The sequence below is a fragment of the Mesoplodon bidens genome (genome assembly GCF_964165515.1).
Source record: "Mesoplodon bidens genome assembly, chromosome: 1".
Lineage (NCBI taxonomy): Eukaryota > Metazoa > Chordata > Mammalia > Artiodactyla > Ziphiidae > Mesoplodon > Mesoplodon bidens.
Window position 1 is genome coordinate 34,620,556 of NC_138176.1, and position 117,489 is coordinate 34,738,044.

At 39.1% G+C, this 117,489-nt stretch overlaps 2 protein-coding genes across 3 annotated transcripts; one reads left to right on the forward strand and one right to left on the reverse strand.

Moving 5' to 3' along the window:
• Nucleotides 1-7,460: 7,460 nt before the first annotated feature.
• Nucleotides 7,461-48,054, forward strand: LOC308622030 (protein FRA10AC1). Of its 2 annotated transcripts, XM_081243071.1 has the most exons (14): nt 7,461-7,677; nt 7,773-7,841; nt 9,418-9,494; nt 10,825-10,920; nt 11,033-11,078; nt 14,576-14,652; nt 15,708-15,791; nt 16,384-16,468; nt 29,063-29,108; nt 31,146-31,259; nt 32,364-32,406; nt 34,447-34,565; nt 45,580-45,658; nt 47,886-48,054. In XM_081243071.1, the coding sequence occupies exons 3-14, from the start codon at nt 9,418-9,420 to the stop codon at nt 47,926-47,928; spliced, it is 909 nt and encodes a 302-aa protein (XP_081099197.1). In that variant the 5' UTR covers nt 7,461-7,677; nt 7,773-7,841; the 3' UTR covers nt 47,929-48,054. The 2 variants fall into 2 exon arrangements, with proteins under 2 accessions (XP_081099197.1, XP_081099198.1); XM_081243072.1 differs by lacking the exon at nt 7,773-7,841.
• Nucleotides 48,055-52,101: 4,047 nt separating this feature from the next.
• PDE6C (phosphodiesterase 6C) lies at nt 52,102-108,840 on the reverse strand (the record flags this gene model as incomplete). The annotated part of the gene is made up of 22 exons (XM_081238860.1): nt 52,102-52,427; nt 54,483-54,636; nt 55,023-55,106; nt 55,218-55,288; nt 57,788-57,855; nt 57,941-58,048; nt 59,745-59,845; nt 71,903-71,990; nt 78,713-78,822; nt 79,219-79,326; nt 79,564-79,710; nt 84,518-84,586; nt 85,795-85,938; nt 86,531-86,680; nt 89,498-89,545; nt 96,206-96,272; nt 96,376-96,440; nt 97,433-97,507; nt 100,728-100,868; nt 101,882-101,971; nt 102,076-102,228; nt 108,361-108,840. 22 exons carry the CDS (start codon nt 108,838-108,840, stop codon nt 52,366-52,368), a joined length of 2,583 nt encoding a protein of 860 aa, XP_081094986.1. The 3' UTR covers nt 52,102-52,365.
• Between the last annotated feature and the right edge of the window lie 8,649 nt (nt 108,841-117,489).

The window sequence follows — 117,489 nt, forward strand, 5'->3', positions numbered from 1 at the left end:
AAATCAAATCAAAACTACAATGAGATACCACTTCACACCAATTAGGATGGCTATAAAAAAAGAAAAGGAAAAAAAGAGGGGGAAATAACGTGTTGGTGAGGATGTGGAGAAGGTAGGAATATTAAATGGTAGCTGTTGTGGAAAACAGACTGGTGGTTTCTCAAAGGTTAAGCAGAGAACTCCCATATGACCCAATAATTCTACTCCTAGGAATATATCAAAAGAATTGAAAGCAGGGGACTCGAACAGATATTTGTATACCAGTGTTCATAGCATTATTACTCACAGTAGCCAAAAGGTAAAAATGACCCATGTCTGTCAACAGATGAATGGATAAACAAAATATGATATAGATAGATAGATAGTTATGATGAATATTATTAAGCCATTAAAAAGATATAAACTGGGGGCACATAAGCATGTAGATGGTCCTCTGAGCCATGGGAATGGCTGATAGAGTAGGGAGAGAAGAACACCCAGCCCCAACTCTGCAGAACATCAGAGCCTATGAAGGCATAGGCTGAGGAAGAGGAAAAACTTGAGTGTGGTATCATGGAAGAGAAGACAGACTAGAGACCTTACTCCTGACATCTAGCATCTCACTGCCCAGTGACTTGGGGATCACTTCAGTGGTTGCTTAATTCTTGTCCTGTGAGAGGGCATCATTCACCAGATAATAATTCTGTTCATAAACAGTATTTTAAACAGCATACTTTATTGTCAGAAATTGTGCAAAATATTTAATATAGGATGCATAAGGACATGATCAAACAAAAAACAAATTTGGACTTAGCTGGGAGAGACATTTTTCAAAAAAAATTTTGCAAGGTGGGTAGAGGGACTATTGTGATAAGGAAGGAGGGAGGACAATTGCAGCAGGGAGAACCTGCAGGGGTCTCCAGGGTCATGCAAATACACGGTTTTTTTGCTTGCTTTTTGGTCTTATTTTAAAAGAGAGGCACGAACAGGGCTGTAAAGAACCAAATGTGGGAAATCTGAATGAAAGGGTGGCACGATCAGACTGTAGATCAGAGAATATTTTATGCTGAGCCCAGTCTGTTCTCTGTATGTTGGCTCAGGCTGATGGTGGGCCAAAGCTCAGGGGCTTGGAGGGAGGAAAGCAGCTCAACCGAAGTTTGGTTAACAAACATTTTGATCCAGTTGATCAGTGGGGATAAGCAGTTCAGTTCATCATTTATGAGGCAAAGAATGGGAATTTGCGGGGGTCTATGTGTAGCTTTGTCATAGGTTAAACAGGGGGCATCTGAGGCTTATCTAAGCCATATGGGAAAGAGTGGTTCTTTGCAATAAGCTCTCTTCCAGATCACAAAAACTGGGAAATTCCTTTAATTGGCCCTGTTTTCCAGGAGCAAAGGGCTCAGGCAAAATTCAGCATTGTCACTGTGTGCTGGGTTGTGAGTTCCATGCCCCCAGTCGGGGTGACACCCTGGGCCTCTCAGTTGGCATAGACATTCCTCTCCAGGGACTTACAGATTACCCCTTGCTGTGACCAGGCTCTGAGCCCCCTTTCCCGAGTGTTTATTTAAGTCTTTTGATTCCTTCCTTGAATGAGTGTCCATGCCTGACTAACCAGGAGTCTGTTTTATTCTCAAGAATGCATCCAAAACAGGCTCAGAACCTCTGCTTGCAAACCACCACCGCCGAAGTGCAGTCCTGAGGTCGAAGGATTACCCCTTGGAAATCTGCATCCCATGGGCTGAATTCAGCTCACAGAAGTGCTTTGGCCCAAAGGGTGTTTTGCTTTGATTTTTAAACTTGAATTGGATGCCAATATTAAAAATCAGAATATTGAATCTAAAAATCCAGATTGCCACCTTCTCTAGAAAAGTGGATTGCTCTAGCAATCCTGGCCTACATTTCTATTGTATGCCTCCTATACCATTGAACAAAATTCCTGACAATAAAGTATGCCATTGAGAAAGTTCTATTTATGGATCCCAGTATTACTTTGGGTGCTGTTGCTTTTATATGGCTGAAGTAAGGAAAGGCATGAGCCCTCCATCTGCTGTTTACCACTGTTCCTCAGAACCTATTCAGTCATTTAGCTTATCCCTCTGTGTTGAAGTGTTTCCATTTCCTACTATCAATTATCACCTTCAGTATCAGAACAGCTAGTCAAAGAGGTTTTAGTTTCAGAGAATATGTTAATTAAGGCATCATTGAGGAAAATTGCTTACTATTTACATCTGGTTGCCTGACCACATAATAATGATATGTATCCTTAAATACACAACAGATCTATTTCACTGGACGTTTCACTTGACTATACAACACACTCTCTACACAGTTAATTTGTGTTCATAAACTGTGAAATCGTGTGATATGTATTCTTATGAAACCCTGTACATATGTAATTAAATTTGACTTTCTCCTGGTAATCTGTCTCACGTCAATTTAATTCTTAGACCAGCCAGAAGAACTTAGAAGGATAGAGGTTTTCTTTCCTCCTCTATAGCCTCAATGGGGGGAATTATGTCTTTTCCATGATTATAGGCCCAGCCAGCCCTTGAAGAAGGATCCAGAGTTACAGCAGCCAATGTCTTTCATTACTATAATGTCTCCCCACTTTGCAGTTTCCTGAATGAGGCCTGAAATCTTGATACCCACAGATATTATATGACAAAAAATAAGTGCATCAGTTTTCCGGTGATATTTAGTATTCCTGGTCTCTGCTTCTCATCTCATTGACCTGGTAAGTGTCTCCCTATCTCTTAATCACAAGGCTCCTTCTCCACCACTGCCTCAGAGAGGCGTTTTATAGACATCCTGTCTCTGTTCTCACCTCCTGGGAGCAGGCCTAAAAATGACAGTCAATTCATTTGGCTAACTGGTATATTGTTGTCTCTCTACTTTGCTTCTCAACGTCCATCCAACCACAGTGTTCATGCTCTGGCTGCCTCTTCCAGGCACTTACACAAGCGAGTGACCAACCGCTGACCAGATCGCAAAAGATAACAATTAGATTGTGTCTCTGTTCATGGGCTGAGCTGTACTACGGAAGTTGTGGAGCTGCCTTCTGCCAGATCCTGGCTTATAAATGTACAGGAAGTACAGCTGACTGTGCCAAGTGTTCGAGGCCTGAGCAATGTCAGTCCTTTGGGTGCTGACTAGAGTCTTTCTCAGCACTTACAGAGCCCATGTCTGCCTCCATCTTGGTGCCTACAGGAAATTTGTCTTTGGCTATGCAAGCATTTATGTGGCATGAATTCTGAGACCCCAGGAAATCCCACCTATTTACTCCCTAACTTATTCTGCCATGCCTGAAATCGCTTTAATCACCAACACTTCCATTGATCAATTAGAGTCAAAGTTATAAAAACTCTATGAACAGTTAAATTTTGTAAATGTAAATTCTTTATTAAGCACAGCATACATACATAAAAGTACACAAATCATAGGTAGAAATGAACCACTCATGTAGTGAATGCCAAGGTCAAGAAACAGAATATTACCATTTCCCCAGAAGCCCCGTCCCACCATGGCCTCGTGCCCCCTTCCAGTCACCTCCTCTATACCCACCAGGGAAATCATTATCCTGACTTGTCACAGATAGATTACTTTTCCTTTTGTCTTTTATATGAATAGGATGGTGTCATATGTATTCTTTTGCATATACAATGCTGCTTTTGTTCAGCATTACATTGATGAGATTCATCTGTGCTAATGCATATAGTTGTAATTTGTTTTTATTGCTGTATGGTATTCCATTGTGTGAATAAGTCGTAATTTACTTAACTATTCTAATGCTGCTGAACATTTGGGTTGCTTCCAGTTTTTGACTTATAAATAGTGCTAGTGCTTTCTAATTCAGGTCTTTTGATGAATATATGTTCACTTTTCTGTTGAAGGTATTCTGAGGAGTGGAATATATGAGACATAGAATATACCCACATTCAGCATTAGCAGATACTACTGAACACCTTTTCCAAGGTGATTGTACCAATTTACACTCCCATCAGCAGTATATAAGAGTTATAGTCTTACCACATCTCCATCAGCACTAAGTCTGTCTTTTCCAGTTAGCCATTCTCGTAGGTGTGTAATGGTGTGCATTGTGTTCTTAATTTTCATTTCTCTGATAACTAGTGAAGACAAGCCCTTTGTTTTACGTGCATTGGCTATTTGGACATCTTTTTTGTGAACTGCCTATTCAAGCCTTTAGCGAATTTTTCTATTGGGTTTCTGCCTTTTACTTATTTTTAAAGTTCTTCATATAATCTGACAATTTGTTAAATGTGTCTACTGCAATATTTTGTCCCACTCTGCGACTTAAATTTTTTTCTTTTTTTTTTAGCCACGATGCGTGGCATGTGGGATCTTAGTTCCCTGACCAGGCATCGAACCCATGTCCCCTGCAGTGGAAGCATGGAGCCCTAACCACTGGACCACCAGGGAATTCCCCTTAACTTTTCATTTTTTAATAAAGTCTTTTAAATGAACCAAAGTCGGTAATTTATTTTTGTCCTTTATGGTTAGCCTTTTGTGTGTCCTATCTAAGAGAATTTCTCCTGCCCTAATGAAGAGATCATGGAATATCACGAAGAGGTTTTCCTGTGTTTTCATTGAAGGTGACTAATATGTATGGTGTGAATCAAGTTAGGAATTGAGGTTTGTTTTTTTTTTTACTGTAATATTAAATTGGCTCAGAACTATTTATTGAGAAGTCCATACTTAAACCTATGCCATTAGTCATAGGATTATATAAGTGTGGATCTGTTTCTAGGCCATACTCAAGAAGAAGTTAATTTTTAAACTAAATTGCAAGAATTTCCTCAAGAAATGCTACTTTCCTCAAGTAGCATTTATTATATTCTTATTATGAACTATGCATCATTCAGGCACTTTAGCTGCATTGTTTCATTTTAAACCTCATAACCCACTATGAGATAGTTATTACTATTATCTCCATTTTATAGTTGAGGAAATAAAGACTTACTCATTTAAAAACTTGCCCAAGATCTCCTAGCTAGTAAGTGACAGAGACCTAACTTGATTGTGGGTCTGGCTGATTTTGAAGTGGAGTTCTTTATTATACTGTTTCCCAGAGCAGCATTTTTTTTTCGGGGTTGGGGGAAGGGTGGCAGGGAATAAGGGTGTGTGTGTGAGAGGAGGGTGATGGAGTGGAGTGGGGACCAACTTCCCTCACCCCCACCACATACCTATCGTAGTATTTTGTTGCTTTGAGTTATATAACATTGGTGTCCATGTAAATTTTCATATTCATTAAAATAGAACATTTTATAGATTGGGAAACATAGGTTCATGCCATTTACCAGGCACTTCATATATGATAGAATATTTTATTGTTTTTTTCCTACATATTCGTTCTTTCTTACTAGTCAACCTTTGAGAGTAAGGAGTGACTTTTACATATTTGTAACCCTGATGATTATGACAGTTCTCTGTCCAGAGCAGGCCCCTAATAAATATTTGCAGTTTTTATAGTTGTTGAGCTGTAATTGCTAACTCGAGATTTCCTGATCAGGTAGGTTGTCTATCCTGTATTAACTGTTTTTAGCTCAGATCATGTGATCTATCCCTAACATATATTTTCTATTTTCTCTCTTTCAATAACTGCTGCCTCAAAGGGAGAAATGCAGATCTTTGGCTGAATGATCTGGTAGCAACAGATCTGAAATTCTTAAAATGTTAGAACCAGACGCTATTTCTCACACAGTTGATGAGTTAAAAAGAGAGAGAGAAAGAAAGAATTTGGGGCTTCCCTGGTGGCACAGTGGTTAAGAATCTGCCTGCTAATGCCAGGGGACAAGGGTTCAAGCCCTTGCCCGGGAAGATCCCACATGCCGCGGAGCAAGGAAGCCCGTGTGCCACAACTACTGAAGCCCACGTGCCTAGAGCCCGTGCTCCGCAACAAGAGAAGCCACTGCAATGAGAAGTCCGTGCACCGCAAAGAAGAGTAGCCCCCACTAGCCTCAACTGGAGAAAGCCCGCGCGCAGCAACGAAGACTCAACGCAGCCAAAAATAAAAACAAATAAATATGTAAATTTAAAAAGAAAGAATTTGACAGCGAGAGAGCCACAGAGAGAAAACGGTCTTGTAGAGAAACAAGTATTCCCAGTTTCTAGACCCTCACCAGGCCTGTGGCTCTGAGTTCTGTGCTTCTATTTCTTACGTGCAAAATGGGGCTAATAACACTGCATGCAGCACAGGCTTGTTGTAAGAGGAAAATGAAGCAACTTAGATATTTATTTAAAAAGGAACCACTTAACAAAATAATTCAATATAGTATAATGTTAAATCGTGAGGCTTCCTACTGCTTTAAATATTTTAATAAACGTTTTTACTGAAGTTTAATCTGCATTTTGAAATAATTGAATTTAAAGTAATTTAACTTACAGATTTTTAAAGATCATATTTACTGCATTGGGTAAAGCAGGTAGTATCTGTAATTTACTGTCAGGGATAGAAGGAGGGCTTGAACTGGTAGATATTGTTATCTACTGTTTGGTGCAAAAGATGTAAAATGAGTGTTACGTGCTAAGATTTTCACTAAAATGGGGCCGCTGTGAAAGTCAGTGGCGTGCCAGTTCAATTCAACAAATATTTAATTAGCTCTTGTGATTTCCAGGGAACCGTGTTGGGTACCGAGGAGGAAGCAAAGATGAATAGCATCAGCCGGAGGGAGACACGACACGAACCCAGTAACTAGGCTGTAAAGCAGAATGGGACATCATAATTTAGAAAAGGTAAAACACAGGGAGAACCCGGCAGAGCTTAAAATAATTTAACTTTTCCTGCCTGCATTTTCTTCTTTTCTTTCCTTCTTTTTCTTTTCTTTCTTTCTTTTCTTTTTTTTTTTTTTTTAGTAACTATTGTGGATCTCTTTTCACCTGTGCCAAGTCGCTTGTCTGCAGAGGATTCGTGACCCTGTGAAATCGCCCCTATTCCCTCTTCAGCCTCTCCTCGCATCTTCGATGAGCTCCTCTGCCACCAGCACTGCATTTGGAATGGCATCTACTGTGTGGGTGGTGAAGCGATGGAAAGCTATTTTTGTTCTAATTATGAGAACTGTTTTATTGGGGGGAGTGGGGCAGAGGGAGGAGAGGCAGATCGGAGACTGAGACACTCAGCGAGGTTGCTCCGAGGAGGCGTTTCTAAGGTTACTAGAAAGAGGACGGCAAGTGATATTCAGGCAGGGTTTTTTCTAAAACGAAATAAAATTTCAAACGAGGGGCGTTGGCTTAGTATGAGCTGTGCCACACGAGATTAGATGTTGCGGTTCCCAGAGGGTAATGGAAGAAGGGCCAGGAAAAAACCAAGTGCGGCGACTTCGGGAAAGCTGAGAGCCTCCACCTTCCCTCCCGGCCCTGTTCTCCCGCGGCCTTTGTTTCCCGGGGCTGTTTTGGCTGTAACACAAAGTCGGCGCGCCCGGGAACGGTGTCATTTAAGTGAGACGCGCGGCCGCGCCGGGCCGGAAGCAGCGCCCAGCTGGGACCCGTAGAGAGAGGCGGGGAGCGGGCGGCGGTGGCGGCCGTTGTGGCTCCGGCAGTGGTGGCGACTGTGGCGAGGCTACGCAGCCGGGGCGACGGGTTTGGTGCCGCAGCAGCTCGCTCAAGCCGTGGGTCGTCGCTGCAGACGCGGGCAGAGGAGGGAACAACGACTCAGCGGGAGCACTTGGCAGAGGAGGGGAAGGGGTGTGTGAGAAGGGCCATGAGTGTTTGGGGTCGGGGAGAAAGATCTCGAAACTTGTTTCTCATATGTTACTAGTTGATTTTTTTTTTGATGGCAGATTCAGAAGACACCCCGCGTCTCCCTTCTCGAATTTCTCTTGGTTCTTGTCAGTTGATTCGTAGCCGAAGTGAGTGAGAACTTTTTAATGCAACTGCTGAGTTCAGATGGGTATGGGATGGATGAGAAAAAAACGAGACAGGGGGAACAAGGGTAGGAGGTGGTGTCCCAGGGTATAGGTACATCATGACGGTAATAGTAGTTAAAATTGGGAGGGTTTTACTGTACCAGACGTTGTTCTAAAACCCTTTATATGCGGTAACTCATTTAATGCCCAGTTCTGTGAGACTGGTACTTTCTTTCATTAGCCTCCCTTTATGGAGGGGGAAACAGGCTCCTAGAGGTTAAGGAGCATGCCCAAAGAAAGACATGAAACGTGCAGAGCCAGGATTTGCATTCTGTCAGGCTGACCCCAGAACTTATCTCTAAGCTCCCCACAGTGGTTGTCCCTCATCAGGATGTGAAGCAAGTGAGGACATAAGACAAAGAGTGAGAGGCTGGTATGGTTTGAACAGATGTGATAAAACAGCGGAAGCAAGGAGTTGACATGATAAAAAGGTGTGCGATCCAGGTGTGACTTAGTGAGGGTAGAGTTGAAAGTGACCTAAACCTTCGCCTCAACCTTGGCTAGGGCCCGCCTTTCTCGAATTCTTTGGGGCAGGGAAGAGAGATATACACCCATACACGTAAGTTTGAAAATGGAATTATGAAGATCACAGACTCATAGGATTTAAAGATTGTTTGATGTAGCCACCTTATTTAGCAGATATAGTCAAATAATCCATCCATCCGCCATTAATGTATATCCCAAATTCTATGTAATGCTGAAACCAGGAGCTGCTTTCTAACACAACTGAGTGACAATTGAGATCTTTCAGTATTTCTAAGAATTTTGATTTAAAAATGAATAGAAACAAAATAAAGTTATCTAGAACAAAGGACAAGGTGGTTTACCTTGAAGAAACTGTTTCAAAGAAAAAGGAAATCTTCACGTATCTTGAAATCTTGAAAGAAGATAGGAAAATTTTTATCAGTTGATCGTATACTGTTTACAAATCCATTAAGTCTGATGGAATACAGTAATCAAAATGTTAGCATATTCCAGAGAGTCAGTTTGTAGTAGTTGAGATCATGGGCTTAAGAATCAAGTAGATCTGCTTAGCCACATATTTCCTCTGTATAATTGATTTACTTAACTTTGTCCTTGATATCTTCATCTCTAAAATGGAGGTAATAGTTCCTAACTTGCAGAATTAGAAGCAGTGTTTGTAAAGAACCTAGCATAATGTCTGGAACAAAGTTGATAAATACCAGCAACCGTTATTACTCTGAATCAAATAAAAGTAAAGTATTGCTGAACCTTGTATGCAGTGGCATGGCAGCTTCTAGACTGGTTTTACATGGGAAGGTCAAAGAGTAATCTCCCTTATTGGTAATTAAAGTGAAAAACATTGATTCATTTTCTGAAGGGTAAGTTTGTTACTTCAAAGTGATTGAAAGTTTTAGATGGCTAGATAACCCCTGATATGCCCACCACAGTCCTTTAAAACTATTGTGGCTTTTAAAGATAACTTATTTTTGAACTATTCTGTTTCCTGAACTATGGGCAATTTAGGTTCTAAGTAACTGACTATACTTCTTTACAGATGCATGGTCATGGAGGCTATGACTCTGATTTTAGTGATGATGAACACTGTGGAGAATCTAGCAAAAGGAAAAAAAAGTAAGTAATTTTTTATTGATCTCTGTTTCCGATCCTTTCTAAATTGAGATGAGGTATAAATAATATTTAAAGTTTTTGGATTGTGTTTACATGTGAAGACAACGATGCTCGACTGAGTGAATTTTTGTTTATTAAACTATAAAGAATTGACTCAAAAATTTGAGAACAGTTATGTAAAAGATAAAGTAATGTTTATGCTGTGAAGGGATTTATGGAAAGGGAAGCATAAGGATAAAAAGGAAATCAGTTAAAGCTCTTAGATTTCTCTGTTGCATCTATTTTTCATTCAACTGTCAAGGACTCTACTTGCAACTGTCATAGCTAAGAAGGGGCTTGGTTGGTTGTCCCTTTGCTAGTACTTGACTGCAAAATGAGGTTACTGTGGAGGATGAGATTGTGATGCAGCACAATTCTTAGGATTTTGTGAATGAGCAGACTAAGTGGTCAGAGGAAGGAGTTCATGGAAGTCTTTACTGAATGGAAGAGGTAAGAACTCTTAGCAGATAAAGCCTGAGCCTTACGAGGAGGCCATATCTTGGTGGAGTGGCTGTGTTTAGGGAGGGGCATTGTTTTCAGCCTTCAGTGCTTAGAAACTTGATTTTATCCATTAACTTAGGTGTGGTTGACTGATTCATATTAACCAAACTTATAAAAATTGGTTTATTATTTGATACTGAAAACAATATATAAGCATACTAATTGGGACTGAACATTTTTGTTGGGTACTCAGTCTTCATGGATAACCAAAAGAATAGAAATAATTATATAATAAATTACATTTTTATGTAGTGAAATGAAATTAAAATGCTTTACATTTTCAAGGTTTTTCATTCAAAAATATTACTTTGTAAGAATAGAATTTGAGCCAATCTAGTTGGATAGTCTTGTGTGCTCTAGGATTATATCTATTTAAGTAACTAGGGCTGATCACCTATAGTCTGTATCATCTGTAATCAGCCCTTCTTTTTCCAGTTACTGGAAGCTTTGTTATCTCTACTTTACAAACAAGGAAATTGTGGCACAAAAAGATTAAGTAATTTAAGATTAAGATAATGAATGACAGAGCCAAAATTTGAACCAAGGACCCCAGGTGGTGTGACACCAGAACCCATGCATTTGTTAGTTTCATCTTCTCCATTTTATAGGTATTAAATAAAGTCAAGATATTAATTAAGCTATTAAAGGAGATGTAAAATATCTCATTGAAGATCAGTGAGTCTTTAAGAGTTGAATTCCTTAAAACATGTTCCAATTATGAAAATAATAAAGAAATAGGAAACACTCTGAGAAAAATGAACTCTTCTAATAATTTTTCTTCTTAACAAACCAGGACAGTTGAAGATGATTTACTGCTCAAAAAGCCATTTCAGAAAGAAAAACATGGAAAGGTGGTCCATAAACAAGTTGCAGCAGAATTGCTGGATAGGTATGGTACTTCAATGTACATTACTTTTTTTTGGTTTGAGATGTTGATGATTTGATTGTATTAATTAAATATAGATATTTGAATTTGCTTGAAATAAAATTTTTCTTAACAGGGAAGAAGCAAGAAATAGAAGGTTTCATCTCATAGCTATGGATGCTGTATCCTTTTATATTTCTAGATTTTGTGACTAATACAATTTTTAAAATCTATTTTATGTCATAAAATCTTGTGAAGTCAGATAGACATAAATTTTATATTCAAAGATAAGTGTTTATTGATATGGAATTTTGCCATATATACTTCTGAGTACAATTCTCTTTTACTAATATATAAGAAAGAATTAGAGGCAAAAAATAATAAAAAACATATTACTAATCTTCTATAAATAGGTTTACAAAGTCCATGTACTTGCAGATATTTTTTCCAACCCATTTTTGTCAAGCTATCAATATTTCTCATTTTTATACTATTATCTTCAGTCTCATTTTAACTCTTAACTCTTTTCCTACCTGGTTCTTGGCTATTTAATGTCTTTGTAAAACTGTGTTTAATAATAGGTCTGTTTGATCATTAGAGAAATGCAAATCAAAACCACAATGAGGTATCACCTCGCACTGGTCAGAATGGCCATCATCAAAAAATCTACAGACAATAAATGCTGGAGAGGGTGTGGAGAAAAGTGAACCCTCTTGCACTGTTGGTGGGAATGTAAATTAATACAGCCACCGTGGAGGTTCCTTAAAAAACTAAAAATAGAATTACCATATGACCCAGCAATCCCACTACTGGGCATATGCCCTGAGAAAACCGTAGTTCAAAAAGAGTCACGTACCACAATGTTCATTGCAGCACTATTTACAATAGCCAGAACATGGAAGCAACCTAAGTGTCCATTGACAGATGAATGGATAAAGAAGATGTGGCCCATATATACAATGGAATATTACTCAGCCATAAAAAGAAACGAAATTGAGTTATTTGTAGTGAGGTGGATGAACCTAGAGTCTGTCATACAGAGTGAAGTAAGTCAGAAAGAGAAAAATACCATATGCTAACACATATATGGAATCTAAAAAAAAAAAAAAAAAAGTCCTGATGAATGTAGGGGCAGGACAGGAATAAAGACACAGACTAGAGAATGGACTTGAGGACACGGGGAGGGGGAAGGGTAAGCTGGGACGAAGTGAGAGAGTGGCATGGACATATATATACTACCAAATGTAAAATAGATAGCTAGTGGGAAGCAGCCTCAGCCCAGGGAGATCAGCTCGGTGCTTTGTGACCACCTAGAGGAGTAGGATAGGGAGGGCGGGAGGGAGACGCAAGAGGGAGGGGATATGGGGATATATGTATACATACAGCTTATTCACTTTGTTATACAGGAGAAACTAACACAACATTGTAAAGCAATTATATTCCAATAAAGATGTTAGAAAAAATAAAAATGAAAGAAAAATAATAGGTCTGTTTGTGGACTGTCTCAGGCCTGCTCTGGCTTCAGCTTTCAGGCATGAATTGGGGCTGTCTTTAAGTTACACCTTGTTTCCCTGTGATAGCCATCTCTCAGCTCAACTTTTTGGTTAAGACTGGTTTATTACACAAGCTGCTACCACTGGCCATCCATATTACTGTTGGGAATATTGGAGAGTGAAAGTATTTCTGGGTATTTATTACTGCGGTCAGGATAGGGAGAAGGAGACGATGTCAATTAGATAAACCCACTGTCCTGTAGTCACCACTTTCACTTTATTGTTCCTGATCCTTTTCTTAAGTTATAGAAGTTCTCTTGTCACCAATTTATTTATTCCTCTTATCTCCTTACCCAATAGCTTAGCTTTCCCATGGATCTCATCTGCCACTGCTCCTTTAGCATTTCAACATCTACTCCTCCTATCACACCACTCAGTTGGGGGTGTTGGGGCATCTAGTTACAGCCTGGTGAGGGTGAAAGTCTAGATCCCCTTTTCTTGCATGGCTGGATGTGGGACCATAGATTTTCTGGAGTGTTTGGCTGGAATAGAGTAGTTACTGCCTAAAAGTTATCTTTCCTGTTAGGCTGCCTCTCTCCTGATTATTTTGTTACAGGGAACAGACTTCTGTTGGGACTTCTTTTGTCTGCTTGTTGGTATTTACAGCTATCCAGCTTCTTCACCTCCAAGTCTGGCATTTATTAAGTGAAAAGAAAACCTGGGGAACTCAGCACCGTGTCTTACCATGGGTCCTGAGGTCCATAGCTGGTCTGCCTTCTTCTCTCTACCTTTCAGAGCCTTCTTATGTTTGTTTTATATATAATTTCCAAGGTTTTTAGTTCTCAGTGGGAGGAATAGGGAGAAGTGCAGTTGACCCTTGAACAACACAGGGTTTGAACTGTGAGGGTCCACTTACACAAGGATTTTTATTTTACTGTATTACTTGTGTGAATATGGGTATTTATTTTACTGTAGTACTAACGATCTGCAGTTGGTTGAATCTACAGATGCAGAGGGCCGATTATACATTATGTGCAGGTTTTGGACAATGAGGAGGGTGGGTGTTCTATCCACCCTGTTCAGGGATCAACTGTACATCTTTGCTCCATCTTCCAGGAAGCAAAGTCCCACCTACCACCTGCTTTTGTAAATAAAAGTTTTATTGGAACACAGCTGTGCTCATTCATTTAGGTGTTATCTGTGCCTACTTCCATGCTAAAGTGGCAGAGTTGAGTAGTTTTAACAGAGACCGTATGGCCTGCATATTTACTATGTACAGGAAAAGTTTGCTGACGAGCTCTTGAAAGATTTAAGTGACTTGCCAGTGTCACATGACCAGTTTGTGATAGACCAAGAGCTAGAATCCAGATCTCTGGGTATCTGGCTTTTCTCTTTTTCTTTTCTGAAATGTTAATTGCTTTCTTGCTCGTTTCAGAATTACGTTTTGATTCTCTATTCTGTTAGAACACATTGTGATCAATTAAATAACTGTTTGTCTTTAATATAATAGGCTGTAGTCACGGACAATATTATGTCAGTTCTGTTATGTGTGTGTTCAGCTCTAGAGAGAGTACCATGGAGCTTTTTAAAACAAGTAAAATGCTCATGTGTCTTGTTGTATTGCACTGAAAATAAACATGACTGTAGCTTCTTTGAATATTAAAAGAGAGTATAAAAAAATAACATGTGATCTCTTATATTTACTTCTTTTTGAAAGCCTCATGTTAGGATTTAATATAATAAAAGTTACATCTTCTATTTTGGAGGCTTTATTGTTACTGAAATAGCTAAATTATATTTTATAATGAAGAAAAATTCTACTCCTCACCTTTAACTTTAGAAACTATAATTTGTTTTTCATGTTTTGATGATTAAAATGAGTGGTGGTGTGAGGCTGTATATAGGAAGCTGTCCTTCTCTCCAGAGAGTTATTGCTTGAAAATGTTCAAAACAATATAGAGTATTCAGTAGAAAGTGAAAGCCCCTCTACTGTACCATGTTCACTCTTAACAGTTTAATATTTACCCTTTTAGATCTTTTTAAAATTTATAAGCATGTATAGTGTATATTTGTATATTTTTAAAAAACTAAATAGACTCATACTATGTTATTTTTTCCCTACTCACTAATATGTCATTGACACCCAACTAATGAACAAATAAAATCCTTAATTTTTTGCATTTCAGTATCAAAGGCATACAAAGTTTGTAAATGACTATATTTTATACTATGGTGGCAAAAAAGAAGACTTCAGGCGATTGAGGTAAGTGTCATAAAGTTTATTTTACATAATGGGAGGTAGGTATGGGTATCTTTGAAGACTCACAGCTACTATATCTTCTGATTCTGTCATTTTCTCCTGCTTTCCATTCCAGTTTTGTTGTTATAAGGTGGAGAGGCCATTCGAAGCTTCTAGCTAAGCAACTCATCACGAACCCCATTTCTCTGGCAACAGGCCTCAGGCAGCCTGCTGATTCTGGCAATAACAGGATTGTGTGAGGAATACTCACGTGCCTGATTATGCAGTGATTTTTTTTTCCCCCACAAGGATCTTTGAAATAATGAACTCTTTAGACCTCAGGTTTGGGATTGCTTTTTAAAAGATAGGACAAACAAGAGACCTCACTCTAATATTTCCCTCACATGAAATTCCTTCTTATATCTGAGGCTCTTCTGTCAGAGCCTCTTGGTTTTGTGTGGGTTTTTTTCTCTTTACTTAACGATTTTCCGAGTTGATAGTGCCCTAAAAAACTTTATACCAGCTCATCAGCCCCAAACTTAACTCTCCTCTGAATTTAGCCTGTATTTCTCAACAATCCCTTGTTCTGTCCCCAATCTGTTATCATCTTGAAAAATCATCTCTTTCAGTTCTCTTCCTCCCTTACTCAGTCTTCCTAGGAAGATGTAGTAAAATGAGGTGTGGAGAAATTTTTTATATATTTTTAAAATTAGATCACAATAGGATGGTGTTACGTATTTTAGATTCTGAAACTTATTTTCATTCATCTTCCTTATCCATTTAGTGTTCATTCAGATTTCTCATCCTAGTTTTGGTAATTTAGCACCCTTTGTGTAATTGAACCAGCTGTAGAGATGGGTGGATTCCTTATCCATTTGTTTCTGTAGCAGCACTCTTTATAACTACCTTTTGAAAATACTGAAATACTTTTTATAAATATACTTACATACATACATACATATAAAACTATCTTTGTGTATCTTATTTTTACTCAGGTGCTCAAAAATCTCACACACTGTTTAACTTAAGTTTGACTAATTTTGTTTTCATATTGAATTTAAAATTGTTTTTTTTTTCAGAGAAAATGACAAGATAGACATGGATATTATACGAGAAAATCACAGGTTCCTATGGAATGAGGAGGATGAAATGGACATGAATTGGTAATTGTACCCGTGTGAGACATAATGTGTCAAATGCTATAGTCCTATCTCTCCTGCTCCCTGAGTGTTTTCTTGTTTTGTCACCTGTCCAAAGCATTTGGCCCCTGCATGGAACAGTTCTGAATCGAGAACATAAAACCGTGCCTCAGATTATTGAATCTGGTTTGTTTATTTTGGTAATTTTTAACAATTTTAACTGACTTCTCATTGCTTGACTTTGTCTTTAAAAAATAATTTATGAAATTTTTACAATATTATTTGTTGTCTTGTAGTACGCTTCTTTTTAAATTTTAAAAATGTTTTGGGAAAACGTAAAACCTGAAAATGATTTTAAAAATTCAAACATTACAGAGGGTAAAAAGTGAAGAGTCGGTCTCTTTCTCATCTTTGACTATTAGTCTTCCAGCTTCCCTCCCTAGAGACCCACTATTAATAGTTAATATTCAGATATTCTATGCACATGTAAGTAATAGACCTCTTTTAAAACATTAATGTTTATACCATATGCATTATTTATTTGACATTGCCTCCAGTAGCAAACAATGGTTGAATTTCTAAATATGTAAGATTTATATTTTTTTAATGAATCTAGGGAGAAGAGACTTGCAAAGAAATACTATGATAAATTATTCAAGGAATACTGCGTAGCAGATCTCACCAGATACAAAGAAAATAAGGTATGTCTTCCAGATATTTATAGAAGAAGGTTCTTATTCACATATAGTATTACTTTTTAATATACTATTGTGCCCTGTATTATTCTTTTAAGATGCTAATTCAATTCTAAGTTGTCCTCCATCTATGAAGTATCAATTGGACCATTTAACCTTGATAGCTGTGGAATTTACAAAGGGCCCCGAAGTCAAGTGTGCCTCTTTGTGAACTGAGACGTGAAAAGTCTAAAATGAAACACAGATGGCTGCTGAATCTTGTTTTATCCTGACTCTAATCCAGGGCCTCTAGTGATCATTATTTGACACTTTGAATGATGTCTTCTTTCACAAATGATGTTTGAAATTGATAGGCTTTTTTTTTTCAAATGGATTACCATATAAAGAGGCAGATGCACATCTTCTGTTATGTAAATGTCTATTCTAGTAAAAATAGCTCTTATCAGTGCCAATTAATAATGGCAAATTTCCCTTCCTGCTTTACATCTTACTTTAGTTAATTTTTTTTAATTAATTTTATTTATTTTTGGCTGCATTGGGTCTTCATTACTGCATGCAGGCTTTCTCTAGTTGTGGCGAGCGGGGGCTACTCTTCGTTGCAGTGCACAGGCCTCTCATTGCGGTGGCTTCTCTTGTTGCAGAGCATGGACTCTAGGTGCACGGGCTTCAGTAGTTGCAGCACGCAGGCTCAGTAGTTGTGACACATGGGCCCTAGAGCACATGGGCTTCAGTAGTTGCAGTGTGTGGGCTCAGTAGTTGCGGCGTGCAAGCTCTAGGGCACGCTGGCTTCATAGTTGTGGCATGTGGGCTCAGTAGTTGTGGCGCACGGGCTGTAGAGCGCAGGCTTGGTAGTTGTGGCACATGGGCTTAGTTGCTCCGCAGCATGTGGGATCTTCCTGGACTAGGGAATGTCCCCTGCATTGGCAGGCGGATTCTTAACCACTGCGCCACCAGGGAAGTCCTATTTTAGTTAATATTAAAGTGATTTTTAAAAAATAGAAGTAGAGTTGATTTACAATATTGTGTTTCAGGTGTATAGCAAAGTGATTTGGTTATATATATTTTTTCCTTTTTTTTCGATTCTTTTCCATCATAGGTTATTACAAGATATTAAATATAGTTCCCTGTGCTATCCAGTAAATCCTTGTTGTTTATATTATACATGATAGTGTGTATTTGTAATCTCATACTCATAATTTCTCCCTCCCCCCATATTCCCCTTTGGTAACCATACATTTGTTTTCTGTGTCTGTGAGTCTGTTTCTGTTTTATAAATAAGTTCTTTGTACTATTTTTAGATATCCACCTATAAGTGATATCATATAATACTTGTCTTTCTCTGTCTGTTTTACTTAGTATGATCATTTCTAGGTCCATCCATGTTGCTGCAAATGGCATTATTTCATTCTTTTTTATGGCTAAGTAATATTCTGTTGTATATATATACCACATCTTTTTTATCCATTCATCTGTTGATGGACACTTAGATTGCTTCCATGTCTTGGCTATTGTAAATAGTGCTGCTATGAACGTTGGGGTGTGTGTATCTTTTTGAATTAGAGTTTTCGTCTTTTCCAGATACATGCCCAGGAGTGGAATTGCTGGATCATACAGTAACGTTATTTTTAGTTTTTTAAGGAACCTCCATACTCCATACTGTTTTTCCACAGTGACTGCACCAATTTACATTCCCAAGAAAAGTGTAGGAGGGTTCCCTTTTCTCCACACCCTCTCCAGCATTTATTATTTGTATACTTTTTGATAATAGCCATTCTGACTGGTGTGAGGTGATACCTCATTGTAGTTTTGATTTGCATTTCTCTAATAACTAACAATGTTGAGCATCTTTTCATATGCCTGTTGGCCATCTGGATGTCTGCTTTGGAGAAATGTCTATTTAGGTCTTCTGCCCATTTTTTGATTGAGTTTTTTGGTTTTTTTTATATTGAGCTGTGTGAGCTGTTTGTATATTTTGGAAATTAAGCCCTTGTTGGTCTCATCATTTGCAGATATTTTCTCCCATTCCATAGGTTGTCTTTTCATTTTGTTTATGGTTTCCTTTGCTATGCAAAAGCATTTAAGTTTAATTAGGTCCCATTTGTTTATTTTTGCTTTTATTTCTTTTGCCTTGTGAGACTGACCTAAGAAAATATTGCTACGATTTCTGTCAGAGAACATTTTGCCTATGTTCTCTTCAAGGAGTTTTATGGTGTCATGTCTTATATTAAAGTCTTTAAGCCATTTTTAGTTTATTTTTGTGTGTAGTGTTAGAGTGTGTTCTAACTTCATTGATTTACATGTGGCTGTCCAGCTTTCCCAATACCACTTGTTAAAGAGACTGTCTTTTCTCCATTGTATATTCTTGCCTCCTTTGTCGAAGATTAATTGACCATAGTGTGTGGGTTTATCTCTGGGCGCTCTATTCTGTTCCATTGATCTGTGTCTGTTTTGTGCCAGAACCATGCAGTTTTGATTGCTGTGGCTTTATAGTATTGTCTGAAGTCTGGAAGGGTTATGCCTCCAGCTTTGTTCTTTTTCCTCAGAATTACTTTGGCAATTCTGGGTCTTTTGTGATTACATATAAATTTTAGGATTATTTATTCTAGTTCTGTGAAAAATGTCATGGGTTATTTGATAGGGATCACATTAATCTGTAGATTGCTTTGGGTAGTATGTCCATTTTAACTATATTAAGTCTTCCAGTGCAAGAGCATGGGCTATCCTCCGATTTCATTGAATCATCTTCTGTTTCCTTTATCAATGTTTTATAGTTCTCAGCATGTAAGTCTTTCACCTCCTTGATTAGGTTTATTCCTAGATATTTTTCTTTTTTGGGGGATGCGATTTTAAATGGGAATTTATTTTACTTTCTCTTTCTGATATTTCATTGTTAGTATGAAGAAATAGAGCAGATTTCTGTATATTAATGTTGTATTCTGCTACCTTGCTGAATTCATTTATCAGTTTTAGTAGTTTTTGTGCAGAGTCTTTAGGGTTTTCTGTATAGGGTGTCATGTCATCTGCACATAATGACAATTTTACCTTTTCCCTTCCATTTTGGATACCTTTTATTTTTCTCATCTGACTGCTGTGGCTAGGACTTCCAATACTATGTTGAGTAGAAGTGGTGAGAGTGGACAACCTTGTCTTGTTCCAGATTTTAGCAGGAAGGCTTTCAGCTTTTCACCATTTAGTATTATGTTGGCTATGTGTTTGTCACAAATGGCTTTTATTATGTTGAGATATGTTCCCTCTATAACCACTTTGGTGAGAGATTTTAATCATGAATGGATATTGTATCAAATGCTTTTTCCTTGTCTATTGAGATGATCATGTGGTTTTTGTCTTTTGTTGATGTGATATATCAGATTGATTGATTTGCATATGTTGAACTATTCGTGCGACCCTGGAATGAACCCAACTTAATTATGGTGTATGATCCTTTTTATGGGTTGTTGGATTCGGTTTGCTAATATTTGTTGAGGATTTTTGCATCTATATTCATCAAAGATATTGTCCTGTAATTTTCTTTTTTGTTAGTGTCTTTGTCTGGTTTTGGTGTCAGGGTGATGGTGGCTTCATAGGATGGCTTTGGGAGTGTTCCCTCCTCTTCAATCTTTTGGGAGAGTTTGAGAAGGATCAGTATGAGTTCTTCTAGCTATGTTTGGTGCAATTCCCCAATGAAGCCATCCAGTCCTGGACTTTTGTTTACAGGGAATTTTTTAAATTACAGATTCTATTTCACTCTAGTGATAGATCTGTTCAAATCATCTGTTTCTTCTTGATTCAGTTTTTACAGGCTATTTCTAGAAACTTTTCCATTTCTTCTAGGTAGTCCATTTTGTTGGCATATAACTGTTCATAATATCTTCTTATGATTTTTTGTATTTCTGTAGTGTTGGTTATTATTTCTCCCTTTCATTTCTTATTTTATTTATTTGGGTCCTCTCTCTTTTCTTCTTGGTGAGCCTGGCCAGAAGTTTGTTGATTTTGTTTATCTGTTCAAAAAACCAGCTCTTGGTATTATTGATTTTTCTGTTGTTTTTTAATCTTTATTTCTTCTCTGATCTTTATTATTTCCTTCCTTCTGATGACTTCAGGTTTTATTTGCTTTTCTTTTTCTAATTCTTTTAGGTTGTAGGTTAGGTTGTTTATTTGTGAGTTTTCTTGTTTTTTGAGGAAGGCCTGTATCTCTATGAACTTCCCTCTAAGGACTGCTTTTGCTGCATCCCATAGATTTTGTATGGTTGTGTTTTCATTGTTGTTGTTTTGAGATTTTTTTATTTCCTCTTTGTTTCATTGTTGACCCATTGGTTTTTAGTAGCATGTTGTTTAGTCTCCATGTAATAGTTTTTTTCCTCATTTCTCTTTGATTTCTAGTTTCATGTGGGTGTGGTCAGAAAAGATGCTTGAAATAATTTCTGTCCTCTTAAATTTGTTGAGCCTTGTTTTGTGTCCTAGTATGTGGTCTATCATAAAGAATGTTCCATGTGTGCTTGAAAAGTATGTGTTTTCTGCTTTATTTGGATGTAGTATCCTGTAGATTTCAATTAAGTCTAACTGTTCTATTGTGTCATTTGGGATCTCTGTTGCCTTATTGCTGTTCTGTCTGGAAGATCTGTCCATTGATGTGAGTGAGGTGTTAAAAGTCTCCTACTCTTATTGTATTCCCATCAGTTTCTCCCTTTATGTCTGTTAGTATTTGTTTTATGTATCTAGGTGCTCCTATATTGGGTGTGTATATGTTAACCAGTGTGATATCCTCTTCTTGTATTGATCCTTTTATCACTATATAGTGTCCTTCTTCATCTTTTTTTATGGCCTTTGTTTTAAAGTCTGGTATGAGTATTGCTACCCTCACTTTCTTGTCATTTCCATTTGCATGAAATATCTTTTTCCATCTCCTCACTTTCAATCTGTATGTGTCTTTAGCCCTAAAGTGGGTCTCCTGTAGGCAGCATGTTACAGGTTCTTGTTTTATTATCCAATCTGCCACTCTGTGTCTTTTGATCGATGTTTTTAGTCCATTGACACTTAAAGTAATTATTGATAAGTGTATTTATTGCCATTTTAAACCTTGTTTTCCTGTTGATTTTGTATTTCTTCTTTGTTCCTTTCTGTTTTTCCTTTTGTGCTTTGATGGTTTTCTTTTGTATTATGCTTGAGTTCCTTTCCTTTTGGTTTTTGTGAATCTGTTGTATGTTTTTGACTTGTGGTTACCCTGGTTTTCAAGTATGTTAACCCATAACTCTATCTACTTGCTTTGGACTGGTGGTCATATCAGCTCAAACACTTTCTAAAAGATCTACATTTTCTTACTCCCCTCCTCCACATTTTGTAGTTTTGATGTCCTGTTTCTCATCTTCGTGTTTATCTTTTTGCTGTTCATTGTGATTATAATCACTTTCACAGAATTTTTTGATTGTTTCTTTAATCTGTGTACTGCCTAATTTAAGTGATCTTCAATCTTTTTATATATTTACTTTTTGTATTGTGATATTCCATTTCTTATAGGTTCCTGCTTCTTTTCTATTTAGAGAACACCTTTCACTATTTCTTTTAGAGTAGGTTTAGTGTTGCTGTATTCTTTTATTTTTTCTTTGAGAAATTCTTTCTCTCTCCTTCCATGCTTAATGATAATCTTGCTGGGTAGGGTATCATAGGTTGCAGGTTTTTCCCTTTCAGGACTTTAAATGTATCTTGCCACTCCCTTCTGGCATGCAAAGTTTCTGTAGAGAAATCAACTGATACCCTTATGGTGGTTCCCTTGTAACTGACTCTTTGTTTTTATCTTGCTGCCTTTAGAATCCTCTCTAACTTTTGCCATTTTCATTATGACGTCTTGGAGGAGGTCCGTTTGGGACCCTCTGTGCTTCCTGTATCTGGATATCTGTTTCCTTCTTTAGGTTTGGGAAGTTTTCAGCCATAATTCCTTCGAATAAATTTTTGATTCCCTTTCCTCTTTCTTCTTCTGGGATTCCTTTTATGCATAGGTTGGCATGCTTTGTATTATCCCATAATCTCATATGTTGCTTTCATTTTTTTTTTTTTTATGCGGTACGCGGGCCTCTCACTGTCGTGGCCTCTCCTGTTGCAGAGCACAGGCTCCGGACGCGCAGGCTCAGCGGCCATGGCTCACGGGCCCAGCCACTCCGCGGCATGTGGGATCTTCCCGGACCGGGGCATGAACCCGTGTCCCCTGCGTCAGCAGGCGGACTCTCAACCACTGCGCCACCAGGGAAGCCCCATTTTTTTCTTTCATTTGTCTTTCTGTCTGCTGTTCTGATTGGGTGATTTCCATTATTCTGTCTTCCAGATCACTTATTCATTCTACCTTATTTAGTTTGCTATTTATTTCCTTTAGCTTGGTTTTCATCTTGGCAATTGGGTTGTCTAATTTTGATTGGCTCCTCTTTATAGTTTCTAGTTCCTTGTTATGGTGATCTGCATTTCTATCAATAGTCTTTCTTAATTCCTTCAGCATTTTTATTACCTCCTTTTTGAGCTTGGGGTCTGGTAGACTGGAGAAGTCTTCTTCATTGTTCCTTCAGGGGATTTCTCTTGTTCTTTTAATTGGAAATAGTTCCTTTGTTTTTTCATTTTACTTATATTTCTTTGACTCTATGAATTTAGGAGAAACAGTTATCTACTGTGGCTGTTTTTATGTCAGAGCGACCCTGTGTAGACTGTGGGAGTCCAGTATTCTTGGTTCAAGGGTTGTTTTTGGTAGGATTCTTGCCATATCTTTTCTCAGGGTATGTTGGCCCTTGTCCCCTTGATGGCAGTGTGTTTGGTGGTGTTGTGATCAGAGCCTGCACTGGATGTTGGGCAGGGCCTCCTCTTTGCTCTGCGGTTGTCAGAGCCCTGTTAGGGGCAGGGTCTGCTCCCCAGTTGTAGGAGTAGAAGCCCCCACCCAGGTCAGGTTTTAAGCTGCAGTGTGAGGTAGATGGGACTGGAGCACTCTCTCTGGGAAAGGAGCTGCTGTGTATTCTTCCCCAGGAGCTGTCCACTGGGACGTGCAACTGTGATGCTGCCTGCCACCTGGTGCATGCGCCCACAAAGATCACTGTTGTTGGCACTGCCTTCAGTGGCTGGTTCCTCTGTGGGAGCACCGGTAATCGGCTTGGAGGTCCCTTAGGCATGTATGCATGCTCACAAAGCCACTGATGTGAAAACCTACTGAAGGTGCGCCCACTGTGGGAGCTCCGGTAATTGGCTCAGATTTCAGCCCTGCCTCTGCGTGTGCGCACCCACAGAGTTTGCAAAACCTGCAGTGGCCGGAGCTATGCCCCATTGCAAGCATGCTGATAACGAGGCTGCTATGGCAGAACCACTCTCTGTCCTGTGCACACCCCCAGTTTTGGCCCAAGCCACACTCCTGGCCCTTCAGGCTGTCTCCATGCAGCCAAACCAAGTCCTCTTCCCAAGTCTGTCCACTGAAGCCCAAGTTTCACTACCCAGTTGCTGTGCACTTCAGGCATGTGTCTCTGGCTAGGAAGTGCAGCGACATGGTGGGGACCGTCTATACTGGTCTTTCTTTACCTTGCAGGGCTGCAGACCAGCTCCCATGCTCTTCTCTCGAGCCTCTGAAGCTCCCTGTCTGTCCCCGCAGACCTCCCAGCTGGTGAAGGAGGTTCCCAGGGTGAGGGGACCTTTTTCACAGCTCCCTACCAGGGGCGTAGGTCTCACCCCAGTTCCTCTTCTTCTCCCTGTTCCCTTTGTCTTCCCCAGTTATGTGGGGATCTTTCTTGCAGCTCTGGTTGTATAGGATCTTCAAGCTTTCAGTAGGTATTCTCTGAGAATTGTTCTACGAGTAGATGTATTTTTGTTGTATTTGTGGGAGGAGGTGAGCTCCATGTCTCTCTGCCATTTTGATCTCCTCCTCTGGGATGATTTTTATTCCTATCTCATTTTTCACATTTTTAGCTACTGATAGATAAATTGACCCAGAAACAAATGATCTCAGTTTGAAATGGGAGGGGAAGGAATGTTGCATAAATCTGTATGTTTTGGATAGTGTACATCTGTATTGTATTAAGAAAGACAACCTATTTAAAAAGCATTTTTTTTAAAAAAATTATTTATTTATTTTTGGCTGCGTTGGGTCTTCGTTGCTGCACGCAGGCTTTCTCTAGTTGCGGTGAGCGGGAGCTACTCTTTATTGCGGTGTGTGGGCTTCTCCTTGCAGTGCGGAGCACAGGCTCTAGGTGCGTGAGCTTCAGTAGTTGTGGCTCTCAGGCTCTAGAGCACAGGCTCAGTAGTTTTGCACATGGGCTTAGTTGCTCCGTGGCATGTGGGATCTTCCCGGACCAGGCCTCGAACCTGTGACCCTTGCATCAGCAGGCAGATTCTTAACCACTGCGCCACCAGGGAAATCCCTAAAAAGCTATCTTAGATTTGTTTATCCTAAGGATTTCTTTTCATTTAAATAGTTAAATCTCAGAACCATAATTGGTTTAATAATTTTTCACTAGTGCCTTTAATATGTAGGTTGCTTCACAATATTCTTATAGATAGTAGTAGTGTGCATTTTTATAACCCTGTTTACAAACCCCAGCACTTGGTGTATCCCCAAAACTTCCTCAGTTTCTTGTAAACTAGCTCTCATCTCTCTAATAGTTATTGACCATATTGAATCCAAAAAGCACCACAGCAGTTGGAGTTACTTGAATGTATTATACTGCAAGTTGAGGGTGAAGTATAAGTCTTTCAAGGAGCACATAACAGGGCTTCCCTGGTGGCGCAGTGGTTGAGAGTCCGCCTGCCAATGCAGGGGACACGGGTTCGTGCCCCGGTCCGGGAAGATCCCACATGCCGCGGAGCGGCTGGGCCTGTGAGCCATGGCCGCTGAGCCTGCGCGTCCAGAGCCTGTGCTCCGCAGCAGGAGAGGCCACAACAGTGAGAGGCCCGCGTACTGCGAAAAAAAATTTTAAAAAAAGGAGCACATAACAAAACTTTTTCAACCCTGGTTCATTTGTTGATTGTCTTCCAGTATTTATAGAGGACTGGGCTGGGTGCTATGGGTTAAAGCATGGTGTCTGCCCTCAAAAAAAAACTATAGTTGAGGGAAGAAAGTGGACATAAATAAATAGTTAAATATTTGTATTCCCCATTTATAAAAACACAGTATATTACTGGAAATCATACTTTATAGTGCATAGGGACTTCCCTGGTGGCGCAGTGGTTAAGAATCCGCCTGCCAGTGCAGGGGACATGGGTTCAATCCCTGGTCCAGGAAGATCCCACATGCCACGGAGCTACTGAACCCATGAGCCACAACTACTGAAGTCCGCGCGCCTAGAGCCCGTGTTCTGCAGCAAGAGAAGCCACCGCAGTGAGAAGTCCGTGAGCCGCAACGAAGAGCAGCCCCCACTCGACACAACTAGAGAAGCCCGCGCGCAGCAGCAAAGACCCCATGCAGCCAAAACTAAATCTTAAATAATTTAAATAAATAAAATAAAGTGCATAATCTTGAAACAAGTTGTGTTTTTCTATTAGAACATGATGAGTTAGTTAGATACCAGGGTAAGTGCAAGTAAGAAATCACATATGACTTGCAGGTTTTGAGTATAGATCCTAGAGAAATAGGAAATATGGAGAGAGGGACATCTTTTTTCTTAAGGCTGTTTTTTAGAGCAGTTTTAAGTTCACAGCAAAATTGAGGGAAAGGTACAGAGATTTCCCATATCCTGCTCCACACATACCAGGGGGATCTTCTTGGCAAAGATAATGATTGTTTTTTTTGGCATACTATTTTGGAGAAAGAGTAATGCTGTTGACTTTCTTGCTACTATGCATTTTCTCATAGTTTTACTTACACAAAGACACTGTTTTATTCATTTTTAATCAACAAACTCCTAGCTAAGTGCCTAATATATATAGTAGATACTTAGGGCATTTTCAGTGAATTTCAGCCTTTGTTTCACACCCCCATTTCCTTCTTTGTTGTTTTTTCCCTTTCATCATTGAGAATTTGGTTGGATCATTGTATCAGTTGGGGTAAGATTCAGCTACAGGGACCAGCAAGCAGTCCCAAATAACAGTGGCTTAAATGAACTACAAGTTTGTTTTCCTTTAACATAAAAGTCCAGGTGGATGGTCATGGAACTTTGTGTTGTCAGGAAGTCAGGATACTTCTCTCTTATTGCTTGCATGTGTGACCTCCTTGTTCTAGAGGGTAGAGTGAGAAGAAAAGGAGGCTAAGCACCGCACCCTGAGTAATTCAAGTGTTTAATCCAACATATCAACAGGAATATTTGTCAGGAAAGAATAGAAAAACATATTGAGGCAAAACCTCTATGCAATCTTTAAGTAGTAGGACATATTGTAGTTGTTTGTTACATTTCTTATCCGCCATAAGATTATAACCTTCTTGGTGACAGACATTTATTTTAATAATCACTTTATACTCTCAGCAGAGTGCCAAGCCAGTAAGTAGTTGCTTAATAATTATTTGTTGACTAGATTAATGAATGGAAGAAAAAGTTTGGGAGCTGTTGCTGTACACATTTGACTGTGCTTCAGTAGACATTCCAACATCTGTTGGATGACAAACAATCCTCACATAGATGTATGGGCTTAAAAATAGAATTAAATACAGAGTTATGGGCTTCCCAGGTGGCGCAGTGGTTGAGAGTCCGCCTGCCGATGCAGGGGACGCGGGTTCGTGCCCCGGTCTGGGAAGATCCCACGTGCCGCGGAGCGGCTGGGCCCGTGAGCCATGGCCGCTGAGCCTGTGCGTCCGGAGCCTGTGCTCCGCAACGGGAGAGGCCGCAACAGTAAGAGGCCCGTGTACCGCAAAAAAAAAAAACAGTTATTTTTGAATTTTTTATTTCTTTTTTTTCCTGGACTGGGGGATTTTATTTTATTTTCAGTTAGAATATTTTGAAATGTTTTGAGCCCTCATTTGCGTTTAAAATACAAAATTGCCTAATTCAAATAATAGATGATTAAAAAATAAAATAAAAATAAGCAAAGTTAATCAGGCATTGAACGCTTCATCTGAATTATCTTTCTTAATTACAACAACCTATGAGATTAGGATTTTACTCATAAAAAGGAAATAGACTGAGAAATTAAGTAACTTTCCCAACCTCACAGCTAGTTAATAAATGATAGAGCCTGCATTGTGTCAGCATGATTCTAGAGCTGAGCTTTTAACTATATGGTAAATTGAATAGAAAACTAAACCATTTACTAAAATTATAGTAATTTAGCATATGAATGTGAGTCTTATAAGATAGTGGAGAAAACATTTTAACATTGTATCATTTTTAGCCAAAAAGCAAATAACAGTTGACCCTTGAACAACATGGGTTTGAACTGTGTGGATTCTTTTCACTAAATACGTACTATAGTACTACACAGTCTGTGGTTGGTTGAGTTTGTAGATGTGGAACCCTGGATTTGGAGGGCTAAGTGTAAATTTATGCTCAAATTTTCAACTGCGTAGTAGTGGTCAGTGCCCCTAAACCCCATGTTCAAGGGTCAACTATAAAGTTATGTTTAGGAATCTGGAGGGAAATTTAACAACTTTCCACTTTACAGCTCCAGACTGGTACCATTGCTCTTTCCTGTTCATTGCTATGCTGTTGTAGTGGGAAAAGAGCCATATATACAAATGAATGGTTGTAGTTGTGTTCCATTAAAACTTTATTTATAAAAATAGGCAGCAGGCCTGTAGAACATTATCTCCTAACCCCTGGTGTACTACACACCAGATGCTATTATAAGTACTTTATATGTATTATTCCATTTAAACGTCCTAACCCAAAGCAGGTAGTACTTGTGTTATCTCTATATGAGGCAACTGAGCCACAAATAGATTAAACAACTTGTCCAGTATTATATAGCTGTCAAGTGATGGAGGTAAGACATAAACCCAAACATTCTGACTCCAAAGACTGTACTCTCATATTATAGTATACTGCTTCTTTATTGTACTATAACTTCTTTTTTTTCTGTCAGTGTCATAGAACAGTATATATTTTTTGTTAATTTACATACCTTGTGCCTGGCACCTATAACTTTTAATAAGAAGTCTAAAAGTAAAGAGGATCGGACTTCCCTGGTGGCGCAGTGGTTAAGAATCCACATGCCAATGCTGGAGACACAGGTTCAAGCCCTGGGCCAGGAAGATCCCACGTGCCACGGAGCAACTAAGCCTGTGTGCCACAACTACTGAGCCCACATGCCACAACTACTGAAGCCCATGCACCTAGAGCCTATGCTCTGCAACAAGAGAAGCCACTGCAATGAGAAGCCTGTGCACCGCAATGAAGAGTAGGCCCCGCTCGCAGCAACTAGAGAAAGCCCGCACACAGCAATGAAGGCCCAACACAGCCAAAAATGAATAAATAAACTTTTTTAAAAAGTAAAGAGGATTGATCCTTAACAAAGAAGTTGGTAATTGTTCAGATGTATTTTTTAAGTACCTGGAATCCTATAAGGAGAGAAAAAACTATCATGAGGGGAATTAGGTTTACTTTTTAGATTAGTAAGTGTCATTGTGTTAATTGTTGGCTCCATGATAAGATTTATTTACAATTTAAATATTGTTTAAATTTACTCTGGCATAAATGTATTTTTTTTTCTTGTCAGTTTGGATTTAGGTGGCGAGTAGAAAAAGAAGTAATTTCAGGGAAAGGTAATTCTTTATTTTATTTTAGTTTTTAATAGGATAAGGTTATTTTGTTATATTATTGAAGTCATTGGGTAAGATTATTCCTAATGTATACAATAAGTGATTATCTACAAAATACAAAGTAAAATTAGAGAAGGTGTATTAATGATATATTGCTAACAAAGTTCAAAATGTAATGCTTTAACGGTTTTTACGTTTAGAATTTTTGCTTCTAGGATATTCAATTGCAGAAAATGTTCAAAGAGTTAAAAGTTTCCTAGGAAGGAAACTATCAACAGATGAATATTTGAAATTTTCTCTTTATTAATTTTTGGAATAATGTGTTGGTATTACTGTATTCCAGCCAAATCCACATTTTGCAGATAGGAATTAAATATTACTTTGAACCTAATAGAATTTTTAGACAGGCTAGTTCTTAGGGAGTCACTGAGTTTGAGCCCAAATATTTAGTCTTACAGAAAAAGAACAAGCATTTGGTAGACAATCAGTAAATGCTTTTTCTATGCATTGTAATCTATTCATAAAATTTTTCTGAAAATTTAATATTTCTGTACTGTCTCATGCCATGAAATTAGCTTTGTATTATTGGTGATTGCATTTAAGTGTTAATCTCTATACTATCTCACGCTATAAAATTAGCTCTTTATTGGTGATTGCATTTTAAGTGTTAATGCTTCTGAAAACTACATAGGAACATTAAGGAAATAATTTTAAACTAAAAACTTTTAAAAATCTTTGAAAATAAAGGTTTCATTTTTAAATGATTAAACATTTATGCTGTCAGTATGGCTCATATACATCTTCCATAAATTAAGATCAGCCCTAAAGGTACTATAGAGGAGAAGGAAAAAGAATAAAAAGAATAATTTTAAAGCTATTTTAAACTTTTCTTAGCATTACATTTTAGATTTTGCTTTTACCTAAGACAATGACAACTGTTGAAATGTCGATCACAATTTAAAAATTTTATGGAATTTTCAAGTGACAGTAAGTAATGCTGCCTTTAAAAAAATTGATGGATGTTCTCTAAATTCATGTAATTGAAAAAAGTTTTAATTGAGAAGGGGAAAGAAAGCTATTTGCTGTGATTGAATCTTGGTGCTTTTTTAACAGTAGAGCCATTGCTAAACACATACAGATTTAATGAAGTATTTATTTGGAATGAGTAAGACAATGCCAATTTAGAAAAGTTATCAGCCTTTGAACTGGTAATTTTCAAAATTCATTTTGACAGTTTCTTTTTTATGAAAAAAAGTCAGTTCCTGTTGGTGCAAATTATTGAGATATAAATGCTTTTTTTTAGTTTGTGCAAATAAGTTTGATCTTGTCTTTTTCTGTTAAAGTTAATAATTGTTGAGTAGTTTATTTTTTTTTCCCTCTTGGATCATCAATATTAGTTCTTTTTTGCATAAGGTTTTAATATACAATGGATATGATAATAAGGCGTTGATTTTAGTGTCAAGTGATTCTAAAATTTATAGCATCAGGTTTGATTACTCATTCTACTTAATCTCAAAATGCTAGTTAAAATGTGCTTTAAATGTCATTTTATTCTGGTACTTAAATGCCATATTAAAAATTTCAATTTTTATCAATTTTAATATGATTAAATATTGAAAAAGATTGTCCCAGGTATAAGTGCATGTACTTTGGAAAATATACTTATTCTTTTAGGGTGTTAGTGAGTACACTTTTTTAGTACTTCCATCTTCCAAAGTGTAAGATTCCCTTACATGGAGTCACTAAAACTCTGTATCTTAATATAAACAGTCAACTTGATAGTCAACTATTTATCAGGTAAAGAATTCTGGAACTTTTTTTTTTTTTAAACAGTTCATTCAGCAATTTGATTTGATTGTTGAACTTACCACAATTATTGTGGTCAGTTTTTTAATGATTATTTTATAGAGCTAGGAATTTATATATGTATGTCATGTATCTTATCTATGTATGTTGAGTAAATTTCAGAGGTAATACCAGATTGTATAGATAAATACTGTCACCAGCCATCATAGCTAATATTCCTTCCTTTATTTGCAGGGCAGTTTTGCTGTGGAAATAAATGTTGTGATAAAAAAGAAGGCTTAAAGAGTTGGGAAGTTAATTTTGGTTATATTGAGCATGGTGAAAAGAGAAATGCGCTTGTTAAATTAAGTAAGTTGACTTTAGGTGGGGTATGATTGATTTCTTCAAAGTTTATCTAGTAATTTAGATTTTAAAATATATAGGCTAATTTAAGATTCAATTTAAAATTTTTAATATATCTTCTTGGAAACTCTTTTTTTCTCAGAGCTTCTGAAAGTTGCAAGAGTGACATTAGGGGAAATAGTTCTAATGCCAGAGGTAAACCAGTAATTCGTGAAGTGAAGACCTCTTTCCATTAATTTGAGAATGTCACCAGTGCAGAGTGAGATGCAAAGTATCAGAAAAGGCAATATAAAATCTCGCATTAGCTGATAGCCATATTGTTATGGTATAGACTTTATTGACTGTCAATAAAGAAAAAATTTTAGGAGGGCAGATTGTTCTTGATATCAGTCTTAAAAGCTTAGGATTATAACCCAGAATACAAAAGTTTCTCTTAATATACATGTTTTAGGATCTGTTGCTCATTCTTTTTTTTTCTCCTAAGCTAGTCTTTTATGTGTCAGCTTCTTCTCTGCATCATGTTAACAACCTTCTCTGGTTCCTAAATACGTGTGCCCTTAGAGTGTCTGCCCACTCCGGGTAGAAATCAAGGATTTCCCCATATGCTACTTGGTACACACCAAAGAAGGTTGGTGTCTGAGTTCTTCCTGGAAGTGCTTATGAGGAAGAGTCAACTAGTGTGAACTGAGATTAAAGCAAAAAGGAGACCACAATGGAGGAACTTTTTTGAAAGTTCTTTTACAGTTGAAAACTCTTAGAGTACTTCAGAGGAAATGACTATACCCACACTATTGTTATTAGATGTCTTTGATGTGAGATACAGTTCTTCCTGTGAAACAGTTTGCTTTTAGAATAACTTGACAGCACCATTTTCTAAAGCAATGGCAGAATATTTTCAATTTCTCAAGCATTCTAATACAATTTTTATTATATATATACATTTTTTGAGATGGGAGAGAATCAGATTGTTTTCTTCAGATTATTTGTTTCCCCTCTTACAGTAAAGGAATGTAAGGAAAAATGACAATTTATGATATTAAAAGTAAAGTAGCAGTGCAGTTATTAAAATTTAGCAATTCTGTGGTGTTACTCTTTTTTTTTTTTTTTTAGGATTATGCCAAGAGTGTTCCTTTAAATTAAATTTTCATCACAGGTAATATGATCTTTTAAAATGTGGTTGTTAATTTTAGTAGTCTTGGATGTAGTCACCTGCACTGGATGTCTAAAGTAGACTTGAGTGGTTGATGGTTTAATTAGTTGATTGTATATAAAATCCACCATTACCATATAACCACATAAACCAGGGAACTGGAAGTTCGTCATGCATGACTCTAGTCAAGCAGTTTTAAATGTGAAGGCCTGTGCAGAGTGGTAGATAGATGCTAGAATTTTTGGTTTGGAATCAGTGTTCAGATACTGTAATATTCTTAGAAACTATATTGTAAAGCAGGTCTTCATAAAGTGATTTCTATGTCTCATTTAAGCATTGTTTTAATTAGAGTTTGTCATTCTTACAAAGGATTATACCTCTATACTCATTTTAGATGTTAAAATCAGGCTCCTATTGAGTGAGCTAGACTGTGTCTACCATACTGAATGGGGGAGGAGTATCAGTGTTGTGCATTGTGCAGTTTATATAGATAGTAGGCTTTCCTATATATTCTTCTCAGCTAATCCACTTACTATTCTTCTTGGGCAAGCTACTTAACCTCTGTAAGACTCAATTTTATTATCTCAAAAAATGAGTATACTAAGGTTATTGTGGGGATTAAATAAAAATGCATATAAAATGCTTGACACAGTGTCTAGCTTATGGTAAGTCAAGCATAGTGAAGTCCCTGGCATTGCAGATGTTCAGACAAAATCTGTGTAACCTGGCATGATTGTAGGGGTCAAGTTTCATGTCCTGAGTAACACTTGAAAGTCTTAACAGTAAGATTCTGCAACTTTATAAAATGTATATATTAGTATATTAATTTAAAATCAGCTGTGTTCTAAATGAGCCTTATCTAGTATTTTAGCTATTAAAAATAAATAAATTTTTAATTCTTAAAATTAGCAAAGTTTTTAGATTACTTGATTTCCCCTCTCTATCAATGATACTGGAAGATAACAAAGATTTATTTATTTATTTATTTATTATTTTTTTTTTGCGGTACGTGGGCCTCTCACTGCTGCGGCCTCTCCCGCTGTGGAGCACAGGCTCCGGAAGCGCAGGCTCATCAGCCATGGCTTACGGGCCCAGCCGCTTGGCGGCATGCGGGATCTTCCCAGACCGGGGCACGAACCCGTGTCCCCTGCATCGGCAGGCGGACTCTCAACCACTGCACCACCAGGGAAGCCCCAAAGATGTTTTTTTGACCTTGAGTTTCAAGCTTCATTTCAAATTTGAAATTATTCTTACAAGAGGCAAAAAGTTATTACTGTCTTAAACAGTATTGTAGTATTTGGTGTATCTTAATTTGAAAGGTCTGATAAGCAAGTTTCTTGAAAATAATCCACTCTGTTGTCTCTTCATCCTCTTTCCCAGTCCCAGTTTCAGCATTATCACCTTTTCCTATTTAGTGTTTCTTTTCTTAACCAATTAAAATCAGTTGCTTGCCAGCTATGGTACTGACAACCTTGTAAACTTGGCCTAGAAGAGATAAAGCTACAGCAGTAAAAGGATAAGTGGTCTAAAGTAGACATATGAGTTAACAGTAAGCCTTTCCATCCTCATTCTATTATACCTTTGCTGTATTCCTTTATTCTTAAGAGAAGAATTTTCTGTTTACTGGTGGTTGAGAACTGTTAGAGTGGTTTCTTCTTGTTGTATGTGTTTTTTCAAAGTGTAGGTAGATATGAATTATGTGGAGGGAAATGAGATGTGATTTTGTAATTTTTTTAGAATGGCTAAATGATAGAATATAGAAAAGAAATGAGTAAAACTATGATTTACATTTACTAAGGTTTGTACACAGAACTTATAAAAAAATAATCCTTTGTCTCAGAGTGTTCAGGCTTCATAATCTTATAGAATTGTTTTAATTAATATACTAACCTAAAATATTTACAGACTCATTTAAGGGTTCCTTATTATGTAAACTACATTTTAAAAATGAGTACTTTAACTGATTTGACTTTTTTACCCATTGATTTTTATTTTTTGTAAAATTCAGTTGAAAAAGTTAACTTTATATTGTTCAACATAAAGGAGAAAAGAAGTCAAGTCAAAAAAAAGAAAGGATAAAGCCAGAAAAGATTGTGAAGAGTCATCACATAAAAAATCCAGATTATCTTCTGTAGAAGAGTCCTCTAAGAAAAAGGATAAAGGTAAAAGGGAATTAAAATAAAATATTTACTCATATTTCTGAACATGAAGTATAATCTGCCATATGTCTCAAATGTTGAATTTAATTAGTAAATACATTTAGAATTCTGTTTTATAGTAGTTGAAAGGAAACTGGTTGGAGATTTAGATATGAATTTACAGTAACTTACAGGAGTTTCAATAACAAGGTTGGTTTTGATTCATTTTTGGCAGATGGTATAATATTGCAACAGCATTCTAATTTCTGGATTTGTTACTTACAGACTTGTTACCTTGAGCAAGTCACTGAATTTCTTGAGTTTCACTTTCCTCATATACATAGTGGTGATGTGAATACCTGCTCTCTATACTGCTGGTGCTTATTGTGGAGAATCAAATAAGGATGTGAAAGGCACTTTGAACACTGTAAATCAGTACATAACCTATAAGTCAGTTTAACGTTGTAACACTGTGATTTCAATTATCGTGGTCTGTGTGATTTTTCTCACTAGCTTATGAGCTTCTTGAAATGATAGAGGTTGATATGTATGTGTCCTCAGAACCTAACATGGTGCTGTGCACATACAATTAGAAAATAACTGTTAAATTCAAATCCAAGTCAACTGCTACTTCTTCCTCAGCAGTCCTTAAGCTGTCTAAGCCTTAGTTTTTTCATGTGTAAAATGGTCATGATAATCTTACCTAGTAGGTCATAGGATTTTTCAGAAGTTGAAATGAGATAATGCATGTAAGCAGTTTGCATAGTACTTGGTACATAGTTAGCTATTATGAAGGTTATTGCTAGTTGCTTTTTTAGTCCATAATAAAGTAGAGTCAAATTGACTATAACTTAGAGTGAATTGGACTTAAATTAGGTAGGTAATGGTAAATTGAATTAGATTCCAGCCTATGTTAACATAATACTTGAACAGAAGAGGGCTGCCTTGCTCCAGCTATGAAGATCATTAGATATGTTATGTTCTTACATACATTTTTTTCTTCTAACATGTCACGATACATTCAAGTATATGTATTGCCAAGTTTTTGACTTGGTAAAATCGATAGATGTTGAGAGGAAAAATACTGATATTCTGTTGTTTATTGAGAAATGGTATTTGAAACAGAATACCTTTTTTATCTCTAAATCATGTTCCAAATTTCAAAATAAATTTTAATTAATAAGTGTGAGAATCTCATTTGAATTTTTAAAAATTTTTATTTATCCTCATGTGCCAGTAAAATATTTAGTGTATTATATCTGAGGATTTTATAGCATTTACTATTATATAATATATTTATATCTTAGTATGATACCATGTTAATCATTGCATATTCCAAATTAAAGAACTACTAATCCCTGCTTGTAGAAGTTTATTCAGTACCTCCAAAACAGATAATTAGGTAGCTGGATACTCAGGACTAGGGATGGGGTTGCACCCCTCAAATTATAATATATATGCATGTGATCTTCCTTATAGATATTTTTCCTTTAGTGTTCTATATTTTGGTAGATGATACCTCTGTCAACCTAAAAACTAATATCAGAAAGCAGGAAATATCCTTGATGCCTTCTTTTTTTCTCGTTACTTATGTATATACTATCAGTTTTACCCCCAGGGTATGTATGTCTCATGTTCTCTCTAGTCTAGTTCAAACTCTACCATGTTTTCTCATCTAGGCTACTACTATATTATCCATACTGATTCTAACACTGTCTTGTCATCCCACCTCCCTCTCCTTAATCCATTCTCCATCTAGTAGTGATTTCCTGTGTTCTTAGGATATAACCAATATCTGGACAAAGCCCAAAGGCTCTGTGTGATCCAGCATACAAGGCTTGTTTATCACTACTCTTCACCTTACGTTCACACTCCACCCACATAGCCTTTCAGTTTCTAGAAAATGCCAAACTTCTTTCTGTTTAAGGACTGTATAGGTGCTGCTTCCTCTCTAACACCTCCAGTCCCATCCTAACTCATCCTCAGATTTAAGCTTAAATGTTACTTCCTCAGGGATCCTTTCCTGACCATGAATCTAAATTAGGACTCCCATTTATAATGCTTTCACAACCTTGGAACTTTTCCTTCATTACACATATGACAGTTACATAAAGCACAAGGAGAACAGGGGTTCTGTCTGCTGTGTTCATTGCTCTATCCCTAGCACCCCACTAGCACGTGTAAGGCATAAATAATAAAGAATAAGAAAATGATAGACTTGAAGATTGTTTCAGGGCAACTTCGGAGATAGAAAACCAAAGCAGAGTGGAATTGAGACATCTGTGTCTTATATACTCTTTATTCAGAGCACCTTTCGTAGCAGAGAGCACAGGATAAAGTTCTTTTTTTCAGCTTCTTTGGTATAAAGCAGAAAATGACAACATCTTAGCAAACTTTTAGGAAAACCATGTAGACCTCTTTAATATCTTCTCATCTGGGATCGATCATCTGGAACTAGGTTGATCTTGATATGATACTTTCTTGCCAGGCCACCTTAATTTGGCCCAGACTTGAATACTAATTAATAAATGCTTAATATCTCAGCTGCATTTGGACTGTTGGCATTCCTCAGAACCATTACTTTCTTGATCTTTTTCCTATCTTTTCAGCCTCTCCTCAGCCTCTTGACTATAATTCCTCCTCCATCTTACCCTTGTTGGAATTGCTCAAGGCTCTTACAGAACTTCTCTTTATTCTCTCTGTTCTCCCTGTGTGATCTCATCAACCCTGATAGCCTTAGGTTACCATCATACAAAATGTTAAATAAGCGGATGGATGGATGGATAATTGGATGGCTAGATAGCTGAATGGATAGAGAGGAAATGTAAGAAAGATCAAAGCTTGACTTTGAGGACCAGTCTGCTTTGGCAGGTGTGAACAGAACAGGGTATTTAGGTAAATTGTCTTGGCAGGAAGTTCAAGATCTTACCCCTCCCACCTCCATCCTGCCCCCAAGCTCAGTTCCTTGGATAGGCCTTTTCTGACACCCTTCACCCCACTCCTCCAGGCAAGATTAGGTCCCTATTAGCACGTTCTGATAGCATCCTGCACTCTCCTTTAGAAATACATATCACTCTTGGAATAATTTTTCTGTGAAGGAAGGGACTGTGTGACTTGTTTAATTCTCTATCCCCAGTTCCTAAGCACAGTGCTTGCCCCACATAGTAGGCATTCAGTAAATGTTAGGTGAGTGAGTCAGTGAAATCAACCAGTTTCTCAATGTTGAAAGGAACATCAGAGATCAGCCCTGGAATCATGATCAAAAAGATTTTCTATGGTTTCACCTTTCAAAATATGGTCCTTTGCATTGTCATCACTTGGGAGCTTGTTAGAAATGCATAATTCCAGACCCTTCCAGATCTCCTAAATTGGAGTTGCACTTTAAGTTCCCAGAATGATTCATATGTACAATAAAGGTTAAGATGCACTGCTCTTTATCATGTATTTGTTCTGCTTTAGCTTCAACACCTCCAGGGAAAAGGAACCCATTATCCAAAATACTCCTTTACATTTCAGACAGCTGTAATTGCTAGCAGGTTTCTTTTAACATTTAGCCAAAACGTACAACTTCTTCCTTCTGGTTCCAGTTGTGTCCTTTTTTTAACCTATAGACACTTGGAAGCAGGTATCATTGTTCTTACATGACAGAGAAGATGACAGAGAAGAATACATTTCTTTTGCCATTGGAAGTTTAGCTATGTTTTTATTTGCTCTCTGATGACTAGGAAATAAGTAGGAGTGAAGAAACAACATAAAGCAGTTGTTGCAGTCCAGGCCTTGGCTTCCTTTGGAATCTTTACCCTGTAGTTCTCACACCCTCTTGTCTGGCCTTAAGGGGCCATTCATGCTACAACTTGGGCTAATTATGAGACCTGTCCAGGGAGGTTGGAGGAATTGTTACTCTCCATCTGTTTTGTGTTCTTTTTTGAGTTAGCAGCCTTCAGAAATATTTCCCCTAAGGTCTTACTGCAGGAGATTGTATAATGATGATTTTTTTAGATTACTTTAATAGATCTTCAGTACTTTTTCTCTTTCCATTTCCCTCACTGGGTAAACCATTATAGAATTGAAAATGTTTGTTTTATGACATAATTTTTGTGTGATTTTCAGTTACAGAGAATTCTCACCTGTACATGATCTTCAAAAAAGATTAAAAGATTTTTTAAATCTTTTTTTCTTAAAAGGTTAAGAAAAGGCATTTATTTGTAAACTGCTTTCAGATGTTGAACATCTGTAGATAAAATATTGTTTGTATTGCAGCTAATCTATGAGGGTTTTTTTGTTGGTTTTTTTGTCCTAGCAACATGAGATTTTTTTTTTAATAGGTGTTCATTATTTTTTATGTTTTGTGCTAGGTATTCCAGGCTGTACAAGAGCATAAAATACCCCTCCCTAAAAGAATCTAACATTTTAATTAGGGAGATAAGTCTAAGGAACAGGAAAGATTAGAAGACAGTGAAGTGCTTCCCTGCAAGACTATACGCTAGACTATTGGGAAGAATTCCAGTTATAGCTATAGCTGTTACACCACTGCAAGATGATTCTTGACAGAACAGTGCTGGGTTTTTTGTTTTTGTTTTTGTTTTTCAGCACATTCACTCTCAATGAAATCAGAAAATTCTATCAACAGTATCAAGTTTTTATTTAATAAAAGTATACAGATCCAAGTTATTTACAGTTTAGGTTTCCCACAAACTGTGACTTGTTCTGATGTAAATTATTTTGTTGTTTTTGTACTGTGTGAGAAAAATCATAGAAAAAAGAGCAAAAGTGTATTTCTTCCCCATATTAGAACACTTAAAAGTTTCTTAGGTCAAGTATAGAAGAGCATAAATTTTTTTTTCAGTAAATACGGTGGATAAACATTTTAACTTCACATCATGAAGTATGAAGGAAGAGAACAAGAGGGATGAAGTTGAGATAGAAAAAGAATTGGGGAGGTGGATTAAAATTTAAGAAATGTTGCTTATATTGCACAAGACTGAGTGATCTCTTGTCATTTGGTGATTTTGATTGATCAAATTAAATATATGGTTTGTACATAGAAAGCAAATGTTAGCAACGGTTGTTACTGGTCAGTTTTTAATAAGTCCTGTAGTTTTCATCAGATTGGATTTCATTGAATATTTGCTACAAATTTTGTTGTTTTTTTCCTGCAACATTCCAAAAAGTATTCACAATAACTTACAAAAATATATACTATAAGATTTTTTTAAGGTGAAATCAAAATAATGGAAAAATAAGATAGAATAGGAAAGTAAAGCTAGAGGTAAAATTAATACAGACAAATATTTACTAAAAAGTCTTGCATAATTGCAAAAGTAGATCATAGATTTGTCACTGTTCTTCCTAACAACCAAACCAAAGAAAGGAAACCACCAGTACAATGATTAATTGTACCCATACAATATTAAAGAGAACTCACAGGGTGTTCAGCTTTTTCCAGGGAGTTTTGAGAGCAGAATCTACTGTGGATTCATAAAAGGGGGTATCCATTTGTGATAATAACAAACAGTAACCTTGTATCTCAACAGTAATACGATGTAGAATTTCTTAAAGAACCTGCAATAAATAGGGTCTAACAAAGTGTAGTTCAATAACATAACTAATTTATGTTATAATATCTGGACTTATTTATAGAAATTTAGAGATTTGAGACTTCTAGCCTTACTTGTAAATTTATAAACTTAAGAATTAATTTTTTCTGATTTTAAAGTAATATATATTTATGTGGCAAACTCAGGAAAATATTTAGTAATTGCTCCAAATCACCATTCAATTTAAACTTTATTAGCATTTTAGTATATAATTCTTAAGGAGAATTTTTAAGTGCTCAGTAATCAGAAATTTTAGAGAAATAGAATTTTAAAGGTATTTACTGTTTAAAAATTTAATGAAGAGGGAGATATCTGTGGAGGTATTCCTCTAGTTTAGGAATACAACATATTCCTTATGAATTATTTTACTCATACCATTTTGTTTTCAACATATTTGAAGTGTCCTTAAAGCACTGACACTTCCTTTCTCCCCATGTGAATCCTAATCTATCAGTAGCTCCTTCTTCTAAATTAGGTTAAGTTTCCTGACAGCTTATAGAACATAGCCAGGCATGAGACGATAGACTTAAGCTATCTGAGGATGGGGTAGTAAGTATATATAGTTTTAGAAAGCATACACAGGTTAAAATGGGAAATTTTATAGTTTTTGCCAATTTCCAACTATATGTTGCAGTGAGAGGTGTGAAGGCCTATTTAATGTAAAAAAAAAAAAAAAAAAAACCACTGCCCTTCTCCAATTCCAATTTTTGTTAAAAAATCTTTTGGGGAAAGGGCTTGACTTGTTTACATTCATTCTTTCATTTGCTCTTCCTTCCTTCTCCCTCCCACTGTTCTTCCCCCAACCTTATCAAACCTCCCTTATTTCCCAGAAATAATCTTAAGTCTCTTCACCCTCCTCAGCTAGGTCAAACTTCTAGTGGTAGGGAGAGGAGAATACTGTAGCCAACCTGAAGTATCTCTAGCTTAGCTTGGTTCTTGAAGTAGAACCATTTCAAGCAGGGGACATGTACCTTGTTATAGTTTGCCAAACCCAGATATCTTCTCAGGTGGTCAGTGACCTGTCTTAGGTGGTCTTGGCAATTTTACAACTCAAATTCTGCTGTTTCTATTATATATTTCATTTCCATTTGGATAATATTCAGTTACCCTTTTACCCTCATTTAACATATGGATTATTTACACCAGATCCATAAAGAAAAACCCGATTTCTATGGGGAAAAAGAATTTTAACTTGCTTTTGTTGATTGTCAGCCATAATCGCAAGTGGTTTAGTTGTATACCTCATTTAATCGTAGTAATGGGCATATAATATCCCATTTTGCAGATAAGAGAACCAAGACCCAGAGAATTTACATAAATTGCCTAAGGTCAAATAGTTGGTTAATGGCAGAGCTATGATTAAACACAGGTTTATAACTCCAGAGTCTGCTCTTTTACTTATATCATCAATAACTGTTCATCAGTGAATCAAACGTTAGTCCACTCTTTATACCTCAGTTTGGGCAGATATATTACACAAATCCACATTAAATGATTTGATCTGTGTCTCAGTTCTATCTGTAAAATGGGTATAAAGAGACTTGACTTCATTGGATTATTAGAGTCAAGTGAAATAATAAACATGCAAAGCGTGTGTCTTATATATGATGAAGTAGTCTTTGATAACCTGTAACTATTATTGTTATATCAGAGAAAAGGAAAATACTGGACATTAGATTTTGTGTTTGTTCTTCACAGTGGGTCAGATCAAAAGTTAAGTCTGTAAAAGTCTGACCTGTCCATTGTTTTCATAATTGGAGACTTGCCACTTCTTCAGTAGACCAAGTTATTTAGGTATGTAATATCCAGAAAAACCAAGATGATAGACCTACTTGCATTATTCAAAGCATATAGGGAAAATTATATGCAGTTTGCATTACATTCTAAAAGGAACATTGAAGGGCTTCCCTGGTGGCACAGTGGTTGAGAGTCTGCCTGCCGATGCAGGGGACGCGGGCTCGTGCCCCGGTCTGCGAGGATCCCACGTGCCGCGGAGCAGCTGGGCCCATGAGCCGTGGCCCGTGAGCCATGGCCGCTGAGCCTGTGCATCCAGAGCCTGTGCTCCGCAACGGGAGAGGCCACAACAGTGAGAGGCCTGTGTACCGCAAAAAAAATAAAATAAAATAAAAAATAAATAAAGGGAACATTGAAAACTTAAAGCAGGTCAAGAATAGAACAACCAAAGTGTTGTCAGAACTTGAAATGTTGTTATAGGAAGAAGGTTGAAGGAACCGTAGATGTTTAGCTTAGGAAAAAGGGAAGGGGTAAGGAGGTAGACATGGAAACTGTAGATATTTTCAATACTGCTACTATGTAGAAGACTTATTTTTGGTGGCTGGTTGGCAGAACTAGAGTCTATGGATAAAAATAGTCCAAGGACAGATTTTTGCCTTAATTTAAGGAAAAATTTGTCAATTAGAACTATCTGAAGAAAGGAATGGAGGAATGGGCTGCTTCAGGAAGTAGTGAGGTGTTTAGATTGGACAGCCAGTTGTTATTGGAAGTATTACAGTAAGATGTTCATTCATTGGATATGGGCTGGACCTCCAAGCTCCCCTTCCAGCACAGAGTCAGTGACTTAAATTCTGATCCCCACTTGTCAATAATTACTGTGTAGATTTGACACTGATACAAATGCAAGCATCATTTTGTGTTGCCCATTGTTCTAAATGTTACTTCCTTAGCAGCACCCTTTCCACCTCTGGCAGGTTGTAGCAGTTATCAAAAAAATGATTTGTAGTTACTGTCAGCCTCATGGAATTAGGTATTTTAGATTCGTAGTTAAATATTAATAGATTCATAGAGTTGTAAGGGACCTTAAAGGTCATGTAATCCAGTCTTGTAGATTTGATTCTCTGAGGATATTTGATCAATTTTTCAGCATGTCCTCTTTTTTTTTTTTTTTTTTTTTTTGCAGTATGCGGGCCTCTCACTGTTGTGGCCTCTCCCGTTGTGGAGCACAGGCTCCGGATGCACAGGCTCAGCGGCCATGGCTCACGGGCTCAGCCGCTCCATGGCATGTGGGATCCTCCCAGATCGGGGCAGGAACCTGTGTCCCCTGCATCGGCAGGTGGACTCTCAACCACTGCGCCACCAGGGAAGCCCAGCATGTCCTCTTTCAAAGAGAGTTATTTTATAATGTTATTCTAAACTGATTGTACTTTTTAGTAAAACTGGATCGTCTGTTATCAGAAAAGTGGTGTAGGAAAGCTGGCATGTGGGCAGTACTCTTGAGAGGGAACAAGAAAACAGGTGGTTGTAAGGCCTTTTGAAATTAGCTGCCCACTTTCAAAGGCCTTGTAGGTTTGTTCTCTGACATCATTGATAGGATAACACCATGGTGATAACTTTACTAGGCCTAATTAGTTTTTCTGTGCTTTCTTTATCTCAGTTAGTGAATATTCATAAAAATAAGGGCAGAAGACTTTTTGTTTGTTTTGTTTTTGTTTTTTGGCTGCGTTCGGTCTTGGGTCTTCGTTGCTGCGCACGGACTTTCTCTAGTTGTGGCAAGCAGGGGTCTACTCTTTGTTGTGGTGCGCAGGCTTCTCATTGCGATGGCTCCTCTTATTGCAGAGCACGGGCTCTAGGTGCACAGGCTTCAGTAGTTGCAGCATGCGGGCTCAGTAGTGTGGCTCACAGGCTCTAGAGCGCAGGCTCAGTAGTTGTGGCGCATGGGCTTAGTTGCTCTGCGGCATGTGGGATCTTCCCAGACCAGGGCTCGAACCCATGTCCCCTGCATTGCAGGTGGATTCTTAAACACTGCGCCACCAGGGAAGTCCCAAGCAGAAGACTTTTTTCTTTTCGCATATTCAGTTTGGGACACTGGCAGTTCCAGTGCTGGCTGTCGTTGAGTGGGAATCTTATTCCCAGAGCTTTGTAATTTTATCATCTTTTTGTGTAGATTGTTAGAAGCACAACCCCCATTCCCTTTTTTATTTATTTGCTGTTTTTGTTAGAATTTGTGCTAGAATAGATTCGGTTAGGACCAAAGTTCAGACATACACGTTGATTCAAGGATCAAAGTCCAACAGGAAAAAAGGCTAGAACCACCATGGCAAATCAGTACTGTTTTATTTTTGTGTTGTGTTTAACTAAGGTACATTCTGTATTGACAGGCCAAATATATGTCACTTCTTTTCCAGACTAATGGTCATTATTGGAGAGGAATTATTTGCTAACATAATTACTTTGTGGCATATAATTTTATTGTCTCATAATACATGTTTCAGTATTTGATAAGTTTTAGTTGACTAATATAGGGCGATTCATTTGAAACATGTCTATTTTGTTATGTTTTAAAAATAAAATATATTGTTTTTACTGATCTTTAAAGGTAATACATGATTATTGTTTAAAATACAAAAAAATTTGGAAATGCTTAAAGAGTAAAACTATCCCAGGCCCACAGGTAATATAATCACTGTTAAGTTTGGTTGGTCTTTACAAACTTATTATTTATATGTGTGTGTGTGTGTGTGTGTGTATTTATTTATATACACACACACATATATAAATAATAATATATATATCTATATGTAGATATAATGTTTTAATACAAATTGTATTATACTATGCCTGCTTTCTGTAACTTTTAAAAATTTTGATATAGCATACACATTTTTCTATGGTAATTCAGGTGTGCTATGGTTTTTTTTTTAATAGCTGTATAGTATTTATTTAACCAAGCCTTAATCCCTAATTGGTGGGGATTTAACTTGTTTTCTTTTGCTGTTGTTGCTATACAATGGACATCTTTGTACATATATCTGCGTGCTCGTTTATTCTAAGTAAATAATTAAATTCCTAAAAGCAGCATTGCTGATCAAAGGGTATCTATGTTTTAAAGTGATATATATTGCCAGATTTTCCTCAAGAAAATGGTATTTACTCCTAACAATGTATGAGAACATCTGTTTCTTCATTGAAATGGACTTCTTCTAATTAATGTAATCAGCATTAATTTTTTTTTAAGTCTGACAAATTTTTTTTCATAATTTAACTAGCTAGTCCTATATACTAGTTCAGTTCTTAAGGTCTTGATCCTAATGTAAATACTCTCTACAGAAATCTTACCCTGCATGTCTTTTGTATGATCAATAAAAATAAGAAACTAAATTAAAGACACTATTGCAAGAGATAATTCCTTTATAATATAGAGTTAATATTGGAATTGTTACTTTAACTCAGTATAACTTATAGAAGTTTCCCATGAGACTTTAAATCCTTGGTCTATTTGCTGAGGCTCTTTGGTATATATCAGCTTATTATTTTTCAAAAGAATTTATTGGTCTGGAAAAGTGCATTAAATTTTCAGAGAGCCATAAAAGTTGAAGCTAAACCACAGGTAAATCTGGAATTTATTTAATTGCATTGGTGGGTAGTTCAAAATGTGTTTTAAATGTAATGTGCACATTTTAAAAAAATCTCTTTTAAATGAACAGGAAGCTCTGACGAGGAAGGAAGTACTTCAGAATCTGAACTTTGGAAGGGCCCACTACCAGAGACAGATGAAAAATCACAGTAAGTCCTGATAATAGTATTAATAGACAATGATAATGCATACCTTCTACATCAGTCTGGGAAGCTATGACCACAGCCATTTTTGATAACAGTTAATGAAAAACTTAGCATCATGAATGTCTTTTTAAAGCCAAGGACCACCTAGCCTGCTAAGGTCAGAGTTTATTCCCAGCCATTGTTTATGGCCATAAACAGCCAACTTGTCCAGCTCCCTCTTGGTGAGTAAATCTTTCCTCAGCTCACATTGACAGATGACCCCCTAGTTTTTGCTTTTATTGTTTCAGAGAGATGCTGTTTACTAGCTTCCAGAGCAGCCTATCCATGATATTCTGATTATCATAAACCTATACAGGGGAGCCCCTTGAAGATATATACAGGTGTAAAAGTTTTCTTGCCAACAGCCACCTTAGCCCCCAGAGATACACAAGTCAACACATGCATTGTTCTCTGCTATTGGTTGGAAGAGCTGTCTGCATATAGGCTGGAACATTATCAGTTCTTCTCATATACTGGGATGTTCACCACTTGAGCTTTATCTGTTGAAAGGGGATAAAATAATACCTACTATATAGAGTTTATTGTGAAGATTTAATAGAATAAAGAATGTAAAGCACCTGGTCTGGCACAATACCTACCAACATAGTAAGTGCTCAATAAATTTTAGTCCCATTTTGTTACTCTAGGCATATTGGTTCATAATAAGAGACCTGTTGAATCAATCATAATTTGCTAATTTAAGCTGATTATAAAACATATTGCTAATTATAAAATATGTTCTCAGTGTAATAGAATTCAGGTATGTTGGAAAGTTTTTTTTTTTTAAAGGTAAGTTTTTTCTGTGACCTTAACCTTTATTTTTGTCATTCAAATAAAGAATTCCCAAATGAGTCGTCATTATAGATCAGATTATAAAAAAGGTATCGCTATCCTAGTAAAACTATCAACTGAACTTTTGACCATATATAACTTTCCCTTGAAGAGCTGAAAATGACAGAATAGGTCTTGGAGTCAACTCACCTTTTTGGCAGTAAAGATACATGAATAAAGCCTAAGAGGGGTTTCATAATCCAAAGCTCTTTGTGACCTTATAAAAACTTGACATCAGGTACTGACATCTAAGTTCACACAGAAATTCAGCTAATTTCATATATTTAAGTTCTTACTACAGTTTAAAAAATTCTACTGCATTTTGCTGTCATGCTTGGGAAAAGGGACAGTAGCCAGGAGAATACCAAATTGTAGGTAATTTTAAATCAACTTCATCTGATTCTGGAATTGATCTTTTAAAAATTTGAACATGGTTGTGGTGGCTCTGTGCATTCACAATTATTTAAAGCCAAATGATGGAGTCCCACTGTGAATCTCTGATTTAAAAGAACATTTTCTGAAGAGACTGGTACACAGAGTTTGTCCAGCTTGATTCTCTGTTCCCAGAAGGGAGAAAAGCAATTGTACATACATTTAATCTTTAGAACAGCTCTATGAGGAAATGTGATGTTCTTTATTTTATAGATAAGGAAACTGAGCCCAGAGAAGTTAAATAACTTGCTTGCTCAGCAAATAACTGACAGAGCTAGGACTTAAAAAACACTGACTTGAAAACCTGTGCTATTTCCATTGTCCTACTCTGGCTCCTAGCACTAATATTTATTTAGTACTTTATAATTTTCATAATATTTTAACACATTATAGTTTAATATCTCCTTTCAGAGTTCTGTTCTTTGTTTTAGACATAATCTTCACTGCTACAGGTACATATTTACTCTTCTCAGAGTAATAAAATCTGCAGCCTAAGCAGATTTTCCCTATTCCTAGGAGTAAGACTTGTATTTTTCCTTAAAATAGTTTTTTTCATTCATTTTTTGATCAGGCTATAATTTGAAATGAGAATGAACAGAATAAGCTATAAAGTTAACCAAAAAGTAAAGAGAAGCAATGACATTTCACAAAGTACTTCAAAGTAAAATCTTAGGTAGTAAGTACATTTAGGGAGACGTGCCAACATATACAGCATTTTCAATTTAATCAGTCTTGGTATAGTTATGATTATTTTAGAAGCCAAGAATTATTTGATACCTGAATCATGAAATATATTGCTATATAAAAGAATCAGCAAATATGTTGGATTAAAATATTTTATTTTTATTAATCTCATATAATGTGTCACCTAGTAATTTTTTCTCCAATTGTTGATTTAATCAAATTGTATACTTTTTCTTTTAAACAGGGAAGAAGAATTTGATGAATATTTTCAAGGTTTATTTCTGTGAGATGGAAGAGGGATGCGTACATTCCTTAATGTGAAAGTATACTTTGAAATTCTTCACAAAATTTTGTCTACACGTTGCAACTTGAGTGGTTTGTCTTTGGAAATAAAAATCCAGCTACTCTCAGGATGTCAGATGCTTTGGAAGTTTTTCAGTTTTATTGGAGGCACTTTTCCCTATATATCTTTTCAATTGTTTATCTACAACTCTGTTCCATCTGTAGCTCCTAAAGTATGGACCTAGTACATCCTCTAGTACAGAGATCCATTGTGCCTATATTTTTGTAGGGTTTTTTTTTCCCCACTGATTCACATTTATGTTCCCTTGCCTCAGCTTAAACTTTTAGGATTATTGGGGTTTCACATTCCTCTTGCTTCCATCTCACCTCTACCACTTAACGGAGTTTGTTATAATCAAATTTGATTCCCCAGTGTATGGGTAATTTATTATAAAGTAAATTAATACCACAGGGGGCCAAATGAGATTCCAGTAGTCTAAAACAGCAGATGTGTGCATGAAACTTGACTCTTAGCAGAGATTATACAGTAACATAATTTAACTGAACAATACTGTGTGCATAGAGCTTGTCTCAGATACAGTCATACAGATATGGATATACTTACATGCAGGGATATATTGTAAAATGTAACTTCTTTTTTTTATAAATTTATTTATTTTTGGCTGCATTGGGTGTTTGTTGCTGCACGTGGGCTTTCTCTAGTTGCGGCGAGCAGGGGCTACTCTTTGTTGCGGTGCACGGGCTTCTCACTGTGGTAGCTTCTCGTGGAGCACGGGCTCTAGGTGCACGGGCTTTAGTAGTTGTGGCACTTGGGCTCAGTAGTTGTGGCTCACAGGCTCTAGAGAGCAGGCTCAGTAGTTGTGGAGCATGGGCTTAGTTGCTCTGTGGCATGTGCGATCTTCCTGGAGCAGGGATTGAACCCATGTCCCCTGCATTGGCAGGGGGATTCTTGACCACTGTGCCACCAGGGAAGTCCAAAATGTAACTTCTTAATTTGGGGTTCATACCCACGAGTCAATGGATGTGCTTCAGGAAATCTAAACACTCCTAGAATCTATGTGTAAACTTTTGTAATTATGTGTGGTTTGGGGGGAAAGCGTCCATAGTTTTCATCAAATTTTCAGAAGGATATATTGACTTTTTTTTCAAAAGGTCAGACCCATTTTTATAACCAGCCAAGAGGTGAATAGAGAAGATGCGTGATTTGGTGAGTAAGAGAGGACCTGTAAAAAATGATTGTACCATTCCAATTATTTTGTTGAAGATATGCTATTTTAAATGACATTTAAACATGGAATGATTGGCATTAAGCTAAAATAGGGAATTATAGTATCTTATTTTTAAATAGTATCAGAGATTATCTTTTTATTAAACAGTTGTTATTCATTAAATAGCATGCTTCTGTTACGTGAGACACTGTGCTACAAAAGAAATATCTAGGAAATAATTATGCAGTCATTTCTAAACCATCAGAAAACAGTAAATCAGTGTTTATTAACCAACAGATAAGTAAACAGTTTTGTTTTGTCATTTTCAGCTCACAACTTTTAGTGAAAAAGAATCTTGATTTCTGAGGAAAGTGTTGAAATGTCCAGCAGCAAAACTGATACTAGTAATAGAATATATGAAGCTAAAACATTTTATGATAAAAATATAGTTTATTGGTCATCAGAAAATAAAATTCCTGCAAAACTAAACAGTGACTACGAAGAATATTTAAAGACCCTTTTAAAATAGATCCATATGTTTGGCATTGCAAGTATGGTTTACAGACATTAAGTTCATTTATAAATTTAGATCATATGTAATCAGTGTTTAATCCATTCATACACAATAGCAGATAATGGGAGTCATATTTTAAAGGAGTCTTTGAAAAGGCCTCAAGATGATGCGTTTAGGGCTTCCCTGGTGGCGCAGTGGTTGAGAGTCCGCCTGCCAATGCAGGGGACACGGGTTCATGCCCCAGTCTGGGAAGATCCCACATGCCGTGGAGCGGCTGGGCCTGTGAGCCATGGCCGCTGAGCCTGCGCGTCCGGAGCCTGTGCTCCGCAACAGGGAGAGGCCACAACAGTGAGAGGCAAAGATGATGCGTTTAAAGATTTTTTTAATTTAATTTTTATTTTATATTAGAGTATAGTTGACTTACAGCACTGTGTTAGTTTCAGGTGTACAGCTGAGTGATTCAGTTATATATATACATATATCCATTCTTCTGATTCTTTCCCCACATAGGTTATTACAGAATATTGAGTAGATTTCCCTGTACTATATAGTAGGCCCTTGTTGATTATCTATTTTTTAGAGTTAAAAGATTAATTCTCCAGCAGACCTATCTTAATCTTGGCTGTAGTGTAGTCAGTGGTGTTCAGCGGACCGTAGGTTTGGGATATGAAGTTACGCTTTCTTATACTTGCTCTTAAGCAAAGTTCCTATTTTTGCAGACCTCCTCATCTCTGCCCCTCAGTTCGTTTTCTAGTGAATGAGGAGAGGAAGTTGTTTGAGCTGACTGATATTTTGGGGTCTAAAATTATATAAGGCCTAAAGGAAGAGGGTTTCTTATACAGTTTCTAAAATAATCCTAGAAGTGTGGTTTCAAAATTATTTTAAGTAATGAAAATAAGATGTACATATATCACCAAAGGTGATAACATAGACAACGATCATTTGGGTGTATATATTGAGTTTTTTTCTCCCTAAAAATACTTTATTAACTTCCAGGCACTCTTCATTTATATCTGTTTGTTACAATATTTATTCAAAATATTATTCATTCATGTTTACTGAGTGCCTACCTTGTGCCAGGCACTACTCTAAGTGTGAGCATAGAAATGTGAACAAAACAGACAAAAAGAGGCAAAAAAAATCTTTCCTCTCGTGAACCTTATATTCTAATGTGAGAGGAAGAATCTTATAATTCTAAAGTACCTGACTTACTTGTAAAAATATAACAAATGGTGATTTATTTCTCAGCTGCTTAAAACTGAACACTGTCTTCTCTATAACAAAACATTTGAGGTTCAGAGACCAATTCATTATAATTTAGATATGTTTTACAAGAAAATCTGTGGTATAATTCATATTTGGTCTGTTCTATAATTTGGTCATTACAGAAAAGAAAGAAATCTTCTCTGATGTACAGATATGTACCATGTAGTAGAAGTAGTTGATTAGTTTCTCTTGACAAGTCAATATTTAGAATTCCTGGTAGACAGTCCTAGTAATCATTTTTAAAAGTAATCTCTGTTAAAAGTCCTTCTGAACTGTTTATGATAAAGTTTTTGCATAATCAAATCACATGCTTCGTAATAATGCATATTTATTAGCTGATTTAACTTGCATTAGGATTATCCAGGTAATGTCTTATAAATTGATAATTCTTTCAGTGAGAAGAATAGTTCTGAATGTAAGAATGTATTCTTAGTTACACATAAAATAATTGATTTCAGACTTGGGGGAAAGGATGGGTGTAGGATGACGATGTACTTTTAAGCTACTAAAAGTGGTGTGGTCTTCACTATTATCAAGGGTAAAAAGTGGAGGAAAGAAGCATTTCAGATGGAATAACATTTAACATCCTTTTTCTTTGTTTCTTATATAGTACTTACATACATTACACATTCTATACTCTATTTACTCTTACATTAAGACATGTTGACGAGAGACTTCTGGTTCAGGAAGGGATGTGAGGTGTGAATTATTATTAATGTTATGGGTTGAATTGTGTCCCATCTGAAATTCCTATGTTGAAATCCTGACCACAGTACCTTAGAATGTGGCTGTATTTGTAGATAGGGCATTTAAAGAGGTAGTTAAGGTAAAATGAGGTCATATGAGTGGGTCCTAATCCTATATGAGTGGTGTCCTTATAAGAAGAATGAGGACACAGACCCACACGAGGGAAGACTGAAGACCAGTTGAAGACACAGGGAGAAAGAAGATGGCCATTGACAAGCCAAGGAGAGAAGCATCACAAGAAACCAACCCTGCCAACACCTTAATCTTGGACTTCTAGTCTCCAGAATTGTGAGAAAATAAACTTCTGTTGTTTAAGCCACCCAGTCTGGGGCATTTTGCTGTAAGTAGCCCTAGCAAATGAATACAGTTATGAATACAGTTAATAAGAACCTTTAAAAAAAATTGGTGACTAATTTCAGGATTATATTATTTTTAATTTAAAACAAATTGGCACCAAACATGCACTTATTTTTGTCTTATTTTGTACTTCTGTTGAACTTTATTTTACCCTCAGGGCTTTTAGGCTAGCAGTATATTTTCTCATGCTAGTCACAGGCTAGCTTTTCTGAAGATGCTGTTACTCTGTTACTTGATGGTTTGATGAATGAAATTTGCTAATGTTCTTTTGAATGTTTTCTTGTCTTCAAATGTAGAAACTATTTGAAATTTAGACCAGTTGGACTGTATTACAGCATTAGGCATGTTTTGGACTTTTTGTCATCACCACCACCTCCTGAATCTTCTGCAGCTAGTAAAAAGGAGAAAAGCAGTATTATTGGGAGTCAGTGGATATACAGTGTTTTTTTCCTAATATTAGTGTAACTTTATAGCCTACTTCATAGTTTTAACTTACAGCAAGTACTAAGGGTTTGACCATTTAAAAACTGGAATTCATATTCAGAATTAGTCCATTTAGAAAATAAAATCTAATAAATGATTAGCCAATTAATGTCTCAGTTTCACAAAAGAACCACTGAACTGTGCAATCCGGGAATCTGAGTTGTTGCTTTGTGCCAAGCACAAAGCTTGTTGCCTGGAAATAAAATAATATTAGTTTACAGAGACTTCTCAGTGCAGTAGGAAAAAAATTTGGAAGTAATTTTTTATGTAAATAAGGATAGAAGATCCATATCCAATATACTGAATACTAAAAAAAAAAAAAGTTAGGAGCCACTTAGAGGGCTTGATAACCTGTTGATCATAAAATTGAGGTAAAGATTAATTGTACTAAGAAATACCTTTTCTTTTCACTTGCCCAGTAAAAATGACCATTTTTGTTACCTTTCTGAAGGGCAAATCAGATGTTATCACTTTCCTGTTTAAATCCCTTTAAGGATTTCCCAGTGCTCTCTGGAGGACAAATCCTTAGCAAGGCCTTCAAGGTAACACACTGTCTGGCAGAGCTGCCTGCATTCCCAGCTTCATCTGGCACTTTGCCCTCCTTTGTAGCTCTCTAGACTCCAGCTACACCAGTTTTTAAGTTATTTAATTGCACCAAGCTTATTTCCACTTCAAGGCCTTTGTGCACATTCTGTTCTTTCCTCTCCAACTCCTCCTCCTTTCTCTGCTTAGGCAAAGAGTACGTAGTCTTACGTTTAGCATAAGCATCCTTTAAGAAAGCCTTCCCGGTTAGCATAAGCATCCTTTAGGAAAGTCTTCCCGGATGCCTCAGGTACATACCTCATGCTTCCTCTGATAGTTATAGTTAGATAATCAGTTGTTCATTTGTTGGTTTGTCTAGCTCCCCCACCAGGTGGTAAGCTCTAGGAGATAAGGACCCCATCGTTCCCCAGGGCCTGCCTAACACAGGGCCTCATGCAGACTACACACCCAATAAATATGTAAATGGATGTATATCCCAGAGTCAGTAACTCCTGTTTTTATTCTGTTGAAGGATATCAACCCTTTAAGCAAAATGCTTTCTCCCTCTGTGAATTCTTTAAAATACCACTAAATATAAGAACCATCTAAAAAGAATTGCATCTTTTTTTTTTACAAGGCCTTTCCAGATAGAGATGATTTCTCTGTTAAACAATAAGAATTTCTTACAAAACCTTTTGAGTGTTGAGCTCTTGAGACAAAATATAAAATCATGATATTAGTATTCCACTTTCCAGATGACGTTTGAGGCATCTGATGAACTAATAGGTGATCCTAAGCATCTTAACAGAGGCTTTCTGAAGATTATCTTCAACCTAACTGAGTGACTTTAGGAGTAGAAATTTCATCAGGATAAACAGCACTAAGTAGAGACATCTGAGGCATAGGCAAAGTCTCAGGGTACCAGTCAAGTCACCCCACTCAGCTGACCAGCTTTACATCTCGGGCTTCCTTAGGTCTGGAAGTGAGGCTGGAGATCTGTAAAACCTTCTCATTATCTGGAGAGGAACATTAAGCTCAGACAGTTAAGCAAGATGCCCAAAGTCTCACAGCTAATGCATAATGTTAGGACTAAACTTATTTTCTCACCTAATCCTAATTGATCCCACTGATTCTATGGTTTTCATATTATTTCTAAAAACTCAGTATTCTGCAGAGGTACCTCAAGAGCCATATTCTAGAGTGGATGAAGAAACCTAACCCTAACCCCTACTTCGACTGGACCAATCAATTCCATCTGGAATTACAAAGTAAGATCTTGTTTGAGGGGGATAAAAAACCCTGAAAACCACTAATCAACTTCTTGTAATTACCAGTCTGTGTGCAGTAAAGCAAATTTCCTGTTTGCATTTTCTTGTCGTGAGATTAATCTCTGCTTGACTTTCAGCTACTTTACAAGAAGTCAAAACAGATTCCATCTTACCTTTTTCAGTCGTATTTCCTTCTTCCTGCTTTTTCTTCTCTTCAGTTACCTTCATCTTTACATCATTCTCATCAGCTAGGGACTTCCATTCCACTCTGTTATTTTGAAGACCATTCAGCATAGGTAAGATTTCTTTGTGAAACCGTGAGAACTCCTAGATAGAATTTTAGGTCAGAAATTACTTAGATCATATTGTTCATTTTTAGTACTTTTCATGTGCAGAGAAGGAGCCCTAAGGAATTATTACAGCGCTCAGAGCTGCTAGGATGAGATTAACTCAGTGCCTCAGAAGTGGGAAACGTAGCTGTTTTCCTTCCTGCCTAAGTAAGTCTGTTCCATTTGCTTACATCTGAGTTCTCTCACCTTTCATTCCACCCCTGAATGAGAGATTAAGGTAATACCTCAAACTACCTTGGAGAAACAGGGACACCCCTAATGACTTTCCTTGAGGGTGACTTTGATTTTGGTTAACAGTTTGAAAGAAAAATTCTCATCCAGAAGATGATATATTTTACTCAGATAATGAAGTTGTTTACTTACCTTATATATAAAAGTACAAACAAAGTCAATAAATCCAACTTGAAGTTTAGGTAGTTCATCTTTTTTGTTTCTGTCCATCATAGGCTAGAAAGAGAAATACTTTAAAGATCTTTTTCTGAGATTCAGTGAACAAGACAGACTGATTTGTATTGATAATTTTTAATAAGTAGTGCATTTTTATGTCAAGGTGTTTACAATTGGTTGTTGCTGCAGCACTGTTCTCTCCAGATCTCCTTGTTCCCAAAATTCATTTGCAACCAGAAGTGCTACCTGAAAAAAAGGACATGATTCATGAAAGTGACTTCTTTGCATTTTATTGTGACATTTAAGGATAGAATGTATAATTAATGCTTGAGGTGTTGTCATACCATGTGCTCTTTGGTTTTAAAAGGATGTCATTTACAGATTATACTGAAATGGGAAAAGGGTATTTCTCTTCCTACTTCAGTGTGGTAGACTCATTCTAGGAGTGCCTATCTCCTATTTGCTATTGCCACCACCTCTCAACAATAAAAACGGGTGATGGGAAATTGTAATTCCATTACGTTCTGCTTCATGCTCTAAAGCTTCCCAGCTCCTCCTCTTGTCCTGCTTATCTCTTAGCATCTAGCATGTATCTGCATGTGTGTTTGTGCACATACATGCACAGTTTAGAACACAACTTCACCTGATTATGGTGTGAGGATATTTGAGGGTTCATTTATAGTTTTTTAAAAACCAGTATTTATCAGGTTTATTGAACACCTGCTAGCTGCCTTACATTGGCATGAGCCAGGCTTACAAAGAGGAGTAACATGTGACCTTTAAGATGCTCACAGTCTAATGAAGACAGTCATGTAAACAATGTGGTAAGTGCTATAATAGTAACGGTATGAACTGCTGTGGATCAAGGAGAAGGGAGAAAGGTTAGGGAGGTTGCATTTATGCTGTATCATCAAGGATGACTAGTAGTTTGCCGATAAAGAAGAGGGGGAAGACTATGTACAGATAAAATTCAACGTCCAGCTTTTTTTTTTTAGTTTATTTATTTTTGGCTGCATTGGGTCTTCGTTGCTGCACGCAGGCTTTCTCTAGTTGGCAGCAAGTGGGGGCTACTCTTTGTTGCGATGTGTGGGCTTCTCATTGCAGTGGCCTCTCCTGTTGCGGAGCACAGGCTCTAGGCGCGCGGGCTTCAGTGGTTTTGGCTTACAGGCTCAGTAGTTGTGGCACATGGGCTTTGTTGCTCCGCGGCATGTGGGATCTTCCCGGACCAGGGCTTGAACCCATGTCCCCTGCATTGGCAGGTGGATTCTCAACCACTGTGCCACCAGGGAAGTCCCCAACACCCAGCTCTTGTGTGAGTAGGAGCTTAGAGTGTGAGGCGGTGACATGGGAAAGAGTGAAAAGAAAGAAACTGGGGAGTAGGAGTTAAGGACAGGTAATGACAGGCCATGTAAGCTCTGCTGGGAAGTTTAACCTGATTCTCTGGGCCAGTAGTTCTTATTCTTGAGCCATAGGGTCCCTCCAAAGTGCATGAGTGGCACAGAAGTGGATGCCAAGAGAAATTTAAGCTAAAGTAACTTTGCTTTTTTCTCTTTAATAAAGTGATCTTTGTACAACTTTCTGTGTGAGAAAAATAGACTTTGCTTCTTTCTTTAAAAAAGGTTGAAAACCTCCAGCATTGGGGAGTTTAGAAGGCTTTTAAGCAATGCTGTGGCCAAGCAGAGGTCTATTTATAAGCAGTCCCAGCAGCAGCTCAGGAAGGTTGGAGGAGTTCATGATGAGAGAGGATCACTTAGGAGGCTGCCACCATAGTTCTGATGAAAGAGGGAAAGTATTAACTATAAGGTGGTAGCAAGAGTGATGGACAGGAGTGGCTTTGAAATGAGGGAGATGGACTCAAGCAAGACCCCAGGTTCTGGCGTGGTGGTGATGTAGACAAAGAATAGAGAAGGAAGAGCGGGCAGTCAGTGCAGAAGGAGCACAGGTGTTTGGTTTGGGGGTTGATGGCTCCGATTATTCTGTCTTTACAAATAAAATCCACACTGAACAGTTGAACCCAGTGAATTCTGGCCTCTTCTGCTTAGGGTTTTCCCTGTGAATTAACTGAGGGAGAAAGAGAAGCTTCTTTCATCGATTAGTAAGAAACCAAGTGGTAAACGAATGGCTCCCACTCTGACTCCCCAAGGTTGGGGAAGAACTTCCTTGGAAGATGCCCTTAAATACGACCTCGCAGATAGTGCCACCTGGTAACTGACAGCACACTGAAGAGGAGACTGTAAGTGCAAAGCCACCCTTGACGGATGAAGGCGCTAATGATTCATCCTTGTCTCGTCCTTTATCTCCTCTATTAAAAATGCAGACACTCCCTGAATAATTTTATATAAACTTCTTACAGCCAGTCCAGTGGTAAAGGAATTCTTCTCAGAAAGCATTTTCTTTCTAAGGTTCCCTCTATTTGCCTTGTTCTGGGCCTGACCAAATGACCTATTGTCCCACTGACACTTGTGAGCTCTTGAAAGCTGTGTGCTTTTCTTCACTAACACTTCACTAACAGAAACCCAACAGGGAACATTGTACTTTTGTCTTAACTTCTTAAATTCCTTTTTTCTTCTTTGTAAATTATAAACCTATTGTTTCAGAGGACAAGACCAGGGTAATGAAGATAATTGCTTACAAAATATATAGTCATATAACTGATAGCCATCATTAAATTCTGAGGTTCATGTTCTCTTTCACATGGGACCTAGACAGAGCCCGAGTATGCGATAGAAAAGGGGAACTACTCGCCTGACTTTGTACCTCCCAGGGCTTGGTTATAGCTGACAGGTCACATGCAGTCATCATCATTGCCCTTTAAAAGAAAACAAAAAGTGTTAAAATAGAAATATAAAACAAGTTATTTTTGCCAAAAGAGAAATAAAATTCTGACTGCTTACATGATAATCTCTTTTTTGGTTGGATCAGTGGTTACGTATTTGATGGCCTCTTCTTCAGTTTCCATTTTTTCACAGGCATCAACAATTTTTTGAAACATGGTTCTCTTCCTAAAAAAGATAACAGCTGTGCAACAATTTTAGCATATAAGACCAGAGATAAAAAGTGTCTTTAATGCGTGTTTTTCAGGTTTTATGTTCCCAGTTTTCATCAAATGTCCATGTAGTGGATCAAAGGGGCAAGGGGAGCAGAACAGGGAATGGCTGTGTAACTGGCATAGAAAGGGTTTAAGACAGAAAAAGCACCAGCCAGAAAGGGAAAAAAACTGTTAAGTTTGAAAACATTAAAACAAAGAGTTACATGTGACAAAAAAAGATAAAGGCCACAGGCTGTGATGAAACACTGTAATGCATAAAACCAACAAAAAATTAGAAGCCAAAAGATATGAAAAGATATGAAAATACAAGTGTGAACGACAAGATACCATCTCACACTCAGATTAACAAAATAAATAGATTTAAATAAGCCCAGATCAAGAAGAGTCCAGATATGGGATAACAGGGACACTTGTATGCTGCTGGTGGGAGTTTAAATTGGCATACCTACTCAGGAGTGCAGTAGATTTGCAATGTGGTATAAAATTTAAAATATGCAAACCCTACAACAATCCCATTTCTAGATATGTACTTTACAGAAACTCTCATATATATACAAGGATATACAATGTAGGCAGTGATGAAAAATTGGAAATAATCTAAATGTCCATGAGTAGAAGAATGGCTAAATTATGGTACATTTAAAAAGAATGAACTGGATTTCCATTTACCACCAAGCTAAATCTTCAAAACGCTGTGTGAAAACAAGCTGCAGAAAGGTATACACGGTATGATACCATTTATGGAAAAATTTTAAACACACTTAATGCCATATAAAAACATGGATGGGAAGGATGAATACACAGCAATATCAGGATGGTGGTATCTGCGAAGGAGAAGGGGAGAGGGTTTTCATGATAGAGTGGGCATGGGATGCCTCAATTGCATCACTTTTTCCCCTTAAAAAAAAAAAAGATGTAAGACAAAATCTTAGCATTTGTTGAATCTGAGCTATAGCTATTTGGATATCAGTTCTATATTTCTAAATATCTGTCTTCATATTTGAACTGTTTAACATAAATTTTTAATGAAGAAGGATCAGAGAGGCACAATTTAATACTGCCCATCCAAGTTGTTAAATACTTAGATCCCATAGTTCACCTTGTTCTAATGCATTTTAAACTTTATAATTCATCGACAAGCAATTGTGCAGAAGCTTGGAGTATCTGGCCTCCTTGGTAATCATTATTATTATTATAAATAGGGTAACGCTCTGCTGTATATAACTCAGCATTTTTTGAGTTTGTTAATGTGCATCAGTATCACCAAGGTTTTTCAACTCTCAGACTCTGGCAGGATCAAATGTCTGAGCCTGCAACTCTAAGTACCAGATTGTGGACTACGATGAATTCATCAGGACAAAAGTCACCTCGTAAGGTTTTGTAGTGTCGCTCTTCTGGCAGTGCACCTACCTTGCTGCATATTCTTTAATTCAAATTTCTTCAGATAAACTAATTAATATTAGGGGCTTAGCTTTTTAAAATATGTTTCCAGATGTCTAGTAAATTCATTATCGGCATCTTAAGGGTATTCTATTGATAATCCAAAAAGAAAAGAAGTGTGTGTGTAAATAAATACCCTTTAACTTTAAGGCAACGGACCATTTACGGAAAGCAGAACCACACAGAGTACAAGGGAGTTCTGTACTTACTTGAAATATAAAGCCAGGTCAGTTGCTATTATTGCAACTTCAAACAAATGAATAACTGTTTCAAACTGGCGTTTATTTAGCTTCTGGAAGATGTTTAAACTCTGTAAGATGAAAATTCACAATAAAGTGCCATCATTAATTTGCCTTTGATTCAACATACAAACCAAACAATGCTTAATAACATATAGATTATCCTATTATAGAAAGAAGAAAAACTAGGTCTTTCACTTTTTTTGCTTTTTCCATTTTCTCTCTTGGATTAGGTTACCCCTCTACTGTACTTTGAGTAAGGTAATTTAAACTATAAAAACATATCATTAGCAAATATTCAGGTAATCGATGTATAAGATTTTGGAGTAAATAAAAGTGTTTTCTTCCAGGACCATTTCAACAAAAATGATTTAAAATTTTCTGTAGTAATTGAGGAGCCTTAATAAAGAATATCTGGTATTTGTCAAATTGTTAGACATGTTGAATTATTTACTAGATAATTTCATAGTGATTACAGAAATTGCTGGAAAACTTTCAGAAGCTGCAGATTACAATAGTACTCACATACACATAGGAAAAAGTAAATTCTTCCAAGTTGTTCTTAAAATGATGTCTTGCAATTATATTTTACAAAGACTTAACTATACCTTTCTTCACAAAGTTTCCCACTAATAATCTCTTCATACATGGATCAGCCTCAATTTTTAGTGTTCTAGAAAATGAGAGTGTAAATCTGGGAGTGTTTTTTAAAAGGTATGATATTCCAAAAACACCATTTTAGGAATACAGGCCAAAGGACAAATGTATAGTGGGTTTTGCCAAATGAAGTTAACAGTTATGAAATACAGAAAAATTCCACTGGAAAGGAGGAAACAGTCTATTCACCTATGTGGAGTAGAGGCAGCATAATGTAGAAAAGAATACTGGGTCAAGCACCAAATAATAATAGTAAACACTCACCTAACGCTTACTACTTCCCGGGCACTGTTGTAAAGTGCTCTATGAACACTCTTAATTGCACAACAAACCACAGCATAGAGAGGTTAGGTAACTGCTCAAGGTTAAACAGCTAGTACACAGCAGAGCAGATATTTAAACCAGTGCAGCAGGGCACCACACTGCCTCTCAGCAAGGAGCCCAGGTTCAGCTCCCAGCTTCCCCACTTGGTAGTTGTGTAATCCTGAACACCTCGCTTAACATCTGTATTTGTTATATCAAATGGGGATAATAACAGCTGCCCTGCTAACTGCCTAGCACTCAGTCTGTGATCAATAAATATTTATGGAATGTTGATGCAAATGAGATAACTGGGAATGCATTTCACAACTATTAAGTTGCTACAAAATTTACTTAAATTATTTAATTATTATATATCAGTATTACTGTTATAATAAGTTTTGAGGTAATCCCCAGGTAAAAATAGAATTGCAAACCCAAGACCAAATACAGCTCTGTCATTCCAGGAGATTGAAATATTAGCAAGAAGTAGACTAGAATTATGTGTAACTGTATACATAATACAAACCTCCATTTAAGTCATCTTTTTATAACAGCTTCCATGACAAGAAAAATGGTATTTTACACAACAGATACAAGTAGTAGAAAAGCAAGTTGTAATATTTGTTAAAATAATGAGTTCATAATAGTTATATTTTTAAATTGATAGAAGGAAGAAATGGCTGTTGGACACTACAATGAACAAAAAGAAAGCTTGTCTAGATCAAAATTAATGTCTTACTTGAGACAGTGCACAGCAGCCCCTTGGGCATAATCTCTGCACCAAATTGTCTGGATACAGGTTATTTTTAACCTGGTCTGGATTGACCAGGAAGAAGGAAGAATAAGTGGGCCATTTGTCATTTTAATCCCACTTAACCTGCCCCTGATTTTGGTACACTGGTGGCCTGCCCTTGGACTGGTGGGGACCCAGTGGCATATTTACATCACTGAGTCACTGCCTTTATCTGTTCACTGATACACGTTATTATTTTCCCAAAGTAATGTGTATTACGTAATTCCGACACATACTTTGTAGATCCAGTAGCACTGAAAGTCATCCTTGACTGCTGTACTAAGGACAAAAAGTTGGGGTCATGTGTGAAAATGCCTTAAACTTTTAGACAAATTAATAGCACATGAAGTCATTTTAATCCTTATTATGTACTGAAAAATTTGCTAAAAGAGTGGATCTCAGGTGTTCTCACCACACACACACACAAAGGTTAATGTTAATTAACTTGACTGTAGTGATCATTTTACTATCTATGTATATCAAAACAGCATGTTGTATACATTAAATATATGTAATTGTAAAAAATTAAAACAAAAACTTAGAAAAAAAGGGCCAAATAAAAACATTATAGAATGGGGAGAGGGGGCACACAAAGGAGGCTGCTGAATTTAAATAAATAATCCCTTAGGACAGACCTTGAGTCTACCAAATGCCAGACTGTACAGACTACACAACCATCAACCAAGTAAATCAATATTTTTTATGCACCAATTACTTTAATACAGGTACTTTTACTTTTAACCTGGATACCTGTTGCTATTTGCTAAATATATGTGTGTGAGAGAGAAAAGCTATATATAAAGAGATAAAAATAAATATGACTTAATACTGTTACACTTCATTTAAGTCATACCTTTTTCTAATCCAAAATAATAAAACAGCTATATTAAAGCAGACAGATTGTCAAAAGGTCTTTCACTTTACAAAGTAAATTATTGCTGGATTTTTTAAAAAGATGATTAATGTCACACTTTTAAAATTAGTATAATTAAGAAAACAGTATACATTCAACCCTTTTCAGTGCTGCTTCCTTCGTTGATAGCACAATATTCCTTATTTTCACTCTTTTTCTTCTCACTCATTTTCACTTTCATCTAAAAACACTGTACAGGCCTCTAATTGAAAAACCCTTTCTTAATATTCTATTTTCTCTTTTCCTTCTCTCACAGATAAGGTTCTTAAAAGAAGAGCTTCTAAGTGGTTTCTTTTTCAGCTATGGATATAGATTCACATAAAAGATCCTGTTTCTGTTTTGTATTAGTTGCTAGAAAGCTCTTGACCAAATCTGTGGCCCATGTCTAATAAATGTTTATACTTTTCACCATATACATTTTGGGCCTTCACCATACTTCATCTTATTTTTATATTGCCATTAGCCCTCATTTTTTTCTTTAATGTTATATTAATTTTTGGACACTCCATTAAAAACATTTTGGAACAAGTTGAGGATTAAACATATATACATGCACACAGGTTTTTTTTGAGTAAGCAAAGGCAGAGCCAGTGATCTTTTAATCAGAGCAAGAGGTCTTAGGATGTGGACAGCACACAAAAGAAGGAAGGATGTCCCTCAAAAATCCAGTTTGACAACACAGAGCAGCAGCAGAAGAGGAATTGATGGGAAAGCTATGCTGACATATATCTGCACTGACTCCTATTAGTTGTCTGTGCCAAAGAGAATGCCCTGGGTAACAAGAAGGGATGGCAGGAAGTTTGGCATCAATGGCCGGATCCTAACACAGAGCCTGTAGCTTCAAGGGCTTTGCTTAACATGAGCCTTCCCAACTTCTGGAAAGCCCATATTAAAGAGGTGTGTGCCCCAGACCAAAGAAATAGAATCGGTGAGGCAGTGTTTGAGACAATAAATAGGAAGCTGAGGCTGTCCTCAGTGCATTTCTGCCCTTCCTCACAGGATTCTTCAGCAGATAGCACATTCCATTAAGGAATGAGTCATTTTCAAAACGACTGCATACAACCTCTGCATAAAGACCACAAGAACACAAAATCTATGGACTCAATGCAATTGCAGCCAGAATACCAACAGGTTTGTGCATATGTGTATGTAAATTGACAAACTGATTTTAAAATTCAAATGAAAATACAAAGGCTTAATAAAAGCCAAGGCAGACTTGAAGTAGAACAAAGCTGGAGAATTTACACTGAAAGAAATTAAGATTTATTATAAAGATATAGCAGTTAAGATGGTATGATATTGACAAAGGAGAAACTGATCAGTGGAACAGAATAGATAGTACGGAAGCAGTCCACCTTATTTTATAATCAGTTACCTGATTTATGACAGAAGGTCTCACTGAAGTGAAGTGAGAAAAGGGTGGCCTTTTTTTTTTTTTTTTGCGGTACGTGGGCCTCTCACTGTTGTGGCCTCTCCTGTTGCGGAGCACAGGCTCCGGACGCGCAGGCTCAGCGGCCATGGCTCATGGGCCCAGCCGCTCCGCGGCATGTGGGATCTTCCCGGACTGGGGCATGAACCCATGTTCCCTGCATCATTGGCAGGTGGACTCTCAACCACTGCGCCACCAGGGAAGCCAAGGGTGGCCTTTTTAATAAATGGTGCCGGGTCATCTAGATTTCCACCTAGACAGAAAAATGTATATTGATCTCTACATCAAACCACATATAAATATAAGTTGTGGACTTCCCTGGTGGCGCAGTGGTTAAGAATCCGCCTGCCAATGCAGGGGACACGGATTCGAGCCCTGGTCCGGGAAGATCCCACATGCTGCGGAGCAGCTGAGCCCGTGCATCACAGCTACTGAGCCTGTGCTCTGGAACCTGTGAGCCACAACTACTGAAGCCCGCACGGCTAGAGCCCATGCTCCACAACATGAGAAGCTGCCACAATGAGAAGCCTGCACACCGCAACAAACAGTAGCCCCTTCTGGTTGCAACTAGAGAAAGCCCGCACACAGCAATGAAGACCCAACGCAGCCAAAAATAAATAAATTTATTTATTTAAAAAAAAAGTAAGTTGTAAAAAGATTGTGGATCTAAATGAGAAAGGTAGAACAATACCAGTTATAGAGAAAAATATCTTCATTACCTTGAATAGTCAAAGATTTTTAAGATGAGAAAAAACAGCTAATCTTTAAAAAATTGATCAAATGGACATTAAAATTAAGAACTTCTATTCATCCGAATCCAACATTAAGAGTAAAAAGGCAATTCACAGAAAGGGAGGAAATATTTGCAATACAGATTTCTCACAAAAGATACATAAGCCAGAATAAAGAATTCCTACAAATCAAGTTGAGAACAAAGCATCCCCAAAACAGAGAATTTCAAAAGGTCAATAAACATAAACTGTAGTTCATGTTAATCAATGCTATTTAATTTGACACAAATTAAATTCAGTGCAATGTCACTACATTCCCATCAGAGTGACTAAAATGAGAAAGATGGAAAGTACAAAGTGTTGGAGAGGATGGAGAGCCACTGGAACTGTTGGTAAGAACATATATTAGTACAACCATTTTGGAAAACTGCTTGTCAGCATTCACCAAAGTTGAACATACGCTCATCCTTTGGTCAAGCAACTCTATTTCTAGATACATACCAAACAGAAATGCACACGTGTATTCACAAAAAGACATGTACTAGAGAGTCACAGAACACCATACGTAACAACCCTGAATCAGAAATCACATAAATGTCTTTCAGTAGTTGACTGTGTACATAAATGTAGTGTACACACACACACACACACACACACCAAACTAAGAAAATAACAACGGAAGAAAGGAACACAAAAAGCAAATGAAAAATATATCAAAGGAAATACCCAGTGGAACATGAAAAATTCACACCAGTAATATCCATAGTTTCAAAACTGTAAGAACTTAAAGAGGAGACTGTAAGGCAACAGTAAAAAAGTGAACTAGCAGAACTAGTAGTAGAATGAAAAAAATGGAATTGAACATAAAAGCAATATAATTGATGAAATCTACATTAAAGCTGTACTCATAGAATAAGCAACTGAACTGCAGCAAGGGACATAGTCCACAGTCTTGAGGAAATTAAAATGGAAAAGAATAAATCTATGAAAATACACAGGCACCTCCCTGGTGGTCCAGTGGTTAAGAATCCACCTTCCTATGAAGGGGATGCGGGTTCAATTCCTAGTTGGGGAACTAAGATCCCACATGCCGTGGGGCAACTAAGCCCATACACCACAACTACTGAGCCCTCGCACCACAACTACTGAGCCTGTGCACCACAACTAGAAGGCCATGCGATGCAACTAAGAGCCCACGCGCCGCAACGAAAGGTCCCATGTGCCGAAACTAAGACCTGATGCAGCCATAAATAAATAAATATTTTAAATATATATATATAAAGAACATAATAGAAATAAATGGCAAGAAGACTCAATATATACATAATTGGTATTCCCAGTGTATTAGAAAAATGTTCAAAGATACAATGAAAATAAAAAACTTCCCTGAAATTAAAAAAAAAAAGAATTCTATGGATCATAAGTGTAACCCATGACAAGGAAAAATAGATGCAGAATGGTCAATATCCAGACATTCAGACAAAGTTACTAAAATATGAAGAATTAAGAATCATATGAAAAGATATACAATGAAACAAAAACAGCCTCTTCAGTAAGTGGTGCTGGGAAAATTGGACAGCTACATGTAAAGGAATGAAATTAGAACACTCCCTAACACCATACACAAAAATAAACTCAAAATGGATTCGAGACCTAAATGTAAGACCGGACACTATAAAACTCTTAAGAGGAAAACATAGGAAGAACACTCTATGACATAAATCACAGCAAGATCTTTTTTGATCCACCTCCTAAAGCAATGGAAATAAAAACAAAAATAAACAAATGGGACCTAATGAAACTTCAAAACTTGCACAGCAAAGGAACCATAAACAAGACGAAAAGACAACCCTCAGAAGGGGAGAAAATATTTGCAAACGAATCAACAGACAAAGGATTAATCTCCAAAATATATAAGCAGCTCATGCAGCTCAATATTAAAGAAACAAACAATGCAATCCAAAACTGGGCAGAAGACCTAAATAGACATTTCTCCAAAGAAGACTTACAGATGGCCAAGAAGCACATGAAAAGCTGCTCAACATCACTAATTATTAGAGAAATGCAAATCAAAACTACAATGAGGTATCACCTCACACCAGTTAGAATGGGCATCATTAGAAAATCCACAAACAACAAATGCTGGAGAGGATGTGGAGAAAAGGGAACTCTCTTGCACTGTTGGTGGGAATGTAAATTGATACATCCACTATGGAGAACAGTATGGAGGTTCCTTAAAAACCTAAAAATAGAATTACCATATGATCCAGCAATCCCACTACTGGGCATATACCCAGAAAAAACCATAATTCAAAAAGACACATGCACCCCAATGTTCACTGCAGCACTATTTACAATAGCCAGGTCATAGAAGCAACCTAAATGCCCATCGACAGACGAATGGATGAAGAAGTTGTGGTACATATATATATACAATGGAATATTAGCCATAAAAAGGAACGAAATTGAGTCATTTGTTGAGACGTGGATGGATCTAAAGACTGTCATACAGAGTGAGGTAAGTCAGAAAGAGAAAAACATATATCGTGTATTAACGCATGTATGTGGAACCTAGAAAAATGGTACAGATGAACCGGTTTGCAGGGCAGAAGTTGAGACACAGATGTAGAGAACAAACGTGTGGACATGAAGGGGGGAAAACTGTGGGGTGGGGATGGTGGTGTGCTGAATTGGGCGATTGGGATTGACATGTATACACTGATGTATATAAAATTGATGACTAATAAGAACCTGCAGTATAAAAAAACAAGCAAAAAAGAACCATATGAGTATCTATGCAGAAAAATCAAGTCACATGAGAGGGAGAAAATCAGATTGGCCATTTATACCTCTCAGGGCAATGCTTCAATGCCGAAAGACATTGGAGCAATTTCCTACAATTTCTGAGAAAAAGAAAGTGACCCAAGACCTTTATATTCTGCCAAACTGACTTTCAAAACTAAATGTAACAAACAGACCTTAGGCATGTACTTAGCTTAGACTCTCTGGGAGAAACTACCAAATAACACAAATCGAGCTAATCAAGATAAAATAAAATACACAGGAATGGACAAGCCATGGTAGAAAGACTGAGGTTAAGTATCAGGCCCATTTAAAAGTAGAATTAGGAATAAACAATTGTGTCTCTTTGGTCTTGGCCACAGAAAAGAGATGACAAAGGGAACACTGTCATTTGGAAAGCATCACAATGAGATGCACACTGTGGCTCTAAGGCCTCCCACCTTCAGAAGCACACCTGTGACAAATGTGGCTGCCCTAGCAGGCAGAAGAGGAAGTGTGCCTGGAGTGCCTAGGCTGAGGACAGAACACCACTGGGGCCGGGCAAGTGAAGCACCTACAGATTGTATACTGAAGGTTCAGGCTTGGATTCTGGGGAGAACAACACCTAACCCAAGAGAGCCACTGGGGTAGGATCCAGTTCAGCTTAGGGATTTCAACCATTTGTCATGCAATAAATGCTCCGGTTTAAAAAAAATAGACCATTGTGGAAATTATAGAGCAAAATGAATTTTATAACTACTGATAACAGTAAAAAAAAATACTTTTAATGATAATAAATACCTTACAAAACAGAGGTGGAGATGCTGGAAGCAGTATAAGTGTTCTAATTGTTTCACGTTTCATAGCAGGGAGTTCATGGATGATGTAAAGTTAACACGTATGGTCTAAAATCAAACATCTAAACGCTCGTTATAGTTTTTCACACTTTCCCGTAATCACTGGTTATTGATTTTAGGGTTCTCTTTAAGAACCAATATCTCTTGTGATAAGAACACAGTTCTCTGAAGTTCTGTAATTCTTTCCATTAAAAAAAAAGTTTCTTCTGTTAAATTCAAGTAGAATTAAAATTTCATTTAAAATAAATGGACTACCACTCAGCAATGAAAAGGAATGAATCACTGCTGGTTCATTCATTCAACATGAACAAATCACAAAATTATTATTTTGTATGAAAGAACCCAGCACAAAAGAGTAATTATTGCATGATTTCATTTATATAAAAATCTAGACGATTTAAACTATAGTGACTAAAAACATTTCAATGGTTGCTTCGGGCTGGGAGGGGAGAGAGGCATCGACTGCCTGGGGGCAAGAGGAATCCTTTGGGACGACAGAAGTGTTCAGTATCTTGCGTGTGGTCGTTCCCAGGTGTATGAATAGAATTCATAGAATTTTTATGAAAAACACATTAAAGGGATGCCACTTATTGTACATACATTACACTTCAATAAATTTAAATAAAAACTCTAACCAAAAAAATTGCTTGAAAAAAAAAAAAATTGCTTGGATAGTAAGATCCCATTTTTCTAAAATTGTTTCTGTCCTTCTCCCTTTATATATTCACAGAGGGCTACAATGAAGTTCATTAAATGTTAATGAAATGTCTATTTCTGAGTGATAGGATTTAAAGTGATTTTTAAAATATTTATCTCTGGAATGTTTCCTATTGCTTGAATCTTTATAGTGGGCATGTGTAATTTTTACAACTATTGTCATTAATTTAAAATATAGATAAGTCTATAATATTCCATTTGTTCTTCCGGGGAATTGTGCTGGACACGTGATGTAGAGACAGGTGCACAGAACAAGAGAGGAGGCCTCTGTCCCAGCCCCACTCCAGCTGGGCCCCCATCTGCTCAGCTGGTTTCACCTGCCCACAGAAAGAGTCTAACTTTGCTCCCCCTCTACCAATAACAGGCCATTTTTGTTCTCCTAGTGCCATGAAAATGGCAATAAGATATAAGTTCTGTGTAGCACACCAAAACAGAAATGGCTCCAATTCATCCTGATGAGGGCACTCAGGGGAGATGAGTTCTAGTCTTCAATGTGGTACATGCGACACCCATAAGAGAAGACTGCCAACATGTTTGTGGTTTGCTGGTGACCATACACAAGATATTTAACTTCTTCATTTCTTCTTTGTATAATACAAGGTCAGTGTGAAAAAGCAGAAATAAAGTTCGTGAAGTGTTTTGAATAATAAAAGTGTTGTTATTTATGCTGAGCAATGCATTTTGTCATTCCGACAGTACATTGTAGTATTAAAGTTTCTATTCTGACAAATTTGGCTAACAAGACTTTTCCACCTATTCATTAGGTTAAAGGGTGGATTTCTGACTAGTTTAGAATACAGATGGTTCTGTCCTCAAAGCAGGGAATCCAACTCTACTGGAACATAAAGATATTTTAGTTCAAAGCCTGATAATATACAAAACGAGTAACGTCCACAATATGACAAAATTGCTAGATAAATCATAAGGATTTCCCTCATGTAAAAAAATTAGTTTTTAGTGTAAATATTTTCTTTATACAATAAATAAATAAAAGAACTGTATTGTCTCTCAAAAAAAATGTACTGAGACAACTGTGTTGTCTCAAAAAAGAATATCTGATGGTTAAAATTTCATTTTTTTCAGCATTCAATTTGCCTGCTCATAAAATGTTCTGTGATTGCATTTATTGCCTAGCAACTCTATTTACAACCCTTAAAAGTCTGCAATTAGCAGGTCGAATAGCACTGTAGACAGGTCCTCGCCAAGGTGGTACAGATTACTAAGGTGCAATATTCCTGTTTAGAAAGAATAATAAGCCTTTATATAGCCATCAAAACCAGTTCAGACTGCAGAGTAAATAACATTAAAAAAATTAAGATGGAAAACAACAACTCTATTAAAAACTCTCAAATCCCAGAAAGGAAAAACATATGTGCTACTAGGAGCCTTCCAAAGTTAAGCACTTAAACATTTGGCTGTAAAGGTTTAAAAATATATTTTGTGTTAGTAGGTAAACGTAAAATTAAATAAATTATTTTTGATACTACCTGCCTGTGGTATACGTAATCAGTGGGATGAATGGAAAATTCTTACTCAAAAATACAAGACTGTCCCAACCAGTAAAACAAAGACTCATAACAAATTGGATAATAACAATTTACTCTTATCTTCCTGAACTACTTTCAATTCTACTCTTTCTAATTCTCATAGGACAGATATTATCGTCTTTTTTATGATACTACCGCAGGGACAGGTCCTGGCTACACATGAGAATTATGAAAATTCTTATTAAAAATGCAGATTCCTGGGTCCAACCCCCAGGGAGCCTGGTAAGTGCGAGATGAAGCCCAGGATGTGTTTTTAAAAGCCTGCCCACCTCTGCCCTGTGAAATCGATCATTCTGACGCAAATGGTCCGTGTCCCCCTGTCTGGATGCAGCCTGCAATCACAGGCTGTTAAAAACATTTAAATCATGTGTTTGTTTTGTTTTTCCACTTTTCTGCCTGGTTGCCCTGTCTTACAAGTTTTCCCACTTGGCTTTTGATTATATAGAAGAATGTAGTGTTATCTTTCTAAACTTGGACATATTTCCATATACCCCCACGTCCCCTGAGCCTAAAAAAAGATTATTATTGAAACTGAAAAAAGCTCCTCTCTCCCGAGGGCTTATTTATCCTGATGAACTCGTATGATTCTAGACAGTTTCTCTGTCAAGACAAAACAGTATTCCCCTCCATCTACTAATGATTCATTCTGGGTTAGAATTTTCTCAAGATATATATATTTTTTAAAGTATAACTAGATTATATTCACCACCTTTCTCACAAGCCTATATACCCCTCAAATAAAATCAGTAAAAAGAATAATGACTGCCTTCTACAGAAGGTTAGGAGTACATGATATTGCATAAATCAAAGTGAATTCAAGACCAAGCTTAAGCCACTTCCTGTGAAAAGCTTCCTGATCCCGCCCCTCTTCTCCCCTATGTCCTGCCCACTCCTGAATGTGACACCTCCCTCTGGAACTCTTGGGAGATTCACTCAGTGCCTCTGATGGCAGTTGTCCGATCTGTCTTACAGCCTGATTTCATGCCTATCCCCCAACTACCAAAGCTTGACTTTCTCAAAGATACAGACAGTGCCTTACAGTGCATACCACATGAATCAGAAAAGCAGTGGCTGTGTAGCCTCCTTTTCTCTTTACAGTCATACATACCCAGGGTGCATAGAGCCCTCTCACATCCACCTTAAGCTTTTTCTTCTTTCTTCACGAACCCACAGAGATGCTGTGACTTTCCATGGCTCTTTTCTCCTCTATCTCAGCTACTTCCAACTTGGCTGTTCAAAAACTATTGCAATATAGCAATTTCTATCAATTGACTTCAATAAGGGTATATACTGTCAACCACCAGAACTCAAGGCCATCCTCCTTCTAAGCATTTTCTGTGGGTTAGTGCTTTGATCCAGAGCTTGTGAGTTGCCCTAGAGAGAGAGAGAGACCCACGTACCTCATCCTGCAGGAGAGTCTTACTGTACTCCAGGTGGTGCCTCTCCAAGATGGACGATCCATGAAGCCTCGCTAATGGAGATGTGGATCTAGGAGGAAAAGGATAATTTTAGCTATTTAAACATTACACATAAGGTTACATGATGCAGAATCTTTACAATCTGAGGATTTTTTTCATTTCTTCCCTCTCCCCTAATGCCTGTGAAACAGTTGGAAGTAACATATTGGAAAAGAATTTTTAGATTTAGAACAGGAGAATATGCTCTTTTTAAAAAGTCCTTTTAAAAAAAAAAACAACCCTAATTTGTTAAATGTGTAAAATGATTGACTTGTTTAAACTACGAAGTTTGGTTCACTCCCTGCATCTAAAATTGTTAACTTCCCTGGAGCTTATGGAGGTGACTATGACTTATAGAACATGTAGCAAACTTGTTGAAGCCCATAGTTTATTTGCACAGAAAGTGTATATTAAGAATTTCCAGGAACCAAAATGAAAATGATGATAAAGTAACATTTCTTCTCTTCTCCTTTAAGATAGTGACATAAATTTAAATTTCCCATTTGTTAGTGGTGAGGTCACAGCTTTATGTAAAGTGGGGTCTTTGGTACCCTGTCTTTCTACAGTGCTTCCTGTTCAAGGAAGGGGAAGCAACATTGAAAATAAAAAGATGTGCACAGGGAGCTCTGTTCAATATTCTATAATAACCTAAATGGGAAAAAAACTTGAAAAAGAACAGATACATGTATATGTATAACTGAATCACTTTGCTGTACACCTGAAACTAACACAACATTGTAAATCACCTATACTCCAATATAAAATAAATATTTTTTTAAAAAAGAAAATAAAAAGGTGAAAAGAAAAGATGGAGAGAAGCCGAGGTGAAAGGTCTAATAGATAATATGAAGACTTTGTTACAGAAATATGGAATAAATAATTTTAAGGAAGGGAGAAACCGGAAATATGGGTGGCAGTCTTAGTAGAGTTTCATTTAATTTCAGAAAGAACAGAACTTTAGGGAGGAGAGGAGTCATTAACAGGTCACTAACAGGTCTGGTAAACCAAGTATTCTAGTTAGGGAACAATCAGACTATGTCTGATCCATACTATAATTGATCATAATTTTAATACATATTCAAATACCTATACTGTGTCAGCACTGGAGATTTAAACAAATTTAAAAAAGCTCAATTTCAGTTAGAAATGAGTGGTATCTTAGTTCCTTTAGGTTTAAAAACATTACTCAAGAAAGGTTACTGGGGAGCTAGATATTCAACCAGTCTCAAAATAACACCTCACAGATTACGTATTAATACAAAGGAGAAAATGTACCTTTGTGTAAAGAGATCTGCTGAATATTACTCATAAATAGTTTAACTTAACCTTGTAGTTAATGGAACAAATTGATATCATGAGCCTCCTGATGCAATGCACTGAGAAGGACACAACATCACCTACGTAGAATTCCCACCAAAAATGTTTACCCTGAATCTAGTAATCAGAAAACAACTGGACAAATCCAAATTGAGGGATATTATGCAAAACAACTGGTCTAGACTCTTCAAAAATGTCAACATTCTGAAAGATCCAAAAAGGTTAAGGAACAATTCTAGATTAAAGGAGAATCAAGATATTTGACGACTAAATGCAATGTGTGAGCCTTGATTGGGCCCAAAACAGAGAAGAAAAGACAGTTATAAAGGACATTATAGTGAAATTGGAATAAACATTCTATATTAGATAACAGTATTGTACCAATGTTAAATTTCTTGAGAGCGATCATTATACTGTGTTTATATAAACAAATGTCCTCCACGTTCTCAGGAAATACGTGCTGAAATATTTTCGGGTGAAATGTCATGCATGAGGCCTGCAACTATCTCACAAATGGTTTAGTAAAAAAAAAAAAGAAAAATTTATTTTATACACACACACATCTGTTAACCCAGTTGAGTAACATCCCAACTTCCTGAAGGAATCTGAAGATGCGGGGTGGGTGTGGGCGACTATTGTCAGCATATTCTGGGAAATTTTGCGGCGGTAAAGATGATTGAAGACTGGATACAAGAAAATTTTACCCTAAAATTTAAGAAGTAGAAAATGGTATAATCTGTAGATGACAGAACGTTAATCTATGAAACAGTTTAAACTGCTTCAGAGTTTGTAAGCACTTACAGAATAACTACTAGGAAATTCCAGAGAAGGTTTAGAAAGAGAAAATGATGCTGAATTGATGTTATGAACACTTTTGTGATATGGTTTGTGAGAGAGGAAGGCCAGAAAGAGTGTGTGTCTGGATTTCAGCAAGACAGCTGAGAAGAAGCTTCAAGATGTGTTCTGTATGAGTTGGAATATTGAGTGTGGACAAATACTGAACAGCACCACCCAATGAGTGCTGCTTAATTAACTGTCTTCCCCGGGGATAGGTTTCTAGCCCCAAGTCTCAGAACTCTGCCCTGGTTTTGTCCTGATGCACAGTTTTATCAATGACTTGAATGAATATTGATGGAAATCATGACTATCTAATTTTCAGATGATAAAAAAGCTGGAAAAAATATCTAATCCATTGGCTGACAGACTGCTTTAAAAGGCAATTTCAATTAAGAGTGGAATAAAGAATCAGATTAACACAGCAAAGGAAACATAAGTGAAGTGAAAAGACAACCTACGGAATGGGAGAAAATATTTGCAAACAATGTGACCGCCAAGCGATTAATTTCCAAAATATACAAACAGCTCATACAGCTCAATATAAAAAAACAAACTAATGACCCAATCAAAAAATGGACAGAAGACCTAAATAGACATTTCTCCAAAGAAAACATACAGATGGCCAACAGGCACATGAAAAGATGCTCAACATTGCTAATTATTAGAGAAATGCAAATCAAAACTACAATGAGGTATCACCTCACACCAGTCAGAATGGCCATCATTAAAAAAATCTACAAATAATAAATGCTGGAGAGGGTGTGGAGAAAAGCAAACCCTCCTGCAGTGTTGGTGGGAATGTAAGTTGGTGCAGGCACTATGGAAAACAGTATGGAGGTTCCTTATAAAACTAAAAATAGAGTTACTATGTGATTCAGCAATACCACTCCTGGGCATATATCAGGAAAAGACGAAAACTCTAATTCAGAAAGATACATGCACCCCAATGTTCACAGCAGCACTATTTACAATAGCCAGGACAAGGAAGCAAACTAAACAGATGAACAGATACAGAAGATATGGTATATATATATATATATATATATGGTATATATATCATACAGAAAGTGTGGGAGATATATATATATATGTATATGTATATGTGTGTATATATATATGTATACATGTGTGTGTATATATATATATATGGTGGAATATTACTCAGCCATATAAAAGAATGAAATAATGCTATTTGCAGCAACATGGATGGACCTAGAGATTATCATATTAAGTGAAGTAAGTCAAAGACAAATATTATATGATGTCACTTATATGTGGAATCTCAAAAAAATCATACAAATGAACTTATTTACAAAACAGAAATAGACTCACAGACATAGAAAACAAACTTAGTTTACCAAAGGGGAAAGAGGGAGGGAGGGATAAATTAGGAGTTTGGTATTAACACACACACACCACCATATATAAAACAGATAAACATCAAGGACCTACTGTATAGCACAGGGAACTATATTCAATATCTTATAATAACCTTTAATGGAAAAGAATCTGAAAAAGATAGATTATATATATATACATATATATGTATATATATATAACTGAATCACTTTGCTGTACACCGGAAACTAACACAACACTGTAAATCAACTAAACTTCAACTTTAAAAAAAGAACCAAATTAAGAAGATGAAATTTAATTAGGATTAAATATAAAGTATTTCAGATCATGTTTGGATTATTATGTCAAACCCCAAGACCCACATTTAAGGAATGACATAAAAAATGATTAAAACAAAAGTTCAACCAGGTATATTCAACAAGGAAAAGAGGAGGGGAAAATAATAATTCTCTTTAATATACGAAGGAATAGTCTGTGGATGAGAAATTATACATATTCTAATAGCTTCAGAGACTTGAACTAGGACTAACAGAAGTTATAAGGAGACCAATTTCAATTTGATATCATGAAGAACATTCAGCCATTAGAATCATCCAAAAATATGAGTCCCTTGTGAGCCATTATAAAAAATAATGGAATGTAGACTAGAGAACTCAGGAAGAAATACAGTAGGGAATAGGCCTGCGTTGAATGTGGGGGGGCGGAGGATGAGATAAATGCTAAAATTCCTCAAATTTTTTGCTGATAACCACATCTCTTCAGACACAAAATGGAGGTGAGTAAAGGAGACTGAAAGATGAGAGAATTGAAAAACTAACCAAGAAAAGGGGGATAAAAGGAACAAAGAAATCTACGAACCTATGAAAGAATGAAGCAGAAAACAAAATGGCCAGAAAAGTAAACAAAGAGAACAAAAGAACTCAAGGGAATAATAAAAATTTGAAAATGGCAAGGTTTCTAGGGCATTGCCAGAGGGCATAGTCTAAAGCTGGGACATAAGGATGAAAACCAGAAGCCAGGGGCTTAGACATTTTGGAGACAAGAAATCAAACCAAGGGCACAAGGTCAAGCCAGGAAGCTGTGTCCCAACAGCTTCAGCTAACACTGCACAGTAGCCTGATCGGTACCACCAATATGAGAATAATAATTCAGTCTTATTCAATCTTCTGTTAACTGTATTTACCAGTGTAATGTCTCCAGATCTTTGTGGACTCCTGAGCAATTCCCCCAGCACAGTAAGGGCACATAAGGAGATTCATCAAGAATCATTATGGAGGACAGGGTGCAAAAAGACACTTGATCACAGCAGCTTAGCGGAGCTGCCAAAACCATTACACCTGTGCTAAGGTGCCTGCAGTCAGGAACCCCTCACGTAGGCCCCAGTCCTTCCATCACCACATGTTCTTGCTGTCCAGTTCACAGAGAGAAATGGAAGAAGGTCAGCATGCCCATCGCTGATAAACAGAAGGACCCACGTAGACTCCCAAAGCCAGGCCAAAGCAGAAGTCTGGGATGTGGCCTCATCCTTTCTGCAATCCTGGAGACGGGATGCCACATCCAACTTGGCTATTTCTTTTAATCTAAGGCAAGTTAGATTTGACTGCTTTGAGGCGGATAATAGTACCTCCCACATGGGAGGGCTGTGAGGATTAAAAGAGGCCGTGGGTATCAAGTTCTCAGCCTGATCTCTAGCACACAAGAAGTGCTCAGTGTGGTACATATATACAATGGAATACTACTCAGCCATGAAAAAGAATGAAATAATGCCATTTGCAGCAGCAGGGGTGGACCTAGAGATTGTCACACTGAGTGAAGTAAGTCAGACGGAGAAAGAGAATATCGTATGATATCGCTTATATGCAGAATCAAAAAAGAAATGATACAAATGAACTTATTTACAAAACAGAAACAGACTCACAGACTTAGAGAATGAACTTATGGTTACCAGGGGGGAAGGGTGGGGGGAAGGGATAGTTAGGGAGTTTGGGATTGACATGTACACACTGCTATATTTAAAATGGATAACTGGGACTTCCCTGGTGGTCCAGTGGTTAGGATTCCACGCTTCCACTACAGCGGGACACAGGTAAGAATCGATACATGTATATGTATACCTGAACCACTTTGCTGTACACCTGAAACTATCACAACATTATTTTTTATCAACTATACTCCAATATAAGATAAAAAGTTAAAAAAAAAATAAAGGGCTGGAACTCTCAAGACGAAGACGCTGCTTACCCGGAACCCAGAATGGAGATTCCCTTTTCAAGGCAAAGCCTGATTGGTAGAGTTGCTGAAGGTGAAAAGTCACTGCTCACAAGGTGCATTTCATTCACTGAGTAAATTTCTTCAGCATCTACTATGTTTCACATATACAATTTCATGTGATTCTCACAGCAGTCTTTAAGATGTCAATATTATACACATTTTGCAGTTGAGAAACAGAATCTCAAATAGATTAAATGATTTGCCCAAGATTCCTCAACTGGGAAGTATCTGGATCCCATAAAACCAGACTCCAAAGCTCATTCTCTCTAAATTGTCTCACTCCCTCTGGTACCTCTGGAGAGGGGTAGGTCATGTGTCACAGATGAAGATACAGTGTGGCCAAGGCAGATAGAGCTTCTTAAATGTCACTATCAAGGAGTTAGGCTGGCTATGGCATTGCTGATGAATTTTGAAAAGTGCCAATGACACAATAACAGTAATAATAATAATACTTAATAATTATTAACTGCCAAGAGCCAACCATGAGCTGAGTGCCTTATATGCATAGTCTCATTTAATCTTTACAACGACCTTAAGTGTTAGGTACCGTTACTATAATTCTTATTTTCCCGATGAGGAACTCAAAGCTTAGAAAGTTCAAATAACTTGTGAACCCAATAAATCCAAATCTGTCTAAGCTGAGGGCCTGTACCCTTATAATTGCACTTCCTTTCTTGGGCAAGAGAGGAAGATGGCGATGATGTTAAGATGCAAGGTCAGCTGAAGGTCAGTTGGTGGAAGTATAAGGACCAGGGACGTGAGAGTAGTCAGCCCAGGAAGAAACGTTCTCTAGCTTGAGCTGGTGGGGTGCTACCCAGGTGTGTACAGGTGTAAGCCAAAGATCAATGCTCTTTAATGTATGAATTCAATACTTTGATGAAACAAAGTTGAAAAAAGAAGGGGTGAAGGCGTTTACAAATAAGGCGGGGGCACCAGAACACGTTGATGTGGCCGCATGTGTTCACTTACTTCATCTGATACAAGTTATTGGTGCCTCTGTGGTCAGTGTCATGGCAGAAGGCAGCAGCAAGCATGGCAAAGGCTTCAAGATCCGTGTAGTATGTCTTCAGTCCTCCCGTCTAAAAAAAATAGACATATATATTTACTTGGATTAATGCACCTCCGCAGGATGTGCAGTGAGGCCGGCCTGCAATGGAGAAGTGGGTCTGCTGTGTTTTTAGAGCAAGCTGGCTTTATTTCTTGAGGACTGTAGCTCATTCTGGGCAGTTACAAACCCAGCAGGTAACTGAATTTTCCTTTATGGATATAAGGACATGAGTATCAGAGTGATAATTCAGCCAAACGCCCAGAGATACCCACGTACCTGGCATCATCTCCAGGGGAGTTGGGGGTTTATGGGACTGTATCCATGAATTCCAAAATTACTGATCTAAAGTGATGGACGGTATCCAGTTCTCACCACACTCAGGAGGGAGATGCACAGGTTTAGGATGATTCACGGGCTCTGTACCTACCATCAGCAAAGTGAACATCGTCTGCCCCACACTGAACCCGTGTCGCCAGTTGTGGTAAGTGACGGCACAGTACCCCTTCCTCACCGTGTACATCCATCTGGTGAGAACCTGCCACCAAAGAAGACAACACCACTCAGACTTTGGAGTAGAATTCTAAAGGTAAGAAGGTCTGTGACAACCTTATCTGAAAAGATAGGTTGGCCTTGTTTACAGGGTTTAAGTGGACAAATAGACAAAGTTAATGATAATTTAAAATCCACACTGCAGGGAATCTTCTGAACCACAGGAAATTTTCGTGGAGTACAGCCACAGAATCACAGCATTTTAAATTAAATACCATCTGACCTCTACAGGTACTTTGAATTTCTCCACCACATTTATTTCAAAAAACAGCCGAAGTCCACACTTAATCAGTTCGTGCTCTGTGATGGGGAAGTCGCTGAAGTGGAATTCATACAGGTCTACAGCCTGTGGGTCTGGTAGGTCCTCTTTCTGTTGAAACAAGGACCAAGTGTTCCAGATTACATTCATTTATTTCCTTTTAGTCTCCTATACCCGACATTGGACATAAAACAAAATTACAATAAAAGGATGCCACGTGCAATTCACTGAGCCTCTACCTGCCCGATACTGGGTTACGCCTTATTATCCTCACAACAAACCTACACAATGATCCTCAGTTTCCAGAAGGTGAAACTGAGGCTCAGCTATACTAAGAAGCTTTCTAAGTGATGGCATTCAATTCTAAATCAGACCCCAGTGGCTATTTTCCTTCTTTGATGCAAGATAAAATGTTTACTTGCAGCAGCCTAACCCATTTTCAATACTCAACTTCTTTTTTCCATTCCAGAAATATTCAGTAAACAGTAAACAATGGCTTAATTCGATTCTATCGTATTATCTTTACCTATTCAGTGATGCTTTCCTACTCGTCTGTGAGCTCCATAAGGATGGCATCTGGTCTGTTTTATTTGCTGTGGTATCTCAGAACCTGTAGGGCCTGTCCTATGGAGGTGCTTGGTAAATGCTTGTTGAGTGAATGAATGAATGAATGCCCCGCAGTGTACTGGTACACTTGCAGACATCTCATTTAACCCACCCCCCTGTCAGGATTTAGGACTAGGTGAAAAAACAGTGAATTAGTCCCATGAATATTGACATGGCTTGGGAGTTAAAAATATGGATCTTGGCCTTAAGGAACTTAACTTACTAAAATGGTTATAAAATACAGACCAGTGAAAGGTGAGAGCTTAGAACATTCCCAGAGCACAGAGTCAGTGCCAGGGCTGGGAGAAATTGCAGGCAGGCTGGGGGAACTGAAGGAGGGGAGACTCTGGAGGGCTGTGTATTCAGCTGCTCTGGTAGAAGGCAGGTCAGAGACAGTCCCACGGGAGGAGAGAAGCAGGCGAGGGCTGTGTGGGTCCAGCAGCTGGACATGCAGGAGGAATTCAGTTCAGTGGGTCTTTACTGAGCCCATTATAAATCCTTAATACTGTGCTAAGATCACGTCCCTCAGTAAGTTCAAGGTTTCCCAGAGGATGATTCATGCTCTATTTGTACAAATGTCAACACCAAATGGTGCATGGCTCTTTTAAGTACAATTATGGTTTCTGTTCCCCTAACCCCCGAGTCTGGGCTGGCCCCTCAAACCCTTGCCCTTCTCTTCAAGGAACTTCCTGGTCCTCCTGTGCCCCCTTCTCCTCAAGGTCACTCTCAGATTGTCACTTTAGGCAGAGATCTCTCTCCTACAAAGCTATGGCTTGGAGCCAGGAGACTAGTATTCAGTTCTGGGTTGGTATTAGCTATTGGGTTGGCCAAAAGGTTCGTTCGGGTTTTTCCCGTAAGATGCTACCCAATACGTCAATGTTCTCATCTGTGAAATGGGAATGACAAGAGTAACATTTTTGTCTTTGTTGTTTTAATGAAAAAGCAGTGCCAATTTCATTTGCATGTGTCAAAGAAAATTAGAGGGGATTCAACTCATGGCCCCTAGTAACACTTCACAAAACTCCTTTCTCATAGGACCTCCTGTGTCCTCTGCCAAAGCCTTCTCATCACTTTCTCTCTCTCCAGACCCTCCCAGATTCCTTGCCCAAAGGGGCTCTTTTTCTGCAGTCATTTGTATTCATTCAACAAACATTTATTCGTTCCTATCTGTGTTGTAGGCATTATGGATAAAGCAATGAAGAAAGCAGACATTGTCACTGCCCCTGAAACACACATTCTCGTGGGGAGAGACAAAAAATAAGCACATCTTTTAAAAAATCAGACTAAGAAAAGAATTACGGGGTACGGTGGGGGGTGCCCAATGCCCAGAACCTCCCTGCTGGAGGTCATCTCAGCCCTGCTGTTCCCAGAGTATTATGTAAAGATCAAACGTGAAAATGCTTTTTAACGCGTTATCGGGTCAGTCACACTAAAGTGTCAATGTGCATTTCAGCAGGAAACAAAGTAAGAAGTTCTCAGAATGATGACTCCCAGCCCCCATTTACAGTTACAGGTGAACCGATAAAACAATAGTACAATATGGCAATCACAGGTTTTGAAAAACAGCAGTCATACAGCAGTGATACAGAGAGGTTGATAGAAATAAAGGCTTGTGATTCGTCTAATAAGTAGGAACTCTGGCCCCAAAGGCTGGTCTCCCCTCCCTGAAGGAACCCACAGCTGAGGTGGACTGAGAGGGGGGAGCTGCTGCTACCCCACGTGCCATAACAGGGCGCCACCCACCTGCTGCCTCCCGGCTGGCTCACTCCCTCTGCTCCGGGAAGAAGCCCCTGGGTATCTGATCAGGTCCCTTCGCAGGTCCCAGTGTGCCAGGCTGCCACGGTCTCGTCCCACCACCCTGCCAGGCCTCACGGGCTGCTCCCCTCTTCCGCTCACTGGGGCTCCGGCCATACCCAGCTGTCTTCGGTCTCCTGTGTCCCCACGCCCTGGTCTGCACTGTCCTGCTTCCCCTTCCCACCTCCAGCCATCTCCAAGCCCCCATTGTCAATCTCTGACCAGTCGATTCCTGCTTTCCCTGCAGGCCTCCATGCCATGGCCTCATCTCGCAGTCTATCATCTTCTGTGAGTAGAATCAGGCCCTTAGCCTCCCCAGGGCCCTTGGTGCTCACGCCCTGTGAACCCATTCATTCAAGGCAGTGTCACTGCTTGTATTTTTTGTCTCCCTAATAAACAGGCGGCTTCTTGAACCAGGTAAAAACCAGACCACACTGTCTTTTGCCCTCGAGGCTTAACAGTTCCTTGTATCATAGGACATCTCAGTAATTACTGAATCAATGAAAAAAAAAAACTGAATGAAGGAGGAGGGAATGAGGTACTTCTCTGGGACACCCTCTCCTCATCTCCCATGGTCTGGTAAACATGAGCTGCAGGGCATCCGCGAGTGAACTGAAATGTCCTGGGAAGCAGAGGGGAAGATGGGAGGACGACTTTCCCTACTTCCTTTGCCCGAGTCACTGAACTCCTACCTCAGTGCTTCCCAGCCCAGCAACATGCACCTGCTGTTATACCTATAAAAGAGGACCACACCTTCCCTGAACTGAGAGTTAAAATGCATCCCTGCAGAAAATCATGGTTAAGTGGAGACGCATAAATATTTATGTAGCTTGGAAATTATGCCAATACTTTCGGAGAACCCCTCTGAAATATGTTTGTTTCTTAAGTTTTATGCGGCAATGATTTGGGATGAGCTTAGAGCACATTTTACGTTCAAAATAGGCCGTTTTATTGTAAAGCTACTGGTTCTTGGCCCATTTTATTGCTTCTCCATCATAAGACCCTTCCTCCTCTAAATAGAGAACTAGAAAATTTCCAACATGTCATGGATGTCAATTAAAGCTTTGTTTTACAAGAAGATAAGTTTTGTTGGGGGTAAATGAGGAGAAGGGGTCATCTTCTGGGCCAAGTGTGAGAGGAAAGTGCTCAGAGGTAAGGCCAAAGAGAGTGAGAGAAGGAGGAAGAGCCTCAAGTGACATGAAGACATAAAGGTGGGAGCAGATCCCTCAAAAAGGAGTCACAGGCCACTGGCTCTGTGGTGGTACAGCCAAGGGCCAGGATGGGAGGACAGAGCCCATAAAAATGGGAATGTGGAAGGTGAGATATTCAGTACATCTTAGTTCAGAAAGAAGAACACATGTCATGGATTGGAAAGGGGCAGCGGAAAACAGGATGAGGTAGTTAGGGAGGGAAATAAGTGTGATATTATTTCAATTTCGAGCAGATTGTATTCAAGCCTCTGAAATTCAAGGTCTAGGAGCCTTGGTAATCCCAGGTTCTTAATTGGGATCCCAGAAGGGCCACGCTCTGGAAATAAGGGCTCTACCCTAGTAGCAAGAGCAAAACTGAAATGGACCACCCCTAACAAAATCTAAAACCAACTCCTTCACCTGCCAGAAGAAAATCTAACCCTTCGAACAGAAAGATAATATCACCCAGAGCCCCTACAAATCTTAATCCACAGTGTCTGGTTTTCAATTTAAAAACTATGAAGTATGCTTTAAAATGATCAAATGACTAAAACCCAAGAGTAAAAATAGACAGTAGAACCAGACATATAGGTGATTCAGGTATCTAGATGGAGAATTCAAAGTCACTATGGTGAATACATTTAAGAAGATAGAGAGATAAAGTAGATTAAATGATGGAAAGTTTTAGCACAGAGTTGGGATCTTTAAAAAAAGAATTAAATATACATTCTAGAACTGAAAAAGATAATCTCTGAAATTAAAAACTTACTGGATGAGTTTAACAGTTGATTGTAGAACATGTGTTTGGGTGGGTTTAAACAGTAGACACAACAAAATACAGGCTTAATGACTAGAAGAGAAGTTATTTCAACTAGATATAATACGGGTGACCCAATGGCAACAATAGGAAAGAATTGAATTCCTCCAGGATCCAGAAGGGAAGCTAGCAAGGGCAGATGATAATGGCGCCTCTAAGGGTCTATCTACCTTCTACTGTAATTCTGCCGTGTCTTCCAGGGTGGCCATGCTGTAATCCAGAGCTATTAAAATAAACCAGGCCATGCTACCCCTAGAGTCTGTGCCTGCATTCCCTTATGCAGGAATCTAGTTTAACTATGATTCTAAATTATCTTTGTGGATTGTACTGTAGGGGACAAACAGAAAGAAAAGCAAGGACCCAGAAGATCACTCTGTAGAAGAAATCTCTTTCCTTTTCAGCTTTGAAAGGTGCCAGAGAAGAGGAAACTCAACACTAACTTGAACAATGAGAACAAGTGTCCTACTATATTTTATTTAAAAGGCATTAAGGATAGAAGTAAAACACTTACCAAAATTGTGACAAGTTGTTTTTCTTCACAGTCTTCAATTACATCTACATTTAACTTCTCTTTAAATTTCTAAAATGTAAAAGCAAAGGAGGTGTGAAATTGCTATGAAGTTGATTTCTATCTGATTCCTTTACTCTTAAAATCAGTTAAAATAAACCAGGTTGTAATGAGTTCCATGAAAGATGCATTCTGGATACAAAGAAGATCTATAGCACTTGATTATGTAGAATTTTCTCTAAAACATAATTAATCTCTCTTTTCCCCCCAAAATGTAACAGTAGCTGTCTCAAAAAAAGAGAGAGAGAGAGGAAGAGGGTGAGGGAGACGTCGGTTGTTTGCATGTAGGCGAGAAAAATGAATGGCTTACATCTGTTTTTCTTTCGTTTGTAGCAATTTCCCTTTATTCTCCCCAGACATTTTCATCTTCAACATCTCAAACTCTCAAATCAAATTTCTTTTAAGTCTCAAACCACCCAGCAAAACCAAAACCAACCAACCAACCAAGCCAACAAACAAAAACACCCCAGGAAAACTACATCCACGCACACTCCAAAAGCTTTTGAAATAAAGGAATAGAGACAGTGGGTGTGTTCTATTTTCCCTTCATTTGGTGGTGATTAGAGCACTGTTAGCGAATATCTACTTGCTCTCCAATCATCCATGATGCTCATCTTGGTCATGTTTTTACCTTGAAAATTTTAGTGAATTTGATGTGAGGAAAGAATTGAAATGAGCTTGCACAGCTGGGCTTGCTCTCTTGTACTTGTCATCACTATGAGAAGAACATCTATCAGGTAGCTGCTGATCAAGGATGATAGATGCAGGAAGCAAACCAAACACACAGCTTGGAGCCCAGCCCAACCAAGATTAGTTGAAGTCTGGTCAACCCACAAACTCATCAGTGAGAAATAAATGCTTCTTGTCATATACCACTGAGAGGTTATGGTTGTTATACAGCATTACATGGCAACAGCTGACATTTTGCTCCCTAGAAATATTTATTTCCTTGCTAACATGCTTGAATCTAGACCTCACTACTCCAGCTCCTACAGAGCTATTTTTAACAAAGTGCTATTCCAACCAAGCAGCCTGGAAATTCAGTAAGGCTCTGTGTACTGTGGACCACCAAGTTCCCCCCCAACCCTCCTTCTTTGTTTCTCCCCTCCTTAGCCCAGGACTAAACCTATTCTCATTTGTCAGACCTCCGGGTAATTAGGCGAATTCCAGAAGCCATGGTTAGATAGCATCTAATGTCACAGGACGAATTCCTCACTTACCAAAATGGACTTGATTTCATCAGGAGTAGCTTTGGTGTGGTTCATGAGCATTTCCTGGGCTATGTCCTTTCTGTTTACTAGCTTATTCATTTTCTCATAGGTGTCAGTATTTAAAAGAGACCATCCAAGAAATTGTGTGAGAGTCTGAAATAGATAAAATGTGATTCGATTCCCTAAACCTAAAGAAAACATGATCTGGAAGCGACAGTTTGCATGCTCTCCTATCAATCAATCCCCCTTCCACCATCAACAACCCGGTTCCTTGTTTTAATCGAAGAAAAAACAAAAGTACAGTAATCAGCGCCAGACAATAAAACTGGCTAAGCCCTTGCTTTTCCCAGTGCTCCATGCACCGTGAATACTTTATTAGAGGAGAGGAATTACAAAAATCCAGTAGATAAAGCATGACCTGAAAATCAGAGAGGGCTGGAGGTGGCAGCAAGGGTGAGAGGTGATAGAAGGGGAGAAGGGAGAAAGGAGAGAGAGACCTTTCCCCAGTTCCCTAGTACTGAACAGAATTTTGATTAAGCCAGACGTTCACACTTTGGTAGAAAACGGTACAGTTTACGGAAGTCAGGAAACAGAAATGACACAATAACAATATATTGACTGCAACCATGTGCGACTCACGTCTTAATTGCCCTTCAGAAACATCATTCCAGAATAACAAATAATTATGCATCTTCTATTATTTCATGCATTTCATCTACCTCCGTTATTTTATAATTGCACTTACCTCAGTGATGTGTTCATCATACTCATCAAAAGGCTTTCCATCCTTCCTGTTGTAAAATGTAGCTACGCCCACGATGTCTTCTTTCTTGTTGACAATAGGCAGGGACAAGACGTTTTTAATGACCCAACCAGTCTCATCTACAGGTCCCTTCTACAAACAATAAAGACACTGAGGTTATTTTTTTAACTTTTTTTTTTTGAAACAACTATAGGTACACAGGAGGTTGCAGAAGAAATGTACAGAGAAGTCCCATGTACCCTTTACCCAGCTTTCCCCATGATAACATCTTGTGTCACTATGGTACACTAACAAAACCAGGAATACATATTGGGGGAGGCGCATTAAACCAGCAGATGGAATTCAGGTTGTTCGTCAGCTGATCTTAAAGCAGGGAAATTATCTTGGATTTTCCAGGTGGACCCAATGTAATTACAAGGATCCTTAAAAGCCGAAAAGCGAGTCAGGATCAAACATCAGAGGAGGAGACATGACAGCAGAAGCAAAGTCAGGGCCATGTAACTGCTTTGAAGATGGGGGGAGCCATGAGCCAGGGCAGCTCCAGAGCTGGAAAAGACGGGGAGACAGGCTCTCCCCCAGATCCTTTAGAAAGAAACACAGACCTGCCAGCACCTTGAATTTAGCCCAGCGTGACGCATTTTAGACTCCAGAACCGGAAGATAACTCAGTTGTGTTGCTTTAAGCCACTAAGTGGTCATTGTTACAGCAGCAACAGGAAGCTAATCTGTACACCCTGCCCCCAAGAAACATAGTTTGAGAATCATTGCCGTTGCAGGTTTGTTCTGAGCACACTTCACTTTGAATCATTGGTTTTTTCATTAAACTTCTCAGGTGCAAGAGGGACTAGTGAGAATGGAGGTGGGTGCGAGCTGGTGGACAGAATGGGAAGGCCCAGCAGGGTGGAGGTGTGCGGAGGATGGGCAGCCTATCCTGAGTCTGCCCTTTGGAATGATCCACAGGGGCAATGCCTGTGAGGGAAAACAGAGAGGGAGGCTGAGAGCCCATCAAGATGCAGTCCTGGGCTTCCCTGGTGGCGCAGTGGTTAAGAATCCACCTGCCAATGCAGGGGACACGGGTTCAAGCCCTGGTCCGGGAAGATCCCACGTGCCGCGGAGCAACTAAGCCCGTGCGCCACAACTACTGAGCCTGCGCTCTAGAGCCCGTGAGCCACAACTACTGAGCCCGCATGACACAACTACTGAAACCTGCACTCTAGAGCCCATGAGCCACAACTACTGAAGCCCGTGCGCCTAGAGCCTGTGCTCTGCAACGAGAAGCCACTGCAATGAGAAGCCTGCGCACCGCAACTGAAGAAAGCCCACACGCAGCAACAAAGACCCAATGCAGCCAAAAATAAATAAATAAATAATTTTTTTTTTTAAAAAGATGCAGTCCTGACCCTGGGGCTAAGGACAGAGGGAAGGATGGAGAGCTGGGCGGGAGTGTCTTAGACCACAGTGCAGTTCTGAAAGAGTTTGCAGGGCTGAAGGGGATTCTAGGACCAACAGCGCTGGTCAGAGGAGTCTGGCATCTCCCAGGAACTGGCCTGTGTTAGTATCCCGGCCCACAGGAAGGGTAGCCTCCGCTCTGACAGTGGATTTCCCAGCCCAGCAGCCATTTGATGGTCATCCTTCCTACAGTCAGAGACCTGAGAAGCATGTTTTCACGGCCACTACACTGATGTTTCTTAGGGAGCTGGGCAATTCCTATAGGCTGGAGGTTGACCCCAGGTGGGTGCCCAGCCTCCTCTGCGCCATCAGAGCCCTTGTGTGGCTGCCCCCATGGGGGCCACACGAGGACTCCCCCCCAAGAAAGCACAGGCCCCCAAACCTCTGAGCGCAGCCTGATTCTTCTGGGCCAGCTCCCTGCCCTCCCTGTTCAGACTATGACTGCTTAAGGTTCAGACACCTTAGACAGTCCTTGTCCCTTTTTCCTGCCTGTGCACTCTTTCCTGGCACCCAGTTGCCATAAACAGAGGGGTCAGGGCTGGGCACAGTGTGGTCACTTAGGCCTTCAGAGGCAAGGCGGAAGGAGCTAGAGCAAACGCCATGTGGCGTCTGCACGCTTCCACGGCAGTGAGCAGAGAGGAGCGCGGAGAGGAAACCTGCCCCGTAACTGGGCGAGTGAGCACAGGTTTCCCAGGCCTGGGGGCCCCTGCGGCTGAGGGTGCGCCCCTCACCCCACCCACCCCAGGCCGGCTTCGGCTTCGCCACGTGGGCAGAGATGGGGCTCTGTGGGCGTGTCGGGGTGAGACCAGAAGACGGACGCTAGTGGCCCCCACCGGAAAGGCCATCTCCACTCCCGACTGGGGCAGGGCTCCAAATGGACGTCTGCTACCACAGGACACAGAACGGCAAGGGCCAGAAGGCGGAAAAGGAGAGGTTGCCGGGCCAAATGCCGGTCTATCCCAATGGTCAGGTGGGGAGGGGGTGGAAGAGGGGACAGGTGGGGAGGGGCATCTCTGGACGTTGGAGGAAAGATAAAACCAAGAGTCTGACAGCAGGAGGGGCCCCCAAGCAACGCAACAAGAAGTTCCTTTTCCTGATAACAGCGGCAATAAGCCTCCGGGACAGGCCCGAGAAACCTCCAAAGGGCTGAATCCAGGTGGTAGGATGTCTCCAGCTAATCATTCAGGCAGAGACCATTTACTGAGCACCTGTGATGTGCCAGGGCTGTTTTAGGCACTGGGCAGGAGAGAATGCAGAAGTGGCAGCCCCCCACACCCCGAATGCTGGGGTGACAAACACCCCTCTCTCCTCCTCCCTCTTCTCCTTTCCCTGAAGAACGTGCTACTTGGTGGCCACCGGCCCAGCCAGGCTGAGTGGGACATAAGCCTTGCGTGTGCCTCCTGGTCGCCCCCGAGCATAAGGCAGGCTCTGGGGATGGAGAGGGTCAGTGTCGCCCCCCCCTCCCCCCACTGACAGGAGAGGCCTGGCAGAGGGCAGTTACCTGAAATGTGAAGTATTCATCCGCTGGGGCGTTCAGCATGTTGCAGATCTGTTGCAAAGCAAGAGGAGCCATTAAGCCACAAAGCAGAACGAGAAAAAACGCGGGGAGCAAGGGTTTCCTCCCTGGGTCTCCACAGCTCGCAGGCAAATTATTCACCCTAGACCTCAGTGAGGCCACACGTGCTAACAACACGCTGGAGGTGGGCTGGGACCTGGGCCCCCTTTACTGGAGTGCTTGCATCTGAGCAAACATCTCCCGGAGCAACAGAATACAGAGAAACTATAAGGGACTAAAAACAACAGTGTGCATACCCAGTTGGGGCAAATCATGAACGATAAGACACAAAAAGGCCACAAACCAACTGCCACCTCTGAGGTGCCAGGAGCAAAAGCAGAGGACTGCGTGTGATCCCTGCACACAGCACGGCCAAGGGGTGGGCAGACTACTTAAACCACCCCTCCGGCCTGACCCACCAATCCGCCCCCACCCTCGCCCCTCCCAGGAAGCAAACAAGGGCACCTGTGTCTTGTTTTTGCTCCCTCAGCTGCTGTGAGTGCCAATAAAGCCTCGCCTGAATTTCTCCTCTGGCCTTTTACCAATTGCTCTTGATTAAAGAGTCCAAGGACCTGGGTGGGTAACAAAGTTAGCTTCCCTTCTACTAATTAAGTCATTGGATGACATTTGGCCCCATCTCTGCTCCTTCCTACTCCCTCAGCCTCTAAGGATTCTTCTTCCAAATTCAAAGCAACTAGTTGTTCAGATCAAGGAGAGGAGGAGTTTAAGCAAATAGGCCTTTCTGCCTGGGCAGGTGTGGCAGCAATGCTGGGAAGGCTCTGTTTTCCTTCTTTTTTTTTTTTTTCTGATGTGGGATCCGGGTTGGAAGAAAGTGGCTAAGGGGCAGGAGGGAAAAGCCAGACAGCCTTTTAGGTACGCCAAAGTAAATATTCATTACGAGACATCACTTTAAGTACTAAACACAGAGACTATTGCTCACATCCATAAGGACAAGAAATCATTCCATTTTTGGTCATTTTGGATTATCTTTACATCAGGTCAAGTCAACAGATGGGTCTTTTTTTTTTTTTTAAGTAACAAGCAGTGGATTTAATTTTGGGGGGGGGATTTTTTTTTATTCAAATGGAAAGTCACAAAAATTATAATCATCCTCATCAGTTCACTCAGTCCCGTGTAATTAATTTTTTTTATCTTGATCTTTTGTTAGCACTTTTATGAGTTCATCAGTTTTCCATTAGAGTTCTGAAAATGCTTATTCATTCAGTTCAGCAGTATAGTCAGTTACCAGAAACCTGTACTTGTCAGAGTCTTTTCCATGAATTCCTTGAAGATGAAACCCTTTTATAGGAACATATTTGCAAAAGCATCAGAGTACACCCAGAACTGTCTGTAAATGACAAAAGACTTAAAAATGACCATGGTTAAAGATTTGATGAAAGTTCATAATAATGCAATTGACAAGGAAATTTAGTTATTTCTGAGATATACATTTAAAGTAAGAACTAGAATTATGACTTATAACATTATACCAGAACATATAAGAATTTTAGAAATTTCATGTAATGTCTGAAACATTTATATTAATGTCTTAATAAAAGACAATATCTTTCTTTCCACCAAAATTACATTAGATACTTTATTTTTGTTTGTTTGTTTTTGTTTTTACAGCATCATGATTTAATTAAGGGAGCATATTCATTGTAGAGAATATATTGATGATTATAAATGTGACTCCTCATTACAGCCTTAAAATTTTTGAAACACCAAAGCACAAAGATGTCAATTATATATCAAAGTACAGGTACAAAACAAATACATGCATTTTCCATGCTCCAAAACTGAGTACACACTGTACTGTCACAGGGAAGGGGTTTACCAATGAAGACCTGACAATAAAGTATTCAAGATTGATATACCAAAATAAAATATAAAATAGGAGTTTATAAAAACAAGTTTGACAATAGCAGAGAGGACCCTTTGCATTTCTGAGCAAAAATGCATTTCATTATATGTACTCTCTCCTAAAATGAATAAACTGGTCACTTGAGAATGCTCTGTTTATTTCTTCTATTATACTACAACATTCTCCATGTCTTTGGAAAAAAAAAATATTGTGCAGGATCTGTGGGATAAGCATGCATGTTGATGGAACTGCACAATTGCACTGGTTCTTACAACTCACTTCTAGATAAGGAGAAAGTGTTATTCATTAGTATGGCCCAGTCTTAGCCAATATTCAGTTTGGAAAGACACTGGGTTAAGATCAGAATGATCTGAAATTCCAAGTTCTAGAATTGATGATTTTATATGCCATTGTATTAGCCAGGCATCTTTTCTTTTCTTTTAATTTTTAAATTTGTATTGGAGTATAGTTCATCTACAATGTTGTGTTAGTTTCTACTGTACAGCAAAGTGAATTGGCCACACATACCCATATATCCACTCTTCTTTACATTCCCCTCCCACACAGGTCATTATAGAGTATTGAGAAGAGCTCCCCGATAAATTAGATACTTTAAATCATAGCATTTTAAAGTTAGAAGGCACTTTAATAATTGTTTAAGCTTTTCTTTTCAAAGATGAGGAAATAGAAGCCCAAAGAGGATAAGTGATTTTGTTCAAATTCATGGGATGAAATGAGAACTGGGATCTCCAGCGAGGGTGCTGGTGGAATCAGTTCTCCTGCTAGGGGGTGGGGAAAGCCCTGATTTGTATCATTAACCAATTCCATGTTGTAAATACTCCCACCATGGAGGATTTCAAGTTGCCAGCAGTTTAACAACCTGCTTACCAAATTCCCAAACATCTACCAATCTGGCGAGTAGGTGAGAGCAGGCCTCTCCATCTAGTGCACTAACTGTGCCGGCCCCTCTGGCCCGAGGGAAGTGCTTTCTGAGAGTGCTTGAGCCAGGTCTACTATTTCTGTACTACTCTTACAAAGCCAATGGGACCATCTTTCAGAGTTTTTGTTAGTATATACAGTCTAAGAATTTAAGGACTCGTTTGTGCTATACATTCATTTTATAAGCTAATGTGAATAAATAACATGAACTGATTGGCTGAGCATCCTTCAGGTGTGTGTAAAAGAGACAAAAAGCACTTTAGTTCTCTTTTCTGACCTTTCTATCAACAGTATCTGTTTCGGACCAGGCTTTTCCAGCCTTTAGAGAACATCTGTAGATGGGTCAAGGTCCTCGAGGCCAAGTATTTAACTCAATATTCAAAAATCCTAGGGCTTCCCTGGGGGCGCAGTGGTTAAGAATTCTCCTGCCAATGCAGGGGACACAGGTTTGATCCCTGGTCGGGGAAGATCCCACGTGCCGCGGAGCAACTAAGCCCGTGCACCACAACGAAGAGTAGCCCCCACTCGCCACAACTAGAGAAAAGCCTGCGCACAGCAACGAAGACCCAACGCAGCCAAAAATAAATAAATGAATCAATAAATTTATTTTAAAAAATTGCACATCATTTTTATTATCCAGAAAACAGCATTTAAAGATTCTTGAAGCCCCCCTCTCTTAAATAATTAGGTCAACAACCTCACTTTACAGATGATGACATTAAAACCCAGAGAAGTCAAGGGATTTGCCCAAGGTCAAGGATTTGCCAATGGATTTGCTCAAGGCAGGACTGAATCACGGCACCCAGGGATCCTGAGTCAGAGCCCCTTGCTCTCTTCACCAAAACCCACCATCATATCACAACAGTACCCCAGGAATGGCACTGCTCTGGCTAGGTCTGCTGAAATGTTTGGTATCATCCTCTAGACCAGTGGTTCTCATCCATGGGTGATTTTACCCACCAGGAGATATTTAGCAAGATCTGAGACATTTTGGATTGTCATAGCAGGGTGGTGCTACTGGCATCTAATGGGTAGAGGGCAGGGAGGCTGCTAAAAACACTACAATTCAGAGGACAGCTGCCCACTACAAGTAATTATCTCGTCCACAATGTCAGTAGTGGCAAGTTTGGGAAATCCTGTTCTATACACACAAAAAAATGTTTTCAATAGATCCTGCCTTTTGTAAGCACATAGTATAGGGTGACACATTTGGGAGTGAAAGGGAAGGCTGAATAACTCATGAGGACAACAGGTGTAAATGGAGGTTGTCCCATACAAACTGGGAGGTATGTTCACCCCAACTCTGGAGTCCCAGGAAATGGCTCAAGGTCAATTCTCTGAAAATCACTTTGGGAATGCTAACTTGTCTAATGAGCAATTTGGTGAGAAATGCCTTAAACTAGATTTACACCAATTTGCCATCAGTCTTGGGCTACCAGCAGAAAGGATAACAGCAGGGGTGAGGCCAAGGGCAGGAGCTGAGAGGTGAAAGGCAGCAGTAAAGCAAATGCAATGCATCTGTGTTAGAACCAAAATCTAGGGGGAAAAAGTCCTCCACAGCTTTGGAATCGACTCTGGCAAGTTGGTTATATGGCAAATTGATGATTTGGCAAATGAACCATTCAGTGAGTTGGCTTTTGATGCATTAGCTCTCTCCAAATTGATTTTTGGACAATAACATGTTTACCTAGGAAACATCTAGGAGAGAAGAGGTGCTTAAAAAGTGGGGCATAATAAAAAAGAATAAAATAATGCCATTTGCAGCAACATGGATGGACCTATAGATTATAATGCTAGGTGAAATAAGTCAGAGAAAAGACAAATATCATATGATATTGCTCATATATGGAATCTAAAGAAATGGTACAAATGAACTTATTTACAAAACAAATAGAGTCACAGATGTAGAAAACAAACATGGTTACGGGGGAGGGATAAATTGGGAGATTGGGATTGACATATACGCTCTACTAGATATAAAATAGATAACTAATAAGGACCTGCTGTATAGCACAGGGAACTCTGCTCAATACTCTGTAATGACCTATATGGGAAAAGAATCTAAAAAAGAGTGGATATAGGCATATGTATAACAGATTCACTTTGCTGTAGTACAGCAGAAACTAACACAACATTGCAAAGCAACTATACTCCAATAAAAAATTTTTTTCTAAGTGGGGCATAAATTTCTTTATACCGGCTACAGCAGCTTTGGGGTATCAAACTTAATAAAAACCCTAAATAGAGCCTGGTAGATGGGATGCTGGGAAACCGAGGACAGGGGCCAGTGGTCAAGCTATTTGGCTATTTTGGTGAGACTGAAAAATTGTGGTATCTGTGGATTCAGTTAGGAATGAATTGGAATATTTTAGTCATTACCACCAGGTCAGGGATGACATTTAAAAATATTTCAATTATTAAAAAAAGGGGGGCAGGAATTCCCTGGTGGCCCAGTGGTTAGGACTCCATGCTTTCACTGCCAAGGACCAGGGTTTCATCCCTGGTTGGGGAACTAAGATCCCACAAGCCACATGGTGTGGCCAAAAAAAAAAATTTTGTTTTTTAAATTTTCAATTATTTTGGAGCAATTTTGAAAACATGACATTTGTTAGTATATATTACTGTTTACTCCTAAAAGACATAAGATTGTTCTCCCTTCTTTTTCTTTTCTTCCCCTTTGGCATGTCTCTACACTAAGAGATCATATCACCTGGTAAGGCCACCTGGTCCTGTAACCAACTAAGCCCAGAGTTTGGGCATCCTCCTTGAAACCCAGGGTAAATCATCCCCACACAGAAAGATTATCTTGCAGTCACAATAGAATTTTCCTTACTCTGTCACCATTCTGAACCCAGAAATGTTCACACTAAGCAGAGGCAAATTTATAACAGTAAAAGAAAAAACACTAGACAACCTAGATTTTGTTTCATTTCTCCTATGACCCTTGGGTGACTCTTTTAGTCACTGTAATTCACATGCCCATTTACTAAATAATGAAGATGCATGAACACTAACAAAACACCAATGCCAACACTAAAGAAGGAACATCTATGCAAATAAATGCTTAAAAAAATTTTTTTAGAAACTTGGGTTTAAAGGAGGAAGAAGGAAAAATGCCAACATAAAGAAACGTTAAAAGCACTGAACATTCTTGCGGGGAAGAATCTTGATGTGAAAAAAAAAAGGACACAGATGGTGGAACAGCCCAACTAGGGAGAGAAATCAGCCATGAGAAGGGAGGAAAGTATGGTCAAGGCCGAGTGGGAAAGCTACAGAGACCTGGTCCTCTGGCCCTGAGGCCTATGGGACCTACCGGAGACCTCTTGTTTGTTGTCTTCCCACCCCTGACCTCTCTCAGCCAGACCTGGCCTACTGTCCCCCCATCCCACCCTCCCCTGAGAGACCAGGGCAAAAATCTTCACTTCATCTATCAACTCATTAAGTTTTGCATTGCAATCAGTGGCAAAGTTCTTTCTTTATATATATTTTCCTTTTTGTCAGTAATTTTCTTTGTTTCAAAAGTCTTGACCAAGGGAACTATACTTGAGATCAAATTAAACCCAGCATGAACCATAGTCATGAACTGCCAAAGGATGTCTGAAATTTGTGTGGCTACAGAATAAGAGGTTGGGGGATGGATTCATCTTTCTCATGTTAACTAAATATTTTCTTGTAGAGTTTAGAAGTTTCTAGTTCACTTACATTTGACCGCCAAGATTCCTCTCTCCTATGTCCTGTGCCAAACCTCACCCTTACCTGGTGCATTCTTGCTTTCATAATTGTTCCCATCTCTTGGCTAATAAAAGTTTCATCCAATGTTATTTAAGATTTGAATTTGTTCAATAACTTACAAATCCATTTTCAGCAACGTATGTTGGCAACCCACTAATGAGAGTCCAGTGGTCCGCAGGAGGTGTCCTTGAAGAAGATTAGAAGAAAGAAAATCATTGCTATACAGAGAAATGCACTGGATACAAAAATAAAATGGCAACTCCTGCTGCTGCTTCATGGCAATACTCACGGAATGACTCTGATCTCTTCTTTTCCGTGTAAAATGTAATCGATGATTTTATAAAACATGACTTCCTAAGAGGAAAGAAAGAGAATATGAGAAAAATCTTACTTCCCAAAGAAGACACTTTTCCTTAATGAACTTATATTTTAAAATTTAAATAACACCTTATTTCCCAACCACATTTATCTGCATAACATAAATTACCAAACTACTCATGTCCTAATTATAAGCCTGTAATAAGACTAGAAATATCACTGGCCACTTATCTATATGAATAAGCCTATTGAACTAATTTTAGAAAGTTGAATTCAGCCTATCAGCTTCTAGGGGAATCTTGGGTTTTCTTTTAATTTCTTTCTATTGTCCAGAAATAACCGACTAATCACTCCAGTGGAACAAGTCATGGAATTTCTCAACCACAGTCAATGTATTCCCTTCCCAGCTGTACAGTGCACTTACCCCCTTCCAGCACTTGCTTATCTGAACAGGGTGCCTCAGAAGCAGGATTCGGTGGATACATTGTCAAAGCTGGAAGCAACTTGAAAACTAGTCTTTCTACTTCTTTGGGCAGATGAAGAACCTGAACGATCCATCCCATGCCTTCCCTTTCCTGTGTGCTGGGGATACCGTGGTGGAACAAGCTTCCTATGAAGCTTGCAGTCAAGGGGGAAAGTAAATCTAACCCAACCCTTCCCTGGAGATCCCAGTCCAGGGTGTCAGAAGAAGGTCCTGGGCTCAGTGTGTTTAAAAAACTGTGCAGGAGGCTCTGATGCATCCCTCCCTATTGAGAAGCACTGATCCACCAAGCCCTGGCTTCACAGAAAACGAAACTGAGAAGTTAAACAATGAGTGTAGGCGAGAGCCACCCAGCTGGTTTGGGGCAGAGCTGGGACTTGAACCTCAACCTCCCTGTCCGGTGCTCTTTCTACTACTCCAAGGTCCCCCAGGAAGTCACAGGACTAGAACCCAGTCCTTCTTGAGCCAGCGCTCTTTCCTTTACACACGGCCTCCTCTAGTTTTAGCACCTGGTATAGATATCATCAACAAAGATGTCTGCACTCACTCTGCCATCTGGTGTCTTTGGACCTTTATAAGGCTCGACTTCTCCAAGCTTGACTGGCCACTCATCATAGAATTCCTGGAGGCAATTATATTTAAACATTATTAAGCAAACTGTTCCGTGGCCTACCATATCTTATATGAAGGTCATTGGTTTGCATGTTTTATGTTAACTTATAATCCTGGAATTTTAAAGCTCTTTTTCAGCAATACCACTTATGAACTTGTGACTGTGAACAAGTCAACCTTTTTAATCTGTAAAATGGGGACAATAAAATTTATACTTATAGGGTCATTGTGTGGATTCAATGAATAATACAGAGCACCTACCCTGACACATAGCTAAAAGTACTTAATAGATAGCAGCTCTTTTATAGACAATTAAACTAAATCCAGATAGGTTAAGAGGCTTGTCCAAAGTCACGCAGAATGGACAACGGTGTTGCTTGCCTCACCCAACATTCAATTCCCCCTCTTCCTTGCTAACAAAACCTGATTATATTTAGTTATGAGGTGGTGATTTGTTCAGGGAAGATGGGCCCTGCACAGCTCACGAGTGGTCTATATAAGGTGCCTGGAATTAGTTTGAGGGCAGGTATGTGGCCTGGATATGGACAGTGAAGGAGAAGTCTTCCAAGGGCCTTCTGAAGAAAGGTTTTCTTTAGACGAAGGGTGATGAGGATGATATTTGTAGGAAATGTCTCCCAATTTTGTCATGTCTATGAACCAGGTCTTGAGCTGCAATAGCCATCTTACCACCACAAGAAGGGACCTCACCAACAATGCTGAAGGGAGCAGAGACTTTACCAGGAAAAAATGAAAAGCACCTGGGACTCTGATGCCTGTATTGAGCTCTGAATTAATCAGCCATAGAACTGCCCTACTTTGGGACTTCTTGTTAAATGAGATAATAACTGTCATGTTACTAAAGATGCTTTTAGTTGGGTCTGATGTTACTTGCAGCCAAAAGCATCCTAACGAATACACTCAGCTAGAAATTCCCAGAGCCAGGATCAGAACTCAGCCCTCCTGACACTTGGTCCCATGTTTATCCACTTAGAACAATTATTGTGAAAAGATAATTTCCAATCACATGGAGAGTAATAAATATAAATGATATGGTATTCATTAGTTATGTTGAACTAGGAGAGCTCCAACAGAATTAATGAAGCAAAATGAGAAATGAGCATTATATTGTGTGAGTAATATTAAATATTTTTTAATTTCTACTTTAAAATAATTTTAACTTTTCAGAATATAAATCCTCAAACTGGTAATAAAAATACACTTTATTTTTGTGCCCTAATATGTGCTGGACACTATATAGATATAGATTTAGACATTTAGCTATAGATAGATAGATATGGATATATAATTTCCAAATAATCTCAAACCCTCACAACTGATGAGAGAAGTCCTCATTTTACAGATGCATAAACCAAGAATCAAGGAGGTTAAAAGAACTTGCTGAAAAGAAGCACAAAGTCAAAGAACTGACACTACCCGACTTCGAGACTTACTATATAGCTACCATAATCAAGAGAGTGTGACACTGGTAGAAGAATAGACAAATAAATCAATGGAACAGAACAGAGAGCCCAGAAATAGACCCACACAAATATAATCAATTGATCTTTGGCAAAGCAGCAAAGGCAATGGAGAAAGAATAGTCTTTTCAACAATTGTACTGGAACAATTGGACATCCACATGCAAAAAAAAAAAAAAAGAATCTAGATATAGATCTTATGACTTTCATGGAAAACAACTCACAATGGATCATAGACCTAAATGTAAAATGCAAAATTATAAAACTTCTAGAAGATGACATAGGAGAAAATCTAGGTGAACTTGGGTTTGGTGGGATTTTTTAGACACAACACCAAAAAATGGAAAAATTAGACTTCATTAAAATTAAAAGCTTCTGCTCTGCAAAAGATACTGTTAAGAGAAAGAAAATATAATACTCTGGGAGAGAATATTTGCAAAACACATATCCAATACAGGATTTGTATTTAAAATACTTAAAACTGAATGATAAGAAAATAACCCAATTAAAAAGTGAGCAAAAGATCTGACCAGACTTCTCCCCAAAGAAGACATACAGATGGGAAATAAACATTTGAAAAGATGCCCACATCACACGTCGTCAGGAAATGCAAATTAAAACAATGAGATACCACTACCCACCTATTAGAATGGCCAAAATCTGGAACACTGACAAAACCAAATGCTGGCGAGGATGTGGAGCAACAGGAACTCTCAATTATTGCCAGTGGGCATGCAAAATGGTACAGTCACTTTGGAAGACAGTCTTGCTGTTTCTTACAAAGCTAAACATAGTCTTATCATGTGATCCAGCAATAGCCCTTCTTGGTATTTACCCAAAGGAGTTAAAAACTTCTGTCCACACAAGAATCTACACATATTAACAGCAGCTTTATCCGTAATTGCCAAAATTTGGAAGCAACCAAGATGTCTTGCAGTAGCTGAATGATTAAGCAAACTATGGTGTATCCAGACAAGGGAATATTATTCAGCATTAAAAAGAAATGAGCTATTAAGCCATGAAAAGACATGGAGGAAACACAAATGCATGTTGCTAAGGGAGATAATTTAATCTGAAAAACCTACATGCTGTATGATTCCAACTATATGGCGTTACAGAGAAGGGAAAACTACAGAGGGAGTACAAAGATCAGTAGTTGCCAGGGGGCTGGGGTGGGGAAGGGATCAATAGGTGGAGCACAGAGGGTTTTTAGGGGGGGAAATTATGCTGTATTACACTGTAATGGCAGATACATGACACTGTGTATTTGTCAAAACGCATAGAACAGTATAATACAGAGAGTTGAATGTAAACTGTGGACTTTAGTTAATAATGACATATCAATATTGATTCAACAACTGTAACAAATGTACCACATCAAGGCAAGATGTTAATAACAGGGGAAAGGGTGGGGGTAGGGAAGGAAGAGGTCATGTATGGGAACTCTCTGATCTTGCTGCTCATTTTTTCTGTAAATCTAACATTACCCTAAAAGAATAAAGTCTATTAATTTTTTTAAAAAAAGACTTGTTGAAGACATATAGCCAGGAAGTGGAAAAGTCAAGCCTAGATCTTTTTTGCTCCAAAAACGTCCATGTTTACCTCTATACCATACTTTCTTGGCACTGGTTCTTATGATCTACCATGACTAGTAGTTTACATAGCGTATCCATTTTTTTTAATGGATTGCATTTCATGTGATGTACATTTTATAGGTGATGTTAGGTGAGACCAAATGTACGGAACAGTGACCTTCTCCTTGGTCATGTCCAGCAGTCCAATGGAGTATCGTTCACAGTTCAGGTATGTTCTAACAGTGTAGAGAGCTTTGTGAAACTGTCGCTCAACATCTGTGAGCTCTTCAAATACTTTGTTGGCTGACCACATGAGGATCTGAAACAGAAAACAATTAGAACAAAATACAGTACGAAGAGGAGCATTAGTCAGAAGAAAACAGGAGGTGCATCAAATAAAATGAATACATGTCACCAAACAATGCAATTCCATTTTGGCACATGTCCATGTCCAACAAATTACTCAGATTTTCTGAGTGGGATGATGAGTAGACCTTTTGCAAGGATGTGGGTTTATGAAAGGGGAGAAGCCATGATTGGTCCCCATGTCCAAATGTTTTGGCTCCAAAGGGCAAGTGATCTAACAATAAATGCAGAGACAGTGCCTGGGCAGAGGGTCCAGTATTGGTGGCCCACTGGCTCCTGCCGGTCCCTATGGGGAGAAAGCCACATGCCTGGCTTTCTCCCCTAGCATCCTAAGGTAGTCAAAGGTCACCTTTCCAGGACAGGACCTTGGAAGACCTCCTTCCCAACCACCCTCCCACCATTGGACTGATGAAGAAACAGAGGTCCACAGAGCAGTCCAACTCAGGTATCCCGGCTACCAATGTTGTTCTTTATCCCTCTGGCTCAAGGAGGCAACAGAGGAGTGATTTGCTTCTCAAATTAATACCTTTACTATGTATTGGGTCGGCCAAAAAGTTCGTTCGGGCTTTTCCGTAAGATTTTACAGAAAAACCCAAACGAATTTTTTGGCCAACCCAATACCAGGAATACATAGTTCTGCTAAAAGCTTTATGTGAACTAATTCATTTAATGACCATTTAATAGTCACAACAACCATGTGGGGTAAGTACTATAATTATCATTGCCATCTCATAGAGGAAGAAACCACAGCTACCCAGGATCCGGACTGAAGAAAGCAAGCCAGTTGTACCTACAGATAGAGGGACAGGAAGATGGGGTGGGGGGAGGGGACCATAGAGGACACTGAGGATAGAAGTTTGGGGATCTTATCCATGTGGTGTGGATAGGAAGGGTCTGCGCTTGTGGCCTCTGGGTTGCTTTGTCAGACAGGTCAGCACGGAGTGGTTAATGTCACCTTCTCTTTACCTGACTTCTTCGGGATTCAACACTGTACAAGTAGTTGGTATGATGAAACTTTAGGATGACAGAAACAAAGTTGAGGTATTTGGAAAAGACCTACAGATGGCAGAGAAAAACAAATTAGGTGTGACATCTTTCTTTCAGTTACACATCAAATAAATTTCCTGAGCCTCCTATGGGATGCCCAGGGTTAGCGTTACCTCTTCATCCCGTTTGGAAAATTCCGATGCATCTACTTTGTTAACTGCCATAACCACAGCAAGAACCTCCTTGCCCATCACGATGGGGGTTGCCAGCAGGTTCCTGGTGACATACCCAGTTTGTTTGTCCATGAAGTCAGAAACATGGCTGTTCTGCAAGATACATTCACACATTTGCCAAAGCAGCATAGGACCATGAGTATAGATGTAGGAATGGCAACAGATCGTCCTCTCTAGTCCAAGTCCTACCAACAGATAACCAGGGCCCCCGCACAGTGGTCCCAAGCAAACATTCCCCACCCACCTCCCACCCTCAATGAGAGAGAATGAATGAAGCACAGAATGAAACTGCCCATTTCCAAATGAGCATTTTCTGCCTGAACTATGGTCTATCCCAGTTAGGCTGAGGTTGGGCCAGGAGAAAACAGGTGATGGTGATGTGGCCAAATGGAAAGTGAGGTTCTAAGACGGAGCGGGGAAAGATGCAGGCAGAAAGTATGTGTCAGAAGGAGAGCACAGCTGGGATTCCGTAGAGCTCTTCTTTTTAATCACAGCAGTAAAATGTGCACTTGAAACCACCCAACCCATCATAACACAAAGAAAAAATTATTAATCCCCCAAACTCCTCCTCCTTGAGGAAATCCATGTTCCTGCTTAGTACATCTCCTTCTATGCCTTTCTCTCTGCTCAGACAAAGGGTTTGCTTTTCTTTTTTTAAATAAAATTTCCTTTTCTAATTTTATACAATTCTTTCATCACTTAACACTACCTTGCGAACTTCCGATGTGTACGATGTGAACTCATCTTCTGGATTCTTGTAGACCACTCCACACTGCGGGGGCCCCGGATCTGCTCAGCCAGCCTCAACTGATTCAGTCTGTTGATAGTTTTCCCCACTGCAAACAATAGTCACTCTTGATTTTATTTTTATGTGATGGACTCCCCAAAGTGGAAATTCCTTTTGCTGGATCAACAGGTATATGCAGTTTTTACTTACGCTAAGGGCTTTTACAGATGGTTGAAATTCTTACCTCTCCTGGTCATTTATGAGAGGACCACCCTCTTGCCAGCACCAGATACTTATCAGTTTCTCAAAGTTCTACCAAGTCAATGTCTCTCATTCATATTTTGTATTTCTTTCCTTGGAGAAAATGAAGTGGATCATCCCAGATACAAGCTTCAAGTAGTAGAAGCGAGAGATGACTCTAATGCAAGAACCACGGAAAGGGCGGAGTGATGAGTTTGGAGAGGCACACAAATGGAAGGGCTCAGGAAGAAGGTCAAGGAAGCAGTTATCTTATTAGCTGTAACTGAGAGGAGTACCCACTCTAGTTGGGTGTAGACTCAGCCTGCTGTGGGTCCTGACTGTCTCCCCTTTGAGTCTTCTCCAATTAGAACTGAACTTTCCACCTCACTTTGAGACTCAGTGGCCAAAATTAATGTGGTGTTCCTTTCACAAGTTGTATTATGTTCATTTCTGCATGTTGATGGTGCTTCTAGGAGCAGCACAAATCGTGGAGGCTTGGACTCTGTTCAATTTCCCAAAGTAAAAATGTGAGAGTCCACTGGTGAGTGACTTGCAGGCCAGAGTTTCCACCAGAGAACAAGGGCTGCTTTGTCAACGGAAACACAGCTCTGCTCAGAGCAGTAGACCCGAGCTGTGCCTCAGAATCACCTGCAGACTGATGCAGATTTGCAGACCTCACAGCAGACCTACCAAATCCTAACTGCCTACAGTGGAATCTGTCTTCACCAGGAATCTGAACTTCTGGTGGATGAATCAGTTCTGTGGAGGATCCTTAGAGATGTGAGATGCTAAGGGATTCAGATGCAGCCCTTGACCTCAGATTTCTTCTATACCTTCCCGAACTGGAACCACAGAAACCAACTACTTATGTAGGAGGCAGCATTGCATAAGAAGGTGAAGAAGGTTCTGGAGTCAGACCTCCTTGGCTGAAACCAGGCCCAGATTTACTAGCTGTGAGACCCTGGGCATGCTACTTAACCTCTGCATCCTCATTGTTTAGTCTGAACATGGGAACAATGAGATCATCTACTGTCTAGAGGCCCTGATGTGAAGAGAGAATAACATAGTGTGGGCAGAGCCCTTAGAAAAGAGTCTGACACATATTAATAGTAGGTGCTCAATTAATACTAGGAAGAGAGACCTGGGACTTTGGGGGCCTCCCTGGGTGAGAAGTCATTCTGATTTTGCATTACCATTCTGTTTCTACTTCTAGCTTTTCTAACCCATTCTAACCACTGAAGAAATTAGATGCTCTTAACTGATGTAGGCCTCCTATGCCCAGGACCATGCTCACTCCTGAGGGCTGAGTCTCTGCCCCACGCCAACAGAAGCCCCATATTTTTGCTAACTGCTTAATCTGTGACTTCTCTCTACCTCCTGCAGAACCTTCACTCAGTCCAGAATAGCTCCAGACTTTGGGAGGTTCTTTCTCTTAATCCACTGCTATAGCCCAGGCTGGCTCACTGTCCATCTTCCTCCTAACCTGTTATCCATTACAGACGTGATCACTTTCACTTACACAGCGATGCTGGGCACTAAAGGAATAACCAAAATGCCCCAAACATGCAGCGTTTCTTGGCAGACGCTCTTCACTCTACAGCTTCAAAACTGGACGCTATTTTATTCTAGATTCTAAACACAAGGAAATGTTCTTATATTCAATTGGCTGTTTTGAGAAAATGACTTATAAGTTTCAAAATTTAATGCCTGCTTATCACTGCATCTGAAAATCCTGGATAAAACCATCTGTCAAATTACAGGGTAGGGTGAGGCAAGGTTTTCTAGCTTTATATTTTCACTGGTTCAAACAATCCTTGGTGAAGTTGCTTTGAGTAAATCCTGTATCTTTCAGACTGACAAACTCCCCTTGGTGGTCATTCTTCAAAGAAGCCAATGAAGGCAACTGGGAACATGGTTTAGAGCAGCGGGCCACCTGGATCCTTCAGCCAATCTTAGCATTGTTAAATTCTGCTTAAACATCTCGAGATCCAGAGTCAGAAAGAGAGAAGGGCAGAAAGGGAGCTATAAGCACCCTGTTAATTATTGAAAACTTAGGATTCTCGCATGGCTTTCTTTTAAACCACAGTCAGGAGAACCACCCATAGAGTTAATCACCAGCTTTCCCAATAGAATAAGAAATGATTAACTTGTGGAGGATATGTCTCAGTTTCCTGTTATTAAGTTTCCCTGCCTTTAACCTGTTTTAAAAACAGACCATAATCACTGACCCAGTTTTGGCCACCTACACCCAGCCCCCAACTTCTTTTGGCATTAATATAGTATTACCATAGCTGTCATTTAATTGAGCACCTACTAGGAGTCAGGCACTTTATGTACATTTCATCTGTACATTTGGTTACTCTGTTTCTCAGGTGCAGAAACACAATCCATCACGCAGTTACCTTGTCTCAGACCTGGATCTACACCCAGGTCACCTGATGCCAAAGCTCTCACCCGACACCATGTGGCTTCTCTGTTGCCAAAGCTGGGAGTATCCAGTTCTGCCTTTCGTCTATGGGTGAGAAGTCCTTCCCTCCCTGTGCCCACACTGCCAACCAGGGAGGAGTCCTGTATGGTCAGGGCTATGGCAAAAAAAAAGGAGGCCTTGGAAGACCTGGTTTAGGAGCCCAGACCCAGCACCTCCTGCCTAATTGACCTTGAGAGGATTCTCACATATACAGGATGGAAATAAAAATATGGTCCTTGCCCTTTGCACAGGGTCTTGGCCAGAATCAAGTGAGATAAAGAAGGAGAGAAATCTTCATCAAGTGTCAAGTGCAATGAAAAGGTGAAGCGTTGATAGAAATGTCACTTAAAACATATCCAACTCCTTTCTCTTTGCAGATTTTACCACAACTTAAGTGCGATGAAACTGCAGGGCTGCGGGGTGGGATGAGGGTGGGAACAGAGCGAGGAGGCCTCATCCTCTCCAGCCCCTCTCAGTCACTGACCAGACCCTGGACTCCAGGAGAGATGCAGCCCCGCATGACCTCAACTTCCTGTCTGCCCAAGGGAATAAACTAAAGGCTCCAGGAGCCCTTTCCATCTAATCATCCACAGTTGATTTGAAATTCACTTCCTCCTCTTACATCTGTTCATCCAATAGACCAGCGGTTTTCAACATTGGCTGCATATTAGAATCATCTGGGGAGCTTTTAAAACGTACTCCTCGCTGTGTCCCAGCCTCTGAGAGTCTGGCGTAATTGGTCTATTGAGAGTCTCACACATCCGTAGTTTTAAAAGAGCTCCCAGTTTGATTTTAATGTGCATCCAGAGTTGAAAAGCATCATTCTCCGAGGGAAAAAAAAAAATGCTCAGAAGCAGTAGAAACGGAGAGCAAATGAAGTCCTTGTCCCTCCTCTGAGCTCAGGAGGGTGGGACGGAGTCTGACTTCACACATACTCAGAAAAAGAGAGAACAGAGCGAAGTGACCCCGCCTCCCCCCCCATTTACTGCCCTGTGCATATGGGGTGCCCATCATGGACAGCAACACACCCAGGCCACCTGATCGTTTAAGCAGCTCCTTTCTATCGTCCTGTCCTCAAAAGAAGTGGACTCATTCATAAAGGAGCATAGCAGAAGTCATTTTATCCATCTCTTCTTTTAAAAAAAAAACCTTTTTCCAAAAAAAAATCTTGTGTGTCACTTTCTTAGGTTTGCTGTCCTAGTCATTTTGGAGATGGCCTCAGTCGGAGACTGGCAAGAAGCATATTCCTGTGAGAAAACCTCAGGGTGTGCAGGCATAGCCTCCTCGCTGGGGGTCCAAGAACTTTGCCTTAAGGGCCTTTAGTCACCTGAAGCGGCTGCAGTGGGCCCAGAATCCTACTTAAACCAGCTGAAACGCACTGTGGGGAGGGATGGTAAAGAGAGAGGACTCTCTGGTGCCCAACGGCAACCCTTGCCCCTCTGGGCTGTCCTGTGGCTGTTTGCTGAGTGTTGCTAATGTTTGACAACTTCTGCACCTTCTGGATCCGCTCGGCCCCCCTCCTGTAATCAGCTTCAAGAGGTATGTAGGGGATTATCCTCCCGCCTCCAGCTGCCCCTCCTCCACAAGCCGGCAATAAACCTCTACACAGTAAGCATTTCAGGGGCTGCTCCTAATCAATTCTGTTCCATCATCGTCGAACTCTCCCCTTTGTTAATAGCAAATCAAAATGATGGGACATGTGTGTAGGAAAAGGGCAGGCAGGAGAAACTCCAGGCTGGGACCTACGGTTATTGCTGAGTAGGGGGATTATGGGTGATTGGCATTTCTTTCTTTTTGTTTATTTGTATTTCCTAATTTTTCTAAGATGAACAAGCATTACGTTGGTTAGGAGAAAGTTAATTTTTCTGCTTTTAAAAGAGCGTAATAATTTATGCAATATACAATTAGTCTTCAGGAGGGTCCAAATGTCCCATTTACAAGATTGGAAATTCTTGATAGATCTGAGTTATGAAGGGTTGAGATGGCCAAATGTACTTAATTATCACCTATACTCACATTTTTAAGGATCCAGATGGCAACATCTGAACTTTCGGAGGGTATCTTTTTTCTTTTTGCACCTTTGCTCTATAGGTGAGAGAATCATTCAGGAGCCAGTTCACCCCCAAAGAGCTGAGTGTCTTCAAAGGATCGTGGGTGAGAAGCAGTTCAGGGGTCTCGGCATCTGGTGTGTTGGCTGATCATCTCACCAGTGAGAGGCCTGCTTTGCCCTGTTGGTCAGGACAGCGCCCAGAGCACAGAGGAGGTGTAAGGGAGCAGGTGTGGACTGTACCAGGCCCAGGTAAGGCTGCCCAATAAAATACCCCACATTACATGGGGCATACATTATCCCCTGTTGATCTCAAATTCAGATTGAACTGGGAATCTTGTAATTTTTTTTTTTTTTTTTTTTGCGGTACGCGGGCCTCTCACTGTTGTGGCCTCTTCCGTTGCGGAGCACAGGCTCCGGACGCGCAGGCTCAGCGGCCATGGCTCACGGGCCCAGCTGCTCCGCGGCATGTGGGATCCTCCCGGGCCGGGGCACGAACCCGCGTCCCCTGCATCGGCAGGCGGACTCTCAACCACTGCACCACCAGGGAAGCCCTGAATCTTGTAATTTAATTTGCTAAATCTGGCAACTCTTGGCCCAGGTGCTCTTCTTCTCCACCACCCACTCCCCAGCCAAGCCAATGTCACGAGGATGGCCCCTGCACCCCCGCTCTCTTTCCCAGTGTTCCTCCCCGACGCCACCAAGACCTCCTCTCCGCTCCACTGTCACCATCAGGCCACTTACCTTTTTCACATCTGGGACATTGAAGGTTTTCTTCGTGTGAGCAACCCAACCCACTATCCCGACGTCCAGTGGAAAAACAACTTCTCTGTCGGGGACCACCAGGTTGTCCTCGAACTTGGAGGTGGAGGTGACGTCGAGCAGCTTGGAGGCCACCTCGGGCGAGCCGTTGCGCGCCCGGCACAGGAACATGCTGCAGCGGTCAGCCCGCAGCAGCTGCGCCAGCCTCTGCAGGGCCTTGTGCGCCGCCAGCTCCACGCTGCCGGCCTCCTCCCGCAGGGCCTCCAGCAGCTCCAGGCACAGGGCCGCCTCCTCCACCAGCGTCAGGCCCGGGAAGGACGCGCGGGCCGGCGCCTGCGCCCTGCCCGGCTCCGAGATTTCTCCCGCCGCCTCCCCCCGCAGCTTCCGGTCGAAATACTCCTTGGCAAATTGAGGGTTGTCCTCCAGGTATTTCTCCACCGTCTCTTGGCTGATCTCACCCATGGCGTGGCTTGCTTTGCTGCTCTTGTCCAGAATGGAAGACCCTCAGAGCACCACCAGAGGCAGAGTGCCAACAAAGAGGTACCTCCTGGTCAAAGATACCGGGAAAGCCCTAAGGGGCACCTCACAGGACCCCCAAAGGCTGAGCAGAAAGGTTGTTTAGCAGAGCTTTCAAACGACCTGTAACTCTTGGGATGTGACAGAAGGTCCTGGCTTAGAGTGGGATTCAGGAAGCCCGGGATTAAAGAGTCCTTCAGGACACGAAATCCCTAAGCATTATTAGCTCGTAAGTCCTCAGAGAATCCGCAGAGCGTCTTAGATCAGCCGGCCAAGTAGCAAGTCAAAGTGACCATTCCAGAAAAATAGCTGAACCTTGGCGGCTGCTGGCGACACGAAGAATCATGGCTATATCCATTAATTATATTCCATAGGCATTGACAGCGCCACTTGTTCTTTCACGATAGCTCTATGAAATAAAACTATTTAGACCTCGGAAATGTCTGTTTGTTTATATGGCAACTTGAATGAACATTTGGGGGAGATGGAAGGGTTTAGCATAACACAACATAAAATTGAATATTAATCTTTCCTTTTCTTAAAAGTCCTATGATCAGCCAGATTGCTTGGCCTACTCTTTTTTTAAAATCCTCACCCCTCAGTTCCCCTCAGTTAAAAACTTGACCTCGGAAATGTTTTAAAGGAACAAACCTTTGGCTTATTCTAGAGAGGTGAACATGGAAAAATATTTGCCCATGATTCAAGCCTAATCAAGCTGCAATTTATACAATAATCCTTGTCAAAAGACATGATCGTAAAAGGCAACCCATGCAGCTGCCAACTAGGTTTTCCTGCTAAGCATATTAACTTGGATTTTGTTTTCAACAGTAATAGCCAAACCTCATGCCTTTTTGCTCCAAGGTACAGTCGGTTAAATCTACTGGATAATACCTGTCTTGTCTGTTGCTAGGATCTTTCACAGCTTGGGGGCTTCTGGCATGGAAAAAACACTTGCCACTACTTACTTTTGTTTAATGTTCAGGTTATCAAGCTTTTACATAGATTAAGCACATTTTCCGAAATATTTAAACACTATTATGCAACTAATAAGCCGAACTACACATTTCATGAACCAATTTCCTTGAATATTTACAGTCTGATTTCAAATTTAGTCAAAGGTCTTTTAAGCATTTCAATAAAGCTACAAACTTTACATGGAGAATTCTCTTGAATGAAAACATACGTAACAGTTACAGTGACTCCAAAAGTTACTGTTTCACCCACATTTAAATCCACTTCAAAAATAGCAAGGCTATGGGTTTCATTTATTTCTCTAGACCTAATGCTTACCTCGCTAGAGTGATAATGGTCTTCGTAGACAGAAAAGAAGAAGAGATCCATTGAGGCTCCAGGTTCTAGGTCGTGAGATAAGAGATTCTTGATGGGAACATGGTTTTCCCAGGGGAACAGAACCCACACTTGCATTTGTTGAACCATGTCACTTCCTATGGTTGAGTCCACTTGCTCCCTCAAAGGGTCTTGTCAAGCACACACCCTTTCTTGCACCTCCCTCTGTCACACCCAAGTCTAGTCTCAGGAGGGTCCTCCTCAGATTACTCTTCACTTCATAATATCCTAGTAACATCTCATTATAATTAGAATAATGCGCAGGTTTATCTCCTAAGAGAAAGGAGTTGAGTCACACCTATGGGACCACCATCCATCTTCTTCTAACACAGTTGCGGACACTCTTTCTCCCTGGTTGTCCTGTGTGACAGTGCAGTTCCTACTTCTCTCAAAAGAATGTGTGTGTTCACGATTCCCATCCTCTCCTCTTTACACACAGAGAGACAAAAACACATACCCATATCTCATACACAGATTTATACTTGAGGTAGAAATCTGTGTATGGGGAAAAAACAAAATGCCCACATATGTTTACATTCCTCTACTTATAAAAATGAAAATGAATTTTAAAATGAAGCATATTCTTTTATAATCAGCATTCTGTGTTTTGAAAACTACTTTTATTTTTTATTTATTTATTTTTTGGCTGAGTTGGGTCTTTGTTGCTGTACGCGGGCTTTCTCTAGTTGCAGCAAGTGGGGGCTACGCTTCATTGCCGTGCGGGGGCTTCTCATTGGGGTAGCTTTTCTCCTTGCAGAGCACGGGCTCTAGGCGCGTGGGCTTCAGTAGTTGTGGTGCACAGGCTCAGTAGTTGTGGCGCATGGGGTTAGCTGCTCCGCAGCAGGTGGGATCTTCCCAGACCAGGGATCGAAACCGTGTCCCCTGTATTGGGAGACGGATTCTTAACCACTGCACCACCAGGGAAGTTCAATGACTACTTTTAGATTCATTCATTTGTTTGTTCTTCCAATACGTGTCTACTGATGGTCCACTATAAGCAAGACATCATACTAGCTCCTGTGGTAGAGACTCCATGTTCCCCTTTTTTCTGATTTTCCTCTCCTCCTAGTTGCATGGGAAGATTATTCTTCTCTGCCCTCCTCCCCCAGTAGGGCCATGTGACTAATTTTGACCTACGGGTTGTGAGCATAAACGTCTCTTCCAAGTAGGAACAATCAATTGCCAGAGTGAGACCCTGGAGCTCCCCCTTCTCCCTGCTGCCATGCCAGTTCCAGATGTAGGGGCCTCATGAATCCCTGAGTGAGGATGTCATGGAACAAAGCCCCCTGCTGACCTGAGATGGACATGTAGCATGAGTGAGAAATAAATCTTTCTTGTGTTCAGCCTTTGAGATGTGAGGGTTGTTTGTTACTGCAGCATAACCAAATCAATCCTGACTGAACACAGGGGATGAATAAGCCTTGGCTGCAGCTGTACAAGCACTAGTGGTGTAGCAAAGGAGATACTATTAGGACACAAAAAGTCAGGAAGCACAGAACAGAATAGGATAGAAGCCGGAAGTGAGGTACATACATATAGCTATGAGACTTTACGTGATGTGGATATGGGATCATATCTAGACTGGGTAGAGATGGAGTAGAAATCGAGTGTGAGCCAGGTAGTGGTAACAGCAGAAGCAATAGCATGGAATGCAGAGTAACAGGGGGACTAGTGAGAGATGAATCTAGAAAAGTAGGTTGGGCCCAGATTAGGGCCTCAAAGGCTTGCTGAGGTTTCTGAACCCTGGAAACTCTTAGGGGTAAGAAATGACATTAGCGTTCTTCTCTACAAACTTAATCTGGTTGTGCTTAAAAAGGTGACTTGGAGAAAAGAAATACTGGACATTAGGATACAAATTAAGAAGCTATATTGCATTTGGTTCATTATCAAATACCCTAAAAATGTGTACAGGCTTTGACTCTGCAACTCTTCTTTGACCCTGCAACTCTTCTTTCTTCTTAATTACAAAAGTAATTAAGGCTGTATATGATTAATGTAGTTACAGGGGCGTTCATCAAAAGCACAATTATAAATGGAAAAGATTAGAAATAGCCTAGGAGGTTGAGTAAATAAATGGCATTATAGTCATACAATAGGAAACCATACATTAATTAATAATCCTATTGTAAAGGTCTGTTTATTGATATGAACAGATATTTATTATGTGCAATAAATTGCAAGATACTATTGCAGTATGATTCCACATACACACATACATACATGGAGGTGTGTATACCAAAATGTTAACAGTGATTATTCCAAAGTGGTGGAATTCAATATAATAATTTTTTTCTTCTCTTTTGCTTACCTGATTTTTCTAAAGTATCTACAATGAACATATATAATTTATATAGTAAAGAAATTCATTCATTATAAACAAAGTTTTTAAGGCTATTCTCACAAGCTATGGGTGAGGGTGCTTGGGAATGAAAAAGGAAGGGACAAATGTGAGACATAATTTCAGGCAACAATCGACAGGACAAGGGAATTGATTACTTAGAAGAGGCAAGCAAGAAAGAGGGATCACTTCTGACTACTCTGTGTATTGGATGACATTTGATAAAGACAAACATTTTTTTAAGGGAAATACTGGAACCCAGCCTTTTAGTGCACTCACAAATATCCTTCTCCTTCTCCCCTGTCCTTGACTAAATCCCATCATCCCTGCTGCTCTTTTTCTGGGGTAGTCCTTGCAGAGTCTCTGTCCTGTGTTGACGAGACTTGTGTCTCTGTCCTAAGCACTGAAAAAACAAAATTTAAGAAAATGTAATATTTTTAAAATGACCAAACAGACACTTAGAATAAATTTTTAACACTACAACGTAATTGTTGACTTTGTTAAACTTCACCATTTATATCAGCATTTCCAGTTCGTTTAAAGAATAATTTAAAAAAATAGAACAGTAACTAGTGGGAAGAACGAGGAAAAAGACCAATATCTTAGATGTTACAGACATTGACAATCATTTATTTAGACAAGGCATCTCAGAAACAATAACTAAATTGATGTGAAAACTCCATTCCATTCACACAGAGTATTTTTAGAAAGATAAGCCACAAGTAATGATAATTAAAAAGTGATCATAAGAATAGCCTAACTTTAACACACTCATAGAGAATGAACTTGAGGACACGGGGAGGGGGAAGGGTAAGCTGGGACGAAGTGAGAGAGTGACATGGACATATATACACTACCAAATGTAAAACAGATAGCTAGTGGGAAGCAGCCGCATAGCACAGGGAGATCAGCTCCGTGCTTTGTGTCCACCTAGAGGGGTGGGATAGAGACGGTGGGAGGGAGACACAAGAGGGAGGAGATATGGGGATGTATGTATATGTATAGCTGATTCACTTTGTTATACAGCAGAAACTAACACACCATTGTAAAGCAATTATACTCCAATAAAGATGTTTAAAAAAAAAGAATAGCTAACTTTATAATATATAATCTGTGCCAGGCACCCTTCTAAGACCTTTATATATATATCATCTCATTTCATCCTAACAATAATGTTATGAGGTGGGTATATTATTATCTGTATTTTACAGGTGAGAAATCAAAGCACAGAGAAATTAAATAACTTGCTCAAGGTCACACAGCTAGTGATAATGACCTACCCCAAACTATGAGCTTAAATAGGAATAAGTTTCAAAATACACCCATAAGGTGTACAAGATACCATAATAGCTGCTATAGGGGAACATACAAGACTTCTCCTTTAAGGAATTTAAAATCTAGACCTATATAATAAAATGTTAAACAGCAATACAAGAATTAAATTAAAATTCCAGGAACTCATTTTAAAAGCCTACAGATATATCAAAGAATGGTTTAACTTCCTTAATCTTTCTGCTTAACAAATTTACATTTTTCAATAGTATACTATATTCATGAACACATGTAATATTTAATTGCTAAAATTTTCCACTGCAGTTAACTATTTCTGCAGGAAGTAATGCTTATTTAACAGCCAAAAAAAAAAAATGCACATGAGGTTGAAGCACTAACATAAAACTCACAATAATATACTGGACTAACCATGTGTATTTTGGATCATTATATTGGACCCACTCTTCAGCTCCACTTTAGCCAAATTCTCTGCTCCTACCATTATTCATCACCAAAAGACATCCTCTAATGGCAGGGATCTCAGGCACATCATAACAGTCAACCACGAAGGGCCCTCTCACCTTGCACATTTGCTCTCATGAGAGCTTCTGCCTGCACCAAATTGATGGACATGACCAGGTATCTCAGAGATAATTCATTTGGTGGAATCCATGTTATTTTCAGCTAACTTGATGAAACTGACTGATGGCTTTGTAATCACTGAAAAAATCTTTATGAAAAAAATTAGTTTGACTTTTTGTACCTGAAAACATTGGCTAAATAACTAATCTTTCCATTTTCCCACCAATTATTTTGACATCTTTTAAATGCAGTCAGAAGATAAATGCTACCCAATTTCCTTGTTATTAATTTTTCTTGGCCTCTCTGTCAGGATGTGGATGTAAATATCAGTTTGTACAAAATGGAGCTAGTTGGACATGCTTAATTTTTATGAGGCTAAGGACATAAATTCCTTGCATTAGTTCTTTTTTTCAATTAGGGTAAAACACTTTTCAATATTTCCTAGGAATTAGTGACTTGCTTACTGCTGTATTAGTTAAGGTAACGCTAGCTTCTGTTACAGGTAACCCCCAAATCCCAGCAACTTAATCGAATGGAAGTTTATTTCTCATTCACATAAAGATAATCACTGGTGGGGTCCCAGGCTGATGGAGGCTTCACCAGCCAGCAGATGAGGAAAGACAGACAGCAGAGACAATTAGACCGGCAGCTTTTATAAGCCCCGTCTGGGAATGACACACAGCACTTTCGTCCACATTCCACTGACCAGAACATAGGCATGTGATCTTACAGAGCTGCAGGGAGTGAGGAGGTGCCCTCTGGCAGGGTGGCTTCTTTCCAACAACTCTGCACCATGGAAGGGAAGTGAAAACTTTTTTGGTGAAAGGACAGCTAGCCATCTCTGCTACAGTTGTTAAATCCTGGGAAATTATATTTTAGAATGAGTGACCTCTGACCAGGTCTTTTTAAATAAGTATTTTATAAAGCTTACCTAAAGTGACTGATTTCAGTAAAACAAATAAAGTCAATATCTATTGATCAAGCACCTACTATGTGTAAGTCTCTTGAGAAATCCTGTGGAAAATTTGGGGGTGGGGTGGATACGAAGATGAAGGAAACATGGTCTGTCTCTCCACGAAGTATGACAAGGCAATGAACTTTTGTGTATATTATATACAGTCCATAAGATGTAATTTAGACCATAATTTCACTTCTAGAAGAAAAAAAGAAAAATGTTTGCAAAGAGAATATTTGTTTTATTTTCTGATTAAATATTTTCACTGTAGGAAAATTTGGAAATTACAAAAAAGGTACAAATCAGTAATAAACCTTTAAATGTCCCTAATCCTATCACACAGGTAATCACTGTGAACACTTTTCCTGTTGATATCATACACACATATGCATATTTTAAAAATTATTTTATGAAGATAAATTTCAAAGCACCGAATTTAAAAACACCAGTTGACCTGTACTCACATGTTTATAATCATGAAGAAATTCAAGTGAGCATGCCAACAAACTGTTTTTCTTTGCTGGTATCTGGGACACCAAGGTTCATGATTTATCATTAAAAGAGAGGGGGGTGGGGGAGGAAGAACAGTTACATCAACTTTTTTTTTTTTTTTTTTTTTTTTTTTTTTGCGGTACGCGGGCCTCTCACTGTTGTGGCCTCTCCCGTTGCGGAGCACAGGCTCCGGACGTGCAGGCTCGGCGGCCATGGCTCACGGGCCCAGCCGCTCCACGGCATGTGGGATCTTCCCAGACCGGGGCACGAACCCCTGTCCCCTGCATCGGCAGGTGGACTCTCAACCACTGCGCCACCAGGGAAGCCCCAGTTACATCAACTTTTAAGCGTCTAACAAATAAATAAAAACGTATTGCTGCAAAAACAAACACCATAAAAATGCATTGAAATCCCCTATATTTATTTAACATAGGACACGAGCAAGGACCCCAAGAATACGCTCTGGAAGAAACAGTTGACAAGGGCTGGGAGAATGAGGAGAACTTTTCTGGCAGTCATAACGGTCCAAAGGCAATTGGGCTTAGCCAGGAGCTCTCCATCACTGGAGGTGCTGGAGGACAGGCTGATAGATCTCTACTTTGGAATGTCAAAGAGGGGATCCACGCATTGGACACGAGATAGAGAGGTACCCTAAAGTCCTTTCCCACCTAGGGAGTATAGGTACTACCACATGTATGGTCACACGCAGGGTCCCTGCAGGAGCAGCTCTAGAGCAGACCTTATTTGAGCTGTTTGGGATTATACATCTTGTGATAAAATTAACCTCACCAGAAGACCTCCTAGTTAGCTGGTAGGCCTGAAACAGGGCTTTCTTAGCAGGAAGGAGGAGGCAGTAAGGAGTTAATTGCATCGTTGGCACTCCCAAGACAGCCCGAGAGCCACAGGTGTTTTTTTTTTAGGAGGCTCAGAAGTAACCCCAATGCCCTGTAAAGACCATCAAGTCTTTATTTCTCTGTTTGGCAGCCACCCTCCTCTACCTCCACCCGCTATTTCAGGTCTGGCGGTAGCAAAATGGACCAAATTCATCTCGGTCCTTTCCAGTTTGGGCCATGGAGACACAGCTGATACTGTACAGCAGGCATCTTTACAAAAAAATGGCTCTTTGCCATATCTCTAATTCTCATTCAGTCCAAAGCTGCATCTTCTGACTGCTTTGATCAGAGCAGAGGAACTCTTAACTCTGAATAGAAAGAGAAAAACACGGTCAGTGAATTGTGCCATGACTGCACAAAATCACATAGCTAGTCACAGCACTTCGACTTAATTGTCCATTGACGTTATAGAGTTTGTTCACCTCCCCCTCTTCTCCTCTCCTCAGTCAATTCACCTTAGCTGTTTTGAAAACAAAACAAAAGTCCATTCTGGCTTTGAAATAAAATTGCAGCATAAACAATTGGTAGGTGTGTTTCCAAGTGGCTTGAGCGAAGTGCCACTAAGTAGGCGACCACCAAGGTTGCTAAAATATTTCCTGTCCTGACCAGGGTTGCGTTTCTGGAGAATATTTAACAGGGAGGGTTTTAATGCTTCTAAAGATGTTGAAACTAAAGAACAAATATTGATCCAGAGAGCACCACAACTCCCCTGAAAG

What these genes read in the sequence shown, in the direction of transcription:
- LOC308622030 (XM_081243071.1), top strand. Translation starts at nt 9,418, where the DNA reads ATGCATGGTCATGGAGGCTATGACTCTGATTTTAGTGATGATGAACAC. An exon ending in ATCTCATAGCTATGGATGCT is followed by an intron (nt 11,079 to 14,575) that starts GTATCCTTTTAT and finishes TTTGCATTTCAG; the next exon opens with TATCAAAGGCATACAAAGTT. An exon ending in AAATGCGCTTGTTAAATTAA is followed by an intron (nt 31,260 to 32,363) that starts GTAAGTTGACTT and finishes TTTTTTTTTTAG; the next exon opens with GATTATGCCAAGAGTGTTCC.